The sequence below is a fragment of the Caloenas nicobarica genome, chromosome 3 (assembly GCF_036013445.1).
Source record: "Caloenas nicobarica isolate bCalNic1 chromosome 3, bCalNic1.hap1, whole genome shotgun sequence".
In the NCBI taxonomy this organism is placed as follows: domain Eukaryota; kingdom Metazoa; phylum Chordata; class Aves; order Columbiformes; family Columbidae; genus Caloenas; species Caloenas nicobarica.
Genome location: NC_088247.1, coordinates 5614496 through 5756789, shown reverse-complemented (window position 1 = coordinate 5756789; position 142294 = coordinate 5614496). Strand labels below are relative to the sequence as shown.

At 42.0% G+C, this 142294-nt stretch overlaps 7 protein-coding genes across 10 annotated transcripts in view; 2 read left to right on the top strand and 5 right to left on the bottom strand.

Moving 5' to 3' along the window:
• Nucleotides 1-32368, bottom strand: part of CDC5L (cell division cycle 5 like) — a 39168-nt gene extending 6800 nt beyond the window's left edge. The window contains exons 1-14 of the mRNA XM_065631201.1: nucleotides 32204-32368; nucleotides 29409-29512; nucleotides 28105-28266; nucleotides 27121-27248; nucleotides 26152-26251; nucleotides 25686-25904; nucleotides 24441-24585; nucleotides 24128-24316; nucleotides 22198-22346; nucleotides 19512-19674; nucleotides 17921-18085; nucleotides 16222-16302; nucleotides 15618-15863; nucleotides 12742-12939 (exon numbers count right to left, since the gene is read on the bottom strand). Coding sequence (XP_065487273.1) covers nucleotides 12742-12939; nucleotides 15618-15863; nucleotides 16222-16302; nucleotides 17921-18085; nucleotides 19512-19674; nucleotides 22198-22346; nucleotides 24128-24316; nucleotides 24441-24585; nucleotides 25686-25904; nucleotides 26152-26251; nucleotides 27121-27248; nucleotides 28105-28266; nucleotides 29409-29512; nucleotides 32204-32248 — 2094 coding nt within the window. The 5' untranslated portion in view covers nucleotides 32249-32368. The remainder of the gene's footprint in view (nucleotides 1-12741; nucleotides 12940-15617; nucleotides 15864-16221; nucleotides 16303-17920; nucleotides 18086-19511; nucleotides 19675-22197; nucleotides 22347-24127; nucleotides 24317-24440; nucleotides 24586-25685; nucleotides 25905-26151; nucleotides 26252-27120; nucleotides 27249-28104; nucleotides 28267-29408; nucleotides 29513-32203) is intronic.
• A 1542-nt stretch (nucleotides 32369-33910) lies between these two features.
• On the bottom strand, nucleotides 33911-40751 carry LOC135986983 (zinc finger protein 99-like). Its single transcript, XM_065631583.1, has 3 exons — nucleotides 40598-40751; nucleotides 39414-40046; nucleotides 33911-38534 (listed from the first exon to the last, which is right to left on the bottom strand). The coding sequence occupies exons 1-3, from the start codon at nucleotides 40656-40658 to the stop codon at nucleotides 35881-35883; spliced, it is 3348 nt and encodes a 1115-aa protein (XP_065487655.1). The 5' UTR covers nucleotides 40659-40751; the 3' UTR covers nucleotides 33911-35880.
• A 28193-nt stretch (nucleotides 40752-68944) lies between these two features.
• Nucleotides 68945-75814, top strand: LOC135987764 (opsin-5-like). The gene is made up of 4 exons (XM_065632905.1): nucleotides 68945-69017; nucleotides 73104-73397; nucleotides 74006-74337; nucleotides 75467-75814. Exons 1-4 carry the CDS (start codon nucleotides 68945-68947, stop codon nucleotides 75812-75814), a joined length of 1047 nt encoding a protein of 348 aa, XP_065488977.1.
• Nucleotides 75815-80903: 5089 nt separating this feature from the next.
• On the bottom strand, nucleotides 80904-106401 carry MMUT (methylmalonyl-CoA mutase). 2 transcript variants are annotated; one of them, XM_065632108.1, is made up of 13 exons: nucleotides 106324-106401; nucleotides 104192-104603; nucleotides 101768-102135; nucleotides 100908-101065; nucleotides 99211-99382; nucleotides 96912-97160; nucleotides 95883-95994; nucleotides 94497-94612; nucleotides 93712-93827; nucleotides 87588-87719; nucleotides 85069-85216; nucleotides 84799-84966; nucleotides 80904-83510 (listed from the first exon to the last, which is right to left on the bottom strand). In XM_065632108.1, the coding sequence occupies exons 1-13, from the start codon at nucleotides 106399-106401 to the stop codon at nucleotides 83382-83384; spliced, it is 2358 nt and encodes a 785-aa protein (XP_065488180.1). In that variant the 3' UTR covers nucleotides 80904-83381. The 2 variants fall into 2 exon arrangements, with proteins under 2 accessions (XP_065488180.1, XP_065488181.1); XM_065632109.1 differs by lacking the exon at nucleotides 106324-106401 and adding an exon at nucleotides 106218-106312.
• CENPQ (centromere protein Q) lies at nucleotides 106402-112802 on the top strand. 3 transcript variants are annotated; one of them, XM_065632106.1, is made up of 9 exons: nucleotides 106402-106488; nucleotides 107689-107844; nucleotides 108555-108609; nucleotides 109426-109540; nucleotides 109805-109873; nucleotides 111139-111268; nucleotides 111552-111671; nucleotides 111799-111876; nucleotides 112307-112802. In XM_065632106.1, exons 2-9 carry the CDS (start codon nucleotides 107692-107694, stop codon nucleotides 112433-112435), a joined length of 849 nt encoding a protein of 282 aa, XP_065488178.1. In that variant the 5' UTR covers nucleotides 106402-106488; nucleotides 107689-107691; the 3' UTR covers nucleotides 112436-112802. The 3 variants fall into 3 exon arrangements, with proteins under 3 accessions (XP_065488178.1, XP_065488176.1, XP_065488177.1); XM_065632104.1 differs by having other exon boundaries at nucleotides 108552-108609; XM_065632105.1 differs by having other exon boundaries at nucleotides 106428-106460; nucleotides 108552-108609.
• A 9056-nt stretch (nucleotides 112803-121858) lies between these two features.
• LOC135986878 (cytochrome P450 2K1-like) lies at nucleotides 121859-130235 on the bottom strand. The gene is made up of 9 exons (XM_065631385.1): nucleotides 130053-130235; nucleotides 128298-128460; nucleotides 127023-127172; nucleotides 126573-126733; nucleotides 125897-126070; nucleotides 125058-125199; nucleotides 124161-124345; nucleotides 123824-123965; nucleotides 121859-122046 (listed from the first exon to the last, which is right to left on the bottom strand). Exons 1-9 carry the CDS (start codon nucleotides 130233-130235, stop codon nucleotides 121859-121861), a joined length of 1488 nt encoding a protein of 495 aa, XP_065487457.1.
• Nucleotides 130236-134223: 3988 nt separating this feature from the next.
• On the bottom strand, nucleotides 134224-142063 carry LOC135986877 (cytochrome P450 2K6-like). The gene is made up of 9 exons (XM_065631384.1): nucleotides 141878-142063; nucleotides 140510-140678; nucleotides 139015-139164; nucleotides 137849-138009; nucleotides 137002-137175; nucleotides 135813-135954; nucleotides 135457-135641; nucleotides 135086-135227; nucleotides 134224-134411 (listed from the first exon to the last, which is right to left on the bottom strand). Exons 1-9 carry the CDS (start codon nucleotides 142061-142063, stop codon nucleotides 134224-134226), a joined length of 1497 nt encoding a protein of 498 aa, XP_065487456.1.
• Between the last annotated feature and the right edge of the window lie 231 nt (nucleotides 142064-142294).

Below are 142294 nucleotides of genomic sequence, written 5' to 3'. Positions count from 1 at the left end.
GTATCTCAACCCAGAAATAACAGCCCTTTCTTCCTTCTCTGCTTATAGAGAGAAATGTGAACACTCACCACCTTTCCTCCTCCCTCCCAACTACAATATTTTAGGACCTACTATGAAAAGGTCAAAAGGAGGTCTCAGCTTTTGTAACAAACACTATTTATTAAAAATTGCTGACTGTTGCACGAAAGCCAACAACTGCATATAATTTTAGTTCAAGCTTCGTAAAATTTTAAGGCTCAGATACCAAGCTAAAAATTCCAAGCAGTTATGAAGAGGTGTGTTTAAACAGTAGTCTACATTATTTGCTTAAAGCTAAGAAATAGATTTCAGTAAAATCTGACAACCATTTCCCCCCTGAACCCAGCAGAAAATGTAAAGACATTTGAAGGATTTCTCCATGTATTTATTTTGTACTGGTCCTTGGCTGGCTTTGGTTCCACTGACTTTTGCACCAGCTACGGTGAAACGAGAACGGCGTGTACAGACATGGGGTAAAATGATATGTGATGTTATGGCAAGTGTGAGAGCCTCATCTCATCCCAAATCTTTTATGTAAAAGCCTTCCCTCATGCCTAGTAGAGTTCAGTTTCAAATACCACATTAGAGATCCAGAGAAGAGAAACCAAAACAGAGCAACAGACACAATCAGAGGTTTATAAAACATGCTCTAGAAAAGGGAGGCTGACTGAAAAAACGGGGTTTTTTGTCTGTTTTCTCCATCTAACAAAAATAGAGAAAATGAAGACACAACGACATGTTTTAAATATTCCAAAGACCATTGTCAACAATTAGCCTGTTCTTATGACCACTCGGAAAGGAAGAGAGATTTAAATTTGGCAAGGAAATTATTAAACAGGAGGTTAGCTGTAAGGTTTAACTAAGGACAACAGAGAACAGGGCAAGACTGCTTATGAGAACAAACATACACCAGGAAAGATTTAAGAAAATCTGACCCTGAAGAAGGAGGGGCTCAAGCACGTTTAAAAATTGCATTTTCACAATTCCTCATCTCATGAAGTCTACTAAGGACACCCCTCCTCAGTTCAAAGGGCTGTCTTCCCCTGTACTGACTGTTTTGGTTTCCTTCCATTAAACGTGGAGCTTCTGGTAATCCCTAAACAGCATTAAACACTCGTGTCTTCTAATTCATCTTCTTAATCATGCCTCATGGATAAAAATCACAGAAGAAAAACTGCTGTATGTTCTTACCAGAGCCACGGTCAAAATTAAACCAACTTGTTTCATGACCTTGGAGAATCAACAGAGCATCATAAAGCTGCTTAGCTCATGCAGGGAAATCCTCTGCCAGCTTTAGCTACGCTGGCTGAATAGGTTACTCTTGGAACCTATAGAGGACTACTCCAAATGTTACTATAACTTCTTTCCTCACCTCAGACCCACAGGTGTCCCTCCCATACTCAAGTCTGCTGGCAGGAGCTGGATTAACTTCATTTAAATAGCAGGGTTTGTGAACTTGCCTCATTTTGGCTCAGCCTGCCAGAGCAGCTGGAAGGAGACAATGCACATGGAGATGTCAGCCTTCTGCTCAACGCCAGCTTACCCCAAACTGGTTTCACCAGTTCAAACCACCCCAGGGACAACGATGACCGTAACATCAAGGCATTTAGGTGATCTGCCTTTTCAAGCTTGATGGTGCACTCTACAACAACATGTTTTTAAACAAAAAAAATCATTAATTGCTCTACTTAAAATTATTTTTCCACTTCTGTGCTCTTGGACAGAATTCTCCATTTTTTGGCTTGAAACAGTTTAATCTGTCGACAGTTTGACCAGGCAAAACTCAGTTCAACAAGACCAAGTGCCAGATTTTGCACCTGGGACACAGCAATCCTGGCTGTACATCCAGACTGGGGGACGAGAGGCTGGGGAACAGCTCTGTGGAGAGGGATCTGGGGGTTCTGGTTGACGGTGAGTTGAACATGAACCAATAGTGTCCCTGGCAGACAAGAGGGACCCGTGTCCTGGGTGCATCCAGCACAGCATTGCCAGCCAGGCAGGGAGGGGATTGTCCCGCTGTGCTCTGCACTGGTGCGGCCTCACCTGGAGCACTGTGTGCAGGGCTGGGCGACACAAGATAAAAAAGATACAAAGCTTCTGCAGAGTGTCCAGAAGAGAGACACTAAGTTGTTGAAGGGTTTGGAGAGGAAGCTGTATGAGGAGTGGCTAAAACCACTTGGTTTGTTTGGCCTGGAGAAGAGGAGACTGAGGGGAGAGCTCATGGCGGCCACAGCTTCCTCACAAGGGGAGCAGGAGGGGCAGGCGCCAAACTCTTCTCTTTAGTGACCAGTGACAGAACCAGAGGGAACGGCAGGAAGATGTGCCAGGGGAGGGTCAGGTTGGACATGAGGAAAAGGTTCTTCCCCCAGAGGGTGCTGGACACTGGAACAGGCTCCCCAGGGAGGTGTCCCGGCCCCAACCTGACAGTGTTCAAGAAGAGACTGGACAACGTCCTCAGATACACGGTGTGACCTGTGGGGTTGTCCTGTGCAGGGACAGGAGCTGGACTCGATGATCCTTGTGGGTCCTTCCAACTCAGGACGTTCTATGATTCCCTGTAGAGCTTGCCTCTTACCTCTGAGTTAGTAAAGGTAACAGTCAACTCCGCTGGAAACTGAGGCTTGGGGTTACTATCAAAGAAAAAACAAAGGCATTTCCAGTGTAGAACAATACAGGCTGAATCTATCCAACTCTCATCAGCACTAGCATTAGCTCAGCTAATCAGCTGAAACCACTCCATGACTTGACACAACTCAAGCACCCTGCTGTGATCCCAATGATGCTTTCTGAATGAACAAGGAGACATAAGGATCATTAAGAAAAGTGCTGATCAGTGTCAGAGCAGTCAAAAAGGGACAGTGTGTAACTTGCAAGAGATGACAAAGTGGGTTTAATTCTAATTGACTGGGATCACACCAAATTTTTCACGGAAAGATACAGTCACGGGTGATCCTCAAACGACGGTACTGCTGGTATGCAACTGCAACTTCACCACTGAAACTATATTAAATGTTCAAAGTTTGCTTGGGAGTATAAAGCTACCTTTCCCCAATTTAATAGGGAAGCCTTGACATAAACTCCCACATGGTACTTTGTTATGTAGATCATATATGATTACGACTTACTGGTACCTGCAGAAGGCTATCCTCTCTACTCACAGCCAAAACTAATAACCCAAGAGCAACCTCCATGTCAAGTATTATTTCAGAATATTATTTCATGATTACTTGCCGTCAAATATCATAACAGGAATTAGTAGGACTGTTGAGTAAAGACAGTACAGGGTACGCCAAGAGCAAGTGTCCCCACAGAAGTTTATACCATCCAACTACCTAGATCTAAAATAATCCAGAAAGTTACTGCATAAGTTAACAGTCACTGCTGATCTACAATGATGACATTAAAGCCCTCTTTGAACATTTTTATTTGGTAATTGCTTCTAAGACTAGTAGTATTATTGGTGATACCCATATATCACAATCACAGTTGAAACACGTCCAGAAAAGCACGGTTTAAAAACAAATAGTTTCTTTTTACTAAGCTTTTCTGAAAACTCTCTACCGCTCCAAGGAAAAAAAAAATACAGTAAGATCACAGACAGCAACAACTACCTCAGGTCAACGGCGTTGCTGAAGTGTAAGCAAACACAGGTTACTGCTGTGTCTGATCACAGAATCATAGAATCATTTTGGTTGGAAGAGACCCTCAGGATCATTGAGTCCAACCATAACCTAACTCTAGCACTAAACCATGTCCCTAAGAACCTCATCTAAACACCTTTTAAACACCTCTAGGGATGGTGACTCCACCACTTCCCATATGAGATCATATGGCAGCAAGAGCAGTGTAATTACCTTCACAAACCATCACTGCAAACCCAGAGTTCTTGGACTGGTCACTTCCAGAGAAGCAGCTAATAATCTTGTGGAAGTTCATGCCGTAAGTTAGCAAACAGCCTGGTTCCCTCTCAGTCCATAGCAGAAGCCCCACGATGAGCTTGCAGCAGTCACCAGCCCTCTATTCCAGCGCTAAAATTACACAAGTCTAAATGAAGCAAGTTACTTTGTGAGCAGCAACGCACACTGGCCCAACATCCCCAGGTTCTGACACTTCACGTGAGAACAGGCGTTGAAGAGCGACAGGTCTGCAGATGAGGTGGCTTCCAGCAAAAGACTCTATCAATTTATACTTTTCTCTGTCCAAACACAATTTTCAACAGTGACAGAGTGCAAAGGCCTTTTGCAATGCAGAGCTTTGTTAATGCTGAACTTTAACGACCTAAGTTCCCATTATGAACTGTATTTCCAAACGTGAAACCTGATTTCACTAATGGAGGAAATCAATGGTTTTAGACATGGAGGGAGAAAATCTCCCACCAGACTATGAGCAACTGGCCAAACAAAAAGTAACTGCTACACAGCCTAAGCTTATTTTTAACAAACTTTTTTATTGCTCATTTCCAATGTGTTGGCACATTCTGGACTGAGGACGTGCAGAAAAATACTTTTTTCTACACAAAAAAAGGAGTTATCTAGCCACCCCAGTTACGACCCTAGAAAGAAGGCTAACACAATGGTCCAGTTTGAAGACAAATTTCAGACTCATAGGCAAGACCACAGAAATTGGAATAAGAAGCACTCTCTTACTGATGTTCATCTGCTTCCTTCCCAAGGTCCCAAAGTAAATCAATAGTAAGAGAACTGGTATAAAATCAGTAGGATTCTTCTCTGAAAATAACTGTTTAACAGCAAAAATATAGTTATGCTCCCCAGTGCTGTTCAATCGGTATTCTGTGAAATGTACTTGCTTTAAGAGTTCACTGGTTACATTTGAATAAAACTAGATCTGCTTTCCTCCTTCCTGCTCACCATGATGAAGGTTTTGGGGTGAGGGGGTGTAGCTGTTAACTGCAAATGTAATTTGAGGGGAAAACCAAGGACATGAGAAGTTGATTCACCTAAAAGACAGTAAATAATGTGTTTTGTTTTGGTTTTTTTCCCCAGAGTTTTAACATGCAGAGATGCAAAGCTCCAGCTTGACTCAACAAGCTGTAAACGGAAAAACCAACTACTTTCCAGGTATTACAAGTGCATTTAAAGATTCAGCAGTTTTAGATAGTGTTTTTCATTCACAGGTCTACAAGTGCTTCACAAACTGAAGTACAGAGCCCCATAAGGTAGATGTTACTCCTTTTCCAGTGACGCAAGAACCAAGGGAGACATTAAGACCTAGTTTTGTTTCACTGATCTGAGGTGCTCTAGATGGCTCTGTAATAAAAGAAAAAACCACACACACACACAAAACCAAAACCAAACACAAACAAAGAAGCAAATAAACAAACAAAACAGGAAACTCAGGAGGGAAATTCAACTCCTAAATGGGCCAAGCTGCTCTCAGGAGCTGCCTTGTCTCTACCAAAAACAAGGGGAGCCTAAGGCAACTGCAGCTTTGTTTTAGTTATGAAGCTAAAATAAGGTGTATCGAATTTGAACTCACAAGACTTGCTCAAAAACAGGCAAGGAATACTCACCTGCACTAGAAAGAAAACACAAGATTTCTGGCCAGATCTGTTAATCTTCCCTGGCATGTTTTTTTCTTACTGTAGACATAAGTTATCCTTGGCCATACAAAAACTTCTATGTATTGCTTTCCTCTTTATAGGTTATGGCTTACCTTCATTGTGGATCTCACAAATAATCCAAAATTCTGCAAGGAAAGATGTGCTGCCTTATAGCTAAGCTGGTCTGCTATCCAGCTACTGTGGAAAGGGGTCTGCTGCTTAATCTAAAAAGAATTAATTTACTGTCAATTCAATGAACTGATCCAGATTACCACGTAGCACTGGTACAAGGTCAGAGGTAAAGGCAAGTGGCAGCTGGATAAAAATAAGTAGCACTGACTCTTGGCACAAGCTAAAACGTTAGAGCACTCTGACTGTAGCACAAACCGCAAGGTAACCATTCTAGTAAACAGTAAAAGTGTTTTCACACACAGGTGAAGATAATTCCTACAGGATCTGTCATATATCTGTGCTACCCAGGAGAAGTATATACCCTCCAAAACTGCTGTGCTAAATACACGTACTCCAATTAATCAACTGTACGTTAAGCAGAGATCAGACACTGCAACAGTGGTTTTGCATAAACAGCTTGATCAGATGCTGAACAGCTTGACAGTGAAGACCTCTGATAACCTCAGCTGTGACCCTCTGGTGCCAACTACATTCCCAACAGACCTTATTTAAACAAGTGTATTCCACAAAGGCAACACAGTGGTACAAAGGAATATATGCAGCCATAAATGCAGACTACTCAGGGATTCCGCCATATTTTAGTTTTATGAGTAATTTCTCTATTCCTAGGCTTATAAATTCTTGTATATTTTCCAGGTGTTTTCTCAGTAACAGCGTACCTGAAAATTCAAAAGAAACTTCAAGCTTTAAAACCATGTAAACTAGAAAGAAATTAAAATACAATCTCCAATAAACTAATAAGAGATACACTTTGCAGCAGAGCGTACCATTTAATCCATAGAACTCCAGCTAAACAACTGGTTTTCAATATAAATTAATTCACAGGACTTGGGCTGCAACCAAAAGCAAAAATGGACATTTTGGTGTGGTAAATTACCATCTTGGTATGTCTTGGATATTGCAAAGAATAGTTTACTGTGCTTTGAGTATATGCTGTAAGTAGAACTTCCTCCCTTTTAGACTTTCAGTAGTGTTTATAATTTAGCAATCAACTGAAATTACGATGTTAACTACCACAGTTTTAATAAAAATACTTGTGTGCCGCAAGCCAACATTATAAACTGCCTTCAAAGGAAAGGTAAGGCTGGCAGGAAGCGTCTGTTTTGAACCACAAAGTAAAGCAACTACCTTGTTAAATAGATGACTCTCTCTCATTTCATCTGATAAGGTTCTTGGTGTAACATACACCCTAGGTAGGAATGGTTTTCTTTATAAATACACTGCTTAGAGAAGAAGGGAGTACAAGAACAACAGACACATAGTGAAGTCCCAGGAATTCACTTACATGGACCTGAAACACCCCATCCATAATCATCCATAATCATAGAATCATTTCAGTTGGAAGAGACTCTCAGGATTGTCAAGTCCAATCATAACCTAAGCAACTCTGACACTAAACCATGTCCCTAAGAACCTCGTCTAAATGCCTTTTAAACCCCTCCAGGGATGGTGACTCCACCACTGCCCTGGGCAGCCTGTTCCAATGCCTGGCAACCCCTTCCGGGAAGAATTTTTTCCTAATATCCAATCTAAACCTCCCCTGGCACAACTTGAGGCCATTTCTTCTTGTCCTAGCACTTGCTACTTGGGAGAAGAGACCAACACCCTCCTTGGGATCCCTTAAAAAAGCTTGAAGCTCCTCTAGTCCCTCCCAAGGAAACTCTGCCTGGGCAGCTCTTCATCCAACGGTACAGAAAAGCATCCTCACCTTTACGAAGAGCAGCAACAAAGACGGAGCAATCCTCATGCCCTTTCTCCTGCCACAGTCACCAGTCCAGACCATTTCCCACATCAGGAGCCACATCATCCCCTGGCCAGGGGATGGCTCCCAATTTAGGAATAAAGCCACAGCCAAACCCTTAGCTGGTCTAAACCAGACCCATTTGCACCAGCCAGAGCTGCTCCCTTGATTTTTTTTTTTTTTTAATTGAAACACTGCTATAATTTTTATTATTATTTTTTATAAAGACACACTCATACCAACTTGAATGGAAGTCTGTTCGGGCTCAGCAGGCAGGACCTGTCTGGCTGTCACAGCCCATCCCTGCACACAGGACCTGGTGCGCTCCATGCTCTGCTGCTTTACCCTTCAAGCAGGAAAAATTAAGGAAACTGCCTTGACATCGTGGTAATTTTATGTTCCAGCTATAACTCTCTGCCCAGCAAACCTTTGTCCAGTCTACCCATGTTTATGCTGTAACTAGATTGAAATTTTCTAACTTGGTAAATACAGAAAGTTGGATTTTACCACTTTCTCAAAGTTCACATGCTAATGTTGTAACACTCTTTAGCGGTGTTAAGTAACATATTCAAAGAGTCCCAAACCCTCAAAATAAAGAAATGAAAAGTATTACTAATACATAGAAGCATATTCCAATATTAAAACTACCGTGGATTTGTGCGTTACTGGTGCCTGGAAAGGATATGAAGCCAAACAGAAGCTCTTGCAACCGCTCCACTTCACCTCCTCTAGTCCATCAATAACAGTGCAAATCTGTTTGTGATATCACCATCCATTTCAGAAAGATGAATGTCATGTCGACATATACACAACGCTGCCACCACTAAATCACTCCGACAGTGAAAACAGGCCAATTAGAGCAACACAACAGTTTGTCCACACCATCAATCCCCCCTGTAATCTCCAAGCGATGAAGACAGCACAAGAAATTGCTGGTTTTGCACAGATTTGCATGGCGTTAGCAGTCCCATATGGAAGTATTCGACAGCGACTGCCCCATGTGCAGCTGCCTCCAGCAAATATCACTAAACTCTTGTGCTTTTTCCTAATGATGCAATTTGAAGGGGGAGAGGCAGACCCAAAAGCTGACCAACATCAGTTGCTGGCAAACTCCCTCTTACAGTTTCTATTCTTCTCTCAAAGGAAGTCAAGAGTATAAGTAAGTATCTTGGGGTATTGAAAGCTGAGCTAATATCCCTGCTTTTCATTAAGGCTGTCTGATATTTCCCATTAAAATATCTATTTCAACTGATATTGCTTTCAGACAATTTTCCTTGGAAAAACAGTAAAACGAAGGTGGGTTTTGCCATTGCTGAAAATGGGTTAGGAAAAAAAAATTGCCGTGCTTTTTTCATTGTATATTCTTTGGTTCATTAAACTGCTATGCTTTTTATTTATTACTTCAAAAATGATTCAGCTGGTGACCTATACTTAGAAAAGTGTATTTGTATATCTTGCTTTTGGGAAGGGCATTTTAAATAGGTCAGGCAGAGCTGCACAAAACTGCATTTTGCACACACTGGGGAGAGATTTTCGGCTCAAATTTAACTTTTCAGAGAGTCGGCCGGCACTCAGTGAGCTGTGAAAGGCAGCACAGAACATTCGCTGCACCTGCAGCTGTGAGCACAGCAGCTCTGCTGGCCCCAGGGGCCGGACTGACCTGGGGTGTGTGATATTTTGGACACCTACATAAGGTTGGGCTCTCGCTTTACTGTAAACGCACCAAGCAATCAGCTTTGCCCAGCAGCGCTCCAAGCTCTCAGATAATCTGAAGAGATGTAGCGACATTTGTGAGACATGGAGTCTCATGATCGCAGCAACTGATTGTAGACACAGTTAACTGGCTTCCATGGAGTTTCATGCAATGCTGGCAGCAAACAAAACCCAATTTTTTTTTCTTGGCAAGACCTCCGATTTGCATTTTGTTTCCTAGGTGACTGTCTTGTGACTACAGAGCAATGAGCACTTACAGAACGAACAAATGCAACAAGAGTTTGACGAATGGATGATTGGCGTTGGTCTCTTCGCCCAAGCACCAAGTGATAAGAGGAGAGGAAATGGCCTCAAGTTGCACCAGGGAGGTTTAGATTGGATATTGGGAAAAAATTCTTAATGGAAAGGGTTGTCAGGCATTGGAACAGGCTGCCCAGGGAAGTGGCGGAGTCACCATCCCTGAAGGGGTTTAAAAGGCATTTAGACAAGGTTCTTAGGGACATGGTTTAGTGCGAGAATTAGGTTATGGTTGGACTCGATGATCCCCAGGGTCTCTTCCAAACGAAATGATTCTATGATTCTATTATTCTATTTGACCTTATTTTCTTTGCTTCAATATCCTTAATAAGCATACTACCACCAACTACTCCTTCAAATATTGGGAGGAGATGAACAGAAATTAACAGCACAAGAAAGTCCACCTGGAAGTAACGAAATTAGACTGCAGAAACAGTGTGCAGTGTAAGGGCACAAGGACACGCTGAGCAATTAAGAGAAAATAAAATCACAGGATGGTTGGGGTTGGAAGGGACCTCTGGAGACCATCTAATCTGACCCACCTGCTAAAGCACGGTCACCAGAGCAGATCATACAGGAATGTGTCCAGGCGGGTTTGAATGTCTCCAGAGAAGGAGACTCCACAACCTCTCTGGGCAGCCTGGTCCAGGGCTCTGGCACCTCAAAGGAAAGACGTTTTTCCTCATATTCAGATGGAACTTTCTCAATGTTCAAATATTCAACAGCTACCCATTAAGCAAGAACCATCCACCCTGTGCACTAAATGAGCCTGTGGAAAAACTACGCTCTAATAATGAAATTAAAGACTCTTTCATAATGCATATGCATAGGCAAATTAAGGCTGCCTGTGCATTCCCCAACTTCGACTGTTTGATTTTGCAACTTCAGTAACGCACTTCTCATGCAGTTTTGGGACGCCAGATATTTAAATTCCAAAAGCATTTGTGCACAAATTAGGTAGAGCCCTCAGATTGCTGGTGTGATGCCAGCGCAGCCCCCTGGTTTTGTGAAAGCAGAGCGGAGCGTGCAAGAGCGTTGGGCAGGGCGATGGTGCTCTCTGCTGGGCGAGCCGCAGGACGACAAGCGCTCCGGCATCACCGCTCAACCGCTCGGCTACAAGCAGGTGAAACTCCTCCTGGCCTGACTGGTTGACTAACAACTGCGGAGTCTACACCTGGATGACATTCTTGACCGACAGACTTCACAAAACACACATTCACGCTGTACGTCACGTGTGTGAATTGAGTGAAAATTCAGCCTTTCTGGCCGCTCTTTCGTGTTATTTCTGTGGTAGTAGCTGTTTGAGGAGGTTTACTTCTAGCAACAGTAGCTCTGTTGATGTTAAATACAGAAGAACTTTTAAAAAAAAAAAAAGCTTCCTTTTACCATGGAAAAAAATAATCTCATGCCTGCATAATTTAGAGAGACTTTTAGGCTAAAATGGTATTTTGGAAAACAGCTAATGACTTACTGCGAGTCTGAACAAACACATGTGCTGTGGGAAGAAACCATTTAAAAGCAGCTTACTTTTTATCATGAAAGGTGTATGGTGGTGTGTTTTATTTGGAGGGTTTGGGTGAAACTCCAGAGAAGGGACAGAGCAAGAGTGATTAAGTGACTGTGCCACTGTACTGGGCACTGGTGAGGCCTCACCTTGAATCCTGTGTTCAGTTTTGGGCCCCTCATCATAAGAAAGACATTGAAATACTAGAGAGAGTGCAGAGGAGGCAACGAAGCTGGTGAGGGGTCTGGAGCACAAGTCTGATGAGGAGCGATTGAGGGAACTGGGGCTGTTTAGCCTGGAGAAAAGGAGGCTGAGGGGAGACCTTATCACTGTCTGCAACTGCCTGAAAGGAGGTTGGAGCATAGAGGGGTTGGTCTCTTCTCCCAAGTAACAAGTGACATGAGGAGAGGAAATAGCCTCAAGTTGCACCAGGGGAGGTTTAGATTGGACATTAGGAAAAAATTCTTAATGGAAAGGGTTGTCAGGCATTGGAACAGGCTGCCCAGGGAAGTGGTGGAGTCACCATCCCTGGAGGGGTTTAAAAGGCGTTTAGACAAGGTTCTTAGGGACATGGTTTAGTGCTAGAGTTAGGTTATGGTTGGACTCTATGATCCTGAGGGTCTCTTCCGACTGAAATTTTTCTATGGTTCTAAGAGGAATCAGCACCAAAAGGTTTGAACTGCTTTCTTCTACTTAGTGCACCATACCCCAAACAATTTCCTCACCACACACAACTCTCTCAATCCCAGGACATCTTACCAAATCTTAATGCCTCCTTGACTTCAGGCCCGCGACTGTTGCATTTTGAACAAACTACCACAAGCACGTTGACACTGGAGAACTCTGTTCTCCACAACTCAGCAGAAAAAGGTGTAGTTTCAATTCTTGGTCCCCTAATACCAGTGTCCTGCCATAGTACTCAAACCGCATGCAGACATACGCGTGAGATGTTGCGATCTGAACTCTGGCATTTTGCACTTGCTGGAAAAATTGGTTATGCAAATAGACAACAGCAAACTCAAAATTTTAGTTTAAAACGCACTCGTAAGGAAGCCTACTATTTCGTGATAAAGTGGAAGAAAGTCACAAACATCCGTTGTTCTCTTTTTTGGAAGGAATCACTGGAACTGGCAGAAGATACCAGTCCATCAAGAACTCAGCATGATCTGGACCTTCCCATATGCAATAATCAGAAACCAAACCTTAAGCTGTAAAGAGAACTTGAGCAGAGTTTTGGGATGTTTTTACGCATCTTTCTCTGAAGTATCTCATACTGGCCACTATCAGAGATAAAGCGACAAACTAGAAAGATCAGGTATGTGATTCACTAATAGCAGAGATTAAGAAAACAGAAAAAAATCCACATGGAATTCAAATAGAGCAGAACCCGACCTTCTGTCCAGTTGAGAATAAAGTGGGTGAGATAGCAGCATTACAGTTAATAGCGCAAAGAGAAACTGTGTGTGGGAATACTCCAGGGACATTTTAAGAAATGCAAGAGGATGAGAGAAGGTGATTTAAACACCTCAAGAACACCTATGAAGTCCCCAGGAGAATTCCTTAACACCCTTTTCAAAGGAATCTCACCAAAAGGCCTGAATGATTTATAGAGTAACCTGTAATGCTTACGGAGCAGGGGGGGCGGGAATAAAACACACAGGGAGATAATTAAAAAAAAAAAAGCAGGTGCAAAAAGCAGAAAAAAGTGACACTGACCTCAAGCCTCTTTTCAAGTGACTCTATCCTGTCTTTTTTGCTGGCCAAGTTAGCTCTAGTGTAGCGGTTCTGTCCAGGCAGGTATAACACTTGGCTGTAACATTCTTCCCACACCTGGTTATAAGCTTCACTTGAGAGCTCTCCATGCCCCATTCCTTGCCTTACCACTTCCATCTCTTGTGCCAGTAGATCCTGTGCCTGTTGGAAATGATGAGAAATAAATTGAAGTTACAATATGCAGAACACAAGAAAATGCCTCTTTTTTTCAGTCCTTCAGTGTACAATTCATAGGCGCAGTTTTTCTCCTTTCATACTAAACGCTCACCATCAGTTTAAGCTAACTATGAAATCTAACACACATGCTGTGGACTATAAATGAAATCCAGGCCACAAGGCTACTCACAGTGCAACTACCCCTCGTTTTATGTAATTTGGCCAAACCTGACATCACTCTGCTGTAGCTAATGAAAGCTGTGGCACCGCTAGATATTTCATCGTGCTGCAGAAGAGATAAAAGCAAGGACCTTGAGGGGAGGGAGAACTGTACAGACAGAAGCAGCTGTTCTGAAACAAAAAACACTTTTCATCTCCTTTTGCTTGCCCTTCTCCACACAATCTGGAAAGTCAACTCCAGACATTAACGGGTGAGCTGCGTAAGCTCCCTTGCAGTAAATTCTACTCTGACTTTAACTTGCATACGCTCTGTTGACAGAGAACTACTAGTGAGATACGAGCATTCTGCTGCTTCCAGGTTAGTTTACAAAGTCACTTACAGTGAACTGGAAAGATTCATGTTTTTCTCACAAATCTTAATATTTCTGACAAAGAGCCTGGCCCACTAAACTACACAGGCACCTAGATCCTTCCAACTTTATTTGTAAATAAAAAAACTAAAATATCTTTGCTGATCCGAACTTCGTAGGTTATAAGTGTATATTATACGTGCGCCACAGATTTCCGTATCAGCTACAGATGTCTTGCTGCAAGCAGACGTATGCTTTATAACAGCATATTTCCCAGGAAGTAATTCAGGTATCATCAGATTAGATAATTCCAGGGATACAGGGGAAAGGAAAATTAATTCCTTGCCCTCAATGGTCAAGACAGATAACACAGAGGTACTTTAACTACACTTAACAAAGCTAAATATTATGAAGGTTCACTTTCAATCAGCCTCTATTTGTACAATGTGAGGAGCTACTTAAACCTATTTAGTTGTGGCACCAAAACAGTTCCACAGCTTTAAGAGCTCAGCACACTGTGCGTAGCACCGCTGCTAATCCTTCCCAAAAGATCACTTCGCATCAGGAAAAGAAAGAAGCATTTTATGGAGACAGTTTAGTAGGAAGATGTTCTAAAAACAAATGAAGAAATAAGGCAACATAAACAAGGCCCAGATGAGAGCCCAGAGATAGGAAAACTTCCTGTTTTGAATTTGATTTTAGACAAAGAGGGAATATTACGCCTCATGTTAGAGAGCAAGCAGGGGCAAGGATGCAAAAAACTTCTGCCCATCACTTAGGAGACAAAACTTTCAGGGACTCTGAAGAAAGTTTCCAGACAAAAACTACGAGACTGTGTAATAGTCTCTAAGGGAAGTGGCAGAAAACCTAATTCTCGTTGCACTTCAAAACAACTAGAGAAAGCACTCGGAGAGTGTTCTCAAGGGAACAATCTGACACTGGCAGGGCAGTGAAATTCATGACCTAACTGTATTTTCCATCTTTAACTTCCCCTGCTCAGAAATATTCAAGTATAATTATTATATATAAATTGGAAGTACATACTGTTCAGTGTTTCTCATTTTAGGCTCTTGATTCATTGGTCAGATATAGTCAAGGAGATGGATTTAAAATCTGCTTGTGTATCTTTAGAGTCCCTTTAAAATAATATGGGATTTAGGTGTAGAGATACTACACCTATTGTCAGGACGCGAGTCTCAGATAGCAGGAGTCTGCCTAAAACAGGTGACTTGGTGGCACGTGATTTCGTCCTTTTCACTCATTTTTATTCCTGTAAGCATTTGGTCAAAGGTTACTGGCACAACTTCACAGGTGAAACTCTTTGTAAGAGCCAACCACAGCACTGTGTGCCTGAACTATCTGTCACTTGACAGCAAAATGCAACATCTGCAGCTGCTTAAATAAATGAACCACCCAAACCAGAACCCTTGGTACAGGACTGCTATTTAGTTTGAGATTACAATGCAAAACAGGACAGAGTGCCCAGACCACCTACTCGTGTCAGCCAGCAACAATCTGTGCTGCCTATTCAGTGCTTTTTAACCAGGTGGGCTTTAAAATCAGTTGCCACAGCCCAGCAGTCTCTGCACAAGCACAGCTCTGTTGGATCAAGCTTGACAAGTGTAATTAAACAACTTGATTTACTGCTCCAAGTTATAAACTGGCTATCAGTGTCACATTTAGTCTGTACTGCTATGAAAAAATGCTTAGTAATTACGGATTAACAGCTACACAGGTAGCAGAAGGTGGATATCACACCTAGTTAAAGTCTCAACAGTTTAACATCAATTTCCAGAAACAGAAAAGTGGAATTTGGTAACTGTTTGGGGTATTATAGCTCCGACCTTACTTTAAATGATAAGCAATCACAACACATTCAAAATAGTATCTAAAAGACAGCATCTCTGGACAAATACCGCATCTCATCATTCCGCTGAGTGCCTAGCTTAACATTAGCTCACAGAAAAGAGAACATGCACTTAAATTATCCTTACAGCTCTTCATACAACCCTCTGGGGATCTTGCAACTAAATTCTGTGCAGGCTTGAAACTGCCTTTTTTTGAAAGATTACAGGACCACGACATAAAGAGACATTAATCAGGTCACTGGTAATTAGGCCATACAACTCTCACCTTCTTAAGATCCTCTTTGGAGAACTTCTCATAAGGATTTTGTTCCAAGTAAGCCATGTGTTCTGCATTGTTGCTTCCAAATCCTGGGCCTTTCCCCTTCTTATTACTAGGCTGTTCTGCAAACGGGTGGTGTAAAAGATCAAAATGAAGCATAGTAATCATCTCTTTCTTTATTAGCTCTTCGCTCTTCTGCAAGTCTGTTAGAGGTGGTTCCACATTTAAGGGTCTCAGTATTGTTTCATTAACCTGCCCAGGAATGAAAAAAAGAGTTCATGCACTTCATATACACCAAAGATCATATTAAATTCATATACCTCCACTTGAAAATGAATTATATATATCAGCTGAACCATGCAGAACAGGTCCCAAAATCCCTTGCGGTGCAACACACAGAGCAACCTGAACACCCAACTGTGCTTTCATTTGTGCATATGAAATACCTCTTGACCATCTTGCTGTGAAAGTTTCCCGTAAGGCTGAAATCAGCATACTCAAAGAATTCATTCTCTCATGATCTACTTAAGACTGCATTTCTTCCTATAATGATTAAAAGCTTTATTTCTATTTTTTTTCCCCCTGAAAAGTGAATTTTGTTTCCACGTACTTCTGATGGCCGCGGTAGATTCTTCTGAACAGCTTTGTGCATTCTCTTCAGCTCCTTTGCACGCTCTGCGTCTCGGAGAGCCTAGACAGACAAGCCAAGTGTTACACCAGCTACTAAAATACAGTCAGGTGCTTTCTACAGATGTACATGACATAAAACTAATTGATTACTGCACCAAAGATTCCTTCAAGTATCAAGACTTCACGTTATGAAGGCAGAGCCAAACGGGTCATTCTCTATGTGATGACATAATTTCCTATCTCTAACGTAAACTGCAAGAGCACAGCAGACTAAGAGGAGAGATACCCAAAAAGTTATTTACAGCCATCAAATTCTCCTTCAGCCTCAACCCCAGCAGACCTTGTTCTTTAAAAATTTCTCCACATCAATTCTGACATCTGCTCTAACTCTCCAGACAGAAAATCCACCAGGAAAGGACAGACTCTAGAATTTGCTGCCAGGACTCTGTCTGTCCTCTTCTATGACATGAAGTAACTGCTCCTCTAAAACAACACTTGTGAAAGTGTGAAAACATGAGATTTCTCCTTACATTCCACTTTCAGGTAATAAATAGCATGAGAAGGCAATGTTGTCTAAAACTTCAGGAATTCTGATCAAGATATTCCATTTTCTAATCCCAGCCATGTCACATCTTCACTTGAAAGGCAGGATGCTATTCTGTTGTGTGATATTACAACTCAAATTCTTTTCTCCAGTCGACACACATAAATTGTCTTTATTTATGCTGAGTGTGTGCGTGTGTGCAAGAGACAGACATATAAATGTACAGAATATGTTTATCCACAAATGGAACATGCTAGGAAACAAATTCGGGGAAATGCTTATCATATTAGAAGACATCAGAGCATAGGGGTTTTTTTAAATATTTTGTTCACTTGTCGAAACACAGGCATTGGCAAAAACCCCTCTGAACTCAAAAGAACTTTTATTTGAAGTTATATAACAAGAACAGATTTGCATCACACAAATTAGGATAAGCAATAAACGGAAAAGAGACTGTTCTTATAAATGGAAAAAAATTAAACTGTCTCTAATTACTGGCTAGTACAGCTATTTAACCAGCAAAATTCTAGCTAGCACTTTACCAGCCTTCCTTGATTCTGAAACAAAACAAGCGAAAAATACAGGGACCCATTCACAAGTTGGCTGTCTGGGTAATCCTGTGGTACAGGTCATCAAAAGGGACCAATTCACTGCATGGCAGATCTCTATCTGCGTGCTATCAGCCTGCCTCAATTTGTATATACCCAATATACCCACCTTACATTTCACAAATAGTAACTTTTAACCTTGAGAATAATCTGAAACTTAAAAAAAAAAAGTGCAATTCTCACGTGCTTAAAATCAAACATGTGCCTCTGTAGAAAAATGCTCTTAATTATAGTTTTACCTTTAGGCAGACAGAGGCAGGAACTAGGACTGACTTACTCTTAAGAGACTTCATTGTAGAAAATGACATGGTACCTAATATCAACAAATTAAGAAAAGGATTCAGAGAGAAAACCGCCTTAGCCTCTGTGTGTGTACTTGGAGGGCAGCAGAGAAAACAGGTACGTTTTCCTGTGTTACTCTGTAGAAGCTGTACCACTTCCACTAAACAGGTATGAAACTATGGGAACCATAAAAGGAACGTATTTTATTTTAAATAAAAGGCACTATCCGCATCACGCACACTTACCTGCTTGCGGGCATCTATATCAGCAGTATCTTCGACAAAGGATTCATCTACTTCATGTTCCTCAAGTTCTTTTTCTGCATTTTCGGGTAAAACAATCTCAAAGTCGTTCTTTGGAGCAGGAAGGGCCATGAGGCCGAGGCGCAGATGTTCACGAGACTCTCTCTCCTGTTGAAATAACACAAAGGTGCAATACAATCAAATTCCAGCCATCTACATTAACAGATACAAACAATACACAACCAATATAATCTGGCAATCTTAGTCTGCTACAAAGCCAACAGAAACAAAATCTTCGAAAGCCTGACAAAGCGGCATGTTATTAACCCAGCCTGGCCTACAGACCCCCCACCCCAGAGTTTATGGATTATTAAGCAGAGAAACTCTCTGATGCTAAAAACTAACACACAGCTTTCTTAAAAAAAAAGCTAATGAAATCTTCAAAGAGGCTGAAATACTCGAGTAAAACAACAGCACGGCACCTTCGCCTCCCAGTAGCTTCACTACAACAGTAGACTTTCATATGAACACCTTCCAAGAAACTGAAAATATGTGAAAATATGTGTCCACACTTTTGGTGGACACAGGGGTATTTGCAAGCCTAACTGGGATTTTTTTTTATCTTGCAGCTGCTCACAAATCTGGGGATTGTGACACAGTACGAAAACACAAACAGCACCAGATCTGGAAACCAGTGGAGTCCACCAGGAAACTGAAGCCTCGATTTTCCTTCTAGCAGCAAAGCACCTTTTTACTATAAGGCGGCTAAGACAGAACCAAAGTATAAGGACATCAAATACACCTTGTCCTTCAGGCTAAGAAGAAACAAAGTTCTGTACTCGAAGAGTTATTTTTTGCAAGATGAACGTGCCAAAACCTTGAAGTGGATCTCCTTAGCTAGCCCAAAAAGAAAAATGTCAATAGCTCTGGTGGGAGATACCCAAAGCCACAGTTAAGGCTGCAGAATCAGTCACATAAAAGGAGTTCCCAAGGTGCTACCTATTAAGTATATGCCCTTTTATACCATATACCATGGTATATATTATACCATGTCTAATTGGCAGGGTACATCTGGCTGAATTTCCAAGAATGGAAACATCTGTTGCCAAAGGTGATGAAAGAGCCTGGATGGGACTCAGATTACTGGACATCTCGAAATCCAGTGCTCCTAACAGCAAAAATTCGACTCCTTTAGCTCAATGTTGTCAACAGGAGAGACTGATGAAAAGGTCCTGTAGGTAAACCGGGAAGCCAAGGTGATGAGGGATTTGAGGGCTGCGTAGGATTGCAAGAAAAATGCATCTTTCCTCGAGATATATTTCCCGCTCAGCTTCAAAGATACAAGAAGGACTGAAATTGAACTAGGACTTCTTTGACAAATAGCTTTAGAGTGTTTTTACTGAGCACACTGAAAGCCGGTCTAAGTGGCAAGATTTCTGTTCTTTCCAATAAAGATTTATCAGGTGATGAGTAGAGACTCATGCGCAAGTGGTAGAAATAAATATTATAAAATAAAATTCTGTTCAGGAGATAAGAATTAAAAATCCTGAAAAATTAACAGAACACTGATATCCACTTGTTAAGCACTTCTTACCATTTGTTTCACATAAGATGGGTCACTGTAATCTGCCATTCCCTCTTCTGGATTGATGTTCAGTTTATCACGCAGTGGAGTTCTGCCAGGAGTTGTACCAACCACAGCTTTAGGAGTTAGTCCTCCACGAGGAGTTAAGCCTTCTGGCCCATGAGAAGGTGTTCTAGAGAAAATGCAGATACAGTCATTTTTTTCCCCTAAAGATTTCTATTTTCCAAAGTCTGGATGCTGCAAAAAAATATGTAAATACCGTTACTAATATAGATTTTTTGCATGAGAGGCAGGGAAACTGTAATATGCAATTAGAAGAATCCAAAAGATAAATTGTTTAAACTTGTCAAGGTGCAATCAAGGACATGTCAAGCTGAAATCTATCTAGGCAAGTCATTATGGTAAGAGAAATTTCAGGAACTACATCAACATAAACTCTCACTGCTATTTTTTAAGGGAAGGTGCAACCACCAGGCACTATTCTGGGACAGAGTAATCAGGATTTAACTGCAAGCTCTGATTTCCCTACCACCTGTGGCAAGACATTCACTCTGAATTCATCTGGTTTAACAGCTGCCCCACCTTACAATTGAATGAATCACTCTGAAGATGCCTCTTTGCTTTCACTGATTATTGAAGGGGTGGTTATATTATCATAATTACTTTTAAGCACCTACGGTTAGGCAAGATGGATTAAGTCTTAGATTTTGTGGACCTCAGTAGCTTCTCTAGACTAGGAAGAAATATTGTTCTCTGTCCCAATAACTTAATACATGAAAGGTGTGCAGACATTGTCTTGGATATAGTCACAAGTTTTCTGTTGCCAATTTACAATGAGGTTTCACATAGTGATGTTAATAATAAACTGATAAATGTCTCAGAGAAACATGTTTGAGAAGGGGAAGAACTTTTAGAAAAAAGGCTACGTTATGGCACTCATCTACACCTATGTAAATATTTTCCAACAGCAATGACAAGTATGCGTGTTGTAGATAATAACTGTGGCAGAGACAGACTGGACAAGACTATTTAATCCATCATTTCCACTACTAGTTACTGTAATTTTGTAGTGCCAGTAAGATGCCATAATTATGAATAAACGGGACTGTACACATGACCTGACACATACTACTGGTCTTCTTTTAAGAGATACAACAGTGCCTTATTTCCTGGATATTACTTCCTGTGAGACACAAGGGATATTTTCCTCTTGCTTGAGGTTGTTGACAGATTTTTCATGAATCCTCATTTATTATAAAAAATACCAGCAATTACATTTGCAGGACGACAGCCACAAAAAAAAAACAGCGAAATGAATTTTTATGGTTTCAAATGAATGTTTAATAAGATATATTTACTTTGTTGATTATACCAGCAGAAAAAGTTTTGAGACTCTTTCCAGAAGAAACAATTTCCGAGCAAGCAGGTTGTTTTTTCCTAGTTCTCTCAGTGCCGTGCAGTGTTTAAAAACCCTATTAGAATTTTCAACTTCATACCTTTGAAGAAAATTCTTATAACTAGGACTCAGAAAAAACAAAACAAAACCCACCCACACTAAAGGCAACAACTTGCCTAAAAACCTTGTATCAAAATATTACAAATTTCAAACCATCACATGAAAAAAGGTGTACTTAAATATTTGCTCTTTTGGCCTAAATAATAAGATGATGGCTCTGGTTTCACTACTCTGCCTCTGTAAGAAGTTATGACTTCCCTTTACTTTTAACCACTTGAAGGATTGATTTTTTTCTCTCTGCTCAATGTCTTGGATTTTCACACTGATAGAGCATTTCTGCAAGCAAGCCAAGGTGATACACAGGTACCGCCTATGTATTTACATTTTTTAATGTCAAATAACCCAAATGAACAGCCAGATCACCCCAGGCAGAACTCTACATTCATTCTGCACCGTACTGACACCAATAGATCTACAGAAAAGGATTAATTTATGTGGATCCAATTAGAAGAGCAGAGCTTTTGCACACAGCTTTTGAACAACAAAATAAAGCTGCTTTTGAAAAGCTGCCATAAAGGTCCTTTTTCTTTCATTCTCCACTTTTCCTACTAGCACGATACAAGTAAAATTAGAACCTAAGCTGAAAAAAATTGACAGACAAAATGTACCAAGTGTAATATTTTTTAGCCGTATGGTATTTGGCATTTGTGGGATATATATTTATTCAGGACTCACTGTAAGAATTAAACCAGCAATTCCATACTATTTAGATTGGCAATATAAGAAATATTTTATTTCGGCTATATATGGCTTGTAAAATATTTACTCCAGCTTTTCAAAATTCAGTGTGGGTTTGGCTATGAGAGCTCCCACACCTTTGACTCAGAGGTAATACTTTGGAAAGGCTGGGATCTGCATACTTAATGACACTCCACCTTACTATTTATATTCCTGTATTACTTTGGTATAATTTATATTGCTCCACACCACAGAAGACTTCACTTTGGACCAAAACTCCAGTGAGCTATACACTGTACACACAGATGATATGGCTGAGCTTGTGAAAGACACAGAGAAGGAGAAAGTTGTACAACAAGGCCTTGAAATATTAATAAAAGCGAGTTAAAATTTGTTTTAAAGCACTGACCATAACTTTCTGTTTCACGCATCGCAATCTGCTCCGTCTACCCAGCATCACATGCCCAACCAAGCACCCAGAAGAAAAAGAGCCAGCTTTACCTGAAGGGTGTGGAAAGCACAGTATTTGGCGTCTGAACAACCTGTTTCTGTGGTGTTACACCCGAAAAGTCGCTTTCATGCAAGGGAGTGTTAAGACCTCCTTTCAGGGGGGTATCCACATTTGTGAGAGCCATCAAATTCTGCGCTTCCTGTAGAACAGACAACGCATCGCTAAGACTTTCACAGTCATGCTCTAAATGTTTAACAGATTCAGTAGCAGTAAGAACAGCTGAAGAGTTATTTGACTTTCAGTCAGTTTGTGGAAAATATTTAATACTTAACTTTAACACCCATACACTGGTATTTACAAACCCAAGTGTGCCATTGAATGGGACTTTAATCTTTATTTCCAGTAAAATATAAATTGTAGTTGCAAAAATGAGTGGGTTGCTTAATGTTTCACCTTCCTTCATTTTGCTAGACCCCATAAATCTGCGAAATTTATTAGTAACTGAATACTCAAGTCATCCTAAGGATCCTGATTCTCAGAGGGGACGGCCCAATTGCACTCTGAAATTCAACATCAATGAAGTTTATCTAAATCACACTTCAAAGAGAATGTTCCAAAAGAGATGGTCACTGTTAAATTTTTGGTCTATGACTCAAATGGGGTTTTTATGAATATCCCCCTATTCTTTTTACAATGAGGAATTAAGGCACTCTGAAACTGCACATAGCAGTTATCTTCACAGAAGACTACTAATTCATCTACAGAGCTGTGTATATGCATAATCCTGCGACGCATGCGATGTCAGAGTGCTCCACTGGAAGGTGACCGTGACCATTCCTGCTAACACTGCACAGACACTTATGTCATCATCTGCAGAGTCACCAACACTCTCTTCTCTCCTCTCACAAAACTGTTGAAATACAGCTCATTATCAACATATGTGGGGTTTTTTTGTTTCGGGGTGGAGTTTTATTTGTCTGTTTTACACACCAGCTGCACTGATTTCGTTTAGCGATTTCTCCACTCAACAAAACGTTACCCAACATTATCAGTTTTTGAAAGAACTCAAACGCTCACAAAGTCAGCGTAACACAAATATAATTCAGAGATTGCAAAGGTAGGTTTTTGACAATCTTTGCCTTCAGTGGTTTTAAGCCAATGAAGTGCTAGGGAAATAGTACTGCGTTGTTGCAGTTAATTACTTCTTGTTCACTGAACTAAAAGCTGAACAGCAAAATTAAGTAGGAAACAACATAAAAGACATAGTTTTAAGGACATGAACACTCTATACATCTTGGATGCTGAGAGGTACCTAAGACAATGGGAAATTATATATGACACCAGGATAATGGCTAATGCTAGAAGGTGCACACAATATATAATACAACAAGAAGAAAGTGTCGTAGTGTTTTAAAGCATGGTGACAACTGATCGGAAAGCAGCAGATCTGCTTCTACGTCTTTCGGTGTGTCCTGGAGATCAAGTGTCAGTTCAAACTGAGGGAACTGGGGCTGTTCAGCCTGGAGAACAGGAGGCTGAGGGGAGACCTTATTGTTGTCTACAACTGCCTGAAAGGAGGTTGGAGCATGGAGGGGATTGGTCTCTTCTCCCAAGTAGCAAGTGATAGGACAAGATGAAATGGCCTCAAGTTGTACCAGGGGAGGTTTAGACTGGATATTGGGAAAAATTTCTTAATAGAAAAGATTGTCAGGCATTGGAACAGGCTGCCCAGGGCAGTGGAGTCACCATCCCCGGAGGTGTTTAAAAGGCATTTAGACGAGGTTCTTAGGGACATGGTTTAGTGCTAGAGTTAGGTTATGGTTGAACTCAGTGATCCTGAGGGTCTCTTCCAACTGAAATGATTCTATGAAACCCCAGCACTGCACATAATCTAAGGAATGCCTCTATGGTACTTACACCTTCCCTTCAGTTGACCGCTGCACTGAAACTAAAAGCCCGTTCTGTACATTGATACTGTACCTGCAGGATCCTGTCTTGTGCTGCCGGAGTTTTGGGAGTCCTTAGTGCTATGCTGCTGTTGGTCACGTTGTATTCAGACAGAAGGGTGCTGGAAGCTGAGTTTGTAATTCCAGATTCCTCAGCAGTCTGGCGTGCAATCTCACTGGCCTGGCCTACTTTTACAACTTCTTCAAGTTCCGAATCAGATATCTTTAAAATAGAAAATTCCAAGGCAAAGTATGGTAAAATACAACCACGAGATCCACTTGATAAAACAGAAAACACTGATTGGCTTTGGCCTTTTAAGTCATTTATTGATCAATGAACAGCTTACCTGAGGAGCTGGAAGCACTAGTTTACTTCTTTTTTTGGTAAATTCTGACACTCCACTGGTCTGTAGAATAGCTGAAGGCAAGTCTGACTCTTTTTTCCGTTTCATATGTTGTTTGTCTTTTTTGCGCTCCCTTCCTTCCCTTTCACTGTCATTATGGATAAGAGAATCATTTTAGAACACACAGAGCAGCTACAAAGTAAAATAAACAAGCACTGAGCAAAAAGCCTGTACTCTGATCAAAAGTTGGATATGCTGAAATAAAATATGTTGCAGGAAAGGTGAACCAACTTGTGGTGCAGAAGTTAAGCGATTACATCTGGTCTGCAGATCCTGCAGCAGAACCCACCAGGCAGTGTAATGCTTCTAAATTCTGGAATTAGGCAATAGGTGGTTGCTTCAGCTACAATCAGCTGGGTCACCACAGCAAGAAAAAAAAAGTCAGTCCAAAAATTTAGATAGCAAGAATCAGAGGACGTGAACAGTCCCTTTTTCTCCAGCAGCTGCCAAGAGAAGACGAACATTTTCTGTGGGACATGCGAACCAGTTTCTCTTCAGTATTTAATAAAAATGATATTGTCTTCAAACAGCAGTGGCGTCGGCCTGTAAAATCATAAGCTTCAGGCTGAAGCTCCTGCCAGACCCTCTGAACTAAGAGCAATAAAGAAAGAATCAATGAGATCACAAGCTAACAAAGCAAACTCTCTCAGTTCAAAGCAGCTGGCAGAAGTAGTGGGAAATGCAATTGTACAATTAAATATGTACCACAGTGCTCATGATGAAGATGGGCATTTAAATTCTCAGCTGCATGTTTGGGGATTTTTTGGGAGGAGGGGAAGAAATTCACCATTTAAGGAAATTCTACTTAAGAACAATTCCATCAAAAGTAATACTACGACAAGCAAAATCTACTCCTGTAAGCAATCGTAATAATGTTAGGACTTGGAGAAAGGATTGCAAATACACAAGCAAATCTACTGCTAAAGAAAATGAACCTCAAGAAACTGAAGATTTCTAATTAAAGAGCAAGAATGTACACGAAGAACTTCATTTATATAGGAAAAAAAGGACAATTAGATTTTTAGAAAGGTAAAAAAATAAAGGAGACTGAAAAGGCAGAAGCAACCTGAACGAGTATCTCTCCCAAGGAAAATACAACTCCTGCCCACGTTGTGTTTCAGACATTCCCAGGACTCACTTTTTTTTGTTCAAATATACTGTTCCCACCTTAGTATAACACACACTTACGATCTTAATTCTCCATCCAGGTCTTGCTGACGTAGCTTCCTGAAATCTGCATCAAGGGACAGGTAGTTTTCCTCTGATGTATCATAAAAACCAGGGGCAGGCTTCTTTTCAAATGGAATTTCTGCATTATAATCCACGCCTCTCTTCTTTTTTCTTTTCTTCTGAATCTCAATTCCAGCAGCCCGAAGTTCTCGTCTTTTCTGGAGAGCAGCAAGACGTCTACGGAAACGGTAACACTACATGATTTAAAGTGCATACCTACAGGTGGTTCCTGTATCCTAAGATCTGGTGCTAGTTTAATCAGTTGGTGCTGTCATAGGGCTTAACATATTTAAAGAAAAATGAAGCTCTTCTCACAACTGACTATCAAAAAGTCTGATTTAAGTCTGTGCCTGACTTTATGCATTATAAAAGCTCCAGAGTCAACAAAAGTAGTCCCAGTATGTGACACTAAGCATAAGCTTACCTGGCTTCTTCCAGCTGTTTCTCTCTTGCTTTTCTTTTGGCCTTCTTTCCCTGTGTATTAGCCAGACGAGCTCTAGCTTCAGACAGCATTTCAAGTTCATCTACAATGGTACAGATAAATAGAGCTATGAATTTGCATTTAAAGATGGGAGTAACGGAAAAAGTGACAGTACGATCAGAAAGCAATCCTTAAAGCTGAATGAATCAATGCTTTCGCAGGCATTCTGCACAACCGCTAAACTAGTTTTCTCTGAGTGGCTCCTATATGTTTTCTAAATCATTGGTCAGATGAAATTTAAACTTTAAGAAAAAAATACCTAATGTTGAAAAAAAATCAACTAATATCTACAGCGAATCAAAATATCTACATAAAGAGGCAAACTGATCACACTAATGAAATCACCATTTACATCTTCATTGTGAGTACTGTATTAGAGAACTTGTTAATTTCATTTACATCCAGATCCAAGAGTGCTGGATTTGTGAGCCTGTGACCACTCAGAAAACACTGCTGGTCCATTCATGGAATTTCAGCAATGTTCAGTTTTGGGTTCATAATATTGCTATGTGCAAGGAAAAAAAAAATTCAAGTAGTCCTCCTGCGCTTCAGTACAGATTCATCTGGGAGGTATGAACTGATTGAAACAGACGCAAATCCAGAAATATGAATGCAAACAGAGTAGTTGTCAAAGCAGAGAACAGTCAGTCAGAGATGATTAAGACAGGTAGAAAACACACCAAGGAAAACTGGAAAAGTGTAACTGGCCAGATACAGAAAAAGACAAAACCTGCAAGAAAAAACTGATCAGAAGGTGGAGAAAAAAAACACAAACAAAACCAACCAAACAACAACAAAAAACCCCCCCACAAAACAAAACAAAAGAAACTCAGGGTACAGAGCCTGTGTAAAAAGAAAAAATAAGGTGATTAGATTTCTGTCAAAACCAGTAAAAAACCCCTCCTATCTTACCTTCATCCATGTCAATAGGATCTGGCCTGGCTGGTTTGGTTTCTGGATTTGGATCAATTTCTCCAGGTTTAAGTTTCCGAGGATCATCAGCAGTTTCTTCCTCATTGTCTCTCTGAGCAGCTTTGTCCCTGAAAACACATTGTATGTGTGTCACAACTGGCTCTTCCACTTTCCCCCAGGCTCATAATAACCACTCCTTAAATGTCTCCGAAGATCATTTAAAAAAGTAACCTTGTACTATGTAACACACATTACACTTGTTATATGATTACTGCACAAATGATTCATGAACATGGTACAGTTCCATAATCTTCAACTAGACAAGAGAAAGAAGCCAACATAATATTATATTAAAACCATATTATATCAAATACAACATTGACAAAGCTAACAGTAGAGAACTCAAGTAATGAACAGTAGGGACAAGAATTCAAGCAGTGTGACAAAATGAACAAGTCAGGGTTTCCCATTATGCTTTTATACTCAAGCAATCACACCAGAATTAAGAAGGCTCACAGGGAAAACAGCACTTTCCTTCTCAGGGCCTATACAAACCCGCTGTAGCATACAGAGATGATGCACGAACACTAAGCCATTTCAAAAGGATGTGTTTTACATTTGTATGTCTGTTTTTTTCTCCTCACACACTCAGCCATGCTGATCAGACAGTCAAAAAATACCCAAACAAAGCTGAAAACAAAGCCCATAAAAAGTATCAATCTTGACAGCCCTCTAGCCAGAATGACCAGAAGCAAAAAAATATGTACCTACAGCTATTCAAACCTGCTCTGCCACATATGAGGAGCTTCTTTCAAGCTAAACACATCAACTGAAAAGAAACCGTCCTGGAGGACTTGCTTACAAAACGACTCGGTCAGCTTGAAACCACCAGACCTCAGCACCATGGGAGAAAGGAATGACAAATCGCTACAACAAACTCCACAGATTTTCCTGGTATGCATGTCAAGGAAAATAGTAACTCACAGCAGAAACTCATAGTGTTCCAAACACTGTGCAGCAGTTCTCCCAATGATCGGGGCAATGGTTCTCCACTGGGTTGGCATGAGCTTGGCCAAGTGCAACAGTTTCTCCTCTTCTTCTCGTGACCATTCTGTCTTTTTGATGCTCGGGTCCAGCCATTCGTACCTGTTAAAAAGTTAAAAAATTAAGGAGGACAGTTCCAAGCTATCCGTTGCCTTGAATTAATTCAGAACAGTGTTGAACAGAACAGAACAAATCATTTTGGTTGCAAAAGACCCTTAAGATCATTGAGTTCAACCATAACCTAACTCTGTCACTAAACCATGTCCCTAAGAACCTTGTCTAAACACCTTTTAAACCCCTCCAGGGATGGTGGCTCCACTGCTGCCCTGGGCAGCCTGTTCCAATGCCTGACAACCCTTTCCGTGAAGAAATTTTTCCTAATATCCAATCTGAACCTCCTCTGGCGCAACTTCAGGCCATTATCACAGTGAGATTTCAAAATCTTGTCACACAAATTTCACACAAGTTTTTTTTCTGTACAAAAGGATATTATTCCAGAGTATTTTTGACATATAGCTATAAAACTTACTATTTATGCACCACTTTTTATACAGTACTGTCTCTTCTTCCTTTCCTCATCTCTACTCAGGCAAAGTAAGGAGTCTCAAAATTAATCCAGAAAAAGTAAAAATCACAACAGCTAAAGGTACCAGAAATGGCACATTTGTTTGGTCTGGACCCTTCAACTGTTATCTTACTTATCTTTATCTGTGCCAGTACTGTTACCTTTATAAAGAAATATTCTAATAAATCTCTGCAGTTCAGTACTTGAGAAACTAAATCTGATTCTCAAATAGATTTGTACTGCATGTATTTACAGCCTTTTTAAACTTATATTTTCTTATATAAAATGAAATTCCACAGTGCAGTTTCTGAACATTTAGCCTCAAGACAAATTCGCATTATGACAAATTAGAAAATTATCTGTGAGAGAGATTAATATCATACAATTTTACTTCACTGGTAATACTCAGTGGTTAAAATGTGTAAATACAGGGAAAAAAATCATGTACACAATTTTAAGTGATCCTGTATTTGCTAACACTGCAGTCACTGGTAAAGAGAACATTTGTCTACTTTTGTTCAATTGCTTTCAAGCAATAGGAATTCGAAATATCCACAATAGCAGAAATCAAACAACCTTAAAACTATTGTTCCCCTGTGGATAGAAATTAATCTGTGGTAATTTCTAAATTCCCACTAATTATGAATCTCATATTTCCAGACGCGGCCCTCTCACTTACCATCTGGCTTTGCACTGCTTCGCTGATTTTCTGTGTAACAAAGAAGCAATCCGTGACCACTGGTTTTTGCCATATTTCATCACAGCTGCTTTGAGAATTTCATCCTTAAAGAAAAAAAACAACAACAACAAAACTGTTACGGATCACAAGCACTGGCAAAAGAGAAAGTCTGAGCTCAAGCAGAGAACATGGTGTATTTCATGTAACGAGCTGATCCAGTGGAAAGAGCACGGCACATTTTCTTCTCAAGATGAATGATGATTTGTATTTCAAAGGTCAATTAAATCAATAAAATGAAAAACATAAGTGATAATTCCTGTGGCTTACTTCATAGACCCAACAGAACTTCCAATACTATCACTTTCAATGCTTTCTAATGCACAGTTTTTAAAGGCAAGGAGGTAGGGAGGTGTTTGTCTGGTAATGACACAACATTTGGAAAAACCAAAATCACAGATACTTCTAGTGAGCTTGTTTTAAACAATATCATAATATTACACTTTTTTTCATATTTTAATGCAAATGAAATATTTATCTGTCAATGCAATAGGCTGTTAAAACAAAAGTATCACAAAAATAAAGGAACTTTATAGTAAGTTCTCTTTAACAAGTAAATCTTAAAATCAATCAATTCATTATTAAGAATGTAATCTCCAAAAGCCCTGATCCCAAAGCTTATAAACTTCTGGGAGAAAAAAAATGTAATGAATTCAGCTTGGGAGACAGGTTGTTCATATATGTCAAAGCATGCTCTGAGATTTGATCAAAAGCCAGAAGTCCTATCAACTGTCTGTCAATCCATACATCAATCTCTTCCCCCCAGATAAATGGGTTTATTTCTGGTTTTCTCCCAGGTCAGAAAGTGGTATTCTAAATGCATCAAAGCTATTCTTGCAGCTCTGTGAACCACAGATGTTCCACTTCTGTATCCAGTAAGCACTTGTAGTTGTGTTCAGAATCTGTTCAGCTGCACAGCACACGTGTGAGTCAAGGACAGATGCTATGTCTGGCACAAACACCTCCCAGAGCAAACGGCAGCTTTAACTGTCCGCTGGCAATGCACTCTAGCTTGAGCTGCTACAGGAAACAACAAGTCATGTAATTTCTATTGGGAAAGAAATAACAAATTCTTGTTTTTTAAAGCTTACTTAGTATTATATGGCACACTGAAGCCATACTGATGGCTTTTTTTTGCAAGTAATTGGTTATTTTCCTAATGACCTGATATCACCTGGTTTCATTTTCTGTAATTTTTGTGTTGTACAGAAAATCAAAATGTTAATCAAAAAATAGCACCAAGAAGAGCTATTTCATCTCTGGTACACAAAAATGGCTGAAACAATGACCTATTTAACCTGCTGTTGTTTCTCTTAACAGTCACCAAAATCAGTCAATTATGGAAGACCATAAGAATAGTGTAAGGACATGGTGGTTCTTCCTCTTCTCTGCTGACCCCCAGTTTAGCTGCCTCCCGGCACACAGCTCATATGTTAAAAGGGGTTAAAAGAAAATGCAGCACACAGTACATTTATTTTCCATTAATTTTTCTTACTGCCTTTTGGAACTATGTACTTGCCCAGCATCCAAAGAATAGAGTGGCAGAGTTCTGGATTTAACAGTGTCAGGTACCTCATTTTGCTTTAAACATGCCACCTAATAAAACTGACACCCTTGATTTCTGGTGTTATTACTTTATTTTGCATGATCACTCACAGTTCTGAAAGCATGTGATGGCAAAACTGGGACAGAGGGGTGGGGTTTTTTTGGTCTTTTATGAACAGTACAAAAATTTCTGTGCACAAAACACTTTGGGCTGCAAGGTGATGTGTCCATATTCATCTTCACCATTTCCACATTTCAAAGGGTCTTTAAGGGTAAGAGATTCCAGCCCCCTCCTACACCTAGAGAATGAAAACCCTGCCTATGCAGTATAAGACACACTCCGGGCTACAAAAGGGACAGCTCGGAGGACAACACTGTCCAGGCATTCTCTCTGGGAGGCAGGGATGGAACACGGGCATGGCTGAGCTTCCTGTCCTCCCCAACATGCAGCCTTCAGGAGAAACAGCACCAACCTGACCTCTGCCCACTTGGGCTGGGGATGATAAGGAAGATAACAATCAGAGGGATAGAGCAGCTCTGCTGTGAGGACAGGATGAGAGAGTTGGGGTTGTTCAGCCTGGAGAAGAAAAGGCTGCAGGGAGACCTTATTGTGGCCTTAAAAGGGGCTGATAAGAAAGATGGGGACAGACTTTTTAGCAGGGCCTGTTGTGACAGGACAAGGGATGATGGTTTTAAACTAAAGGAGGGGAGATTCAGGCCAGACATGAGGAAGACATTTTTTTTACATCGAGGGTGGTGAAACACTGGCCCAGGTTGCCCAGAGAGGTGGTGGATGCCCCATCCCTGGAGACATCCCAGGCCAGGCTGGACGTGGCTCTGAGCAACCCGATCTGGATGAAGATGTCCCTGCTCATGGCAGGAGTTGGACCGGATGAGCTTTGATGGTCTCTTCAACCCAAACTATTCTATGAAGGTCCAAACTGCAGAGAAATCAATCCTACTAGAGCCACAGAGGCTTAACCCACCACACTCCCCGCTGCAAAGGGCCCAGAAAGACCCCAAATCCTCCCCCACACTGTTACAAGACACCCCACTACATGACCCCCCGCACACGCGCACAACGACCCCTCCGCCCGCGCCTGCGCACTAATGCCGGACACCCGCCCCCCCACACCAGCCGCTGAGGCCCCGGCCTTCGTCGGGCTGGGAGATTAAAGCCACCAGAGTCCTACCTCGGTGTTCCGCCACACGCCGCCTTTAATCATAATCCGCGGCATCTTGGCGGCGAAGGAACTCGGAGTCCTGCAGAGAAAACGGGGCGAGAGGCAGGAAACGCCGCTCGGCTCAGCGGGGCCGGCCCAGACCCCGCGCAGGCGCCCTCCGCCGTCACGGCGCGCGCTCCGCGCAGGCGCGCAGGGAAGACGGTAACGGCCGCGCGGGGGACGGGCAGCGCAGGCGCAGACGTCACGGCGCGGCGGCCCCCGCGGGTGGGGCGTCTCGGGGGAGGCGCTTTGCGCTACCGCCCCCTGTGGGCTGGAGGTGCGCGCGGCGGAGGGGCGCGGGCCTGCTGCGGAATCACAGAATCACGGAACAGTTTGGGTTAGAAGGGACCTTTCCAGCTCATCCAGTCCAATCCCTGCCATGAGCAGGGACATCTGCACCAGCTCAGGTTGCTCAGAGCCCCGTCCAGCCTGGCCTGGGATGTCTCCAGGGATGGTTCATCCACCACCTCTCTGGCCAACCTGGGACAGGCTCTCACCGCCCTCACTGTAAAAAATGTCTTCCTCATGTCTGGCCTGAATCTCCTCTCTTTTAGTTTTAAACCATCAACCCTTGTCCTGTCACAACAGGCCCTGCTAAAAAGTCTGTCCCCATCTTTCTTATAAGCCCCCATTAAGTGTTGCAAGGCCGCAATAAGTGACTACTCATAAATCGTGTCAAATTCCCCGACAGACACAAACGGGGAAGGGAGAGCAGGAGAAAATAACATTTCACTAATGTTACATTTACAGTATGTTTTGTTATTTTGGGGAAAAAAAACATGCATTTGCATGGATGCACTGTAGCCTAAATGAAAACTGAGGTAGTAGAATGTAGTAACACAAAGATTTTAACACATTAAATCTTGTACTTTTGTCAGGACCTGCAAGATTTAATTAATAATTTTTCTCACAGCTGAAGACTTGCCCATTCCATCCTTTACAAGGCCACGGAGGAGCTTCTTTTCTTACTGATTATACTTACCAATGTTTGCAAAAGCAGTTGGAAGATATGACGATGCCTCTTCCACCATCAATTCTGAAACGCAAACGCCACCAATGCACCCAGCTGCCATTGCACTCATCACCTTATTTCTTGACACTGGATTAGCAGCCATTTCTGCTATTTTAAAAGAAATGCTGGGCTTTCCACACTTTTTAATTTTTCTGAAGTAAAAAAAACCCCTCATATTTCCTTCCTTATATTGTAGCCAAATCTGTTTGGTGGTGAACAATATTGCAGCATGGCCTTATTCACCTATAGTCATTTACTTCACCCTATGTCTAACTTTTATTCACTTATTTAGGAGCTACACAGCAGATAACTTGAGTAAATAGGTGTCATTTTGTTTGTCGTTAGTGTGATTTCCTATTACATTTTACTGTTTTGTCCAAACTCAGGATGTCTTCAAAAAGAAAATCAGGTGAACTTTTGGTTGAAATAGAAAACTTCATAGTATGGTTTAGGAAAGCCTTGATTTTTCTTAAAACTCTGCAAGAATGAAAAATATTACAGTTCTAGCTAGGAAAAAAAATATTAAGAACTGTCCATGTCCTTTTTTTAAAACAGGTACACCTTTAAATTTCATCAGACCGAGAATCACTTTCAATCCCCACAAGTGCAATGCATTGCATAAGGAATAGAGGAGAACCTCATGAGTCATAAACCACTTTATTTATTTAGAGGCAACCACCTGGAATATTTATTTTTACAAACCCATCAAGCTCCATCTGAAGATGTCTTCTGTTGTCCTTCCTTACTATCAAAAGAAGTTCATGCTGTTTATTTCCTTCAGTGAATTTATCCACCATAAATTGGGCTCCCTTCTTCATCATTGTGCAACATACGATAGTTGTAAAAGTTTTTATTCCCTATCAGACTTAGCTTTCCTAGTCTCTGATATGCAGGCTTGCAATTCATTTTACTATTTTTGTTTCTTCTTTGTACCTGTTCTTTAGAAATTTTCTTCAAATAAATGATCAGAATTGTACAGTAACGCAGGTAAAAATTCCTCCATGCTTGTATAACAGTGTTAGTATTTCTTAGAAATGCTTTTCTTTATTCATATCAGGAAAACCTTTCTCACAACTGTATCAGGTAGTTTGCTTAATCATTCCAAAATACGAATCACTCATCCCCAAATGGTGACTTCCCAGCTTGTAGTAAAAACATTCGTAACCACTGGGATTCACAGTCACAGATATTTTCTTGTCTGATTTTACCGCAACTACAAAGAACAAGATCACTTAAAGACCTTTGCTGATCTGGCCTGAAATCCAAACATATATGGGTGAGTTCAAATTCACTCTTGGAGAAGCACATTCCCAATCACACAACAGCTGCAGGACATCCAGAGGTCACTGGTCCAACTGGTTGCCCAGGACAACGTCCAGATTGCTTTCTAATATCTCAAATTTTTTGGTTTTTAATGTCTCCACCACCTCTCTGGGCAACCATTTCCAACCTGTCTCCTACATCACCAGAAACCCTATGCCATGTATTATCTGTATCTATAAAGAAAAGCATACATTTGAGAGCAATAAGAAATCAGTGGTGGTTTCATGTTTATATTCTCTAAATTAAGGTATTGGTTCACTCTGCTGCTTCGCAGACTGAATTCTAACACTAGGGGACAGTTCGCACCAGCCCTTTGCTGTTGTCTTTTCTCCCACAAGAGGGTTACACTTGTTTGGCACAAGTGGTCCTCACATGTGGTATTTTACATGCACAGTAAAGCTCTTAACAAAATAAATTTTACAGTTCAAGATCCTGCTAAGGATTTCAGTGTAACTAAATAGTATTCGCAATACATTGGCCAGTAGTTAACTCAACAGAAGTTCTTTGAAAAGTAAGATATAGTCTATTTTAAGAAACAAAGAGCACGGTAACTACTGGCCTAAGAAAAGGTGTTTCATACTAGATTAACATTAGACATCTACATAAAATTGAAGATTAATTTAAGTCTTTTCAATATTATAGAATACCTGATTAAGGACATTACCATTCCTGTCAGCCTACTCAAAGAATTATCAAAAGTACAGACAAGGTAACTGCCTAATAAACCCTTTATATATACACACATACAGCAAACATTTTCCTATCCCAGTTATCCAGTGATGACACAAATCTTTTGTGAGATACTATTTTCTTCTGCAGCTATTGCAAGAGAAACTGGGATAAGGGAATACAACTTTCACTAGATGCAAGGTAGCATTAAGCCTCCAAACACATTAATAACTTTTAAACGAAACATTATTAATATGCAATATAATGTGTACTTCCCTCCCTTTTAACATCCTTTCAGTGAGACAATTTTTATCATTTTTTTAAAAGAAAATAAGTGATGCAGAGTAACTGCTTAAATTGATGAACGTTGGCCAAATTATAACTGACCTCAAGGTATTACAAAATTACTCTGGCATTGAAAATTGCCTCCAAGATTTTCTTCAGCAGAGCCTGGGATAGAACTGAAGCTCTCAGAAGAACCTAGAGCAAACCAGTACCTGAGTTTCACTCTCTAGACAAAAAAAAGCCAGATACAACCACTACCAGGCATCCTTCTGGGGACAGCAGGAGAACGTAAAGCAATGAACAAATTCAGGACATGCAAACCTTTCCAGAACCACGTGCCAGCTTGTAATTCCCAAGCTTATATTCCAGCCTTATGTTGCCGTTTATGCTTTTCCAGAAGTTTTTTGGTAGGCAGCGTGACGTTACACTTTACACACTTGTACATTTTTGCGTGTGTTTTTACATGCTTTTGGAAAGCGCGTTCATCTGCTGTGGAAAACTTACACTTTCTGCAGAGCAGCTTCGAATGAGTCAGTAAGTGTCGCTTCAGGTGGCTGGACGTGCGGAAAGCGAGAGGGCACTGATCACACTTGAACGGCTTCTCCCCTGTGTGAATTCTCAAGTGTGGCTTCAAGTTGCTGTTGTGAGCCGTGCAATAGCCACACTCTTCACAGGTGTACGTTTTGAAAGGCAGCTGCTTTTTTTGTTCGTGGAGACAGCCAGTAGATGAGCTTTCCCTACAAGAGTGTGAAGCCAGGTGTTGTTTCAAGGACAGCCATTTGTTTGTTGAATAGTCACAGTTCTCGCACTTGAGGAACTTGATATTAAAATGTAAGACGCTGTGTCTTTTCAGGTGGCTGGAAGTACGAAACTTCTTCTGACAAACACTGCAGCTGTAAGGTTTCTCACCTGTGTGAGTTCTCACATGTAGTTTAAGGTTGCTTAAAATGTAAGTAGCGTACTCACACTCTGCACACTTATAGTATTGTCGCTGACTTCGTGCTGGCAAGTCTCTTTTTTTGCCCCTCTGGACATCTGGCTGTAATCCACAGAACTCCGAACCAAGCAAGGAATGGATACTGTTTGAACCTTCTGAGGAACCAAAATCTCTTTCTGGACACAAAGCTACCTGCATTTCATGATGCAATTCAAGATTCTGTAAACTGCTACCTACACAGCAGCAATGGCCAAACTCAAAGCCATTCTTTACATGAATACAGCTGTGCTTCTGCAAATGGTTTGACGTTTTAAATGCCTTATTGCATTCTTTACACACAAATGGTCTTCCAACTGTATGTGTTTTTAGGTGCAGCTTAAAGTCACTATGAACGGCAGTAGCATAACTGCAGTGTTGACACTTGTACGTTTTGAATACACACAAATTGGAAGGCCACGTAGTCTTTAGGTTTTCCACAAATTTATGATATGCGTCATCATCTTGAGCTTGTGAACAAGAGGCCTCAGAGCTGAAGAGAGGCTCTCCTTTGCACACAATTGTTTCCATTTTGTATGGATTCAGAAGAATGTCTGGTCTATACCCAATAACAGGTAAACTCTTGCTTCCATGGCCATTTTCAGGGAATTTTCTTCCAAAGCACATCTCCTTATTGTCCTGCACATCACCTTCCTGCTCAAAGTCTATTTCTGAAGCCAGCATTCCGCCACTGAGACAACCATCTTCTTGACCAGAAAGAGACAGAGAAACATGGCCCTGGGAATTACTTTCAACTTTGCATATTTTGCTTTTGCGATATTTATTGCTTTGATAGCCATTAGCAGTAACCTTAAACCGTTCATGACTTTTCTTATGAAAGTTGAGATGTCCTCTGTTGTAAAACACCAAGTTACAATCATCACACATGTAACTCTTTAAAGGTCTTCGAGTTCTCTTTCTTCTGCTTACAAAGCCAAGTTGCTGCCCTTGGTGCGTTTCATTGCCTGCATGTAATTGTCCGTGTCTCTGTAACTCAACGGTGTTCACAAACGCTGCCTCGCAGAACTCAGAGGAATGCTGTTTACCCCCTAAGTGCATGTAGCTGTGCCTCACCATGCTTGCAAAATATAATGAAAAAAAGGTGCAAAACCTGCACTGGTACAGTTTATACCCAGCATGCCAGTACATGTGATTTAACAGGTACGAAAAGCTAATGAAGGAGTAATCGCATTGAGGACACTGGTAAGGTGGTCTCTCTTTATGTCCCTTCATGTGCTGAACAAAACTTCTAGGGTTTGATGAAGCAAAGAAACAAATTCTGCAGGAAAAACTAACAGGCATACCCAGAGGTGAAAAGTCCCTTTCAATTTTGATGAAAAATTGCTCATATTTACTTTCCTTATTCTTGGTCTCAGATTTTTCTTCTTCACATTTTCTCTGCCTAATTTTTTTAATATTCATCCTATTTTTTCTTGCCCTTTTCAACCTACTCATTTTCTTATGAAATTTAAGGTGCTTCTTAAGGTTGACAAAAAAGAAAAAGGTTCTCTTACAAAAGCAGCATTTATGCATTTTCTTATCCTTATGAGCTGAATAAACATGTTTCTTTAGATGTGCACTGCACTTATATACAGAACTACAAAACCTGCACTTCAAATTCAACCTTTCCTGCTTATTTGTAGAGCAAGATGCTTTAGAAACAGGTTTGATGGTCACACTATTACTTAGCCATGCTAAATCTTCTTGTTGGCTTTGCAATTCTTTCAGGCTTTCATGAGGAGAAACTTCCTGTTGCTGGTGTATTTTCTGAGGAAATTGAGTTAAAGTCTTATTAATATGCTCTCCAGTAGTATTTGATTCAGCAGAAGGAGAAGTACTCATCTCCAGTTTCCCTACATCTTTTAGCAATTCTTCTGAAGTAGGAGAACATCCATTAAGAAATAGAGCAGAACAATTAGAGGTAAATTTCAGTTCTTCTTTCAAGCCATTTTCCAAAAGAGAACTCCAAGTTCCATCTTCAAATTCACTTCTTTTTCTGTTATTAGTTTCATTGCCTCCATTCTTTGAAGAATGAGGATCTACAGGGGGATAAAAAGTCACATGCATGACATTTCATACAATCACCAGCATTCATGATTAATTGGTAGTAATAATCCCAGTTGTCTAATAACTTGCTTTGCTCTTCTCTCCTTTTGCTTCCTTCATATTCTGCTATCTCCATTTCTTTCCTCGTGTCTCTCTCCGTGCTTTCCACCCCAACATCTAAATAATGTTTTAAGAAAATAAATCCTAGTTCGGAGCCTCCTTCTTCCCACTTCCCCTTCACACCCAAAGCTCCGAATTTCACATGACAACACCATATTCCCTACAGTTTTTAATGAAGCAGCTTTACGCCAGAATTCTTATGAAAATACTGACACTGAAATTTCTAGGGCTACATTCTCACAAGTATGATTGCTGTTTTCTGTCTGTTAAAGTGAAAGTACTCTGAGTATTTATCTGCACCGTTTTTCTTGGAGAACTTCCATCTGCTATAAGGAATGGTGGAGTTCAAACCTAAATTATGCCTCTCCAAGTCTCTGCTTATACTGCTGAGAGTAACTGCCTGTTGATTTCTCTCTCTTATATCTGTAATTGAGATAACAACATCTTTAACCTGAATTTTTATTTTCAGAACCTTTTCCCTAATTAAAGGTCTGCCCTTTTGCAAACTGCAGCAGAATGAAACAGTACCAGTTTATTGTGGTTTCACTATTTTTTTGCAGGACTCTGTGGAAGAACTAAGCCTACTCCAGCCAGTATTCTCTTTCTGCTGAATATGATACTAATCTATGTTGAAGTGTTTACTCTAAAATAAATGGGTTTGGCATTCTTCCTATATGCTTTCCTACCTATTTCAATAACTTGAGATTTACCATATTTCTCAAACTCTTGCACTGGTCTTATTAGCAAGTTACCTTCTATTTCAATGACTGTCTCCAGCTCCTTCTGGACTTCTGGTTGTTTCTCTCGACTGCCATCAGATAGAACACTTGCAACACTGACAAGTTCCTCTTCGTGTCTGGATATCTCTGCTGATACCAACTGTCTGCTTGTTTCCATGGCCTCATCTCCATCCCCTTTGCCAGCAGAGGAGACGAGAGAAGGAATCTTCTCAAAGCCATCATCACCACCACATTCTTTTCTGTCACTGGTTTTGTTTATCTCTGTAAGCTCTGTTTTGCAAGATGATGTCGGCAACACATAATATTGACTCTGTTTATCCGCGCCTGCATCACACTGATCGTTTAAAGATGATTCTGATCTGTTACATATATTCTCTGCAACCCATTTTTCTTCTGAGTATTTCATACTATTATCCTTATTTGAAGCAGTCTTGCTTTCTTCACAAATGCTTAAACTGTCACTGTCATTTGAAGGTGTCACATGTTTTTTTAGGAAAACGCTGTTGTTTGAGTTAACCTCCTCCTCAACCTCCTTCAACTCGGGAACTGACGCTGCTGCTTCCTCCTCAGTGTCATTGTGGAGAAAATCATCATCGCTCAGCACCAAGATGGTGATTGGGAGAACAATTTCAAAGACATCTGGTTCTGAAGAGAGAAAAAGAGGGGATTGAAGAGCAGGCTGAGAGGGGAACTTATTTGTGTTTATAAATATCTCCAGGGTGGGTGTCAGAGAATGGACCAGACTGTGATCAGTGGTGCCCAACAACAGGATGAGGGGCAACGGGCACAGACTGAAGCACAGGAGGTTCCATCTGAACATGAGGAGAAACTTCTTTCCTTTGAGGTGCCAGAGCCCTGGACCAGGCTGCCCAGAGAGGCTGTGGAGTCTCCTTCTCTGGAGACATTCAAACCCGCCTGGACACATTCCTGTGTGATCTGCTCTGGTGACCCTGCTCTAGCAGGTGGGTTGAACTGGATGATCTCCAGAGGCCCCTTCCCACCCCAACCACTCTGTGACTCTGCGACACTTATTGCCAAAACGACCCGAAGCAATCGCGGACGCGCGAACCTCCCGCTGGGCCCGCGCCCGCCAGCGCGCATGCGCCCGCCCCAGCCGCCACTGCGCGGCCCTCCACCCCCGCTCCCCTTCGCCCCCTCGGCCCCCGCTGGCCTCCTACCAGCAATCGGGCACTTACCGCTATCGCCCGCCGGCTCCGACATCTCCTGCCCCAGCGACACCTCCTGCCCCAGCGACATTCCCGGCGCTGCCCGGCCCGGTCGGCCCCGCGCTGCCACCCAACCCCCCGAGGCTCGCGGCGGGGCGGCGCACGCGCTGCGGTGGCGCGGGCGCGCACGCGGGCGGGGCGGTGCTACCTGGTCGAGCGGTTCTTTTCGTCAGTGGGAGGACACTGGGAGGTCGGGGGCGGGCTGTGGATTGTGATATATTGTAATATATTGTAATACGTGACTGGAGGGAGCGGTAGGGGGCGTGTCCTGAGGGGGGTGGGCTGTCCGCCTCGACAAAGCTGGTGAAGGGTTTGGAGGGGAAGCCGTGTGGAGAGCGGCTGAAGCCACTGGGTTTGTTCAGCCTGGAGAAGAGGAGACTGAGGGGAGAGCTCATGGCGGCCACAGCTTCCTCACGAAGGGAGCAGGAGGGGCAGGGCTGAGCTCTTCTCTCTGGTGACCAGTGACAGAACCCGAGGGAACAGCAGGAAGATGTGCCAGGGGAGGGTCAGGTTGGACATGAGGAAAAGGTTCTTCCCCCAGAGGGTGCTGGACACTGGAACAGGCTCCCCAGGGAGGTGTCCCAGCCCCAACCTGACAGTGTTCAAGAAGAGACTGGACAACGTCCTCAGACACACGGTGTGACCTGTGGGGTTGTCCTGTGCAGGGACAGGAGCTGGACTCGATGATCCTTGTGGGTCCTTCCAACTCAGGACATTCTGTGTTTCTAAAAATTAGTTTAATCACCCATTACCTGGACCAGAACACCCGAGCCATGGGTGTTCAAAAGGTCTACAAGATTTATGCACATTTTAAGGAAAATGAACAAAAGGTAGCCCATCAGCCAGGGATGGTGACTTCGGACCTCTCGGTGACCGGGAGCGTTCGTTCCTTTGTCAGGCAGAAAGGCGGGAGGTGCTGGTAGTGGCCATGGAAAGCTGTGTTTCCTTCAACCTTCCTTCTCAGGAGGGGAGATAGAGGTCTCAGAGCATGCAGGGGAGGGAAGAGGCTGTTACACGGCAGGTCTGACATGTGGTACTGTTGGCTTTCTGGGCTGCAAGCGCAGATTGCTGGCTTATGTCCAATCTTTCATCCCCCAGCACGCCCGAGTCCTTCTCGGCAGGACTGCTCTCCATCCCTTCATCCCCAGCCTGGATTGATACCAGGGATTGTCCCGACCCAGGTGCAGGACCCTGCACTTGGCCTTGTTGAACCTCAACAAGGTTCTAGAAGCCTTTTTTTTAAAAAAGGTAGCTTTTCCCAAAGGCAGATTGCAGCCCCCTTTTAACAGAAGACAACGTGAAACTCCAGGACAGTTAGAATAAATAACTGAAATACCAATCTTTCTGCTGCCTTTATAGGTAGAAATGTTGGTTCAGTTTGTGAAATTTAGATTATATTTTCAAATACAGGTGGCAAAACCTCTCAGCAGGAGCATTGTCAAAACCTTCCTAACTGGGAGTATTAAATTAGGGGAAAATGAGAGGAATATTGACATCTGTGTTTCAGCTCATGGGTAAGAAGACTTGTTGATACTCAGACTGAGTGAAGCAGGTGCTGGGGTGAGCAGTATGTCTTACTTGAACTTTCTCCTACCACAGGATGCCCTTCTTCTTGCTACTCCTATGGAAAGATAAATAAACAAATAGATAAATAAAATATTCTCCTCCAGCCATAACCATCTGCTTTTCCGCAAGAGGGCTCTGCGTCCTCAGGTTTGCTCCGTGGCAGTGCTGGGAAAGTTTTGCAATGAAAGAAAGAGAGAAGGACATGAAAGATCACAAATAATCCTGTCCCTGTTCAGCCGCTCCAGAACATCTCTTGTGGAAAACGGTAACAGGTAAGATATGACTTGCAAGCAGAAATGAAGGAAGAAAAATACATCATCTTAGTTGTAATTATCAAAGCTAATGGAAAGCCTTATTGCTGTCTACAACTACCCGAAAGGAGGTTGTAGCATGGAGGAAGTTGGTCTCTTCTCCCAAGTAGCAAGTGGTAGGACAAGAGGAAATGACCTGAAGTTGCACCAGGGGAGGTTCAGATTGGATATTGGGAAAACATTCTTCACGGAAAGGGTTGCCGGGCATTAGAACAGACTGCACAGGGAAGTGGTGGAGCCACCATCCCTGGAGGTGTTTAAAAGGCATTTAGACAAGGTTCTTAGGGATATGGTTTAGTGCTAGAGTTAGGTTATGGTTGGACTCGATGATCCTGAGGGTCTCTTCCAACTGAAACAATTCTATGATTCTATGAAAGGTAATATCCTTATATCCTGCACATTTGTTGTTCCTGTTTCATAGGGGACTTTCAAATGCACAAACCCCAGCTATTTTAAAGAAACTAGACTGCAAAAAGTCCTTTATGACTAGGATGTTTTTTTTGACCAAGTGTCATGCCTCAATTCCTAGTGACATGTACACTGATTTCTTGCAATGATTTGTGTCTCAGACATTTGCTGAATCTTTTTTTTTTTTTTTTCCTGAGCTTGTTCCAAATTTATAGTTTAAAAGCACAGGGGTTAACAGCTGAAAAGGATGTCACAGCTCAGCTGGTGTTTCTTGTAACCTGGGGCTGTGTGGCAGTTGCGCATCCCCTGCTGAGATCCAGAGCCTTCAATGGGGCAGTTGATGGCTCTTCAGCACCTTTTGTGCCCCACTGTGCCTGCCCCCAATTACACAACCCAGATGGTACCAAGGTGCTGACAGTCACATCCTCCCCTACTCTCGGTCAGGGTGACTTCACCTCATCCCAGCTGGGGGGGCAGGAGGGGTGGGACCCTTGGTCAATTGACAGGGTCCTCAACAAAGGAGGTGCCCAGAGAAGCTGAGAAGCTTCTGGACCATGTTGTAATGCCCACAGCCAGATCTGACCAGGCTATAAAATGGGGTCCCTGCCAAAGATCCCCTTTGAGTGGTCTTCTTGGAGCAGCGGGTCTGTGAACTGGAGCCCTCCCCCTTAGATTGGGATGCTGTCTAAGGAGACTTCCCAGGACAGAATGGCCTCCTCATTTGATGAGCGGTTGTTTTTCTCTTCTGGATATATCCTTGAGAGAGCCCTTGCCTAACCCAGGCAAATGATTATTTCTCTTCTGGGTACGCTTGACTGAAAGAGGCCTCTAGTTTTGTTTCTTGTGAGTGAAGGGCTACGAAGACGATTATGGCCTAGAGCACCTTTCTGATGAGGAGAGACAGAGAGCTGGAGCAGTTCAGTCTGGAGAAGAGAAGCTGAGAGGGGATCTCATCAACGTTTATAAATATCTCAAGGTGAGTGTCAAGAGGGTGGACCAGACTCTGTTCAGTGGTGCCCAACAACAGGATGAGGGGCAACGGGCGCAGACTGAAACACAGGAGGTTCCATCTGAATATGAGGAGAAACTTCTTTCCTTTGAGGTGCCAGAGCCCTGGACCAGGCTGCCCAGAGAGGCTGTGGAGTCTCCTTCTCTGGAGACATTCAAACCCACCTGGACACATTCCTGTGTGATCTGCTCTGGTGAACCTGCTTTAGCAGGTGGGTTGGACTGGATGATCTCCAGAGGTCCCTTCCAACCCCAACCACTCTGTGATTCTGCAAATGCGTGAACACTGTGGATCTCCATTATTCTTATGTGGTCATTCCCCAATAATCTCCTCAACTGGTATCCATGTCTGTGTTTTGTGTTGTCAGAGTGCTAAATAATTTGTATAAACCCTGTTTCTAGTCATTTTATTTGCTATACTTTTTCAGCTAGATTGAAGTCTGTTTTGGAACTTGTCTGCCTAAATTGACTTTTGGGCTGCCTCTGTGACAGTCTGCATCTGAGGAAATGCAGAAAATGAGGAAAATAAGAACTTTATTGAGTATGTTTTGTTTGCTCACGTATTCTAGAAAGGGATTAATACCTGTTTCCATTCTTTTTAAAGCAAAAACTTTTAATCTTCATTGAAAAAACTTTACAAAGCTATAAATGAGAAGCCTTTTTCCTTCACAGTGAATATCTCTACTCTTTTTCTTAAAGTAACAAGCTATAACTCTCAGCCTAGTTCTCCTTGATGCTGTTATCCAGGAAGTAAAGTTATCATGCAATAGCTGAAGAATAAATTTGGCCTACAGAAGGTGAGTGTGGGGAATGGTGGAGCTGCCTTCACAAGCCTGTTGCACAAAACCATGCTCTGCGAATTCAACTTGCAGCGGAGTGATGGGAATCTGACTGCAACAATGCTCATGCCCACACTTCAGCATGAAAAAAGAGTTATGGAAAGTATCTTGTCAGGAATCACTGCAATTCCTGCATCTCTGTCTTCTAAGTCTGTGAAAAATCCATGAGAAAAAAGGGCATCTTCACATCCACTGTTAACTGGAGGAGTTACCACTAATTATTAATAGCCGATGTCTTTGTTTATGAGCTTTGCTTATGGTTATTAGTGCATGTGTGTGTCTTGGTCAATAAACTTTCCTTTGATTTCCTAGACAGCAATGACAGAAGCAGGAAAATCCATGAGGTTATATTTTTGAAAAAACATCCTTTGAGAAAAAAACAACCCAGCAACCTACATCTTTCTGTCTGTAAGATGATAATCAGATGTCGATTTGAACGGAAACTTTGTCTGCGCTGTTTAACAGTCAAATATGTATCTTGTACATATCTTGCAAGCTGAAGAAGGTTGAAAACCATGGCTGTACAGTGAGAGCAGAGGTGAGGTACTCTGAGATCAGCTAGACCGCATCACCTTTTACAGTGTGTCTTTCTTAATAATGGAAGAACCAACAAAAATTACACTCCTGATGTGCAGGCTTTGGCTACAAGATTAAAAAAGGTGGAGTAGATGTGGCCCTCTCCCTGTGTTCGTGTTCGTGTGGTGCCTGCTTAGTGGAGCACAGTCTGATTACAGCCTCTAAGCGCTGCTGCTGTATAAATACTGTTATTAAAGTAGTTGCACATGCCACTTCATATTTCATGCTCTTGATTCCGCTTCTATTAGTGGCTATGTGTCATTATCACTCAAACAGATACCCACAGAGCTTGTCATCTGTGAATACTGGCAGATGGCAATACAAGTCCTTTCCTAGGTATTACAGTGAATTGTTTAAAACCTCAAGATAAATATGGTCATGTGTAGGTGTTTTCAGATTGTCATCTGGTCGTGGACATCCACTACTCCTGGTAATTTCAGCTAAACCTTTGGTGGTTTGGCACATAACGAAAAATCAAGCTGGAAATGTCTTAGCTGAGCAAAAAGCCTGAAACCCTGGGGATAGAGGGTAATGTAACTTTTAGACCAGCGAGAGTCAGAGACTTGTTCCTAGGAAAATATGTAAAAGGAGTTGTGGTCTGACAATTAGAACAGGAAAAGTGGAAGCTGAATACAAATCCAGCTGGAAAAGCATAGAAACAGGCTGGATGAGTTGGGAATGAAGTCATTAATCTATCAGCTAATGTAAAGAAGGAAAATATCTCTAAAAGGGCTGATCAGCACAATATCAGCTGTATTAGGACTATGCGCTATGAATGGACTTTTTAAGAGCCAGGATGTTGCAATAACAAACCAAGACTTAGCAACTAAATGGCTTCTTTTATTGTAAAACCTGCTGGGTTGCTGTGTTTTTTTGCCTTTCTCACACTGCCACTGATAACTCTCTTTATTTTTTTTTTCCAAACAGCTTCACTAAAGTCTGTTTCAGAGGGAAGAGAAGAAAACACTTCAGTGAGAGCTAGTCATTGACAAAGAGCTGAGCAATACAAAGCCTTCTAACACCAAACGCCCATGGAGGAATGCAGCTGAGGATTGAAGGAGTCACACAGAGTCCCCAGTACGCTCTTCTTTTTGATACTTCTGCCCCAAGCTGATCTCCTTGTTATTAAATTCACCTTGAACTTGTTGAAACTGTATGGCTAGGGAAGAAATTCAGTCTAATGGTCAGCCAGGAGGTTTGATTTCCACTCCTGATTTTTGTGCAGGTTTGTGTAGATCACTATTGTTCGCAAAGTGCTCCAAGTTCTTCACATTGCTTAAATCGAACAGTGCAGTGCTATTATGTGTTTGCAGCTGTTGGCAATTGGAAACAGTTTGATTTATTGCCATACACAGCATTTTACTAAGTCAGGACACAAATATATCCAAGGTAGAGCTCAGAAAAACCTGGAAATACACAACCCTTTCTCTGATAAACTGAGCACAGTCCATTCTACTGAATTTGCTCTTTTGCTCTCCCTGCAGTTCTCTTCTGCCTTTTTGATGTGAAAGACAGAGAATCTCTGCCAGTGAGGTCACCAGTCTGAGAACTTCTGGATCAGAGGATTGCTTTTGCTTTTTCTAAAGCCACTCTTGGAGACCAGTCTGCTACCAAAGCTACCATTCTTGAAGGTATGCAGGAGGAACTAGTAACATGCTAAAAAGTAAATGCTACTTCCTGTTTTGTTCTGACCAATTAGCCAAACACTCTGCATTTTGGGGTTTGTTGCAGTTTGAAAGAGGAGCAAGAGATGATACCAGATATAGCTGTCATGCAGCCCTGATCACAGCTGTGTCCCTAAAAGGGACAGAGTCCTGGAGTTCCTGTGTCTTAAGTATGTGTGAAAATGTATAAGCCATCTAATTCCCTTCATCTTTGTCCGTGTTCTGCAAGAAACATGGCAGAATCTGCTCATCCCTCAGCTCTTATTTCTATTCTGTCACGAGGATGGAGCCAAGCTCTTCTTGGTGATAACCAACAGTAAGACAAGGGGTAATGGGTTTAAGCTGGAACACAAGAGGTTCCACTTAAATTTGAGAAGAAACTTCTCAGTCAGGGTGACGGAACACTGGAACAGGCTGCCCAGGGAGGTTGTGGATTCTCCTTCTCTGGAGACATTCAAAACCTGCCTGGACGCCTTCCTGTGTAACCTCACCTAGGTGTTCCTGCTCTGGCAGGGGGATTGGACTAGATGATCTTTTGAGGTCCCTTCCAATCCCCAACTTTCTGTGATTCTGTGATTCTGTTACAGTTTCTGTCCCTTTTTTCTGACCTGCCAGTTTTCTTTTTGCACTCCTTAGATTCCCATCTTCCTTCTGCTGTCTTTCCCTTTTCTTTCTCTCCTAAACCTTTTCACTTCCTGTCCTCATTTTTCAGAAATCTTCATTTTACTTGGTTTGCACCTTTTTTTTTTTTTTTTGCATGGTAGATGTTCCATCAATTCCTTCTGCTCCCTGTATCACTGACCAGCACTTCGGTGACCTGCAGCTTCTTAGAGAAATCTTTACAGGGAAGGTCTTACTCAGCCCCAGTGATCCCAGGGCTGACATGCCTAATGATCCAAGAGATGGTGGGAAAAGGAGCTGTGCTGGGAGGAGCTCAGTGCCAGCACACTGGACAGTACAGCTGTCAAACTAAGTCTCTCCTGAGCGTTTATAAACTGATTTTTCAAGGGGCTCAGAGCTGTGTCACGTTTGGGAGAACATGACAAAACCAGCCAAAGACACAACGTTGTCTCCAGGGTTACGTATGTGGCTTGATTTCAAATTCCTGCTTCAAAGCACAGAAGTGCTAGAGCTTTTCAGCAATAGCGTGTGTCTGATTGCATTTTTTATTATTTTACATACACAAAATATTTCTTGATATTGCTCTTGGGAATGACTGATATTTTTTATTGAACCTTCCTGAAAAAATATCAGAGTCAAAGCAATGTGGTAAAGGAAATTTCAGCTTGAAAGTTCCAGTGTAGCAAGACTTCATTGTGGAAAGTGTGAGGAAATCTTAGTATAGGATATTGGTGCCTCCACCTTCGATAATAATTTGAAAACTGAACATTAAAATACTAACAGTTTAACAGAGAGTAATGAGCCATCACTTGTCAAAACTAATATTGTAGGAAAAGGTCAGTTGTTTGGGAAAGCAAGTGCCTGTGGATTGACAAGGTTAATCATAAAAATAAACACGTTGCTGCCAAATTGTCAGTTGCTGGGTAACCCACAGCTGAAGGAAAGTGTATTTGCTTAATGGAAGGAATTTAATGATTTACTATCTGCGTGAACTTTTCTTCAGTGCAGCGTGTAAGAGTAAAATGTGTGTTGTACAGACAAGAAGCAACCAGCTTTGTTGGTGGAGTTTAGGTTGTGATGAAGACACGAGGCTCTGCCCAGTTACCTGCACACAGGTGGAGTGGGTGTCTTGAGCCATTTAGAAGCCTTAGGGTGTCCTACTGATTCTTCTGCTCCTGGTCCAGAAGGAGCAGGTATCCTAATTGTGTCATATTGGCCAACACTGTGAGGATGTCTTCTGTATCACAGAACGTTTAAAACAGTGCTAGAAGTCCATCTATGAACTGACTCAAGTCCTTAAAATGAGTTTGAGCCACAGATTAAGAGACCTGCACCACGTGTGTCTACAGATGCAGATGTCTAAGCTCCTATTATAGACAGTAAACTCTAGGGAGTAATTAAGCAGATCAGCCGGTACAGACGTGGTTCTGTTGCCTAAACATGGGTGTCTAGTACCATTTGAAGTGCCGTAGGGCATGTGAGACATCTATGTGAGCTGGCAGATATGACAGATACAGTGGGAAAATGAGACCTTCTGGAAGATCATCTGTAGACCAGGCAAGATAAATCAGGGCATCTCAAATGGCTCGGCACGTTCATTTAGGCAATGCCACCCACCTGCTGAATTTGGTCAGCTAATCTCTCTCTGGACTCCATTGATAACACTGGCTGCAGGCTCAATTCAGTTGTCTGAACATGAATAACAATTAAAAGTTGCTCTATTTAGTTTTGACGAATCCCTAATGGACCTAAAATAACTTAAAATAAACATGTGCGATCCATCTGACCTTTAGACGTGTATGTTGAAAGGAGATAAGTCTTTCATCTGGAAATACCTGTTGTGGTGTCTAAAGGGGATCTAGGATAGCTTAGATGACTTCCATCCAAATTTATCTCTGTAATTTCCTGAGAAGCTTCTATCTGCAAATTTAGTCCACTGATCACTAAAACCCTCAGCAAAAGAGACCAAACAGGTACATGCAGAACAAGAAACTTCAAAGTTAGAACTTCTGTTCTGGGCTGCAAAAACGATATTTCATTTGACTAAATAAAAAGATATTGTATCTGACTATAACATATAAGTAACTTTTTTTTTTGTCACTTGTTTCAAAAGATGTCTTAAAAATTCCCTCCAAAACCTGGACTATATGCTGATCAGATGTGGCTTATGGAATTAAAGTCAGTTTGATTACTTTTCTGCAGTTGAGAGGAGTGTCTCAATTGAAAACAAAATAGATGAATGTTTTTTCAGCTGTTTCTCGACTTTATTATGTGTTCTGCAGCTGCTTCATGATCATAGCAAAAATCAACTATATTATTCATGCTGACAAGATTGAAAATCATGGAAAATTATGGAAAAGGTGAAGCCAAAGCTTTTCATGTTTGCAGCCTTTTCCCCAGCTATACACGTCAGGTCCCTCCTAGTCTATTTTTGTATCTTCCTTCCATCTTAGATTATTCCATCCTAAAAGAGTTTAAGTTATACTTTTAATAATGAAAAACGCATCAGGGGCATTTTATGTGATACAAAAATTCTCTCCAGAACTGATTTTCCTTTGCATGTTGCAGAGCACCAAGTCTGGCTTCAAGCGAATGCCATTAATGCAAATACAAAATACTCTTTTTTCCATCATTTTGCCTTGCATAACTGACAGTTGCACAGCGTGTTAGAAGTGATTGAGGCTTTCACCGAGTGATACAGACTTCTCATTAGAGTAAGATGATTACTAGAGTGACTGATCAGTCAAAAGGCATTATATTTGCTATGGCTACGTTGTAATTAAGTACAGATCAGACCCACAAGCAAGCATTGCTCTGAAAAATGCAGTTCACATAATGCTGAACTGAAGGAGTTTTTCAAGGAAAGGGTCTAGGAAGAAACTTATTGATTTCTCTGAACTGTCCCAAGCCGCTAGCTTGTGGTGCTTCCCCAGAGACCAACCTGTGACAAGCTCTTAGAAGATTCTTTGTTCTTTCCCTGGCAGACCCAAACAGCTCTTGGGTTTTTTTCCAGGTAACTTGCTGTGCTTGCATTTAACATATATTCCAGAAGCAGCGAGGTCCACACTGACAGACTTCTCCCTAGCTGAAGTTACATGCAATAGCTGTGCTTCACTTGGAAACAAATCAAACCGTATTTCTGTTAAACAGACTTCTCACTGAAGATATTACAAGTAAGATCTCATTTTAGAGATGGAAAAAAGAAAACACAGAGGGCCCTGTTGCCTAAACAAAAACCTGGAATGCAGTCCTGGTGTCCTAGGTGCCCTCTCAGTGCTGTATCGATGGGAACACAAAAGGCAGTTAATGCTGTTTATTGCACTGACAATTCTGCAGCCCATGCAATCTCCTTGCATCGGTTCCTTTGCCTGATACTGTAGTACTTCAAAACCTTATGCCATCTCTCTAGTGCAAAAGAAACAAATCCTACTTACTACTTCTCATTAAAAAAAAAAATCATCCCACTCTTCCAAGGGTTAAGTATAGTTTCTAGGCACATGTCGAGAGCAAAACTCATATTCAGCCTACCTGAAAATCCAAATTAGGCTCAATTTTCAGAAACCTGTGTCCATGCCTGTCACGGAGACACCCAAAAAAAAAAAAATTTAGGCGGACTACAAGGTCCAAAATTAAACTTTATTCTGGGAAGAAAAACACCGCCGATAAACCGATTAGGGACGGGGTTTATGCGACTGACTAGCACTCCGCAACATAAAATACAGGTTCGAATATCAAGTTAGGAGATTATCTGGGATACAGCAAACCAGAATGAGGATCCACAGTGTGCATACCCGCACCCACAAAACAAACCGGAGCCCTCCCCGCTCTATCGGTGCACAAAGAGGAACACTGGCCACTGCGGCCGGGACTTCACACTTGTCTGCTTCAGACGAGGAATTATTAAAACATATGTTTGGTCATTTACCACTCACCTAAACGCGGAGGTGAGGCGCTCCTAATCCCGGGAGGTTACCTTAAACGGGTTTTCCGTCTAAAGGGAGGGACTCCAGCAGCATGGCAGACCCGCAGCTCCGAGGAGACCACCCACAGGGCAGTCGCCGGCGGGAACCCCATTTATAGTCTGATCAGATCTGACTGTGGGCATTCCAGAAGCTTCTCGGCTTCTCTACACCCCGCCCCCTCGAGTGTAGGCCTTCGAGAAGCTTTTCAGCTTCTCTGGGCTGTGGGCGCTCTTGGCCCCTCCTTTGCTGACGAGCCTGCCCACCGACTCTGGGTCTCCACAAAGAGCCATCAGCTGCCCATTAAAGGCCCCAGTTCTGAGAGGGGGATGTGCAACTGCCACACCAGTTCTCAGGGCATGTGGGGGAGGAAAGTGCAACTGCCAACACAATGCCTTATCTGTGTTTCTTTACAGAATTTTTGAGAAGTCCAGTTCTTGCCCCAGAGGGAGCTGCGTTTCCCTAAAACGGGTGGCAAACTCATTTTCACTGGGAACACGTCAGCCTTGCGGTTGCCTTCAAAGGGCCGAATGGAATTTTGGGACTGTGTAAGTGTAGGAGTAGTTACGATTATACAGTCCTGAAATTACATTCGGCCCTTTGAAGGCAACCGTGAGGCCGATGTGGACCCCGTTGAAAATGAGTTTGACAACCCTGCCCTAAAAGATAATATGAGTCCATGCATCTGAGATAAGACTGTTAAGTTCACAAGGTGCTTTGAGATTTCAAAACACAGCTATTATGGAAATAGCCATTGTTATTCCTATTTCTAATAGCTGCTGACAATCATGAATATTTTGAGGATAAGTGCCAACTTAGAAGCAATGTTTTTGCACAGAGCTTCTCAAATATGCAAGGACTCTGATTATGTTTTGGGTAATTTCATGAGAAGTTTTATGTTGGTGTGTCTGGACTCTCATCCGAGAAACATTTGGTGGAAGGGGATCAGACTGACACAACAAAGACTGGCAGTCATATGTCCCCTTGTGGAGCCAGTTTATGATTTTGGTTGTGCCAAAGATGTTGTACACTTCATCTTTGCAGGGCTTTATCGAATCTACTTGAGAAGTCTGAAATTCAGCATTTCCGTTTCATGACAAATGTCAAAGTTTCAGAGTATAGTTTCATTCTCAGTATGAACAAAACCACAAGTACGAAACCTTTCCTGCCCAGTTAGAAAAGCATTGCTTAAAAACCAAATTACATATTTATAGATGTATGCACACAGGAAACTTCAAAGCTTTTTTTTTCTTCTCTTTATCTTTGTATTAGTTCATTATCTCCTGGCATAACAGTTCTAGTGACCAAGGATGTGACACATCTCATCACATTGAATCCTGTCAGGATACGTTCCAGATAAGGATGTTATTTCTGGGCAACTGAGTGGGCAGTTTCCAATACTGTGGATGGGATTCAGCTACAATTACCTACCTCAATTTAAGTATCTTCACTGTGTAGTGACTATTTTGGAGCTGGTGGCCAAATTCCTGTTTTGGAGAGGGATTTTCTACAAACAACAGAGTATAGAGTGTAGTCCAAGTCACTCTAAAGTAGATACTTTTAAGCAGATGAATTGCTTTCCAGTCTCTATTGCCTGTATTGACTAATTCTCCAGTAACTGTAATTGGAAACGTACATTTACGAATTTGGTGCTGAATTTCCCCCTATACTGTTTACCAGTGGGATGAGAACATTTTTGAGAAAAAAGTATTGGGAAAAATTTGAAGCCTCTTGTCCATTTAATATTATTATCTTTGGAGTATACCTGTGACCATTTTGGACCCATCATCCAGACCATGTAACCAGAGCAGGGTACATGACAGTCTATCCTGTCACTGAAACAAATGGGTATATTTTTAAGCTGTTAATATAAAATCCTACTGAGGCAAAGCTCTCTAGTTCAAGCAAGACAACTCAAAAATGGCTGGGATTACCCGAACCTGTCTCCACTAGGTTCTTATGTTGGTTTAGCTGTTTGATTTAACAATCAGGTATAAAAGCACAACATTTTCGAAGCTTTGTCTAATGAAGATGCATGGAGTGAAATTCTTCCAACTGCATGTCAATGTCTGAATCTGAGAAAATTACCTCAGGCTTCCTCTGTTGTCAATGGGAAGGAAGAGGCGTTGAGAGTGTGAGTCATCTGACCTATTTTAGATGTCCATTTTGGAGTGATGAGTTGCAGATGAAATGCCGACTTCCCTCCACTGAGTACCAGAGAAGCGAAGGGTGATTGTCTTAGATGTAGATGTCTAATGGGAGTAGATGAACTCATCCTGTTCCCATTTCAGAGTACAATGAGGGTGTGCTTTGCTTTATCAGCAGCAGTTTATGACCCAACACACACCATGGCTGATGTGAGATCTGTCCCAAGACTAATCTGCTTGGAGATGAGAAGAGTCACTGGAATTTGAGCTCCATTTCCATTTAAAAATGATTCACAGCCCACCGAGTCAACAGGAATCTTTCTACTGGCTTCAGTGGGCTTTGCAAACCCCGGGGTTTCGGCATACATTAATTTAGAAGCTGGGTGCCACAATTTGAGATAACATCATTTTGGTTTTTATTATTAATGTTTTGCCAAAGGTCGCCACTCTTGCAGGAGAGCTGGCAGAGCAAATTGAGTCATAGACTAATATGGGGGCTCACTCAGTTGTAAAGGTTGTGTATATGCTATCCTGTTAGTATACATTAGCACAACAATCCTTCCCTTAGTACCTGAGTGTCCTCTGATTTGGTGGGTCTGGTCCACAGTCTTCATTATCACAGTAATCAATACTTAATCCCTTTGTCCATCTAATCCAAGGCTGCCACTGGCCTGTGGTTTACAGAGAACAGCTTCCCCATCCAATCTGAGTGTTATCACCTTCCTCAAAGAGCCCCAGCAGTCCGATAAGCCAGTTCACCTGAAACAGGAGTAAGATGGGGAGTCTATTTTAAACTGATTACCTAGGTGCTCATTATGATCCATGAAGGACACCTCCAGCTGAAAGGAGATGGGATGATGTTTCATATGGAGGGTGTCTGTCGCTGACTGTGCTATTAGGGGTGCCTGTGGGTGACTAACGTTCATGGGACTGTAACCAGAATGTGAATCTGTCATTAACTGACATGCAATCTCTACCCTCTCATAATTTGATCATCCTGAAACCTATGTCTCGGTAGCAAGTCTGGTGGATTAAACAAGCTACCTCTGGGGATGAGATAAGAATTTGATAGACAAAACTTTTGGGATCAAACTGCACATTCTTCCTTTCTGCCAGCCAGGCAGAGATGCTGCTTATATGAGGGAGAACTGATACAAGAGGAAATACATCACTGAACTGTATTACAGAAGCCTGAAATGTCATTAACCATCAAGAAGTAATATGAAAGGACATTGTAGCTTTTGGGGCAAGTGAAGACTTTGGAGAGAAAATATGAGGGTTTAAAGATTTGTCTTATTTTTGTGGCATTGTGGGTGCTTTTGCAATACATTTACTCACTCCACTGCTCTAATCTTCCTTTTCAGTTTCTGGGAAAGATAATTATGTTGTGCCTGCAGAATGCCTCAGAGAACAAACTGTTGCCTTACTAGCAGAGCATTACAGGTATCAACAATTTTCTGCAACGACAAAGTGGTGAACTCATGTTGTCCAGGTCAGTGTGATGTGACTTTCACGGTCAAACTGGGACCATTCAAATACTAATAACATCATTTGTCCTGACCACATTTCTACAGGAAGAAACTGGTCAATTAAAACCTTTGGGAAAATAATGTTAAAGTTGGATGTTTAAAATACTTTTACATTTTTAATAGCAAGCAGGATTCATGGCCATTACATGGTCTGAGGAATTTCAGATTTTGGTAGTAATGGAAACAAGGAGAATATGTGCAAATTTTAAAGCCTTAACTCAAGATTTGAGACACCAAGGTTCCAGTTCATCTTTTGGTATAGATTTCTTATGTTGCCTACAATAAGTTTCTCAGGACAGGATCCACCTCAAACCAGGTAGCTTGTTTAAGACACCTTTCTGGGTTCCCTGTAATGTCCACAGGCACTTTCAAATAGCAACTGATCCCATTAGATAAAGTGCATATTTCTCCACCAAGAGTGCCTGTCTTTCACCATTGACCTTAGAAGATGTCTGGATGACCAGTTTAGACTAGCTCTGAAACTTTTAAATGGTCTCAGATGAAATAAATTCTGTTCTAATGTTAGGGTTATAAAATGCACTTAAGTATGTGACAGATGGATTTTAATATATTCAGTTACAAGCCAATAAATAAGTTTTTCTTCTAATGTTAGGGTTATAAAATCCATTTAAGTACGCGTGACAGACAAATATTTTAATATGTTCAATTACAGGCAAAACCAGATGAATATTATCCTGTCAACTCCACGCATTAACGTGGTCAAAAGTCAGTATCACAGAAACGATGAGTGAAAAAAGCATCATAATTATGGTTCTTTATTTGCCTCATGGTTCCTGTGCCTGTTGTATTGATGCTGACAGAGTTTTTCTAAATAACTATAATGGATAAAGATGGCCTAAAATTTTCCCTTCAAATGAATACAGAGATTCCCTTATCATGAGGAAGTGGAGTCTACAAACAAACAAACAAACGTGTTTGCAACACAGACTGAATAGAAAATGCTCATGGGCAGGGGTTCTCCAAGTGACAAGCGTCTCTACTTCAGATAAGCCCAAGTGTGCCATGGGGGCTTTTTGCCCCACATGCTGATGTGAGTTCAATGAGCCCCCAACAACAAGCCCTTTTTGCCCCCAAGTTCTGTGCTTCTGTGAGTAAAACAAGATGTCAGCTGTTCTCTGGACAGCAAGGCAGGTGGTGCAGCACAGCTCAGATCTACCTGCCTGTTCAGCTTGGAGAAGAGGAGACTAAGAGGAGACCTCATCACGGTCTACAGCTTCCTCACAAGGTGAGAAAGAAGGGCAGGTGCTGAACTCTTCTCTTTAGTGACCAATGACAGAACCCGAGGGAATGGCAGGAAAATGTGCCAGGGGAGGTTTAGGTTGGACATTAAGAAAAAGTTCTTCACCCAGAGGGTGCTGGAGCGCTGGAACAGGCTCCTCGGGGAGATGTCACGGCCCCAAGCCTGACAGTGTTCAAGAACGTCCTCAGACACATGGTGTGAACTGTGGGGTTGTCCTGTGCAGGGACAGGAGTTGGACTCGATGATCCTTGTGGATCCCTTCCAACTCAGGACATTCTATGATTCTATGAACCTTCTTCCCTCCCAACACAGGAGGGAAACCGCCTACCAGGAATGGTCCTTGGGTACTGGTGTCCTCTGAATCGTGTCCAGACATTGCCTGAGGGAATGCTGATTTGCTCAAGGCCAGAGCTCTGCCATGAAGTGCGCTAGCCATTTAAAGGGTATAAAGAAGAAAAAAGTAAACTTACATCTATAGTTTAGTTTTTGGGCACTAAGGCACAGAAAGATTTGTCGAAAAGCAGACACGAAGACTGTGGCAAGGCAAGGAACTGAACCCAGCACTCCCCAGGGCTCTCACCACAAGACTGTTGTGTTTTGTTTTGTTTTGTTTTCCTAGGCTAGGTTCATCTCTGGTTTTTCAGTATAATTGAGTGCAGAAAGTATTCACAGTTGCTGTTGCCATTTTTAAGCACGGTCTATTACAGAATAATTGGAACCAGTGCCTTAAAAGTGAGACAATATTTTTTCTGATGTACAGCAGATTACTTAAGCAGCATAGAAATTAGTGCTAGAGATACAGAGATGCAGAAGGCTGCAGTGATGCGTAGCATTTCTGAGGCCTTTTGTCTTCTTTCTGGTTTTTCACTGTAGAGCAGCCCTTGGAAGGTAATCAGAGGGATAACTCAATGTTAGCAAAGCATAGCTGAGCACTGTTTGAACACGGAGGAAAGAGATGACATTTTTTCTGTGCAAATACAGGGACTATCCAATAAATATTTAAATTACCCCCTGATGCCACTTCTGTTTCCTGTCAAGTATAAAAAGCAATGAGGAGAGCACCTGGCTGCAAGATAGTAACAGTTGAGGGAATTATTTTTTACAACTTAGATGATCTCTTATAACCCTGCAAAGGGCATTTCACACCACTGCAAAGAGGGAGTGAAGTGCCAGGAGGTAAAACCTAAAGCATCTTCCAACACAGAGGTGTGGGATGTGCTCTCTGAAAGCAGCATATAGATGCAGCTCAGTTAACTTGGACAACTCAAGAAATTAAAATGCTAGCACCTAATATCTAATAATATTGAGAAATTAGTACTGTAGTTTCTCTTCTTTGCATAACAATCATTGGAATCGTAGTCTTTACCATATTTACTGTGAGTTTGAAGCGTGGCAGTTTTGGATAATGAGGATGAAACAGTACTTGGCTTGAAAGGTCAAAAGGCCATGGAAAGGAAGTCAGACAATAGCTGTGACTTCTCTCACTTGTTAGAGGGAACTAACAATTAAAGGGTTAACCACATAGCAAGGGCCTAGAGCTTTGTGTATTATGTTAAGAAACAGAGCCTCATTAAATGCAAAGATAAGAAGTTTTACAGCATCCAGCTGTATCCTTGAGGAGACAAGATAACAAAGATTTTCAGCAAAGGAAGGATACTTTAACCGACTCAGCAGTTGGGGTCCCAGCCAATTCAGCATACTAAGCCAAAGATAAAAAGTTCATGATCACCAGGTAGCACCGCACAGGTGCAACAGGGAGGGGCCGAGGTCCTGGAACTCATTTTAATAAGAACTGCCTTCTTGAGGAAAAGTTATAAATATGTATAGGCGTTCCTGGGGTTATCATAGATATGTAACACTTTGCTGTATTTAAACACACGTCCTATTGTTAGAAGGTGCGTGCAAGATTAAAGGAACGATCCTTCATGCGCCCGAAGTCGTCGAATACACATACCTACTTTATAACCTTGTAAGTTGTAAAGTTTTATGATTTTGTAGGTTGTAAAGTTGTTTCTGCACGTCACACTCACATAAATATGATCTGAAGACTGAAAAAGAGACTTGAGCGTGATTTTGCATGGTTACTAAAGTGCCCGAAAGTGACAGATGGTCTTGACATGAGACTCCTGGTGCTATCCCTGCTGGTCAGGACCCTTGAACTCACTTAGCCAAGCAATATCTTTCACATGAGGTGAAATCTAGGCAAATTAATTGCCTTAGCAGTGGGTTGTTGTGTCAATGGTTGCTGTGCAGGCAGCTATGCTGAATGCTGTCCTTAACAGGGTCATTTTAAAAAGTACTGCTGGTGCCACCACAGCTTAAGTTTTGTCTTCCCCATTTTACTGAATCAGAGATTTGTTCTCATCAAGTCTCAGTTGCACTTTTGTTTCCTGATCTTTCTGTCTTCTTTCGGCATTAAACGTTGTGTTTCGGATTGAACAAGGAAACCTGCTCTTTTCCATCCAAGAGAAGCATCTCCATGATCTTCCACTCCTATTTTCCACTATTTTTTGTACGATTCGGTCTCTCAGCTATTTTTTTCTGCCAAGTCTCTCTAAATAATAAGTTGTAATCCTGGCATTTCTGAATTCCCAGTGTGAGTCCATTTAGAAATTAGTAAGAGTAAAATTAGCCAAATCCTAATATGAAAGAAAATTGGTCTTCTTCTTAAAACTATTGTTGTATGACAATGGTACTGGGAGGCACAAGCCAATAATGGTGCTGCATTGTTAGCAGACGCTGAGCAGAAATAGTAGAAGATAGTCAGAACTTGAAAAATGTAAAGTCTCAGTGGATAAATCAGAGGCAGAAAGAGGAAGGAAGTGACTTGATGAGTGTCACACAGTAGGCAATAGCAGGGCCAGAGAGTCCCATCGAGTTCATCTCTAGTGCCATCTGATTGCACCCTTGAACCCTCCTCCACTGTCTTCTGCACCGGATACACAGCCATGCTCGCTTTGGTATCATACCCCTGCTCTGATATATTCCCACCTTTGTGGAGAAACTGGAAGAGGGGATAGAGGTGGGTGCACCTTAGAGCTTCAGTCCTGCAGATGGTGTTTGTAAACCCAAACAGTGTCACAGAATCACAGAGTGGTTGGAGTTGGAAGGGACCTCTGGAGATCATCCAGTCCAACCCACCTGCTAGAGCAGGTTCACCAGAGCAGATCACACAGGAATGTGTCCAGGTGGGTTTGAATGTCTCCAGAGAAGGAGACTCCACAACCTCTCTGGGCAGCCTGTTCCAGGGCTCTGGCACCTCAAAGGAAAGAAGTTTCTCCTCATGTTCAGATGGAACCTCCTGTGTTTCAGTCTGTGCCCGTTGCCCCTCATCCTGTCATTGGGCGCCACTGAAAGGAGAAGTCCAGAGACCCCATGGTATCAACACAACTAGGTTACACCATCTGACTAAAGAATATCAGTATATACTTCAGCTCTGTCCCCAAAGGTAGCAAAAATACCTTGACATCTTGTCTCCCACTCTGGTAACGTTTCTTCTGATTGCCTGTAAATAAATCTAACAAGTTTCCCTTAAAACAAATTCCCCTTTCCCTCCTCCAATGAAGCACACAACAGCAACACAAAGAAGAATGCAATCAATGGACTCTCCTAGAGGCAGCACTGAATGGGTTTCATTGTCCACATGCCTATGTTCCAAAGGGCCTTCTAGTCTTTGCCATTCCATATAGAATCATAGAATAAATTTGGTTGGAAGAGACCCTCGAGATCATTGTGTATGTAATGTCTGTAGCACTAAACCATGTCCTTAAGAACCTCATCTCTATGTCTTTCAAACACCTCCTGGGATGGTGACTCCACCATTTCCCTGGGCAGCCTGTTCCAATGCCTGAGAACCCTTTCTGGGAAAAAAAATGTTTCCTAATGTCCAATCTGAACTTTCTGTGGTGCAACTTCTGGCCATTTCCTCTTGTCCTATCACTTGTTACTTGGGAAAAGAGACCAACACCCTCCATGCTACAACCTTCTTCCAGGTAGTTGTAGACAGCAAGAAGGTCTCTCCTCAGCCTCTTTTTCTCCAGGCTAAACAGCCCCAGTTCCCTCAATCGCTCCTCATAAGAGTTGTGCTCCAGGCTCCTCACCAGCCCAAACATCCTCATTTGTGGCCATCACCACCACAGCCTGTTTTGCCCTGCATCAATTCTGCCAGATCCTAGGTCTGCTACCCAAGATAGGAATAAACAGAAAGACCAGTTTCACCTACGCTGTTGGAAAGATGCTCTCTCTCAGCATGGTTTCATATTTCCCAACAAAGTGAAGAGAATTGAGTTTTGTCCTTCAAAGGAGCAAGGAGTGAGTCCAAATCAGCACTAAGTCTTATAAAAAAGAGAAAAAGAAGGAGGAGCAGAGCTGGAACTAGTCTTGAAGCTGAGGAGGCCCCTGAAAAGCTGATCTGAAGAGGGCTACAAATTTGTTGAAGGGTTTAGAGGGGAAGCCATACAAAGAGGACCTAAAATCACTTGGTTTGTTCAGCCTGGAGAAGAGGAGACTGAGGGGAGAGCTCATGGTGGCCACAGCTTCCTCACAAGGGGAGCAGGAGGGGCAGGCGCCAAACTCTTCTCTTTAGTGACCAGTGACAGAACCAGAGGGAACGGCAGGAATATGTGCCAGGGGAGGGTCAGGTTGGACATGAGGAAAAGGTTCTTCCCCCAGAGGGTGCTGGACACTGGAACAGGCTCCCCAGGGAGGTGTCCCGGCCCCAACCTGACAGTGTTCAAGAAGAGACTGGACAACGTCCTCAGACACACGGTGTGACCTGTGGGGTTGTCCTGTGCAGGGACAGGAGCTGGACTCGATGATCCTTGTGGGTCCTTCCAACTCAGGACATTCTATGTTTCTATGACTTGATGATCTTCCTGCTTCCAGTGCTGCTGCAGGGATCTGGGCAGGTATGAGCCCAACCCTACACACCATGATCCCTCACTCCCAGTGGCATGATTCCTACTTCACTGCTTCCAGGACTCTTCTGAGCTTAGGAACACAGAGAGTCAAGTCTTTGTTGCTACCATGCTACGGTTACAGAGAATTGGAGAGTCTAAAATGATTCAATCTCTTCACTGGCTTTTGGTTGCAGAGTGGTTGCAATGCATTGTTTCCCAGTTCATCCTTCTCTTTAGCCACTCCTGCTTGCAGTCATTCTATAGATGTGCAGCAGATGATGATACAGAGCTACTGCAGAGGAATATCTTTGTGGTGGTTCTAGGTGGTCCATTCTACAAAATATATGGCTTCTTCCCCTGGTCTGTATGGTACAAAGGAACCATAAATAAATGGAGTGCAGGACCAAAATGCAAAGGAAAATTTATGGCACCACCTCAGAGAAGCTTACTAACAAAAACTACTTTTAATGAATGGTTGAAAGTTTATTTAAGCTGCAAGCAAGTGTCCCCTCATGATTATTTGTTCAATATCCAGCATAACAGGACATTAATTTTTCTTTGAAGCCTTAAAAATGAGAGGATTAATGCTGTTCATACTACTATTAAACTGAGGTCTTGGAACACTGTCACCACATTAAATACGAGCAGGTTTGCATCATCAAATTCCACACCATGGGCAACAGAATCACAGAATCATAGAATTGTTTGGGTTGCAATGGGCCTTAAGGATCATCTAGTTCCTACTGCCCTGCCATGGGCAGAGACACCTTCCACTAGAACAGGTTGCTCAAAGCCCCATCAAACCTGGCCTTGGACACTTCTAGGGATGGGGCATCCACAACTTCTCTGGACAGCCTCCTCCAGTGTCTCACCACCCTCATGGTGAAGAATTTCTTTCTTATATATAACCTAAATCTCCCCTCTGTCAGTTTAAAGCTATTACTCCTTGTCCTATCACTACATGCCTTTGGAAAAAGTCCCTTTCCATCTTTCTTGTGCCCCCCCTTTAGGTACTGGAGGCTGCTATAAGGTCTCTCCAGAGCCTTCTCTTCTCCAGGCTGAACAGCCCAACTCTCTCAGCCTGTCCTCACAGGAGAGGTGTTCCATCCCTCTCATCATCTTTGTGGCCTCCTCTGGATGCTCTCCAACAGGTCCATGTCCTTCTTATGTTGGGTGCCCCAGAGCTGGACACAGTACTCCAGGTGGGGTATCATGAAAGAGATACATTTTATTCTTCTGTTTTCCTGACATAGTAGTGGTTTTCATTTTATGTTAGTACCTTATGGCGCCATTTCCTTCCCACTCACAGTGTATTAGTGTCTGTCTTCTCACACCTTTGAAAGAAATAGCTATAACATGTTTCGTACTTGCGTGTTGAATTAACCTTTTCGTATCTCATTACCATCTTGCCCTTCACACCTCATGCTATGTTTCTGCTTTGTCCTGTTTTCAGATTGCTTCTCAGAGTAATGCCTTTCATTTCAAATCTGGGAACTGTGAAAACAAAACCAAAAACAATCAACAAACCAAAAATCAAAACCAAAACCAACCAACCAACAAACAAACAGAAACCCCAAACCAACCAAACAAAAACCAGCAACTAAAAATTGTTCCTGAGACAAACATTTTAAAAAAAATTGTCCCTGGCTTGTTGCCCAGTTGAAAAGAGCTGGCTTGTCTTGTCAGGGACATGACACGTCTTGTCCTCTTCTTTTCACCAGTGCAGAATGAGTATCGATGGTTACCAGCTACAAACGAATGATGACATTGTTGTTTAATAAATGTGAGCTGCTGGTTTTAGTACCATTATATACTTACTAGTGCTAGTGTAGAAGTTGTACAAGGTTTTGCTTCCTCACATCTCACTCACTGGTCATACATTTATTGTTAAACTGCTATTTACTCTCACTTCAAATTGTCAGTAGCAATGAACAAATCTTGAAAGTAAAGAATAAATGAGATGTTAAGAAATCTTAAAATCAGTCATATGTGTACAAAATGGTCTTGGGTTTGGAGTCCATTTTCTGCTCTGGGGTCAAACAGAATAACAGCTGCAACTCAGGTCTTCCTGGTGATTCTCCAACTGTGGTGGTGGAGAACTATAATCACTTTGGGTTAACCAACAGCCAAGTAGTAAATGTAAAAATTACTTTAGTGAAAAAGCAAAATTTATTGATCCAAACTGGGTTCTTTAAGGATGAAGTTTCCTTCAGTTACTGCAGAGGGAAACTAGGGAGGTTAGTGTCCCTAGACCAAATTTAGACTTTGTAAATAACCCCTCAGACAATAACATGCAAGTCAGTGCAGACATCCAGAAGAAAACAATTTCCAAATTGCTATGCTTGAGGTTGCAAATACCAGCTTAAACAAGATCTGGTTGTTGAAAACATACAACTTCATGAGCAGATTCTTAGACTTCAACTTAAATGCTGATTCTGGGTTCTATAAATGGAGGTGATAGCTAGAAGCTCAGCTAGAGGTCTCAGCTCAAAGGTGAGCTTCCAAAATTAAGACTGCAGAAATAGCCTCATAGTTAAATGGAAGGAAGTTGTAGGGATTCCTGAAGAATATGGTGAAGTTATCTCCTCCAACTAGTTTGAAAAAGGTGGGATTTATTAATGAAAAAGCTTGAATGTGCATCATGGCAGACTTGTTTTGAAGCAAGAAGAAGGCACCCAAAAGGGACTGTCCAAATAGAGTGTTCTGCACTACACTGCTTAGCTTGAAATCTTGGAGTCTTTACCAAAGGGAAGATTTGGACAGAACAGACAAACAGAAATAGCAAAGCCATGCTCTTCTTTTAAATGGTACATTACTATTTTTGATAAACATCAATTCTGTGCAGATATGGACATAGATGGGTATTTCTCTCCAGATATCAGGAGAGATCAATGATATTGATATATTGTACCTATGCACAGTGCCAAACCAAACCAGGTACTCTTGGCCCAAACATCTCCATACATTGAGACATTTTATTTTAACTACCACATACTGGCAAACTGATAATTCAGAACAATTCACTTGTTCCTACAGATTTTTTTTTTTTTTCCCTGTGGAAAGGAAGAATGAAGTTGTAGGATGCTCTAACCTGGTAGCATCAAGTAAATCAAGTAATTACATAACCCATACCCTGCCCATACCCTGTTTTATTATACATCGACAATAGATACTTGTTTTCTATATATATTTACATCAAATGTGTATATATGGTTTCAGGGAGGATTCTTTTTTTTTGTTCAAAGCTACACATAACCTTTCAGAAGTGAGTAGGTAGCAATTTTATTCTTCCATCTGTCTAATTTAAAGAGTACCTTCTTAAATTGAAGGGAAATTTCACAAAACAATTCTAAAATATGGTCCTCCAAAACTGGGTCTGTCAAGATGTATAAACTTCAACTGTTCTTTGGTTGTAAACAGATAATCTAGATTGATCTGACATGCAGAAAGATAATGCTGGGTACAACATGTTATTGTTAAATGACATATGAATAATGCACTGGATTTGGGATCAGTCAGCTCTTCTGGTTTTAATCATTTATTTTCTTTTCTTACATTTCGTAACTGAACTGTTGATGTAATCCTACCCCATGTGAATGCCAAGCTCAGGGTTTCACAATAAATGAAACGCCATCTAAACCAGCATGAAATACCCACTCATTCTAATCTAAGGTGCCCACAAAAGCTGGAAGAGGACTAGGCTGTAGCCAATGGGGTCTCCAGGGAGTAATTAAATTCTCAGCAAAATGTTTTAATTCTGCCTCTGGTTTCTCTTTGCTTGCCTGAAGAAATTTAATATCTTCTTTCAGTAGTGAGAGGATGGACCATGCAACAAATGGGAAAGCAGGAGATCTGGCTTGGATTGAGTGACATCGAGCTCCCTAACCTGAGCCCTCAGTCATATTTTTGTCAAGAATGGCCAAAAAGAAGCATTAGGTGAGTTGACTTCACAGGACAGGACAGGAAACTTTCCTGATAATTTTCTTTATCAGAATTATAAGCTCTATTTTAACACTAAAAATCCTTTAAAACATCCACTTTTCATCTAATGGCTGCACCTTGAGGATCTTTTCTCAGGTATATGTTTGCACCCACAGTAAGAGCAAAACCCACGGGCAACATCCGTACAGTGTCACTTTGTCTTCGAAACTGGTGACCTTACTGCCTGCTGGGAATGGTCGTGGGCCCATTTTAGCTGACCTGTGCCTGGAATGACTCAGGACGATGCTAGGTGGCCCAGCCCAAAACAGTGCCACGAGCTCTTCTGTGAGTTTAACAAGGTGAACTGTCAAATTCCAGCCTCTTAGTGGTGATCTGTTGTTGGTTAATTTACCAATATTATGATGTTATGTGCACTATATTGTATTGATTGACAGAACGCAGGAATCGTTTACTTTCTGTCACAGGATTTGCTGTGTCTTTTGCGGACTCTAGCAGGCATTTCTTCCCCACATTAGGATCAAATGGTAACCTCTTATTTGAACCGACTACACTGATTTGATCGAGCAATTTAAGACTCTCATTACTAGGCACGCTTTGGGACATCTTATCTATTCTGTTTTAGGCTTTTCTGCTAGAACTTCCTTTTATAATTCATATTATATATATCCTGCCTTCCTAGACTGAAGTGATACTCGCTTATATACCCAAGGCTTGAGAGGCCGTGCAGCAACCAACCACATTCAGCTGACTATCTGCTGCCAAGGAATGTTCAGTGAAGGACATCTGCACCGAACAGCTAATGAGTAGGTGCTTGATCTCTTGAGTTAGGTGGTGTCATTATTCAAAAACCGTATCAGACTTTGAATGAGACCACAGAGGGACACTGGAATGAGTTGCCCACAGAGGAACTCTACCTGTTGTAGAGTCGTCGTCCTTAGAGATACACAAAACCCAACAGGACACGGCCTTGAGCAACCTGCTGTAGCTGATCCAGTTCTGAGCAGCAGGCTTTGACTAGATGATCTTCAGAGGGGCCTTCCAGCCTCAGCGATTTTGTGATTCTGTGTGCTCTTTTCATTAGCTCAAGGTTTGGAACATCAGTCCCTCATCACCCAGATTAGAGTCAAAGTCCTTCCTGCTCATTTTGTCTTCCCTCTACCCGTAACGCATATCTTCCTAGCTGTCCAGTTTAAACAGGAACCTCACAACTTTTTTGTCTTACTTGCTCAGATTTTTCAGGCCAGCAATTTCTGGCATGAACTAGAATTTTGTAAGCTCTGGAGAAGAACCAGTGAGCTGTGCCATGTCCTAGTACTTACTTATGCCATGAATACGTGCAGACTCTGTTGTGCTTCTACTGACTTTGGAGCAACATGGGGTGGGTCGGGGGAATTTTTCAGAAACATTTGAGCTGACTACACATAAGCCAGTCTCAGTCAAGAAATAGCTTAGCACAGGAAAATTATTTCCAAGATTGTAAAATCTCTTGAAACCTCCACTCTGATAAGAGTAGGAGGTACAGTATCTCTTCTCTGATGGAAAAATAGGCATTTCCCCTCTGCTCTCCTCTGCTAGATCTTCCCTACATGCAGCTCCTGGCAGCAGGATTTGGGAACGAGAGCCTTGCTGTGGGCTAATGAAGCCACCTAACTCTTAGCAGTGCTCAGTCTCCTTCGAAAATAGTTTGTGTCTGTGACAGCAGAATTCGTGATGAATTTGGTATCCAAGTTCTCTGCTGGAGACAGATTTAGTAGGAACAAAACTCGTAACACCCAACATGCTGACAGTGGGGAATCCTGATGTGGGGTCCCAAATACAGGGATTTTGTTTCTCTGAAGTGATAACTATACCCTAAGCAGCTCCTCTGCATATTTCTTGATGCCATAGCTGTTCATTCTAAAATATACTAACAACTTCTGGTGCAAGAGTTCACTTCAGCACCATACTACAGAGTTAGATACTATTTGTTTTCTCTCCCTCTAATTTTGTGAGTTAGGTGTGGAGCAATCCATCTTCAAGTGGAGAGAAAACTACCTTTCTGTTATAGCATTTTCCTCATCCCAAGGCATCCATAATCTGCAGAATTAAATACTCTTACAGGAAAGAGTCTCTGAAACCAGTGGAGAGAACCAGTTTCTCCATTTCAGAGAGGATGGCTGAGCTTTTAGGACAAACACTCCCTGAGAAGGCTGTGAGTGCTACTGAGCCCTGTGCTATACGTGTTGTATTGCATGTACTTGGTTGCTGAATTAAACTCCTCAAAGTCTTCAGTGCAGGGATCCCTGGTGTGTAAATCCCAGGTGGCTTCAGCAGGGAACAAGCCCAGAGACATTCAGCAAGGCTGAGGTGGCAGCAAAACTGTGCATGGCCAGTTTAGCTTTCTGGTGAAACTCAAAGCTTTTAAAGTCTCTCAGATTCCTAAAGATTTCAGAATTTAGGCTGGTACTGCTGTACTTGCACGCTAAATTCCATCTAGATGGCACACGAGATGCCTAGGGGATCCTTAAGATCCTTAGGGATCTTAAGATTCCCTATGTCTGAACAGAGTAAAATAGGCCAAGCAGAGAATAATGCTAATGCAGTTTAGCATATGCAGGTGCTGGAATTAAATAATTTATAATAGATCAGCTCTTCAATGTGGTGACTGGGTACTGCCGTGGCTAAAAGTCAACTTAATGGCATTGCAACTACAGGGCTGTAAACTGTGTGCACCAAAATCAAGACCTGCATATGTAAATTGATAGATGAGCCTGTAACACATATTTGGAGCCTGGAGCAAAACTTCTCATTGTTTATAAAGACTGAGCAGGCATTATGATGATTTTAGGCTTGGATATTAACAAGGAGGAGGTAAACTTGGATGTGAGACATTGCTCCCATAGCTTGCCCGAGTAACAGCAGTGGAGTGTCAGTGGAGTGAACTCAGAGCTTGGTTCTGCCGTGGAGCTCTGCAGCTGTGAGTACTGAACTGAGCATCCTCCAGTTCTGCCCTGGAGCAGCTCTGGAACTCCTGCGTTTGGCAACGTGACTTTGACCCTTCTGAACCCCTGCAGCAAAGATCTTTCCTCTAATACTTCAACACAGAAATCCCCTCATCCCAACCTCATACTTCCCATACGCAGCCATAAAGCTGGAAAACAAAACTCCCAACCTTCCTTCCCCTACCTGATCCCTCAGCTTGCATTTATTTCCCGAGGCTGCTGATGGTTGAACGACAATTGTTTTTTGCTCAGCAATGGCAGTCTGAGGGGATTCGCAGTGTGAAGTTGCTTTGACAAGCCAAGTAGCAGAGCAGTGTGAGAGGAGGGGGTGGGTGGAGAGATGCTCTGCCAGGCAGGCGGGATCACTCCGGCAGTGGCTCTGCCTGGTTTTCACTCTGTCTCCCCAGGGAGGGAGCCTTGCTCTTGCTCTGGGCTTCTCCCCTGCCACACAGAGGGAGGGAGAGAGGAGAAAGCAGAAGGGTCTTTACACGCAGCACCTAACTGCCTGGCTCACATCTGCAGCCGGCAAACCATGAGGAAGAGCCTCTTTGCTCCTACAATCACTATGCCTCTGATTTAAAACCTTCGCCCACTTCCACAAGGAACAATGGATGAGCAATACATTTCCAAACTCCACCCGGTTGTGGATTATGGAGCTGGGGTCTTTCTTCTGATCGTAGGTGAGTTCTGCCTTCACAGCCTGCTTGTTTGCTTGAAGCCTAGGAGAGGACATACCAGGGCTCCTCTGTCCATGCTGCGGTCAGCCAGAGGAAGCTGGAGGGAAATGACAGAACATCTATTTCCACACAGGTTCCCCTGCTTAGTGCCTTCGAGTTGGTTGGATGTGAGGATTAATCTCTGTGTTCAGATTTGCAATCTTTTGTTTCATTGCTGAAGACTTGGCCAGCCAAGTTTGCCTCACAAGTATTCAAAATAAGCTGTCTTATCTTTTATCCTGGCATCTCAGCCCTGTGAATTGAGAGATGAGGCAGCCGGTTTCATGGGATTGATCAGGGGAGAGCAACTTTGGTCTAATCTTTGCGGGGAGGAAGGTGTCATTATGCGTGAAAAGCAGCTGTGTCTTGGTAGGATAAACTGGTATAAAATAGCAAAGGGTTTCCAAATAGCAGTTCTGTTGTTTATTTAATGGCCTGTTTGCCCTGCTGAAGGCAGATTTACAATGAAATACAAGTGAGGGTATGTACAGTCTGCTCCAGCATGGCTTCAGCAAAGCATTTTCTCGCTTGTCTGTTTGTTGCATGTACCCAGGTGATTTGTTTACTCTTGTTGCAGGTTTGGAGAGGAGCTGAATTGGGTTAGGCATGCAGTCCAACTGAATTTTGCTGAGATGCAAGTACCTTCCTCCCTTCAGCTCATTTGAAAACCCCAGTTGAGACACATTCAAGAAAGACAAACATATATTTCTATGTGCTTTAATAGAGAAGCTTTGGGCAGCAATGCTGAACTTGAGCATTTCACATCTCACTCATGTTTCTTTACACGCTCTGCTGGCCCCTCAGTTGTGCTGACAGCAGAGAGTACAATTCAGGGTGAGAAAAATCTCCAAAACAATGAAATTTTTTCTTTTAATGCAAGTCAGGATGCCAGCTGTTTTCTTACACAAGAGGAAGCACATAGATGCAGTTCACAGTTTTCTCCTGTGCCATCCAGCAGCCTCACAGGCAGCGGGATGGAGGGGAATAGCATCTCTCAACGTAAAATAAAGGCTGGGCCTGGATGCCCACCCCTGATGACTGAGTTCTACTCCCTACCTCTTGCATAGCGATTAGAGCTCTCACAGAAGAAAGTGAACTGGGTTGATTTTGCTCCTGAAGCCTGAGGATGTCGCAGCCTGTGGCTGTCCTTTGGCGGGAGAGAGATCTTCCCACCCAGCCACAGGTTGCTGTCTGTCAGCAAGAGGCCCCGTGCCAAGCGACCGTGGGCATCTCTGTGTGTGCAGACATACAGCTCCTGAGAGCTCAGGGGGCCCTTCAAGCATATCCATAGGTGCCAAGTGGATGTGTGTGGTTAGAAAGCAAAGGAATGAGTGATGTGGGGTCTCAGATTTGTACCTCTCTTTGGTTCAAGGCTTTCTCTTGGCATCTCTGCCCATCCTTGGGTTTATGCCAATGTATTTATTCTGTTTTGCTGCATGTGCCTTTATTAATTCATCTGTGGGCACTTTATTATGGGGCATCAGTGGGCAAATGCAGCCTTTCTGCTTTCAAAGCACCAAGGGAACATGACAGAAACTATTCCTGTTTCCCTACTTCTGACTTTAGAGGACAGCTTCTTAGGAAAACCTTTGGTCAAAAGGTAGCTCCAGCACAATGTTCACTTGAAAGAAAAAATGAGTTGCTTGCTACGTGTACTTTTGACACTGTTGTCATGAACGCTTTGGAGCCCGATGGCATATCTGAGTAACATATGTCTGACAGGTCCTTTTGCAAAGCAATCTCTGGTCTGTTGTGTGCCGCTGGCTAAACAATTTCTATGGTCTGGTCTCACTGACTCAGAGACCACCAGAACAGTGTGGGTGTCTGAACTGCAGCACATCGTGATTCTCAGCTGCTTGACCAGCCACCACATGTCGACTGTCAAGGCAGCTCAGAGCCCAGGAGGCTTGTGCTGGGGCTCCACTGGAAGATCCATTGCAAAGAGAATCACAGAATAGTTTGGGTTGGAAGGGACCTTCAAAGCTCATCCAGTCCAACCCCTGCCATGAGCAGGGACATCTTCACCCAGATCAGGTTGCTCAGAGCCCCGTCCAGCCTGGCCTGGGATGTCTCCAGGGATGGTTCATCCACCACCTCTCTGGCCAACCTGGCCCAGGCTCTCACCACCATCAGTGTAAACAATTTCTTCCTCATGTCTGGCCTGAATTTCCCCTCCTTTACTTTAAAACCATCACCCCTTTGTCCTATCACAACAGGCCCTGCTAAAAAGTCTGTCCCCATCTTTCTTATTGGCCCCTTTTAAGTACAGAAAGGCTGCAATAAGGTTTCCCTGAAGCCTTCTCTTCTCCAGGCTGAACAACTCCAGCTCTCTCATCCTGTCCTCCCAGCAGAGCTGTTCCAGCCTCGGATCATTTCTGGGGCTCCTCTGACCCCTCTCCAACAGGTCCATGTCTGTCCTGTGCTGAGGACCCCAGAGCTGGACACAGAACTGCAGGGGGGGTCTCACCAGAGCGGGGCAGAGGGGCAGAATCACCTCCCTCCACCTGCTGGCCAGGCAGGAAGGCTTTGGGAAGTGGAGGGCACCAGGTGGGTGGCGAGGACAAATGAGTGGGATAGGTGGAGTTCTTCAGTAGGAAGGAGATGTAAATGGGGATATTACCAGGGAAAAATGAAGCTGGATAGGTCCATTTTACTTGATAGCACGTTGTGCAAGATAGTGTAAGAGTGGAGTGAATGGCTGCGGGCTGTTCACATGATAGGAGCCTCAGGAGAATAGCTGGAATATAGTGCATGGAGAGGGGGATGTGACATGGAAGCAAAGAGCTATAATGTGGCAATAGGAAGGGACAAGTTATGGTCTACTATTTATATGACAAAATTTCCCCCTGTTGGTAGGGCTGGGCAGCTCTACAGGAGGCTGTGAACAGAAATCCGAAGTGTTCTGTGCTCCAGTAGGTCCATAGTGGGAACACAGCCTGACAGGGAAATCCCTGCCTGGCAGGAAAGCAGGAATTGAAACCCAAGACCCAGCTGAAGGGAAACCACAGGTGCCATGGTGGGGATGCCGAGCGGTGTAGCAGCTCTCAGAAATGCCATCTAGGTGACATTTGCTATGAAAGAGAATGAGTTTCCTTGCCATGAGCTAAAGGACAAGGTTTCATAGCAGGGCATGGCAGATACACACTAGTGTGTTTGCAGAGCATCAGCACAACATAGCTGGGGGGACCTTATTGTGGGCTCTCAGTGCTTAAAAGGGGCTGATAAGAAAGATGGGGACAGACTTTTTAGCAGGCACTGTTGCGATAGGACAAGGGGTGGTGGTTTTAAACTAAAGAAGAGGAGATTCAGGCCAGACATGAGGAAGAACATGACATGAGCAACCTGATCTGGGTGAAGATGTCCCTGCTCATGGCAGGGGTGGCACTGCGTGAGCTTTGAAGGTCCCTTCAATCCAAACTGTTCTGTGATTCTGTGATCACAGAATCACAGAATGTTAGGGATTGGAAGGGACCTCAAAAGATCATCTAGTCCAATTCCCCTGCCGGAGCAGGAACACCAAGGTGAGGTTACACAGGAAGGCGTCCAGGTGGGTTTTGAATGTCTCCAGAGAAGGAGACTCCACAACCTCCCTGGGCAGCCTGTTCCAGTGTTCCGCCACCCTCACTGAGAAGAAGTTTCTTCTCAAATTTAAGTGGAACCTCTTGTGTTCCAGCTTGAACCCATTACCCCTTGTTTTACTGTTGGTTGTCACCGAGAAGAGCCTGGCTCCATCCTCGTGACACCCGCTCTTTATATATTTATAAACATTGATGAGGTCACCCCTCAGTCTCCTCTTCTCCAAGCTAAAGAGACCCAGCTCCCTCAGCCTTTCCTCATAAGGGAGATGCTCCACTCCCTTAATCATCTTCGTTGCCCTGCGCTGATGACCTGGGAGGTGCTGAATTCTGGCTAGTCTCCCAGTCTGTCCTGTCTTCTAGACTTTAGACCCAGGCTAATGACTGGCATTTTCCACATCCTTTGTATAGATAAGCATTTCACAACTGTGTTAACTATGTGATATTATTGTCTGTGCTGACTCTTCTCTTTCAGCCATCCTCACAGTCCTCGGAAATTCAGTTGTCCTTGCTACAGCTGTTAAACGCTCTTCCCTGCTGAAGTCACCAGAGCTGCTTACCGTCAACCTGGCAGTAGCGGATATTGGAATGGCCATCAGCATGTATCCGCTGGCCATTGCATCCGCCTGGAACCACGCTTGGCTGGGAGGAGATGCATCCTGCATCTATTATGCCCTGATGGGATTCCTTTTTGGCGTCTGCAGTATGATGACCCTGTGTGCCACGGCTGTGATTCGATTCCTTGTCACCAATTCATCCAAATCTAACAGTAAGTAATTATGTCTCTGGTAACTTCAGAATGGTGCATTTTGGGCTATTTAGTTCAGAAAGGTCCTTTGCTGAATATGGCCTGGAGTATCAGTTCAATAACTGGAGGAATAAACCTCAACTTTTAGTCCAATATCAACCCTCTAATCTTCCTAGAAGGTTCTGATTAAATTCCTTCTTAAACAATGAGGCTTCTCACTTCTCACAAATACCAAATGAAACTACCTGACGGTGCACAGCCCAAATGTTTTGCTGAACCAGACTGTCTCATCTTGCTGTTTGTGTGCAAGAAGACATACTGAAACTTGAGAGGAAAGAGTGTTCTCTTGGCGTTCCTGGGCTGGGAACGTGGTACATTATGGGTCAACTTGATCTTGTAAATCTCCCTGACTTACCAAACTTTAGATCAGCACTGAGGGCTGCACTCAGGTCTCACCCAGTCCATGGGCGCTCTCTGTTATGTTTCTCAAGAAGACCAAATGTCAGGGAACTGCAGCAGCATCCCAGGCACATTTGTCGCCACCATCCTTCTGTTGGAGAATAAGTTATGGCAAAAAACATGTGGATGAGATGTCATCCATATATGGTTGCTCTTCCTCTTTCTTGCAGGTAGCAAAATCACCAAGAATGCTGTTCGCTTCTTGATTACTTTCATCTGGCTCTACTCCTTGCTCTGGGCCATTCTGCCCTTGGTAGGCTGGGGCTACTATGGCCCTGAGCCGTTTGGCATCTCCTGTACAATAGCCTGGAGCAAGTTCCACAACTCCTCCAATGGCTTTTCCTTCATCCTGAGCATGTTCCTCCTGTGCACGGTCCTGCCTGCACTGACCATCGTTGCCTGTTACTTAGGAATCGCCTGGAAGGTTCATAAAGCATACCAAGAGATCCAGAATATCGACAGGATCCCTCACGCAGCAAAACTGGAGAAGAAGCTGACACTGGTGAGTTACCCCAGTGAGGAGAAGAGCCTGAAGTATTCAGGAGCTTGCAGAGAACCGGCTCTGCTCGTGCTTGGCTCATGATGACTCTTCATTGCTTTTGGCTAATGTTGACCGAAGAGATGTGGGATCTCACCCATGTTCTGCACTCCTCAGAGGAGCAGGGGGCTCCTGGGATCTGTGCATTCCAGCAGCTTGATCAGGATAATATATCGTAGGTACAATGCAGCTTGTTAAACCTTCTTTAGGACAGTTGCACCCATGATTTTCACAGACATACAAATGTCCAGTCATGCTGGAACAGCTGTTAAATCCACTCACATTGTAGTTGGGGTGGAGGTCTTGTTCTATCATCCTAGATATTTTTGACTGACTGAGGGGGTATTCGGAGTGAGAGCTACATAGAAATTCTGTACAGAAACAAGATTTTTTAATATAACTTTTTTTTTTTTTTTTTTCCAAATAAACACTTCAGCTGTTCATTCCTTGTGGAAAAGGAAAGACAGGGAACCGCTGGAGAGAGTCTAGTGCAGAGCCACAAACATGATGGAGTGGAGCATCTCCCGTGTGAGGAAAGGCTGAGGGAGCTGGGGCTCTTGAGCTTGGAGAAGAGGAGACTGAGGGGTGACCTCATTAATGTTTATAAATATGTAAAGGGTGAGTGTCACGAGGATGGAGCCAGGCTCTTCTCGGTGACAACCAATGATAGGACAAGGGGCAATAGATACAAACTGGAACACAGGAGGTTCCACTTAAATATGAGAAGAAACTTCTTCACAGTGAGGGTAACAGAACACTGGACCAGGCTGCCCAGGGAGGTTGTGGAGTCTCCTTCTCTGGAGACATTCAAAACCCGCCTGGACGCCTTCCTGTGTAACCTCATCTGGGTGTTCCTGCTCCAGCAGGGGGATTGGACTGGATGAACTTTTGAGGTCCCTTCCAGTCCCTGACATTCTGTGTGATTCTGTGTGTATGCACTGTCCAGTGTCACTTGTGCTCATGGCACACACAGCAAGCATACAGTTTTGGGGTATTTCAGCTGGTTCAGGTGTGGTTTCATCCACACACCACGTGTCTGAGCGTCAGGCCCTGTCAGTGCAAGCTGGGAACTGAAGCCCTGTTTCCCTTGCAGATGGCCGTGCTCATCTCGGTCGGGTTCCTGAGCTCATGGACACCGTATGCAGCAGCCAGCTTCTGGTCCATATTTAACTCCAGCGACTCCCTACAGCCCATCGTTACGCTGCTGCCCTGCCTGTTTGCCAAATCTTCCACGGCGTACAACCCTTTCATTTACTACATCTTCAGCAAAACTTTCCGTCGCGAAATTAAGCAGTTGCAGTGTTGCTGGGGCTGGCGGGTTCCTTTCTTCAGCACCAACAACTCGGCTGAAAATCCGGTGTCGATGATGTGGAGTGGGAGAGACAACGTACGTCTGTCCTCAGCTGCGAAGGTGGAGAACCAGGGAGCTGCAACTCGCTGAAACGCAGCGACGGTTTCACAACACAGGTCAAAACTTAGACTCACTTGTGGGTCCAAATGAGTAGGAATTCACCATGTGGGGTTGTGAAATAGAGAGGTTTAAGTATATATTTTTAAGCAATTCTCAAATATTTTCTTTAAGCTATACAACAAAATAAACCACTATTTTTTTCAAGAATTTCCACTTGAGAGGAAATAGGTTTCCTCCATATGACAAGTACAGAGGTTTAAGTATATATTTTTAAGCAACTCTCAAATATTGCCTTTAAGCTACACAAAAATATCTACAATTACCACTTTAGAGGAAATAGATTTATGTACTAAACGTCAAAAACATATAAACTAAACTTATTTTCAGGGAAACATCTATAATAAAAAGAGAATTTTATTATTATTATTAATATGATTAATATTATTATGATTATGATTATTATTATTATTACTATTTTGGCTTTTTAATGCCATCTATCTGCAAACTTGTGGCTCTGTCATTAAAACAGCAATCAGAGAAGACTGTAGGTTGAACACAAAGTGTTACCCAATAAACACAGCTGAGAATGTAGCTTTCCAGTAACGCAGGCAGAAAACGATATGGGTAGCAAGAAATAATCATTACCAGGAAAAGATGATGAAGTGGCTGGTAGCAAATTATAGAGATCAACAGTTCCTTGCTTCATATAATGTAATTCCAACTCCTCAAGACATGAGCTCAAACGGGAGCTGAGCAGCCTCGGTCCGAAGAGGTTCGGTGGGAAGGCAGCAGCCAGTGAAGGATGTCGTCTGCATGTCGCAAATAGCACGAGAAGCGAAGGAATCTCTTAGCAAAAGGAACTGTGCACTTATGCTGTTGCTTGCCGAGATCTGGGAGCTTATTTATACTTAAAAATATCTCAAGGGTGGGTGTCAGGAGGATGGACCAGACTCTTCAGTGGTGCCCAACAACAGGATGAGGGGCAACGGGCACAGACTGAAGCACAGGAGGTTCCATCTGAATATGAGCAGAAACTTCTTTCCTTTGAGGTGCCAGAGCCCTGGACCAGGCTGCCCAGAGAGGCTGTGGAGTCTCCTTCTCTGGAGACATTCAAACCCACCTGGACACATTCCTGTGTGATCTGCTCTGGTGAACCTGCTCTAGCAGGTGGGTTGGACTGGATGATCTCCAGAGGTCCCTTCCAACCCCAACCATTCTGTGATTCTGTGCTGTAACAGCTCTGCTACTATTACAGCTGTCAGAGCATTTGTTTTCCGGAGGAGGATTCTGTATAACACACCAAAAGACATCTCCAGGACAACCTGCCCGGCAGATCCTGCAGACGCTGTCCCAGCGCTCATCGCTTCAGTGTGAGCTCCTGAGACACCACGTTCCCCACCAGCTGAAACATGGACAGAATTACAACAGAGAAGGGAATTTGCTGATCAACTTTAAAGCATACGTACAGCCATAATGTTATCCTGCTGGCCAGTTTTTAACCAAAGAGATTCTGAGGTGGAAAAGATGAGCTCCTACAATTTAAATCGCTCGCTCTCTGACTCACTGTTTGTGATTTTAAGGGACATAAACATCTCTCTAGGGTTTGAAATGTACAAAATATGGCTTGAGAGCTGCAGCGGTTCTTGCTTTCCCCCCTTACTCAGCTGACCACATCTATCTTTGTATCAGGTTCAGTTAGGACAAGAAGAATTAAATCATGGGCAGATTTGGCACAGATTTTAAACAACAATCTGAAACGATAGTGAAAAGACTTTGAGTTCTTGAAAACTTCTAGCACACTCAAACCCTAATAATTACTTCTCAAATCCTAACAATTAGTTTCATTTTCTAAACTACAGCTAAGGCAAAAAACAGGATTAAAAGAGAGGCTTGAGCACTTCCGTGGCTATGAGAATTTCTTTCACTGTGGAGTCTGGATTACAAAAGAACAAACAAAATGAGAGCTAAGACGTACACTAAGGTGCACAAATTTATTACCAAGTCAGGCTTTAGGAAACATTAAGGAACTTCCCTTCCCCTAACTCCTGACACTGGCAGTGTCACCAACCCCCGTAAATAGTCCACTAGATTAAACGAGGTTTATTTGTAAAAACTTGTGAAAAATTCCTAAATTAAGTTGGTCTCCAGGGTGACGTGATCTTATCCTGGGTCATCACTCACAAAGGCTCTATATGGAATGAGACTGAGCTCAGTCTTCTCTCCAAAATTCAAGAAACACTCTGAAATTCTGGGAAACAGTCACCTCTGACAGCCCAGGAAAATGGGAAAAGAGGGATGGGGGGAGCAGGAGAAAACACCAGTAGCTAAGGGGGAAGTTTGTGAAAGCTGAAGGAAAATATTTTGGAAGAGGAGAAGAGGCAGGAGAGCGTTATGAAAGTGTGTTGCTGGGGAGGGCGAGGAGATGGAAACGTGAAAGGGATGATAGAGTAAAGAAAAGAAGGGTCAGAGGAGTGTGGAGAAAATGTTAACGTGCTGCAAAGGGATTTGTTATGGTAAACATCAATTATCAGCATTTTTCCAGCTTTAAAAAATAACCTGAGAGGAAAATGAAACCTCTTCCACCTCAAAGGTTTTGTTTTCACTTAGGCAGTTGTTTGATATTTAAATTAAACAGCAAAATATAAATTCCCATCTGCTAATTGCAGATTTGTGAATGGAACAATGACAGGCACATTAATAATGCAATGTAACATGAAAAATACAGGAGCAAAACAGGTCAACATCCACTTGTAAATGCTTTTAAAATTTATGTAATATGAAAAATATGCCCCTCTACAATACAGACAAAATCTCTGTAAAACTAAAAGACCTGTATATTTATTGTTAGAGTATAATACTTTAATAGCCTGATTTATTACCTCTTTATGTTTTTCATTTTTAAAAATCAAAGTCCAGGTGTTTGTGTATCAAATACGGCTCAAACCTTTTTCATTTTACAGACTCAGTGAGAAGCAACTCCAAACTTCCCCAGTAGAGACTCTGAATTTTAGATGGTTTTATACAGAAAATTGAAAAGGCAGGGCTGCCCTTGGGCCAGAGAACTAGGAAAGCACATATAGCATTAACGTCAGGGGACTAGTTGTTTTTTTCTTGTATTTCGTGAAGTTAATTTACGGTCAGATTATAACTGATTTCATGGTATTTCCTGCCCAACCCTGGCCTGTGTTGTCAACTAAGTGATCTTCTAAGGCACTGAAGCAGAATGCACTTACCTCAGGAGTGAATTTGGGTGTCCGAATTTTTGCAAACACCAGCGCACTCGTCCCAACACATATATTTGAGGTAAAAACTCCAAGAACATCTAACCCGCTCACATACTGGCAGTTATTTCAGCAGGCTGTGGAAGTTTATAGTGTGGAAATCTGCATCTGAGCGAGCCACCTTTGGCTCCTTCCTTTCCATTGAGGATAAATGCGGGTCCCTACTCAGGTGATAACATATCAAGTTAAATAACAGGCTGCACAGGGCAGTGGTGGAGTCACCATCCCTGGAGGGGTTTAAAAGGTGTTTAGATGAGGTTCTTAGGGACATGGTTTAGTGCCAGAGTTAGGTTATGGTTGGACTCTATGATCTTGAAGGTCTCTTCCAACCAAAATGATCCTATGGTTCTAACTACCGCTCTGATTTGCCTTAAAATAAATTGGAATTTAGTGCCTTACGTTGAAAAACCTTGTAGACAGTCTGTCCAGCTAGGCAAAGGAATAACAGAATTTCATCACTTCTGTTAAGGGTCAATTTTCTGTCTGTAAAATTAAGTATGACTAATTTCAGAACAAAGATCAATTACTTCAGGGAGGTTTTTATTCCAGCAGTTAGAGCATGAGGCTCACACTGTGGAGACCTGGTTCCACTTGTACTTTGCCAGTAATAGCGTGTGACTTTGGGGAAAACACTTAAACTTTGTCTTAATTGGGTTGGACTAAATGATCTCCAGAGGTCCATTCTAACCCCAACCATTCTGTGACTCTGTGATTCTGTCTTGTATCTTCCCTTACCCACACAATAGAGACAGTCTTGCTGCTGACCGTTGTAAAGCACCGACTGATGAACAGCTTAACAAAAGTGCAAAAGCACCAATCCTGAGGGCTGTGAAACACTAAGAATGAAAAATTGATTCCACTCCCTCGTCGAAATTTGTCCTCTGTAGGATCCATCTACCACGCTGGTATAAATATATATACCACGCTTTATAAATATATAAAGGGTGGGTGTCACGAGGATGGAGCCAGGCTCTTCTCGGTGACAACCAACAGTAAAACAAGGGGTAATGGGTTCAAGCTGGAACACAAGAGGTTCCACTTAAATTTGAGAAGAAACTTCTTCTCAGTCAGGGTGACGGGACACTGGAACAGGCTGCCCAGGGAGGTTGTGGAGTCTTCTTCTCTGGAGACATTCAAACCCACCTGGACACCTTCCTGTGTAACCTCATCTGAGTGTTCCCTGTGTAACCTCATCTGAGTGTTCCTGCTCCGGCAGGGGGATTGGACTAGATGATCTTTTGAGGTCCCTTCCAATCCCTGACATTCTGTGATTCTGTGATTCTGTGAAGGTTACTTTCCAATTGAGAATCGAGCGGAAAGTTTGTTTCATGATACGGGCACTGTCCTGGGGCTTGGTGCTACGCTCAGGTTCTTGTTTTGTCATGGTATCTATCAGGAAGGACAATGCATTGCAGAAAGTCAATTCCCATGCATAAATTAGGATCTCAGAATCTCCAGCCCTTTGTCCTGTCTTAGAACAGACTAGGCTAGTTCAGTCAGAAGGCACCTACAACCACCATCTAGTCCAACTGCCTGACCACTTCAGGACTGACCAAAGCAGAGAATCATAGAACCATTTTGGTTAGAAAAGACCTTCAAAATCATCAACTCATAGAATGATAGAATGTCCTGAGCTGGAAGGACCCACAAGGATCATCGAGTCCAGCTCCTGTCCCTGCACAGGACAACCCCACAGGTCACACCGTGTGTCTGAGGACGTTGTCCAGTCTCTTCTTGAACACTGTCAGGTTGGGGCCGGGACACCTCCCTGGGGAGCCTGTTCCAGTGTCCAGCACCCTCTGGGGGAAGAACCTTTTCCTCATGTCCAACCTGACCCTCCCCTGGCACATCTTCCTGCCGTTCCCTTGGGTTCTGTTGTCCAACCGTTAACCTCACGCTGCCACGTCCACCTCTAAACCACGTCCCCAAGTCCAAATGCCGCCTCATAAGCCCTGACAGGCTTGTGGCATTGACCACCTCTCTAGGAAGCCTGTTCCAGGGTTTGACCACCCTCTTGGTCCAGTCTGAACATCCTCTGGCGCAGCAGTCTGTGTTCCTTGCATCTTTGCAAAACAGAAACTGCCTTAGAGATGAAAAAATACCTATTTTGGAACTTCCTAAAGGAAATTAGCCATGCAGTAACCTGCTCATTCCTATTGGAAAAACCCAAGCATCTAGTCCCATGGTTTATAGTGACTATTTTGTCCAGGAATATGCTGAAACCACTCATATTGAAACAAAACATTTCAGTATATTTGCAGAATACCTACTCGATTTTGCACTAACCCAAATTCTCCCCAGCCTGCACGGTGGAGCAGTTTTAAAGCAGCCAGGTTGATGAAGAGAGTGCGCAGCGTCTGAGATTTTAGTTCGTGCCCGTTCACCGTTATCAACGAGGGCTGACAGCCCAACATCAACTTGTCAGGAAGGACAACGCTCATCGCTGAGCTGCTCCAGCAGCAGGGAACATATGGGAAATGCATGTTCCAGCTTAGCTTGTCGTTCCGTAAGGAATCTCTACTTTGGCAGCAAACTGACAGCTCGCTTGAAGAGAAGTCTGTTCACTTGGATATTTTCTTTCCTTAAAGGGCCTCACACAAACACTCTGTGTTGGGGGAGAAAACCAGTATCTCCCTATACCCACCATTTTATTTTCAAGCCTTGATATGACAGGAGAGAATCAATGCAGGTTAGTCCTAGTCTAGAGCTTGAGGAGGCTCCTCCTTCAAGCAACAAAGGCCTGGAGCGATTCCAGCTGAATTTGGTGGGATTTTTTTAATTATTGAATTCAAAAGGAATAAGATGCAGATTTTAAAGCTCATTAGAGTTAAAAAACCCCCAAACTGTAAGGCAAACAGGTAGATGACATAAATTTCCAAAGAGCAGAGAAACCAAAACAGGATGAATGAAACCAGTGTCATTTGTAAGTCTAGAGGTCACTGACACTTTGTATTTTTTCAGTTGGCAGGTAAAGTGGCTTGTGAAAAGGCATAAGTGAGTATTTTTATTGTTGTCACTTTCTGTATATCCTGGTTTGAACCATACTGATCTTCTTGGAGGGAATCAGATACTTATAAATAGTTGAGGATAAAACCCCAGGGAGCTTTAAAGGCAGTGGTCTGGTTTGGGATCAATACTTTAAAGCTTAATTAGAAAGACAGAGAGAAGAAAACAGTAAGTCAATTAACCTCCTTGTTTCTGAGCAGTGTGAGACTATGGGCACGTGCCCCAGTAAACAAGCTTATTTTAATTAATGATCTTATAAATTGCAAGCTTTGGAGTGATGATACAATGCTACTAATTGGATCTGTAATTTCCAGACAACTGCAGAAAAATCTCATTTTGAATGACACTGAACATCTTCGAGGCGTGTTACAGCCTCTGCCACCACAAGGCAGAGACAAGTGTTATCCCAGGGAGGCTGCAGTCTCGCCTGATGATGGGATGCAATTAGCAGCATGGCAAAATGAAGTGGGGTAGGGCCCTAATGCCAGGGACTGCCCCTCAGAAGACCCTCACACCCCATTTGCCTTGTATGGATTCCACAAAGGATGTTTCATGCGTACGAATCCAATTCCTTCCAAAGAGGAGGCAAAAATGGTGAGAATTTAGGATCAACTTACATGAAGAAAGTCCCAACTGCTAAAAAGCACGAGCAATACTGGACAACACTACAGAACTAAGTAAGGGAACAGGAACAATGAAATTAACTTCATTTCAGAAATAACAAAGTACCGGGGAAGGGCAGCGATGCAGACAGAGCGGAGGCTGCTCCCATACAGGTTACTGCCAGATACAGGATTTATATCTTATTAAACAAACCATGAACAAACCATGAAAAAATGATGGTTTATCTATTTATGCGTTTCTAAAGAGACTTAAGTCAGATTAACGTTAATATCAAAGTGCTGCTGGATTCAATCATGTCTCTGCTGAACTTCAGTGATTTTCCCTGAAGACTTCTAGGTCTACAATGCCTGCCAAAAAATGCAAAAGAAGTTCTCTGCATGCAAAAGAGATGAACCAAAGAGCTGGAAGAGATGTTTTATTTATCAGTATATGTGGAGAAAAAAAACCCAAGCCCACCTACTGAATTCCCTTCATTCCCTGAAGTCATAGTTCCAGAGAGAAATTTTTTTTGAGTACATATACAAATAAATCCTCAAACAGAACAAGCAGAGAATTTATAACTTTCTTAGAAAGCACAAAACACCAGGGCAGTGGAACCAAAGGTCCGTGGCTGGCTGTCCCTTGCTGATGAGGGCATTCCCTAAGCGATTAGTATAAGGCTGGTCGCGTTTTGTGACATTTCAGCATCACAGAGATTGTTGCCTCTTCTCCAGGCACTTCTTGATGTCATCCACCACTTGGACAGCTGCTTTTGGAATCCGAGTCCCTGGACCAAACACGTTGGCAACGCCGGCTTCATACAGGAAGACATAATCCTGTGCAGAGAGAAGTTTAAGATTCGTAGTTACTTACGCAACAGGAAATTAATAACTGATTAATAATTGGTGTATGCTCTATCCTGTACGCTGAGAAATGCAGCAAGTCTCAGCGAGAGGCAGCACAGCGCCAAGAGAAATGGCAAAAAAAAAAAGTAAGGAGGTAAAAAAGAAATATTAAAAAACCATCCATGGGCAAGATTTTATTTGTTTAGAATCAGACTCACGTCAGATCCTTGGAAAATATTCAAAAGTCAAGTGGGTGTGACCCTGAATAACCTAATCTAAATTCAATCTAACTTCTGGTTTTGAAAATCCTGCTTAAATTAAGGCTTGGAGCAGATGACTGCCAGTAGTCTCCTGCAATCTAAGTTACTCTAATTTTATGATTGCCCTGAAATTTTAAAAAGACCTAGGAAGCAGTTATGTAGTCTCTCTTACTTCTATATAGGATATATTATACCTTTTCCAACCACAGGCTAGTAGCATCCCATTGAGAGATTGGACAGAACACAATTTGTTTCTTGGAATAATACAACCAGTTTTGTTTATTCAGTTTAAAAGTCCGTCATTCTTGAAGACTTACCTAATTGGCTAGAAAAGGAAGAAGTCTGGGAAAAGGGAGTAACAGATTTATAAGGAAAATCAATTTGAATCTCTAGACAGAAGGCGACCCTAAAGGTGATACCATGGATGGGCTAAGGAAAATTTTAAGACAAAGGCAGAGATCTGACTGCAAAGGAATCCAACCAACTGTTCCACACCTCAGAGGGAGGTCAGGCAGAGGGAATGAGAAGCAACATTGAGGCCTGACAATGTGCAACATGAAGAGAGGCTAAAGAGTGAATGAGATGTGTAGTCTATAGGTGCCGGGACCTTCCATATGTCTTACTAGTTGTGTCTCTCCCAAAATATTACTGGAAGTCAGAAAGTCTCTTAAGACAGGAGCTCGCCTTTATCAGTAATTTGCAAGGTACTGGTAATTGGAAACAACAGAGCAGAAAAAACATCTCTCTGAGGCAAGTCTTTTCACAACACAACTTAATATTCTATCTGAAAAACACTGAAAGTTAAACCAGGACACGGTGAACAAAAAACCAGATCAATGAGACCTGACAGCACTTTGCAACCACCCTGTAGATCCGTGCTGACCCTGGTGATTGTCCGCAGTGGCCTTCAGCACTGTTAATCGCCTCTGACATTAACAGCTTATAGAAAATCGCTAAAACCAGCACAAACAGAAGTAAAGCAGGCTCTTAGTCTTGATGGAAATGACGTTGACCCGTACCTGGGGTGGGATGACACCTCCACATATGACAAGAATGTCCGGGCGGCCAAGGGCGGTGAGTTCTTTGATGAGTTCAGGCACAAGAGTTTTATGACCTGCTGCGAGCGTGCTGACGCCAACGCAGTGCACGTCTGCATCCACCGCCTGCTGGGCCACTTCTCGAGGTGTCTGCACGGAAAGAGGATTAAGTGACGAGTAACAGCCCCAGCCTGGCTGCTGAACGAGCATTAGAGGGAAAATTGCTGCATTTTTGTCACCGCTCAGCCATACCTGGAAGAGGGGACCTATGTCCACGTCGAAGCCAATGTCTGCAAATCCTGTAGCAATAACTTTAGCTCCTCTGTCGTGGCCATCTTGACCCATCTTTGCGACAAGTATACGAGGCCTGCGCCCCTCACGGTCCATGAACTTGTTAACTCTGATTGCAAACACATATTGTATCATCATAAGGCACCGACATTCTTTACAAGTATTTCCACAAAAAGCACTGGCTGCAAATGCAGCATAATTTCTGTACATCGTATCAAAAGACCTTCTAAGTCATGGTGTGTCTATGCAGTTTGCATACTATTTTAATGTTCGATTGTTTAATTTCTTGTATTTACTAGCCTCAATAATAAAACTTGCTTTTCTAAAGAAAACCACTTCACTACTTTTCTGCTTTCTAACAGACAAAATACCGAATTCTCTGAGGGCTTAATGAGCTGAATTACGACTAAACCACAAATTTTAGATTTTAAGAATAATTATGGCCAATTACTTTAAAAGTGTTTGCATGACACACAGGCTACAGAGGTGTGTCCTAGACATTATGCTGGGCATCATCATTCAACGGGGCACAAACCTGTGCAGAAAAGCATCACTGTATGCCCTGTCCTGTGTGCTCATTCCAGCGCTTCCCGTCTTCTGGTTAGTGGCAGATTTCTGTTTTATTAAAAAATGACTGTGTAACCACAGCCTCAGATATCAACCTTTTCTCTTACTGCTCATTATCCATGTACCGCCAGTATCTGCCTTTTGAGTGGGACAGTACTGACAGTGTCAGTTCTCAGAAATATAAGTTGTGTCTTTTTTAATCTCTTTTTAAAAATATTTTACTGCTCTGAGCATTCTGTTAATGATGGACTCGTATGGATTTGGTGCACCTTGAAACTATATGCTGACTTGGCTGGGATGATCACTGTATGAGTGGCTTAGTTTGGGCAGAAGAATGACTCTAGATAAAGCGGTTATCAGCACAGATTTGAACAGCCTCAGGGGATGATTCTGGGACAGGAATATGCATCGTCTAGGAGGGTAAAAAAGAAGAACTTGGAGAGTTTACAAAGGAATTATGTCAAGAGCGCTGGAAGAATCAGACTGACAAAGCTGCTGCTTGAGGATGGAGGAGCTGGGCCTGACCTCTGTTCTTAAGGACTGCTGAGAATATCAATGAAGTAGGTATCTAAATTGATTTGTGATATATTTAAATCCTTTTCTCTGTATTGTTTTCTATTTCCATATTCTTGTTTTCCCACTTCCCCACCCACAGGCTCCCTCCCAAAAAGAGAAGCTTTGGGTGCTCCGAGCCTGCCAGGATAAAACCACCTGAGTCACTGCAACCCCAGGCTTGGTTAAGTGTGGGGCAAGTGTGAAATCACACTTTTGAAAGCCTGTGCAAAGGTGACATGTAGTAAATCCAGTTTTGCTAACATGGTTACTAACTGGTACATATGACCTTGGACATAAAGGCAGATATGTAAAAAAAGGAGCTACATCTAGATTCTCAAGGAATCGATTTCATGTAAATGCAAAATTACAAATACTTAAAATTAAGATATTGGCCCAGGTTGGCCAGAGAGGTGGTGGATGCCCCATCCCTGGAGACATCCCAGGCCAGGCTGGACGGGGCTCTGAGCAACCTGATCTGGGTGCAGATGTCCCTGCTCATGGCAGGGGTGGCACTGGATGAGCTTTGAAGGTCCCTTCCAACTCAAACTATTCTATGATTCTAAAATAAATATTTAAAATAAAAAATGATGGTGACATTCCCCCAGCACAACTACTTTCAAGTCAGGCTAAACATCACCATCGTGAAGCCATCAAGTTATTCCCTTTTAAGAGATCCTGTAACTCTTTAATGTGTAACCCCGAACACAGCAGGGACTTATGAGCATCGATCCATTTTACGTCACCACCCACTACAGCAATTCGGTCCCTTGGCCCGGGAGGACAGCACAAAGGCAGAAGTTGACAAAAGGCACAAATGGGCACTGTTTTCACACTTACTACCAACTTCTGAGGTTTTCTCCCTCGTGGTATGAGTAAGTAACACCCGTAGACTGGAAGCTGTGTGTGGATTTTAGCCTTACAATTTTAGGAGCAGTAAGAGTGAAGTTGCAGGGACATCTTACGGGCAGTGCAAAAACAGGGTTTGCAAATACGAACTACTGGGAATATTTGTAGAGATTACCATTACAGAGGCTTCGAAAGAAGCAATGCGATGTATGGGGACTTCAGGCAACGTTTCTAAGCTTCTTAATCCTACGGCTGCCTTGTCTATTTGAACAAAATCCTCAGATCGTAATATCACCTCAGTGGATTTTGTTTGCAAGCAAATACAAGTTCAATTAAATTTTGACTATTCCCTTATTGCACTTATTTCTCCTCATTCTGCTTACTTGCTTACAGGCATGCGAATGACTGTGCAGGTTTTTTTTTTTCGTTCTGGGGATGTCATTTGGGTTTGGGCAACGCTTTTTTAGGGCACAGTGTGTCTAATGGATTCAATGTGAGGCTGCTATTCTCACCTATTGATGGCATGAAGAATTTCATCGCTCTCTCCAAACTCCTGGCGATAAGCTCCGCTCACCATTCGGTCACTGGCTTTATGCTCCCCAAACACCTTCTTCATGGCATCTGTTATTTCTCCAACGGTGCACCTAAGGTACAGAAACCAAACAGTAATGCTGTCAGGAGGCTTATATGAAAACAGAAATCACTGTCACTGCCCAACTATTTGTCTTGCCGCACGACAAATTCAATTACACTCGTTTCCCCTTTGGTGCTACAACTCTGAACATCTGACTCACCCCAGTGTCATCCGCTGGTAGAACACGCCAGAGTATTTTTAAGAAAATACTGTTTTGCTGATGTGAGAAGAGATTTTACAACCGATGAGGCAATGGGGACCACTGCATGGCAAAATATTTCAGGAAATTAAATCAAATTTTCTCAGCTGGGAACGTTTTTGGGCTCAGACTGCAAGATCTTGCATTTGTACTCATACTAAAATTCAAAATATAAATCAGGAGAAAAAGAATGGAAGAACACAAAGAAAGGACTGAAGCCCAACTTTTTAACTGGGATTTGCTTGCCTTTCCTTTGATGTTTATATTTTAGTATTTATTCTTCTTCTCCACTCCTGATATTGCTCCTTTATACACTGAGATGCAGAAGAATCTGGGAATTCCACTGACATGCAAACCACAAGCTTTGTTTGCTGCAGGAGACACTGTGCAAGTTAGAAATAATACATATTTTACTGCTGTAGCACAAGAGCTAGAAGCAAACTAGGCTGTGCTGCCTTCTTGTACAAACATCAGAAGTAACAGCTTCTGTCCCAAAGCATCTAAAATTCTCATGCTTAATGGATCCCACCTTTCTGCATAAAATCTACAGTGCAGACTGCACCAAGAAAGATGAGAGCAGTTCAGCTGGAAGCTCCATCACAGCAACCTTCTGATTTCTGGTGTAAAATTAACATGGTGGCAGTGCTGTGCAATGATTTTGAAGCTAAGCTACTGAGTTCCTGATGAAATAACTCATTAAAAATATTTTGATGAATATATTTTAGTTTATACTTAAATAAGACTAAAGGATTTGTGTATACTAAGGAAAACAACTTGCTGCAAACTTTGCCAAAGTGAAAGAAAGAAAAATACTACTCTTATTAAACACTTGAAAATTATGTTTACAAATACAGAGACCAAACCCCATCCATTCGGCTACTGCTAAGCACATTTTGAACCCCTGGAATTCACATTTTCGCCTGTCATATTGCATTTAATTATAAACTACTCTGTGGCAAAATTAGGTTAAGCGTCCTCTAAAGCTCTTGTATAAGATGCTCAAAGGATGTTTGGACAAGATGCAACTTCTTGTCCATGTGCTTTTAGAAGGCGATGGCCAAATGAACTGTACTCAGTTTTCCTTCTGTGTTTCAGTACTATTATGATTCCTGTCGTGCGCAACCTGCCACACATCCAATGTAGCAGAAGATGGATTTCTGCGGGATTAACTGAAACCTTCAGTAAATTTCAGAGAGGTATTTGACTTCCTGTGACCCTCCCCAGCTGTTTTGCTCTTTTGCTAGCTCATGTTTTTTATCCTCAGCAAACTTAACCATAAAGAAACTGGAACTACGCTGATGTAAAATGGCAGAAATCCCACCCTGAACATACAGCCATGATCTGTTCAATGCACATGTCTCTTATCTGTGGGTATCACTCTTCTACAGTATCATGCCAGAACACACATTTTTAACTCATGTTATTGGCAGAGTCTTGGCTACTTTTTGGTCATCTCCCCTCCCCCTGGCTTTCTGGAACTTCTATGTTCTCTGCTTTTATCCGTTTTCTTCCTCAGCACACTAAGGACTTCATGTCTGGATTCATGAGGGTCATGGTCTAGAAAAGCAGCTAACACAAAGTAATACCAAATTTATAGTATCTGTATGGCTATGTGTGATGTGGCTTAGTCAGATACTTTCTTTGTATCGGGCTACGAAGATACTGAGGGGTCTGGAGCACCTTTCTGATGAGAAAAGACTGAGAGAGCTGGGGCTGTTCAGCCTGGAGAAGAGAAGCTGAGAGGGGATCTCATCAATATTTATGAATATCTCAAGGCAGGTGTCAAGAGGATGGACCAGACTCTGTTCAGTGGTGCCCAGCGACAGGATGAGGGGCAATGGGCACAGACTGAAGGTTCCGTCTGAATATGAGGAGAAACTTCTTTCCTTTGAGGTGCCAGAGCCCTGGAACAGGCTGCCCAGAGAGGTTGTGGGGTCTCCTTCTCTGGAGACATTCAAACCCGCCTGGACACGTTCCTGTGTGATCTGCTCTGGTGAACCTGCTTTAGCAGGTGGGTTGGACTGGATGATCTCCAGAGGTCCCTTCCAACCCCAACCACTCTGTGATTCTGGATTGATCAGTAATGATTTAGAAAGCATCAGCTGTAAAACAAACTGTCCAGGATTGCATCAGAAGCCATTGATATCACTATGCAACACGCTTCATTTTTACAGCGCCTGTAGGATCTCAGAAAGCTTAGCAAGCACTACCTGAGTTAGAGCAGTTCTCAGACATTATCCACTGATATAATCAGTTTTTGTTTCTCTACATCATCTTATTAATATCACTGCTGAGACTACTAAGAAAAAATTGAAAAGTAAACTGTACAAGTGCTAGACTAAGTGACTTCCCCAAGGTTAAAAAGCAAGTTTGCAGCAAACGTAAAAATAGTATCTATGAATACTGACTCCCCCTCAGAGTGCCAGACATCATAGATTGCAGCCTGATGTAGAGACGTCCCACACGTAACACTGATGACTTACTCCTGGGTAAACACTGGCAGTCTGGTGAAGACTCACAATGGCATAACACACGTCTTTTCTTCTACAGAGAACCGTAAATTTAGATAAATCTCCTCCTTCTCTTTTGCAAAAGCAGCATCTGGGTATAACCAGTTTTAAATCAAAGTGCACAATATGCAAATATACTTCAATTTTGCTTTCCTGTTCTTATTATGCAGAAGAGTGAATGAAAGTTGCGTATAACAAGAGAAAAATAAATGGTTTGGACTATCAATTTTATTGATTTATAATCTGGTGGCTGGGATGAAGTTTTTTGCGTACTGCACAAAAACCAAAATACATTTATTTCTTCTGTAAATACTTAAATACTGCCTCTGAAATCCCTGTAAAATATACTGAAAATTCTGCCCCAAGTCTCTGCAACCCTTTAAAGTTCCTAAGTAATAATAGGAGTTTACTTTTAAACTATTCATGAATGTTTTCCTACTATTTATCAACAAAACCTTTTTTTTTTTAAATCTCTGCTTAGTTCTTAGTCCCACTGCATTGGTGGGTACCATCTGTGCAACCACAGTGGAATAGCTCTGGCTGGAGCCAGGAATACAGGCTCTTTTCTTAACAGGAGAGGAAAAGGATACTGTTAATGACAATTACACTCTAATCAGCTAGTTGTAACATCGGACAAGTTATTTACAATCTGGATGTATAAAAATTCTCCAATTTCTGTTTATCTTTGCAGCAAATTTTGTTGTGGAGACAACCATTTTCATTTCACTGTTACAAAACTTAAGTAGCGTAAGCAGCAATTCTTATTATTCATTTACAGTTTTTTCAATGCATGCTGATAAAAACCTACTAGACAATTATGCAAAATTGACAGAAGAAACTTTGTCTTTATTGTATAAATTTGTGTTTCCTTCATATGACTCATTCACATTTGCCTTGTGTGGAACCGCGTGTTTTCATATCACCCTTTGTTTCTTTTGTTTACCTGTTAACAGGTAATTTACAACCTAATCTGTGGTTTTAAGCAAACTTAAAATTTTGAAGTGGGACCCAAAAGATCACCATATTCTCTGTTTCATGTTCTATGGGTCCGTAGCACTTACAAAATGTCTGGTGGTAAAGGCAGTATGTTTGTATGTAAACTCTAGTCTGCATCTTAGGAACTTCTGCACTGCTCGGGATTACTGTTGACCAACTGTGCTACATCAGAGCCCTCAACGGCTCAGAGATTCCCTCGGCTTCCTCAAAAGCAGGTGATTTTCAAACAAGAGGAGCCTGGCTCTTGGCTGAGCTTTTGTGCAATTCAGCAAGGTCAGGGGGATGAAAAACAACCACAACCGTGATGGCCAGAGAGGATCTTGTTCAATTCAGCATGTCCTACCGGGCACAGGATCTATCTCCTGTAGGGATTTGTGCTGTGACTCTCTCCCAGGGGGTCACAACCAGCTGCAGAGGTGACGCTGCACAAATATGAATCTGAAGAAAGTCAGTGACCATGTGCCTGTCAGGACTGTCACCTTCTGTCTGTTCAGTCTCATACGACTGCTGCTGCTCCTGTGCATCTCACCACTAATGAGAGGTAGTGCTGTGTCATCAGGTGACAAAGTACCATGAGGACACAGGCTGGGCAGGCAAGGAAGCAGCACTGTGTGCTACGTTGCGTTTCGTGCCTTCCTTTTCCATCAGTGATAGCTGGCACAGCAAGAACTGCAACTCTGGAGAGGGACAGAAAAACAGCACTGCGGATGGGGGAGATGAGACAGAATTCAGCATAACAGCACTAGGGAAGTGATTGTCCCCCTGTGCTGGGCACTGGGGAGGCCAAACCTCAAATCCTGGGGTCAGTTTTGGGTCCCTCACAACAAGAAAGCCCTTGAGGTGCTGGAGCAAGTTGAGAGAAGGGAACGGAGCTGGGGAAGGGGCTGGAGCACAAGTGTGATGGGAGAGGCTGAGGGAGCTGGGGGTTCAGCTGGAGAACAGGAGCTGAGGGGAGACCGTATCACTGTCTACAACTGCCTGAAAGGAGGTTGGAGCACGGAGGGTGTTGGTCTCTTCTCCCAAGTGACAAGCGACAGGACAAGAGGAAAGTTGTGCCTCAAGTTGTACCAGGAGAGGTTTAGACTGGATATTAAAAAAAATTTCTTCAAAGAAAGGGTTGTGAAGCATTGGAACAGGCTGCCCAGGGAAGTGGTGGAGTCACCATCCACGGAGGTGTTTAAAAGACACGTAGATAAGACATAATTTAGTGCTAGCATTAAGTTAATGGTTGGACTTGATGATTTGAGGGTCTCTTCCAACCTAAATGATTTTATGATTCTATAATCTGCCTAACTACACCCATTTTCCTGTAACGTGGCTTCTCAGGAGACATGAGGCACAGAAGGGAAGCAGTGCTGCTCCCATTCCCTGTCACCTCTGGCCTGCCTTATTACTTCACTTACAAGAACAAAATTTCATTTCTACTTGTGTTTGTCAGCACTGAAATCTCCATATCAGCCCATGGAGTCTTTTCCATAGTTCGATCCTGAAAATTCTGTGCTACTCCTTCTATTTCAATTGAATCACATTACTTGTCTTAATGATCAAAACGCATCATTTTCCATTCAGTAGGCGGCAGGCATCACAGTAAAAACAGGACAGTGCCCCAATAAGGAGTGGATTTGGTTTGCTCATTTCTGGGACATTTAATTGATTAAGAAACAGGCCGATATGATCTATTCTGGAGACTGACACTTACTTTAAAGCAGGAATGAAAGCCATCTTAAAAGCACCTTAGGTGAAAAAAGTAAATGTTTCCCTGGACTCTAAAGGATTCCTCATTGCTCTGCTCAAGAGCATCTTCTACATCTTAGCCTGGCTGAGTACACTTATTTCTCCTTCCATCAAAAAATGTTTTCACACCAATCTGTGGTGCAAGGAAGGCTGAATCGACAGACCATGATAAGACTGTGAATATCCATTTTCACATCTCAGACACTTCTTAAGCTCCCTGACCTATGAAGCAGCAGGGTGGCTGAGAAACCTACTTACGTCTTGAAAATGGTAAAAGTCTGAGTTGTAAACAACACAATGTGTGTGAACAACATCATTTCAGATGAGATTCCTTGTATCGGTATTGTTCTTTATAAGAAATTAAAGCACAGCCTTAAGAGACTACAAAATGTAAGTCTATTTTACAATGCCAAACTGCAGCCATCTTTTAATTCCATCTCTGAAGAAAAACACAAAACATCTCAAGACACCAACCTCACTGACACCATACCCAGGAACACCTAAAAGGTGAAAACGAACCGATTTTTAAACAGCAGGTGGATATTCACTCCCACCTCCAATACCTTGACTGTGCTGCTTCCACTGCAAGTGCGAGTAAGTTGCCTTCCCCGGTAGCAGCACATTGTGTTAGAGCTGTGAGACATCGCTGGGCTGCTGCTTGATCCCGAGTGGCCTTCACCTGAAGCGGAGGAGAAAAAAAAAAACAAGTTAAAACAAACTACAAGGTGAACTGGGAAGCCCAGTGTGTAAGACTTTCTGATTTCAAATATTAATTCTGTAGGCACTGAACTGTCACTTGTGAATATATGCCTTACATTTCAAAAAGATTAGAAGTAAAAAGGTGTGTCAGACCTTCAAATGTGTACAAGTCCATAAAATAACTCTAAAACCATTTAATGTACATTTCTACTAATTATGAAAATGGCCGTTGGTTCCTGGTTTCATAACCCTGTCCCTTGACAGCACTTGACAAGCTGCAGCAAATAGTCAGAGTGATTAAGTAATGTTACATGCTTTTAGAGAAAAACATTACATAGCTATTCTCTATCTTGTTTTCAGAAAATGTAAAGTTCTCAGTTTTGAAAGGTCAGACATATTCACGAGACTATCTGAAATACAATGATTAAAACCAAATGAATGTAACAAAAACATTTTTGTTTGTATTCTAATACTGTATTTCTTGGGATTTTCCATCAGCCTCCACTGAAGCTGAACAGAAATCTGGCTTCTCCACTAAAGGCTAGAGCGGATTCTCACAAATTTGAGGGTCAAGTTTCTGGCAAGCCACCTTTACTCAAGTTCTGTCTGCAAATACAAGAACTTTCATTTTTAAGAAGTTAGTTCCCACCTTATTAATCTTCTCGATCTGCTTGCTACGGACTGAAGTATTATCAATAGCCAGAACTTCGACTGTCTCCTCTTTTTCTAGCTGATGCTTGTTTACTCCAACAATTACTTCAGACCCTATTTCCAGTGGAAACACCAGATACTCAGAATACATTTGCAAACTACTGTGAAAAGACACAATATTAACAGGACAAGAAATTTTTGAGCATTATAATGCAGTGCTTTGCTTTATAACTATACACATTTCAAACACTTGAAAACTGTTCTTATAGGAAAGACTTAAGTCTGTGTTTTCCATATTTTATGATGAGAGATGATTAGAATCATGAACATTCAACTCAGTGAATACTGGGCCAGAAAAAAATATTTGAAATAGAACAATATTTATCTTACAAACTCATTTAGCAATGACTCACTAATATACATCAGCTATTTTTCTCTTTTTAAGTTTGCATAACTTCATCTTATGGAATTAAGCAGAAGTGCTGGTCTTCTGCACTGCTTTGCATTTCCTTTTCTGATTTACCAGATAAATAAGGAAATGAAGTTCCTACCTAAAACTAGTCCATGTGAATAAAAATCAATTCATCATGTTGGAAAACCGTACTTTAGCTTTCAGCCAGTATGGACTTAACAACCCTTTTTATTTGCAGTGCCTGCTAACATTGCTGCACTCTTCAAAGCAACATGAAGTAATTTATTTTAGGAGAGAAAACACACAACTTTACTGATTATTCTTTATTGGTTTTAATTAAAGACCTGTTTCAAATTTATCCTCCAAACGAAAGAGTTCATGTCATTTCTTTGATGTCTGAATTATCCACAGTTCCTGTTACTGGAATGCAGGAAACAAATAGTGGAACAGAGATATAAGCAGACATATACACATCTCCACATATACTTACTATATGTGTACATATGTATACATATATATGACAAAGAGCTGCATCATCCTCTGACCTGAGAGGACTGCTTTTTTTCTGGTCTTCAGGAAAAATGGGCAGTTCTGAAGCAAAACGAGGAATTTGGCCAGTATTGCTGCCTGCAGGCAGTCATTCTTTTAAATTCAGGAGCCACAGTTTAAAGATACTGCTCAGAAATCAAGCAATTAACTATTGCAGACACAAAATACTCCTTTAAAATAGTGTTTCTAGTGGCTTGGTCTAATCTAGTCTTAAATATGTCAAGGAAGACTGTTTTCATACTGGTACTGTACTTCACACATCCTGCAATCTCTTTCACTGACATTCAACTAAAATATTACCATTTTATCACTATCTGCTACTCCTAAAGAAGAAAAAAGAAACAAAGAATATGTCTGTAAAAAACCTTTATAAAAAGGTACTCCATCTTCTATTTTCCCTTCTTTCATCTCCCTGCTCCCTACCAGAATCAATCCTGGCTTGTCTTCGGGCTGCGCACTCTTCAATACGAAGTTTGGGAATTCCCTCAGCAACAGCTTTGGCCATTCCACCCATTTCTTCTATCTCCTCAACCAGCTGAGAAATGAAGAGGATTGAGAAAATGAGTAGTAGCAACGTTCACAGAATGAACTTCGCACTTGTACTGCCATCCAAATTTTTATTATACCTGTATATACAATCCTGCATTCTAGAAGTTTGTTTCCTATCTCCCTGTGTTTCTGAGTACAAGTTTTAGTACAAATTAAGAGGCATCTCAAACAAAAGAGCATTTTTATTACCAAAACTCCATGAATTCACGGTATAGTGTTCAACCAGTAACACCCATGGATGAAAAAGCTTAAAATTTGAAACCTTGACTCTGCATTGACTTCTTCCTGCCAACCAGCCCTTATGTTTACATGTATACAAATATAAATAAATTGAAGAAAGCCAGGGTTGGTTCTCTGATCCTGAAGACAAGTGGCGTGGAACGGGTCAGCTCTCACAGAGAATCACCGGGCTTAGCTGCAGGCTGGATGTGTAGATATATATCTTTATGCAGGATTGCCACTGGTCAGACTACTGCTGCACAGTATTTTTCACATGCAAGTAAAGACTGGCAGCTAAAAACATTAAGCAGATCATCACAGGCATGAGTAGGGACGTAACTAAGTAGGTTGGTTTGACTCTTCTGTTGAACTCTTTTTTTTCTTACACATTAAACAGAGATCCCAGCAAACTGGAAGCCTTCAGAATCCAAGGGACTTTGCAGGGCTTGATTATTTGTTCCACACTGGGCAATTTCCCTTTTGAATGTAGTCTACAAGAAGGCTGAAGTCTCTCTCTAAATACACACTGTATTTTTGTAAAGTTCATTGACAAAGAAATCATAAATGTAACGTAATTCCCTCTTTAGAAGTTACCAGCTTATCACACAGTCCTTTAAAGGACATTTCTCAAAACTCCTGTAACTAAAATTTTCCCAGAAAACATAAAAGGTTATGTAAACTGACCTTTAAAGCAGCTTCATAGACATCATTGGTGAGGGACTCCATGAGGTAGGATCCCCCCCAGGGGTCTGCCACTTTAGGAATACCCGACTCCTCTTGAATTATGATCTGCGTGTTCCGAGCGATGCGAGCGCTCTTCACCGTAGGCAAACCCAAGGCTTCATCAAACGAATTTGTATGCAGAGACTGTGTACCACCAAACACCGCAGCCATTGCTTCGATCGTAGTGCGGATGATGTTGTTAAAGGGATCCTGGAAGGAAAAGGAGAGATCTGAGGTTCTGTCATGGGGCTGAGGCAGGTCAGTCACACACATACTATTGCAAGGAAATGAATGCAAGATTCCCCACGGAAATAATGGAATAACAAAAGCTGAAAAAGAAAACAATCAATAATAAACATCCAATCAAACTGAGGCATCACTTATCAGTATCTTGGACAGAGATTAATCCATAAAGGAAGCCAAAATTATCCGTGTATGAGTACACTGGTCACGTTAACAAAGCAAAGCCTGACTTATAGTTAGTGGTGTTTCAGAGAAGTTAAGGAATCCAAGTTGGAGAGGACGGAACAGGCAGTCCTCATGTCCTCCATCCAGGGATTCCGGATGTCTCAGAGCAGTGAAGAACACACACGTTACTAGCCAAGATGTCATCTGGACTATTTTCATTAATGACAGCATTACACAAAGGTAGGAGTTACTGTTGAGATTTGCTGGCGGCATAAAACTGAAAGATCTCTGTGGGAGAACTGGGATATTAACCAAACCAAATGGGTAATCTGGACTACTAGGTATAGAAATAGAGTCAGTATTACACAACAGCTTTTACATCAACATTTTTACCAGCTCTTCTTGGACAGCTGAGTTGTATATATGTGCCTTTACATCCAAAGAAGACTTATCATGATCTCCAGGGGTTGACTTGTGTTTTGAGACAGAGTGAAGATTCACTCATTGCATTTACTCATGTCATTTGATTATTGAGGGGATTTAACAGTAGCTCAGATCGTATACCTAATTCTTGATGTCCTTAGTTGGGATGAAATATATCCCAAGTAATTAAGAGCTACCAATGCAATATGATCTTCAAGAAGGGAAAAAGAATCATGAGAGCTGTGAATTGAATTATATTCCACAAAGAAGTTGAATTAATATCACTATCTTACAAGAACACGGTACTTCTACCCCCACTGGAGTCCATTTCTGGTTCAAGTAATTAATTTAAAGAATTACAGAAAAATGTCATTTGGATGAATAAGAATGTAAAACCTAATTTATGAGTGAACACCTATCTAAAGGCAGGCCAAAGGAAAATATATTTGCCCTCTCAAACTTACAAGGAGTAAACACTGGGCACTGAGGGGCTATGTTAAGAAAAACAATGTTTAGACAGGAAAAAAGGGTTATGATCTGGCCAGAAATGTTTTTACACTGGACACTGGAAGATGACTGATAATATGCTCAAATGAATCCTCAAGCCAGTGATCTTGAGAAAAAGGCGCCTCTACCTCCTTATGCAGCTGCATTCTGAAAGGATAACTTACAGGACAAAACCAAGAGAGAGCTTCATCCTCCGAGTCCTGAATTAATATAGAATCATAAAATCATTTAGGTTGGAAAAGATTTCTGAGATCATCAAGTCCAGTCGTTAACCTCACACCATCCAGTCCACCTCTAGACCATGTCTCTAACAGCCTCATCTACACGTCTTTCAAACACCTCCAGGGATGGAGATTCCACCACTTCCCTGGGCAGCCTGTTCCAATGCTTGACAACTCTTTCCGGGAAGAAATTTTTCCCAATATCCAATCTGAACCTCCTCTGGCACAACTCATAAGCACCTCTCTGCAATTCTCTCTCTACTTAGCAGGTTTGGATCTTATTCTCAATTCAGTATGCACTAGAATGGGACAGCACACACTTAAGACTGATTCCAGAATGAAAATTAAGCCAGACAATTAAAAGTTAGGCACTGAGATTCTGCCTGTCACCATACTGGAATCGTTTTGTGAATACTCTCTCAAGTCTTCAGTTTCTGCCCTTTTACCCAAGCACTACATGGTAGTCCAGAATACTAAAGTATTTTGGGAAAGCAATGCTTCTGGCACTCAACAAGACTTCTTGTGCTACATAAGCAAAAAGGTGTATCCAATGCTTGGGCATGCATTTGTCAGACTGAGGGCAAGATACGTTGTTTCCTTCAGAAAGCTGCATCTTTACAAGTAAAACCAGCAGCCTCCTTTAAGATAAACACCATAAAAACATATTTAAATGAGGAAGTCATGAGAGTCCAATTTCTAACCTGCTCAGTGAGTGACCAGCCTGAAGTCTGACAATGAGCTCTCAGCAAAAGAGATTTAGGATCCTTGGGCTTAAACATTTTCTCGATCAGGTGAGCCCACAGCCGCCTCCCAGCTCTTAGCTTAGCTATTTCCATGTAGAAGTTCATGCCAATTCCCCAGAAGAAGGAAAGCCTGTAATAAGAGCACATGAACAGGATAAAACATTAAAGCATTCTAATAACTATCTTTCATAGAATCATGGAAAATCATTTTGGTTGGAAGAGACCCTCAAGATCATCAAGTCCAACCATAACCTAACACTGGCACTAAACCATGTCCCCAAGAACCTCATCTACACGTCTTTTAAACCCCTCCAGGGATGGTTTCAGTTAAGGAGAAGTCCTACAGTAAGGTCTCTGATTAATTTACTTATACAGATATAACCCAGACATAAGGTGATGGGAATGTTCCTAGATACCAATGCCCGTTGCTACAGAATGATACACATCTATGCCAATAAATTGACTTATCCTCCAAACAAGGCGACTGCAGGCAAACTACCAGCGACAATGGTCCCTGGAAGTGCTGAACTGTCCCCAGGGACTGTTTTGGGGGAACCATAGGTCAAGCAGTGCTTCAGCAAGTCACTAATACAGAGAATGTCACTCTCGTGCCAGGCAATGCTCCTGGACACAATCTACTGGTGTAGTGACGCTCACAAACTACTTATAATGAGAAGACATGACATACTATATGCACGCTTTCATCCTTCTCCTGATGATTTTAATTAAAATCCAAATCAAACATCAGTTCAAGACTGGATTGCATATCGGGGAACAGACCAATTGATCTACTTTTTCCTATTTATAGCTTCTATGATTTATAAATGTAAACACACGTAGTTGAAGTCAATAAAACTCATTACACTAAATAAACATGTTTTTAACAGTGAATTAGTTACTGAAACAATTTGCCACAGGCTCTTACAGATTCTCCATCATTAGAGAGTCTGAAAATATGGCTGTATCATTTTCCCCCATGATTTACTTTGGTTTTGTGACAGATCTTGGAAAAAGAGGTTAATTCAGCTGACTCCTATAGTTTAACTATGCGACAGGCTACATGGAGCATGTCTTTGGTTTTTTAGACTCACTGTACAGTTAGGGAATCTGTAAACCAACTAGACCACTGAAACTGTGATTCTGCTCAGTTTATACACAAAAATACAATATTCTATTTAAAATGAATTGATATTCTTAGGAAATTCCCAACTGTAAATTGAACTACCGGAACTTCCTCTTGCTAAGCATTTTTTTCCCAAATATTTTGAAATAATGCTAATGAATATATTTTAAAAACTACAGCATAAAGGGACTACAAGAGCTCTTGCTGCACTCTGCAGTCCTGAAGCTACAACCGTATCAGATATAACAGCTTAAGGACCCTCTTTCTGACCCAGAGACCAACTGTCACACCAGAGCTTGGCAATGCTTGGCCTTGCCCATAAGCTTCATTCACTTTATTAGCTCAGATGTGGTCTAAGCGTCTGTTGGAATAGGTATTTTCCTGCTGCTGAAGCTGCGTAACAAAAACAAAACCTACCCGCAATGTGAGTGCTGCCAATATTGCTTGTACGTGTAAAAATACTGAATTGGATAATAAACTCCAGAGGTTTTACCAAAAGTGAGTTTTATACTTGCAAATTTCTTTAGCTCACCGTGGTGCAAATTCATCAATGGTAAGGCCAGCTTTAAGTCCAGTTCTGCAGTACTCCAAGCCATCTGCTATAGTATAAGCTAATTCCAGAATGGTATCAGCTCCTGCCTCTTGCATATGGTACCCGCTGATTGAAATGGAATTAAATTTTGGCATATACTGCAAAAATAAAAGACAACAGGGTAGAACAGTAGATGGGGGCGGAGATCAGATCATTATTCTGTCAACATCCACAAATAATCCATTCTCTGTAGACTGTGAATACAACCCATCTCTGTCAAATGGTGTTTGCAGATGTTTACTTCATATGCTTTTCATCTTTTTGCACTATTCATTGTGCTTAAACTATCACCCACCGTAAGTCTCTTCCTCAGTTACCGCCTGTGTTCCACCTCTCCAATGAAAATGTAAAAAAGAAAACAACTAGTAGTACTGAACTTCCAGCCAACAGTTCAGGACTTCACTCCTTTCATTATCTGTGTCTCATGCTTACTTTCACAGCAGAAGTCCTTCAATACTTCTTACCCCTTCACTCCTGCTTACAACTGTATATTGCTTCTTAACTATGTGGGTTCTTACTTCCTATGCAAAGAACAGCCTCTCTGTTCCTCATCTCCAAGCTTCCTGACGTCTTTTCAGGCTTAGGCTCATCTTAATCTGACTTTAATTTGGACTGACTTAAAAATAATAAATTTATGCCATAAATGATTGGGATCATAACTTCTCCTCCTGGCCCTTTCCGCAACCACATCACTCTTCACTACAACAGATCTTCCCGTCTTCTGCTTTGCTCTCTAAAGTGCCTCATAAATAGTTAACTACATATAATAACAGAAGTAAATAGATTTAAGCAATGAATACCTTTGAGGTGTACTGGAAGATGTCAGCAATAATCCGCATGGATGGTTCTGGGGGGAAAATGTATGTGTTTCGGACCATGAACTCCTTCAGGATGTCATTTTGGATTGTCCCTGTCAGCTTGGCCTGAGGCACTCCCTGTTCTTCTCCAGTTACAATGAACGTGGCCAACACGGGAATAACTGCCCCGTTCATTGTCATCGAAACGGACATTTTCTCTAAAGGAATTCCATCAAAAAGGATTTTCATGTCTTCCACTGTATCAATGGCAACTCCGGCCATTCCAACATCTCCTCGAACTCGCGGATTGTCTGAATCATAACCACGATGGGTGGCTAAATCAAAAGCAACAGACAATCCCTGCTGGCCAGCTAAATGAAAAACAAACAAAGAACCCAAAACACAACCAAAAACCAAACAAACAAAAATAAAAAACAAGAAGAGAGAGGCAGAAGTGTTAAACAGACTTGCATCAAACTTGATCTAAATTTATTGATTTTATTTTACATCACCCAGGCTTGAATGACAAACCAATTTTTTATGTTAGACATTGCTCCCTCCCTAAACTTTTCCAAGGTCTTCTGGTCTTAAAGTTTATAAGAAAAAATCTTTTAATTGAGAAAAAAATATTGTAGTCCTTCACGCTCAGCCACGCAATCAGCTTACTATGCTTTCCAAATTAATGAATAACAGTTTAGCCACAAATGTGCATAGACAGACAGTATCAGGGTTTATATACAGAAACTCTACTTAGCTCAGCTGGGAACAGAAGTGTGATAAACCACGTCACATTACCTTCTCTTTATCACAAATTAAACACATACACACATACGTCGTTTATTTCTAAAGTGAAATGATGTATTACTATTATAAATCTGCAATAAGAGAACATTATTCATTTAAATCAGGGAAGAGGACAGTGAGAGCTCTTGACAGACCTGTTGCTCCGACTGAAAAGCAGCAGCTGAAACTCTGCTAACCTGACATTCACCCTCTGACCAGCACGGCTGTTTCTGAAGCAACTGTTATCTATTGCATTTGAAAATCCGCTTCTCAACATCAGCAGAGCTGTTAATTGTCAGATATGAGCTATCATCTTTGATCTAAAAAGTTAGGTGTTAGCTCTGAAGCACTATGACAAAAATTTAAGTTTCTGCCTAGATTCAAATAATAGAAATTTAAACAATTGAGAACTGAAAATTAATTCCTTTTCAGCATTCCTCTAATTACAAAGAGATTTAAATTGAATTATTAAAAATGCTCTACAAGTAACTAGGTCAGATTCAGAACCTATGCTAAATAATCCAATATTAATACAACTACTAACACAAGACAGAAAAAAATATAATATCACAATGTCAAAACTTGAATAAAGATAAAAAATTCCTCGCAGCAAATATTCTTGAGTACCTGAGCAGTGCTACCAGCTGACCCAAGTGTTAACGCTTCTGATTCAGTAGCAACACTCAGCAGTAAGACACGATATTCAGAACAATCTTTCCATTTAAATGTCTGTTTGCAAACCTCCAATACCCTGTACTTATAATTTCTTAATTTACTGAGAGTTTTATACGTGGAAATAATCAAGAATACTAATATTGCTTCATATTAGCGAACTATGATACAGTAAGAGGTAAAAATCCCCAAACAACTCCTCTCTCCTGCCCTAAACAGTGATGTTTTGAGTAGGAGGGACTGCGGTCTGTTGTTTTGACTGGTAAGGTTATAATTAGCTTCAAACAATTGCTAAGAGGTATGGCTGGTCTAAAACTAATGTTTCAGTCTATCAATAACAACTTCTTAGTAATGGTTTTACAATGCCTAACTCAATAATATATTATGATGACACTCTGGCTATTAGCTAAACAAACTGCTGAAAAGCACAATACTCCACAGAAATATTGGGAAAACCGCTCTCAAAAAAGGAAAATACTGATACTTCAGGGAACTTGGCTTTACTAATACACCATGAATGGCATTATTCATATGCACTCACATGATTTCATTTAAAATTTACAATATGAGATGGAAACACAAAATGTGAGAATGCCCCAATACCAGAGGTTTAGCTAAGTGACAAAGTTCAACAGGTTTTCAACACGATCTTCTCTTGTGGTCACAAAATGAAGGTAAAGTGCTCCTGGTTGGATCCTGGGATGCAGCCAAATTTTGTCTAAGTGTCAAGGCAGAATAAGTAAAAACAGCATTTAACACATTCATTTTTCCATCTCAATAGCTAAATGAAGTAAAAGCAGTTTCAGGAATGATCCAGTTTCCTAGTAGTAAAGAAATAGAGCGCCACTGGGAAGAGCCTATCAGAAATCAAAACTCAGAAAGCAGAATAGTCACATTTGCCGTGTAATTCACCATTTGAACGTTCCTCATTGTTTTGCAAGGGAATGACATTCCCCAAATCAGCTGTCTTACCTTTAATGTTGTCCTTGTAGAACTTGTTGCTCTCCTCCACCGTACTGAAGCCAGCATACTGGCGGATAGTCCACGGCCTGTACGTGTACATGGTTGGGTAGGGTCCTCGAGTGAAAGGTTTCACCCCCGGCAGCTCCTCAGGGAGGTCTTTCGTGTCCCTTTTGGAGTACAAGGGCTTGATGTCGATCCCCTCTGGGGTGTGCCAGATTAAATCCTTTGGATTCTTGCCTTTCAGCTGCTTTTCTGCAAGGGCAGCCCACTCGGGGTGCAGAGGTTGCCTGTGCAGCAAACGCCTCATGAGCTGGCAAGCTGGATTTTGAGCCAGGCACGTGCAGCGGTGGGGCCGCAGGCGCAGGAGAGCCTCCTTGGCTCTCAGCATGTTTGTCCCACTGGTTGGTGTGTATGGGGTAAGCTGCAGAAAATAAAACCACGTATTTTGTATCATCATATTAATGCGAAATGGGAGAAGTGAGCATGGAGAGGTTACGCAATTTGCTAAAGCCAAAATGATTACTCGTGGGAAAAACAGAAGTCTATTTATTAACTTACTCATTTACTAGTTTACTCATTTGACAGACACCCCTTCCCCTTGCCTTTCAACCAGACAATGTATAAAACAGAGCTCAGGAAAAACCCTACATTTTCCTTTAGCTAAGGAAAACATTCCCACAGTTCATCTACATCCACGTATGAAATGTGTAACTTATGTCAGTCCCTAAGCAGCACCATCACTTATCCATCACTGAAAAGCCAGTGTCATGCATGAAGATGGCATGTCTGGCTACCTTCTCACCTTCCCATCTCTCATCTACTAATTCCTTAATGTCAAAAGGGACCTTCAACATCAAAGAGACACTCTGAAGGAAGTGGACTGTCACAAAAATGCTGACATCGTAGACTGTGGAGAAGGTGGCTTCGGCTGGATGAAAATCAGAGCTACAGCTGGATGAAAATCAAAGCTACACTAAGAAAGAAAGGAGCAAATAAATGCAGTATGCAAAACCACAAAGGTAATACAAGTTGCAGAGCTTGTCTCACAATGCATGAGATTCAGATGGTGGATAAGTTCGGTAACTCCTGAAAGCTCTAAGCTCCTCTGCTTCTGTTCTCTGTACCTTATCCTTACATTTCCTCCCCAAGTGAAAACATTTACAGCTTGGGCTCAAGGGCAAATCACCTCTTCTCTGCCTCATCTCCTTCTCAGCAGTCTGGAAACAGGTGCTTCCCTGATGCCCTTATGAGGAAGTCTGCATAAAACCAGAAAGCATCTCTATCGCTGTCATGGTGCTGAAGCAACACACACCACACAAGTGCTTAGTGATATATATGCTACATGTGGCATACATATAACTTGACGAGTGCAAAGGCACATCAGAGGAGCACTCAGCTCCTGCAGAATCACAGAATGTCCTGAGTTGGAAGGACCCACAAGGATCATCGAGTCCATCTCCTGTCCCTGCACAGGACAACCCCACAGGTCACACCGTGTGTCTGAGGACGTTGTCCAGTCTCTTCTTGAACACTGTCAGGCTTGGGGCCGGGACACCTCCCTGGGGAGCCTGTTCCAGTGTCCAGCACCCTCTGGGGGAAGAACCTTTTCCTCATGTCCAACCTGACCCTCCCCTGGCACATCTTCCTGCCGTTCCCTCGGGTTCTGTCACTGGTCACCAGAGAGAAGAGCTCAGCCCTGCCCCTCCAGCTCCCCTTGTGAGGAAGCTGTGGCCGCCATGAGCTCTCCCCTCAGTCTCCTCTTCTCCAGGCTGAACAAACCCGCTGACTCCAGCCGCTCCTCACACGGCTTCCCCTCCAAACCCTCCACCAACTTCACGTCCATATTCTAGCCACTCTCCAGCAGCTTTCTCTCCTTTTTATACCCCGCTCCGCACCTCTCCCTCCACCCCTCACACCACAGCACCCGCACCCGGACAGGTGCAGGGACCAGAAGGCACCGCTCACCCTGACGGGTCCAGCACCTCCCGCCCCCAACACACCCCCTCAGCGGCCAATAGGGACGGGGAATCACTACCATGGGGTCTAGCCCGGAGGGTCGCGGCCCTGCCCGCCCCAGGGCCGGGAGCGCTGGGCGAGCTGCGGGCTCAGGACGGACCCCGAACCCAGCGCCCCCCCGGTACCTGCCGTCGGCCCCTCCGCCGGCGCCCGCACCCCAGCGCGCATGCGCACAGAGCCGCCCCGGAACCGGCACTGCGCATGTGCCCGGGAGCGCGGGGAAAACGGTTTGTTAACGGCTCTGCGGTCCGACGCGGAATCGGTAGGAGCGTTGAGAAGGCGCTGGGGCGGTGAGTCTCGGGGTGGGGTGAGCTGCTGGGGGGTTTTGTGGAGGTTCCCGCGGTGTTATCCGGCAGCAGCGGGGAGCGGGAGTTTGGGGGCCTGGGGGAGGTGGGTGGTGAAGACTACAACTCCCAGCATGCCTTTCGCTCGGTGGGGCCGTGTGGCAGCGGCGTCGGGCAGCGTTGCATGCCGGGAGTTGTAGTCCGCGCCCATGCTCCGAGTACGCTGCACATTCTGTCTCACAAAATTAGTGTTTTTTGGGGGAGCGGCAGGGCTTATTTACGTGGTTTCGGTCGCGACAGTCGTCTGGCAAGCCGTGATAGGGCCTCTGCTGTAGCATGGAGGGGGTTGGTCACTTCTCCCAAGTAACAAGTGATAGAACGAGAGGAAATGTGCTCAAGTTGCACCAGGAGAGGTTGAGGCTGGATATTTGGAAAAATTTGTTCATGCAAAGGGTTCTCAGGCGTTGGAACAGGCTGCCCAGAGAAGCGATGGAGTCACCGTCCCTGGAAGGGTTTAAAAGACACACGGATGACGTTCTTAGGAACTTGGTTTAGTGCCAGAGTTAGGCTACTGGTTGGACTCAATCTTAAAGGTCTTTTCCAACCAAAATGATGCCATGATTCGAAGATGTGGCCAGAGGCCGTGAAAGAAAAACTGAATACACCTGAGTCATTGTGCTTCGAAAACAGAGGTGGCTAGTGGGGTATAATAATTCCTCCCTTCTTTTTCCTCCGTCTCTCTAGTGAGCAAGAAAAGAAACTGCAGGTTTAGACTTCAGCAAGGAACATTATGTTTAGGTACTATGGTAAAAAGTTCTGGTAATAGGATAACCGCGTTGAACTGCATTAGAAAGAAAGAATTTCTACTGTTGGAGGCCTTTAAGAACAAATTAGACTGTTCTCAGTTCCTTTACTTTTGCATTGCCATTGCTGCTCTTTGGCATACAGACATGCCAGCTTTAAAATTTAGAAAGAAATGTTGAACACGCTAAGACATCTCTAAAAGGTAAGTGGTGATGCCTTTTTGGTGGTCCTGCACTTAGATAAATATACAAGATTTAGGCTTTGGGTTAGAAAATACGCAAACATTGGGCTCATTAACACGTTTCGCCGTTGTTTTGCTTGTTAGCGTTAGTTTTGTACTGCATGAATTATAATTTGATATTAATTTTGCTTTTGTTTCCTCCTGTTCTGTCTGGTTTACAGATAATGAAACGCCGCCACCCACCTTCCAGTAAAATGGGGGACACCACTGGTGGGGCATCAGCAAAAAAAGCTTTTAAATTACAAAATCAACCAGGGCCTTCCAGCAAAAAAAAGGCAAGAGATGGAGAAGGAAGAAAACAAGGTCAAAAAATAAAGGTAATTGTTATTTTGGATCAAACAAGTTAGAAAAGTAACCAAAGGGAAAAAAAAGGCATTTTTGCCTGTTTTTTTTGTGGAATTTATAGAAAATAGTCTTCTTAAGGAAATGTCCAGTGCAAACAGCTATTTTGAGAGCTATTTTGAGCTTTACCTGCTCCCTGGTTTCCAGAATGTCTCATTGCATGCTGCTGTGCCTGCGACAAGTAGAGGAAAGCATTGCCTGATGCTTAATAAAAAGGCAAGCTATCTGTGCAGTTTTGAGGACTGCACAGCATCTGTTTGAACAGTGATAAAATCAGAGTTCTTGCAGCTCTGGTGACATTTATTCAGTCCTGGAAAATATAATCAAATCATCTCAGGATTGACCTTGGCAGCTTTCTGTTGAAGAGAGCTTGCTTGACCACTTAACTCATGAGCGACATGGTCTCAAGATGCAGCTGGAGAGCCAAACATTTCTTATTTCATGACCTCATTCTTTGAATGGGAGGAACTAAGAAGGATTAATTGTTTTCCTCAACTTGCTTGAGATGAATCACCGTTTCACAGTTCAAAAACTTCTTTTCGTGGTCAATAGCAAGAGAAGGGTGTCAAGCACTGAAGTGCTTTCACAGTCTTTTTGTAGCAGGTTGCTAGTAGTAAATGAATGGTCGTATAGCAGAAGATGTTTCAGAATTACTGTACTTGATGTAAATTTTTCTTTTCAGCAGATCACTCAGACAGTCAAAAGGAAAGCAAAGGAGGATGAGGACTATTCCCCTGCAGGTGGGATTGTATTATTTCCTTCTGTTTGTTTTGTGCAAAGAAAAAATAAAGTAAAAAAACCTGCTACGTTGAAATCATTGATGGCTGAGATGTCACAGACATCAGGCTGGACGGGGCTCTGAGCAACCTGATCTGGGTGAAGATGTCCCTGCTCATGGCAGGGCTTGGACTAGATGAGCTTCAAAGGTCCTTTCCAACCCAAACTATTCTATGATTCCATGTTACTGAAATAAGTTTCAAAGTTTCTCTCTGAACAGTAACAGTGACTATTTGCAGTACAGTCTTTGCCAGTGTGCATTCAAGTTATATGTGCTGTGTATGCGTGTGTTCATCATATGCTTTTGTTTGCAAGTAGTGTTCTTCTCTTGTAAAATTCTACCACAAGCACCAAGAATGCTTTAACTTTTGCTTTACAAGTTGTTGTCTTTTCTGTTAACCTTCTGTCTTAAGGCTGGCACGTGTTGTATTGAACATACAAATGAGATTAGGCCCCTGCTGCATTGAGTTTCTCACATATATTCCCACTCTTTTTAAATTTCATTCTGGGTTTTTTCACTTGTATCACCAATGATTTTGGGAGAGTATCTGCTTAGAATGAAACTGCTGTAAGAAAAAAACCTTTTCTACTTTGTGCTTTTTGTACAACTTGTGACTTGCAAATAATAACTACCACCTAATGTGGATAGATATGATGTAATAGTTTTGTGACGTGGAGAATCTTTATTGTTACACCTTTGACTGTGATTGAGTCATAAAGCTGTTTATCCAGGTTTCACGAACGATATATTTTCATTTTTTTTTCCTTTGTGTTAACAGGAGAAAAAGGTTTTTCAAAAAAGGTGGCACTAACCAGCACTAAAACAGAATCTTGGCAGACTCTCTCAGAGAGCAGCAGGCGGTTTCTGGAAACTGTAATGGATTCAGTTATACTGTAAGTGCCAAATATCCTGGTGATTCTTTTCTCTTTCCACAAGGAATAAAGTAAAAATCATAACATTGCTTGAACTGGAAAAGCTTTGGTGCTTTTTTGAGCAATATGGCTGGCTGTGTATATTTTGTGCAGTATAATAGAACGCTTTCTATCTGAAGTTGGAGATTTTCAGCTAGAGAAGTTCTGGCTGTGTTTACTTTGCTTGATGTGTTCTCTGTGCTTGCAGGCTTTGAGATGAAAATTCTGCCTTTGTTTTCTATCCAGATCTATTTTATGCCAACAAAGTGGGAGAAAAGATGATGTTCAGAAACACCTACATTTACTGAAAGAAAGGTAAGAAATTATAATTAAAAACTAAAAAAAAAAACCAAAGGGAGAGAAGGGAATTTAATTTACCCAGTTGTTTTCTACCGTGCTTACAGAATTGCTTCTGGGAGGAATCATATTTAGGAAATCTTGGAAGGGATAGTTGATGCAAAATCAAGGAGGGAAATATCTTGATGGTACGTTGATTGAAGTGGGCAAGCAAGAGTTGTTGAAAAACCCACTTTAACTACTGTATGAGTAACAGAACCTGGAGGGATTCGTAGGGCTCCTTGGATCATCTTTGTACTCTTTATATAGGGTTTACATTAGTGGGCAGCTGTTTATTTTTGTTATAATTTTTTGATATTGATGGGAGCAGTTATAGCTAAATTTTCTTCAATGCCAGCTCATTTTCTGATTGAAGTTACTTGAGAGATAATTGAAATTTTGTGTAACTTGTAGCCTTTTTATATCATTGCGGGAGTAATTATGTATGCTTGAGTGTCTGAGAGTTTTTTGTGTGATTCTGCATACTGGGCTCTTACCAACATAGAGCCTGAGCCTATATGTTGCTTTCTTTGTTCTTACAGTACCTCAACATTCAAACACGGAGGACTGGTTTTTAATTTTTTTTTTTTTGGTCTTTTTTTAATGTTTAATTTGTGATGTGTTGGGTCTGATTTCTGAGTTGACAAACTCCTGAAATCTCATCTGTTATATGTGGAAATTGTGGCAATTTGGTGCATCTAACAGACAGATTCAACTTGGAAGAATTCAAGTCTTCTTCAGAATCAGAAGGACCTTTGAGAGCAAGCTAAAACTCTTCCCTTGGCCTAAAACTATATGTCATATTTCACAAAAGCACATACTGATTTAACTAAAATGATCTTGTGTGGAGGCAGTTAAAAACACTGCTTTTAGAACTCAGTTTTACTTTGAAGAGCAGAAAGGTCAGAACTGGGAAAAATTTGATGTCAAGTCACATTCAGGAAGCGTGCAGGACAACAGGCTAGAAGCCACACAACATCAGTGTAATAGTGAATGTTAGAATGGTGGGTTTTCTTGTTCCTGGTTCCTTCCTTCGACGCCTGTTCCACATGATTTTTTGAAAATTCAATTTTGGAAAATTCAATTCAATACAGCTTTTTTTCCTGTTTGGATCCATTTACTTCGCTGGCAACAACTGGGCTAGAATGAGTTTAGATTTTCCCGTGAGAAGTCATCAGTCAGTTTTCTTTTCCGTTTTGCAAAGAACTCCAAACAAGTCATGATTTCCTTTTTCTGTAATAAAGGGTGCTGAGATTTTTCAAGACTTTAAAGGTGCCTCAAGGGAAGCTGAGCAACGTGAAGAACATCCTGAGCCTTCAAATGGCAGAGAAACAAATGCTTGAGAGAAATGAAGAGACTTTGATACAATTGCAGGTATGAAAGGCAGGGAAGGGAAGAAAATATTAATATCTTACCTGTCTGCTGCTGCTCAGTGTTCCGTCAGTTTTTAGTAGATAGATTGCTGGCTATGTCTGTGGTGTTGTGGCGGAGTTGTCCATTGTTCGGCATTGTCACCCACCTTTGCTACAAAGCAGTGTTACTTTTTTGGTTGTTTTTTCAGTGACTCAGCTGATGCCAATTGTCAGTATCTTATATGCAAAAGTCTCACCATCTCTAAAGTAAATTTTGTTCTGGTTTTGTGTCTATTTTGTCTTAGGAAGAAATAAAAGAAGCTGAGCAATCAGCAGAACGCATGGAAGAAACTACACAGCAACTGCAGTACAAAATCCAGCTGCTCAAGAACCAGTTAGAAGAAGATGAAAAAAAGGCCAGGAAGGTATTTCCAATAGATGTTTAAGAAGTTTAGTTTCCACAAGTTGGATGACAACAGCCAGGTTTTTTTCCGACTTGTGTGCCTGATGTTCGGTTTCAGATTTTTATTTTTTTTCTTTTACACCTTCTAGATATTTCAGGTAGATGGCAGTGGAGTTCTCCACCTTCCAGAGCTCCCCAAGCGCAGTTTACAGGCACCTACTTTGCAGGTGAGCATGGAATATATTTTCAGAGACACCTTGGCTATGAGAAGGAAGGCAACAGGAATGTTCTTTTATCACTTAATGTCTGCCAGAAAGGGCAATTTTGAAATATCTGAAAGTTTTCTCTTTTTTGTCTTATTTTCATTGAAAACCATATGCTTGTATTTAAAAAAACCAGCAAAACCCTAGAAAACTTGCCATTTAAAGGATCACCTGTGTTTTCCTAGAAACTCTATGGTCATAGGGAATGCATAATCGTTTCTGAAATATATCTCTCTGTAATTAATAACAGGAAGACTGTCTCATTCTGTGCCTTTGAGTATTGTTTTATTTTTGGCTGTACTTAGAGCTGGGCTGCATGAAAGTGAAATTTCAGTTGGACTCAATGAAAGCTGGTTTTTACTTGTTGTCTGTTACTCCTTCTTTCCTTCTTTAGGAAGAAATTTTGAAGATAAAAAATCAGAAAGGTCTTTTAAAGGATATGAACACTATTCAGCAGTCAGCTGACTTGAAGAACATGTTAACCCTCATTGAAAAGATCTATGAGAAGGTGGACTTGCTTTGAGAAATCAGAAACATGGAGTCTCCTTTGAAGCAAGAAAACCTTTTCCAGCACACTGTGTTAATGTAAAGTAGCAGGATGCTGATCATGGAAACTGTTTCCTTCCTAAGTGGCTTTACTGTAATGACTGCTGAATTCCTGTTAAAACATTTTCTGTGAATATTGGTATATAAATCTGTAGATGTATTCTGGGACGCTAGTGAGTTAAATGATCAATCAAGGTTTTTTGGACCTGTGATTACTTCTAATTATGATGTATAGTCTTAGGAGAAGGGAGGGAGATGGATCCTGGCTTTATTTGTGCATTTTTATAGAATAAGGCAACCTGTTCCCTTATATTTGGACTTTTATATCACATTTGTAAATTGGTGAAAGCAGTATGTCTTAATAAACTAACTTTTGTTTTGGAGTTAAATCCTTTTTAAAACCTTAAGTATATTTTCACTGTTCAGCTTTCTTACTGTTTTTTCAATAAAAACCTCCATGGCAGGAAATAGAATATTTTTTTTGTCAAATGTACAGGATTTCTTTTTCTTACCTTTTCATATTCACTGCTTAAAATTTTTTAAAATGACATTCACACCTGGTTTATACAGATGGTTGGGGAAAGCAGATAAGAACATTGTAAGCAAGGCTCTAATCTCAGAGTTGTGTATTCCCTTTCTATTTCATTAACTGTCAGATATTCTTCAGCTTCAGAAGAAGAAAAGTCAAAAGTCTATTCTCCCATGCACTCTCCTCTTTTTTTTTTTTTCTATGATAGAGCTTCTACCTTAAAAGTTTCAGTTGTTATAAAGTGCTTTCTCTAGTCAAATTATCAGCTACACCACAGCAGTGCTCGTTATATTGACTTACCACACAAACACTTGTTCCTTTGTTTACAAGTTGCTAGTACTGCTAATGAGACGTGAGCTAATTATTCTCCTGCGAGTGATTAAAAGCCTCTTGGTAGTTGCTACGCGCAGGATCAGAAAAAGCAGACCAAGTACTTGCTTTGTACTGAGTCACATAAAGTGTATAAATATTATGAAATATTTCTCAAGTTTTTGACCACTCAACAAGGGGAGCACTTACTGACGCCACCACTATCCCAAAGGAATTTAATCCAGTTTATGGGTTAATGATTTTCCTGCATGCCAGCTGCCTTAATTTTTGTGAAGTAAATGTACACTTAGCTTTTGTTATTGGTGATCTGCTTGTGAGCAATTTACTCTGTGAGTTTTGCACTTCATGAACCACACAACTTTTTCCTTTTTTAAAAAAGAAAGTGTGGCGGTGGGCAGTAAGTCGGAATCCAGGATATGAAATAATTTCCGTACAAGGAAAGCTAAATAACTGAAGAAGGAAATAATGCTTTCATAAAATATTCTACATCTTTAGTAAGTGGGGATTGGTTACTAGCTGCTTTTTACAACATAGGAATGAGGGAGTAGCCAGTTCTTACGGTCAAGAACTCTGTAACAGTACCAGAAGATTCTGTGTAAGCCAAAGTCTATAAATAGGTGCAAAAAAGAAGTAACCATCAGTGACAATTAAATGGTTTGGAAAATGTACTGATACAGAAAGTCCCTGCACCGTTGGTGTCCTTTTAATTATACACACTGACACTCTGAAAGACAGACTACTGAAGTAAGATATATTAATATTTTTGTGTAGGTATTTGCAGTATTTCTTGTGTTTCCCCAAGAAAGTCTATAATCACAAGAGCTTTTGCATTTATTCCTAGGTGGTCAGCTCCTGGAACTGAGATTTCTGGGCTCTTCCCTGCCTTGCAAATCTAGTTGTTTAGGTTGCAGTGTGTTATGCTCAAAATAGTGTTTCTGTATAAAGAGGAAGCACTTCTTGGGGTGAGGGTATAATGCTTTTTACCTATGTTATTAAGAGATGCTATTTCTTTGCTACTCCTAAACCCAGTTTTATCCAGCTCCTGGTCTGTATTTCCTGAGCTGATGGTGTGTTCTTTGTAGCTGTACCAAGTTTCATCTCTTATCATCCTCATCATTCTCCTGTGCCACATCGCTTATCACCCTGTACCTCTACTTCTCTGCACTGCATCCCGTATCTCCAGGCCTCTGTTATGATGCTCAGCCTGCATTTCTGTAGACTGCATCATTGTATTAGTCATAAATATCTAATTTGATGTAGAATAATTGCTTATTACTGCTGTCTGTATAAAACTGTGGTTGTACCATAAAAAGATAACAAAAATAAAATAATTATCCACCTGGTCAGTTGGAGGAAATGCTAAATTACACAGCTAAGTAAAACTTTTGAAGAGCACCTCGTGAACCTCAGTCCTGAGGACTTATATCCGCAGTGCAAAGCTGCCGCTAGCAATGACAGCGCTGCATTACAGGGCTACGTAGTTACTGAAGCAAGCCGTAATTATTTTAATTTATTTTTTTCCCTGATATTGAGTGATTTATGATAGGCTGACTGGCTGTGGCTGTTACTTTCAGGTCGTCATGCACACATAAAGAGGACAGCATAAAACAGGAACATAAAAACAGACTTTTAGGACATGCTCTTAGCTCAACTTATGTGATGGTGATACCCTTGAGGAGAGTTGCAGAATGATCCGTTTTTGGTTTCTGATGAGATTAGAGGACTCTTCTAGGAGAAGGTTCACTCTTGATCAGTGTGTGTAGAGCTGTGAACTTGTGTGATTTGGCCCGGGAGCATTTGAAACTCTTCAATTTCACAAAACTTGGCTTCAAGCATCTTAAGATATAGCAGGAATATCAATCTGTGCCTCATACCAACCCTTCCTAACATCCAAATAAAACACCTTTCTGCATGTGTGTGAAAGACAGTGGTTCTTAGCACATGGTGTGAGTGTGGAAGGCTGAGGTGTTGCGAATTATTGTCTCAAATCTTGCTGAAATAGTAAGAATTACTGTCTCAAGGCCTACTTGTCCTGAAGAAGCAAGACAGGGAAATGCTTTCTCACGGTGCTTGCTTGTTGGGCTTGCTGTAAATGCTTAACTACAGTGAGCTAAAGTGGAATATGTGTGATCACTGTGAGCTGCTAAAATTCAAAGAATGCTTAAAGCTTGTGTAAGCTCAAGCAAAACTCAAGCGATAGCCACCAACATCTTGGACCAGGCCTGCAGTGTGCTCAGGCAACTGCCACAAAACGCCCCAGGGAAAGGCCTGTGAGTGTGACCAGCCACCACCGGGGCCCAAAACCCAAACCCTGAGACCGGCGGGACCCGAGACCTGTGAACTTCCAGCACTGCCAGGACCTGAGACCCGAGAGCCAACCGATGGAAGACGGCGTTTGGATCCGGGTGGTGACTATCTCTTGGCTTATCTTCTCACAGACTTGCTTAACTTTCCTCTTAATTTTCCCCACTTACTCTATCACTCTGTCTTTAGGCATAAAAGTAAAATAAATTGCTTAGTGGCATCTGACCTTGCTTGCATCTTCATCTCACTCTTGGGATCATTTCGAAACCTTCCAAAGCCCAAAATCTGACCACGACCCCACACCTGGGGAGCAGATTCCCTGTGTAAGTCTGTTGCTTAATGCTATGGTTTATTCAACCATTAATCTGTCTGCTGAGGACAACAGGAGGCAAGTAGTGCTGACTGTTGTGTTGTTTCTCTGTTAAACAAAGACTTGTCACCTGGAAACTGGACTAAATGTTTCAAAGCTAAACATAGCCTGGGAGGAAAAATCAAGTTATGAGATACAAAAACCTTTAGGAAAATAATACATGCTGTGCAATCTGTAGAACTAAATAAAACTAAGAAAAAGCCCAGATTGATGCATCGTATTAAGAATAAGCGACTAGAAAGTTTTTCTGTTTGTAACGGATCAGTTACAGCACTGATCTTGGAAAGACTCTTTGACTAACTTGTGGTAGAAGATCAGCTTCTGGGTTAGTATATAGCGCTGTATAGAGAAATCATCAATGACAAGACACTTCAACATTTGTAGTGTACAAATATTTTTTATTTCCTATGAAATCATAGGAGAATCAGGCTGAGTAGCACCTGATTGTTGCCTTACTCATGATCTATCTATTGAATGAATAGCTTTGTAGCAGCCATATAGTGTCTAATAAGTGAATATGGGAGCTGAGGATGGATGACCACCCAGCCCCGTGCTACAGGATTTATTGCTTGTCCATGATCATGAGTGGTGAGTGGTTGTAAAATGTTTGTTAGTCATGGTGTGGGTACTTGATGGCTGTGGTAATGTTATACTCTGCTTATAAAGAGAAAATATGCTGAGGTGTGTTAGGATCCATAATGAACTGCAGCAAATGAAAATGTTTTTTAGATTTATTAGTGCATGTTTAAGAGGTAAAAGAGAGAATGAAGTATGTGGTACCTCTGGGAAACCCTAGGATTTGAGTTATTTCCTTGGACTAAAAGTGCAAGTGAAGACAAATTTTTATTATTTATCTTCAGGCTAGACATGAGGAAATATTGGGTTTTTTACAATGAGGGTGGTGAAACCCTGGCCCAGGTTGCCCAGAGAGGTGGTGGATGCCCCATCCCTGGAGACATCCCAGGCCAGGCTGGACGGGGCTCTGAGCAACCTGAGCTGGTGCAGATGTCCCTGCTCATGGCAGGGGTGGCACTGGATGAACTTTCAAGGTCCCTTCCAACCCAAAATATTCTACAATTCTATCGTTCTATGATTTTTTTTTTTTTAAACAGACCATAATTATTTCGGTTTCGATGGACTAGTCTGGTTTTACAGCAAAGGTGAAAAGAAAAATTGCCAAGGCAAGACAGCTGTTTCACAAATAAGATTTGTGACTGTCACTCTTGTAGTAACTCCTCTGCTGAAGAGGTTACCCTGGGGCATGAACTGTCCCAAGTCAAAGCCTAAACAGGCTGAATAAACATAGTAAAAATATACTTGTTAGTAGCCAGTAAGAAAGCTCAGTTTTATCTAGGCTTAAAGTATTTGGTGGTAACGATGTATTTTCACAGATTTTACCAGCAAATGGTAACATGATATTTTTGGGCAGCTGTGAGAAAACCCTCTTTGTGAACCTGTCTGTAAGTGATCTTCCTGATGTTTCCTATGAAACCTCGTGTAGAACAACAAATTAAACCCAGGATTTTCTGACTCCAACTTGGTCTACCAAACACCATCCCACCTTCCTGTTCTTTGCACATCCACCTATTAAAAAAACAATTATTCCCCAAACCCAAAACACTTTCCATAGGAAAATGCTGAAATGGGGCACTTGTGGGAGCTATTGTATTTTATAAAATTTGAAATTATGCTACTCAGTTCCTCCACATTATTGCTTTTCTGAATGTCTTGTGTGTGTTCCCAGCAAGGAAGACGCTGGTGCTCGTCTGGTCCCTGAAGCTGCAGATGCTGGAGAAAACGTTACAGTGGAGTTTCCCCGAGTCCCTCAAGGTAACACTGCGCTGACCTGTTGTTTTCTGTGGGATTTCCATCAGTGAATCATGACATTTGTTGGGGAATCAAAACTGTGGGGAGAGGGTTGTGCAGATGGAATGACTCATATTTGCTGTTAGGATTACTACATCTGAGATAGCGGTTTGGCACTGCTTACTAACCCAAATTGACATACTTAAGAAAAGAAAGAAGCAAACTAGTCCATGTCTTCTCCAAAGTAATAAGAATTGTCACAATTAGATGGTGGTTTATCTTCATTATAATATGCATTTCTTCTAAGTGTGTAGGTATCTACCTATGTGATAAATGTGTGAGTATGAAAAATCTAAGTGTGTACTTTCAGCTTCATGTTGCTGGTTCGGTCTTTGGTTTACAACACAGGTGCCACATTAGCGTGTCTCAAACTGTCTTCTCGTGGCTGTTCGTCCTGCAGGTTTATGGAGCCGTGATGAACATCAATCAAGGGAACCCCTTCAGGAAGGAAGTGGTGGTGGACTTGTGGCCAGACTTCAAAGCTGTTATCACCCGATCGCAGGGGAAGGTAGATCAACATAGTTTTAGTCTTAGTTTCTGAGAGGTGGATCCAACATGACTGAGGTCTTCCTCTTGCCTTAACCCCCTCTGTCCACCATGAAAGGCAATCTCTGAGTTGTGTGGATTTGTAAATGCCTCCCAAATCCAGGCTAGGAGACAAGCCCTTGTTGATGTAGTCTCCTATGGGGTACTATGCGTGGTGCCTGTGCAATTAAATCTTTGGTGTAGTCTGTGGGACAAGCAGCTCTCCTAAGCCAGAAATGCTAATTTCAGCTCAGGGACAGAGAACAAGTGTTGGCACTAATTCATTTACCAGAAAAGAAACAGTCTAAACTTGTTGAACTTAGCAACCAACTAACACAACAAGGTTTTCAGGACAACCAGTAGCAGAGGTGAGCTTTGAACAATGAATTAGGCAAAGTTTCAAGAAACTGCTACTAGGCCTGAGTTATTGTGCCTTGGGTAAATAAAGACTTACTGCCATTGCTGCTGATATGGTACTGTGGAGAGCAATAGATATTTCTACTGTCTCTCTTGTGAGTCACTACTTGAGAGCCACCGTGAAACTCCAACCATTTGTTAGATTTCTGGGGTTGGCTTTCAGGAACTTTTGATTCCAACGTGAAAGATGAATGTGTGGGAAGAGGAAGAATTTTTAATGCTTGTATATATTTTTTTCCTCAGAACGAGATGGATGACTTTGACCATTATACCAATGCTCAAGTAATTTTCTACAAGGAGCTGGAGGCTTACCATGAGCTACTGGAAAACACAAATGCCATCAACTGGGGACAAATTTTTCAGATACAAGGTACCGTCCAGCCTTACTTGGTTTAGAGGAAACAGAATAGATAAACTAATTGGTTTATAAAGGCTTAATAGAGCGTAGACCCTGCCATTCTGCTCTATAGAAAGGCTTCTTGTACTTACATGAAACATAAGGTCTGGCATATAGCTTTTCTAGCTTTTGAATTTCATCCATATTGTATTCTGTTACCATTTGAAGTATAGCTTTCAATTAGATGGAGCTATTTCCTTGGCAGGAATGAATGTTTCTTTATGTTTATTTTTGCTACTGGACATAGGATTCTGTAGACAACGCAGAGACTGAGCTGAGCAACAGTTAATGTGGTAATTAGAGGTTTAGTGAGAGACAATGTTTGGATACTGAACCCAGAAAAGACCTAAATGGGAAACAATATATACATTTTTAGTGGCGAAGGTTACCAGTTAGTAGAAGAACCTGCTTATGGAATAGGTGACATTTTTGTATTAGGATGGGGTAATTTACTGTGGCTCAAACTGAGGGCAGGAGTTAGGGGAGGTCACTTGGAGAGAATCTGTGTCCTCATTTTTCTGATGATTGGATTAAATGAAAATTGTGGTGCCTTCTGACCTTCATGTAGGTAAAGCTATAGCCAGAGTGTGGAGGGAACCTCGTTATATGATTCTGGAGATTTCAAATACCTGCCTAGTTCCATTAGAAGTGTACTATTGGACTTTATCAAAAAAATCCCAACCAATCAAACAAAAAAACCACCAAGCCAGAAAAACTTTTTTTTTTTTCTAAATGCCTTAGTATTTATCTTTGTATACACAGGGCTCCAGGATGGACTATGTGAAATATCCAGAACTGTGGCTTTATCTAAGCAGGTAGATGTGAAAACATCCTCTTTCCAGATGATCGTCCGTTCAGACCCAGACATGCTGCTAGATGTCAGACTTGAGTATGTCTAAGCAAGCCATGTCATTTGTCAATGTCATTACTAAAGCAATACACTTCCTGAAGTTACATTTACATCAAAAATACAGGGTGTTTCAAAAAGATGGACCCAATTCGAAATCGCTGTATCTTTGAAATTGGCTCCATCTTTTTGAAACACCCTGTGTGATTTGTTTAAAGGTTAACAGGAGCAAGAAATACAAACATGAGATTTGTTTTGAGTACTTTGATGATGTGAGAAGGAATAGCTGCAGAAAATGAAATGTGATCACCAACTTCTAATATATTTTCTACAGTGGTTCCCTTTTTCAAACCTTTTCTTCAGTGGAATCCTCCCGTATTTTCATAAATGTTCTTGACATTTAAAATTCAGAGGCAGAGAATGAAAAAAAAAAGTTTTTATTCATGGTGAAACTAATTAATTTGTAATTTTCACAGGTACCATCTAACTAATGAAAAACATCATCTTCTTCAAGTGCAAACATAGCTCAGAATACACACAGACATAAGACTGCAATGAAAATGTCCTGTAAGTTACATTAGTTTTTTCTCACAGGAGCCTTGGACTGAAAATAAATAAAGGCTCTGAGGTTCTTTAGCACTACAACTTCCAGTGCAGCAGCTCTGATTTTTTGAAGTTGTTCACCCTGAAATGCAAAATGATACCTGATAATGAGGATGTATGGCTAGCACAGTTGGCTCTTCAGAGGGGTAACAACATGAGGATATACAGCTCAATGAGCACCATGAAGATATGTAGGCTACCTTCATGAATCCAAAAACTAAAATAAACAGATCGAAATGAGAAGTTTACTGCTCTTTTGTAAAAAAATCCCTTAAAATTAAAGGGAAATTATTACCTTAGAAGAACTCAAGAGGAGGGCAAATTTGCTTCTGAAAATAAAAATGATGTAGCCACTCATGTAAGTTTTGGATTCTCATACTATTTTTACTTTTGAGTCTTTAATCATTAGTCTCTATCTAGCAGTCTACATTGGAATGCTCAGAGATATTTGAAGTATCTACATTATCTGAAACGTGTATAAGGGGCTTATATAGCACAGGACCTGTTCCCCCAGCGTGGCAGCTGAAGGGCAAGCAAAAGATCTGAGGGTATCTAAAATGGTGCTAGAGGCTGGGGGTTAAAGCAATTGAATTGATCTCTGTATATCAGCTTTAAAGTGCGTTTACTCCCCACGTAGTTATTTAATTATTTACAGTCTAATGATCAGAATTTTGTTCGGGTGAGGAGGCAAAGGCATACGGAGGAACGCTGATATGAAACCCCTCAAAACAAGGGAATGAGATCAAATGAATGGGAATGTTCAGAGGAGCGACTCCTTCGAGGAAAAGGAATGACTGTCTTCAACACCTACTCTCCTAAGTGGGACAGTACAAGCCAGGCAGAGCTTCATGGTCCACATGTCTCTTTGGAGAAATGTGGACTTGGGAACATTTCTGGGAGATGTGCCTTCAACAAACATGCAGTAGCAAATGAAAATTGAAGCAAGAATGTGAAAGCTGAGGGTTCGTATGATTTAGCCCAGATTAGGCGATCTAACAGGTTAATCAATTAGTCATCAATTCGTCCATACTTCTGGTCCACTTCTGCCCTCCACCAGTAAATAAAAAATACAATACCATTTTGTTTTAGAAGTACTGGAAACCCTCATTAAGATGTAATGTTGTAAATTACTTTGGCCAAAGAATTAAGAAGGTAGCTATAATGCAAAAGTAATCTAAACACTATTTAAAAAAGCCGATGCTGATTAGAGTCCTAGGAACGTGGTACAGCACACATTTTATAGGGTTTGGGCATGACGCTAAATGAAATAGCAGGGCTGAGGTCCAGGTCTGAGATAGAAACTCCAGGGGGAGGGTGGAAGGTGAACCTCTGCAGGAGGCTGGTGAAGAAGAGGAAAAGCTCCATTTTGGCAAGCGTCTCTCCAGCACAGGTCCTTCGCCCTGGAAGGAAATGCAGAGTGGCCATGAGAAAGTCAGTGGGAGCTGCTTCTTCAATAGCTGGAAGAAATAAAAACCTTGGAGCACCTCTTATCACGAGGAAGATAAGTGAGAATCCAAAACACTTGAAATGTCGTATCCTAACTATGCATACAGAACACAGTAGCTCTTTGAAGTCTATTGAGTACAAGAATCATGTGGGAGAGAGGATACTTGGTCTTCGGAACCATGATAACAAAGCTACCTGGTGATTTGTTTTTTTCTGTTACTTTGTCTACATGATTACAATTGGGGAGAAATGTATGGAAATGCAAACTGAATTCCTTAACTCCAGTTTTCAATAAAATTTGTATTTTTCTTTGTTTTCAGAATTTTCCTCTACTTTGCTCAATTTTTGTATCCCAGGCCAACTTTGCCTGGATTAGTCTAGACTTTAGTTTTATTAGTCTAGTCACAGGCAATTTTTTATATTGCATTTTGTCAGAAAAGGCCTTAAGACTCACAGATGTTGGCTAGAGTGAGACTGAGGAGAAAGATGGTAGAGATATTCCATGGATCACCTAATGTAAGCCCTTCTTCAAAAGCACTGTGAATACGAATTTTTCTCAATCCTGGTCAAATTCAGCAGTTTGTAAACTGCCTTAACCAGAGCGTGGTGATTCAAGGCCAGAACTAGCAAAGGCCTGAACTAAGATTTTATTTTAATGCCCTTTTATGACAGAAAATGCAAGAGCTATTGCATGGCTCTGCTATGAAAGAGTCCTTCCAGGGAATGCTCAGACCTAACACCCCCTGAATGTCCTTTCAGCTGGGACATCTAGACTTAAATCTGAAAAAGAAGGCCTGTGAATTGGGAGTATCAGAAGCCCTTCTAGGAAAAAAAAAAAAAACCACCTATATGTTGGATGGTGAGTGTGACAAGAAAAAGTCTTATTCAAATTTCATGCAGGGTTAAAAATACACAAATAGAATCTCTAAAAAATGCAGAGTGTTGTGGATATGATAAACAAGTAGGATTATATGTAAGGAATAGGAAGTTAATTGAGCAACGGCAGAACCTGCAAAGCAGGAGGAATGCCAGAGAAGGACCAGTCATTATGGGAGTAGGGATCTCCTGTACGTTGGCAAATGGTGCAAATGTGTAAGCTTAGGTGAACATCATGCTCTGTGGAAACCTCAAGAGGCAACCCCTCTTTCTCCTTTCATTTTATACAGAATTTGAGTATTTATATAAGGCAACTCCTCTTTGTTGACACAGCATATGAAGTCTTGATCCCAGCCAACCTCATTGATGACTTTTTAAAAGGGATGTGCAAAAATGAGACATGGCTCCTCAGGAAAGACACAGAAGCCACCTTTCCTTGTGAGTAGTCATAGACAATACAGCTGGGTATGGTAAGAGTCAGAGACAAAGCAGCCCAGGCCATAGAGCAGTTGTGGACCACCAGTTACAATGCAGAAATATGTTATTTAAACCATCATGGAATTTGCTGAAAATCTCCCTCGTACTTAAGATGACACTATGAATTCTGATTTATAATCATTGAATACTAACTGAGAAACTAATAACATTCAGAGGCTGGAGGAATTAGCAGAGATTTGTGAATACTTTCATCAGAGGGGTGTCCTGAGAAATCTGAGCGAAATCTGAGTTGTGGAATGGCCCCAAGAAAATGTCAGTGTGGGGAGGCCAGGCTTTGGTAACAAAGAACCAGTGATACACGTAGTTCTTGTCTAAGATCTGTACTTGCAACAGCAGCAAAATGAAAAGCAAAGGCACCTGCTGAAAAAGGCATGAAAGCATCTTTCTTCACAAATTTTCCCTTGGCGTCAAGGAAGTGTTCGGGATAGAACTTGTCTGGTTTCTCCCACTGCGATTCATCTTGCAGGACAGAGGTCAGTAAGGGGACGACGTAGGTTCCCTGCAAAATGAGACCGTGGAATTAATCCATAGACTTGTGGTGGCTGTAATGGCAATGAGACTCCAAGATTGTCAGGCTGGAGAAAGATTATTCTGACTGTTGTTATGCATCTTCATTAGTGAATTCACATTTATCACGTTAACCAGGTCTGAGAAAGAAGAAATGCTAAAAGAAACAATCCCATAAGCATCTCACCTTGGGAATGAAATAGCCTCTGAGGGTGACATCTGCAGTAGTCTCATGAGGCAAATCCAATGGCAGGATATTAGCAAACCTCTGAATTTCATGGATGACAGCATCTGTATATGGCATCTGAGTTCGATGCTCGATTCGTGGTGGGTTTGACCCTATCACTTGCTCTATCTCTTCTTGGACCTTTCCTGGGGAAAAAAATCAAGTATAAGAAAAAGTAAAGGATTCGTTTATCCTCAAGACATGCTGTACTTTCCTGGTATAAAGTGTAAATGACCTTGAGTGAAAACCATAAGTTCTCCTCCCAAATTTTTTTTTCTTTTCATTAATGATGGGAGGCAGACAGAGCTACGGTGTTTGATTATTTCTTTACCAATAAGAAACCTAAAGAATTATATTTTTCTGCCCTCTCTTCTGTCCAAAGTTTTTTGCTTTGACCAAGCAGTTTCTCAAAAACTCCACTTGACTGCTAACAACCCTGTACTGTAAACTGGAATGTAGACGTTTGATAAAGAACAATTCCCTGGATTTTCTCTGGCATTTAAAACCTCAGTAAAATCCACTTAACATTTGCACAGGCCTTTGGTTTATCAACAGCTTGTTTCTGAAGGAAACCTGAAATAATTTCATTGCCCAGCACAGGATAGCACTGTCCTTTTTAATTAATGAGATTTTACTGAGAAAAGGACTTGTCTCATACAACTCTGTTTATAATCTCCTGGTGGCCTGACTAGTGTGTCCCTCACTGGGTCTGAACCACAAGGCACAGTGATGCCTAGATAATAACTAGCTGGAAATCGGGGCTTTTTCTTAGTGTATTAACAGATACATCTATCCTCGAGTTTCCCATTCAGTTCCTAATGCACTGAGTGTAACAGCATCTGTCATAAGACCACTTACTCTGAATTTCAGGGTACTTTAGCATCAGCAGAAAGCTCCAGTTTAGTGTGGTGGCAGTTGTCTCAACACCAGCAGTAAATAAATTGCTCACCAAGTTTAGCAAGTTGCCATTATGGAAATACTCATTGGTAGTGGATTTCTCCTGAAAGAAGTTGTCGAGATAAAGGGATGAAAACTTAAAGCTTTCCATGTGAAAAATGTGCTTTATGTGGCTAAATATTTACTAAGAAATCCTGTATTTTAAAAAAAAATGTGTGAAAGATGAAGAGCAGCTTTGGGCTTGTACCTTGTGAAGAACATTGACATAGGTTTTATGTTTTGCATGATCTCTGCCCTTACTGGGGCCAACTGCAAAGAGAGATGGTTTCTCTATGAAGACTGTAGCCCAGATATATCAGAGACACCAAATAAGGATTCTGTGAAAGCCCAGGTAGTGCTTTTGTTTTGTAACGCATTATGTTTTTGAGAGAGCCAGAAGGACTAGGATAACAGAGAGAGCAGATAAAAAGATGCAACCTCTGTAAATGTATTACTATAGTCTGGAGAAAAGCATGAATAAGGATAAATATTTGCTGATCAAAAGGGGCTGGAGCTGCCACAGAGTAAATATGTGTTTAACTCCACTGGTTTGTTAGATGTGTTTTGTCAAAGATAGATTCCCTGAAGAAACACAGCTATAATTATAAGAACAGAAAGGAAATAATAAATCATAGAATCATAGAAGTCGTGAGTTAGAAGGCACCCACAAAAATCATCAAGTCCAACTCCTGTTCCTGCATATGACAAAATGTCTTCATATAACCATAAAAATTCAAATAAAAGATAAAATATTCAGTTACCTCCTGCTGTTTAACAAGGAAAGCATCAATAAGACTTCTTTGATCATTTTTATCCAGAGTTTTGAGATGTTCTACAAAAGTAACTTGTACATAAGCATGGAATTCCTTTTTGATTTGTAGAAGAGTCTTGTTAGCCCTTAGCAGAAGTCCAAGGTATGGGAAGATGTTGTACATCTACAAAAGTGAAAGACATTAAGGAAGATTTACCAGCCAGAGGTCTGAAAACACTGCAGAAGCAAATGAATGATACTGTGCCCATTTTGCAGGTACAAAATCAAAGACTTAACATTACTATTTTCTTCTTTAGAACATGAAAAAGTGACTCAATGAATTCACGGTAGAAAATTCATCAAGGACCGCTGAGTACAAGGAAACCTCTCAGCCCCAAATTGCTGGAAGCAGAAACTAGATAGAGCCTGATTTTTTTTCATCCAGATTTAGCACTTTTCAAACTATAGCTTAACTATGTTGTTGAGAGATTGAAGATTTGATTGTTGGCTTCAGGATTCCCAGACTGCCTCTGAAGATTTGTTTTACCCCAGTAAGTGCTTATAAACCTTTTATTTCTCAAAGTCTCAGATTTTTCTGTTTAATAGAAACAATTGACTACCAGTATTATAATACTAGGTTCCTACGGCATCCAGTGGAACAGCAGCATAAAAATGTTTATCATTACCATAACCAAAGGTTTCCCAGCAAGCCTCATGCTTTCATTGGTCAAATGTAGAAGTCTCACAAATCTGGAGTCTTTGTAGTCAAATCGTTTTCCAAGTAATATCGACACAATTATGTTAGCAACTGCTGCATAAATTATTTTACTAGCGTCAAAGGGCTTTCCTACACAATGAACAAAATAACAAATTATATTGTGGCAACGACTATGTAAATTTAATACTAATTATAGATATTTATTTATTTTATTATTATTGATTGTTGGTTTTGATTATTATCCAATATTAGAACAACATGCCAAGACACAAAAATACTAGAGGAGCCAAATTCATCTAATTAGTTCGGCCTGAAGTACAGTATTTCTTAAAAAGGTCTGAACTTGAGAAGGTTACTGGCCAGCCTCTGGGTACTTGAACAAAGCCTTAGAGATTTGAAGAATAAATCATATACTCACCTTCATGTGACCCAATGATGTCTGCCAGATATCCATACTCCTCCACAATGCGGTCCTCAATGGCCCTTTTTCCCATTCCAAAGTCTCGTAGCGTTGTGAGAGTAAATCTGCGCATCACCTTCCAGTTTTCACCATGAGCAAAAACAACCCCTGACACAAAGAGAATATTTCAAGTTGGCAGAAGATTTTAAATAATAACTAATCTGTAGACAAATAATATAGGTATTTAGGAGTAGTCACTTTTAAAACAAAGTAAATTACATCTAGTTGATGAAAACAAAAATAACTTTCCCTTAAGTATTTTCAGGCTTCAATAATAGGTTTATTGCACACACAAAAAAGGAAGACGAACTATTTAAGATATATTTTATCAAATCTTAAGAAGAATTTGTATCTCTGAGAGACACTTGTCACTGAAAGAAAGGGGCCATTGGCATTCTGGTTTCAAACTGTTGGTCATGATACTTTGGAAGTGGAATAAAATTGAGATTTCACGTCTCTGATGATTGCAGGAAAAACCTGGCTAGGTACAAATATATTTAAAATGTAGGTAGTGTCTTAAAACCTCCTTGACCAGTTTCTCACTGATATTGTTACACCATGTAAAAAAATTACTTTAGTCATATTTTTTTCAAGAAAAAAGAAAGGAGTAAAGAGAGCTTACATGCAGTAACGTGATCAAAGGATGCAACTGCTAAAATGTTCACAGAATTATTCCCAAATTTGTCCACAGGTCTTTGGAGATGTAAACATGACACTCTCATGCAAAATCAGAATGAAGTTTGGGTGTGAAATTCTCATTTGGAAACCCAGCTCAGTATATTCTATTTTCTTTATTAAAATAAATTGTCAGTTCTGCAGGTGTTCCATTCTACTGTCACATTCAGATTTTAAAAGCAGTATTCACAACTTGAAATGAGAAGCAGTGGTATAGCACTTATTTCAGGAAAAGAAGGTTCTACAATAAGCTCGAAACAAGAGATACCATGACATCTGGAAATGACTTCCCTGGCATGAATGCCCCTTTTCTAGATCCTGAAAGTGTGACATTGTCCACTATCTGTTGCTGTTGTTATTGTTAGAGTTATGGTTATTTTGTTGTCATTGTTAGTAGTTCCAAAATTGAATAAATGCAATGAAATCAGTGAATTTGCTCCCTATTTCAAATGCCTTGGATGATCTCAGAGCCAAAGTGATGTGCCAGCTTCTGCTTCATCTGTAGGAAAAAACTTTTTGGATAAGTCAAGCTGATAAGGAAAAACAAAACCAACTTACCATTTCCTCCAGTCAAATCTTCAAAGATTGGGATTTTAGGTCTCTCTGCAAAAGCATCTGCCTGGTTTACAAGAGCTTCCTTCACTGTTTCATACCCAGCAATCACTACTATTTTCTTCAGCCCCATCTGAACACTGAAGACTGGACCATATAATTTTGACAGCTGTCAGAAGAAGATAACAGTGATTTTCAGCTTTTACAGCCTACAAAGAAATCCACCACCTTTTCAGTGATGCTTATTTTCCTGTCCTGCCTCTAAGTTCCTAGAATGTTAACGATTTTCCTAAGGACAGAGAAAGATAATTGATTTAAATAATGTGAATGTGCCAGACATGATGGCTAATGACTACACGGCACAGTCAGAAGTGGAGTCCCACTGAGCTAAACCAAGCAGAAGTGTTAATACCTGAAACCCCAAGTCAGTCAACAATTGCACTGTCAGCTTTGTCTTCCCTCAAGAACCCCAGTACATTCAATTTTTGACTCCCATTTTCACAATGATCTCTATGTTATTGTGGTTCTTTTGTTATTGTATAAAAAGCCCAGTGTGTTTCTGGGCCAGGTTCTAGCATTAGGTATATTCTCACTTTTTATATATGAAAACATTCACCATGAATATGTCTCAGAAACAATGTTTGGCCTAAGCTGGTACGTTTTTATCTTTTACAGGAAGATTTATTTTCATGTAACACGATGTTCCTGATTCTCCTGACAGTATGCTGCATTTATTTTCTAGTGTGTTTGCACAGAGAAATAGAAGGCAACTATTTAGCATCGATAGTTTACTTGCATTTGCACACCAAGTATGTGTGAATTTTAAATCTTGAGCTAAGCTCAAGGCAGAGAACAAACTTTCTCCATTAGAATGGATTCACTGGAATGACAGCAAAGACATGCTGGTTCTGTTGGACTGAAAGGAGATGGAGCTTGTTTTTTGCCAACCCAGTTAGGCTGCATTGGATAGACAGAGAGGATTTTCTAAAAACTTTTTTATTTTCTAAAATACTGTTTTTTATTTTCTAAATAAATAAAATGTCTTTTGATTTGTGGCTGTAACATATGTATAGATATGTAGGTACAAATAACCCTTTTAAAATAACCAGCAAGGAAGACATATCTAATTTCAGTGTCTAAGTAGAAAAACCTCTAACAAAGGATCAGGTTCATAGAAATCTTCTGATTCTAAGATCAGGAAAGTCCTACAATAAGCTAGATAAAGAAAACACTAGGAAAAAAAAAATTGCTTTGGTTTGCTTACACCTTTGCTGTATATTCTGGCAACTGCTGGCTCTGAATATTAAGAGTATATAGTTATTTTCAGCTTTTGTGGAAGAAAGGAGGAAAGAGTGTTGAGAAGGACCGCTAAATGAGTGAAGGCAGGAGGCTGCAGTCACAACCCCAGACGTGTAAATCAATGGAAGGTGAAGCGAGTTATAGCGTGTCAAAATCACTCCTTATTCAGTTACCTTTTTTACAAAATTACCACAGAGATAATCTGAACACTTGCGACTAATTTGAGAGTTTAAGGCTGAAACCCAGATGCATGAACTCTTAGTAAAGGGAGAAAATATCATAATAAAGAACAAATCTTGTTGCATCCAATGCTTTCTTCTCAAATAACAGTTTCTGATCCCTTGCTAGGGTCATCTGTGGATGCAACACATCAGGTATAATAGGAGAAACTCTCTGACAACTTGGACTATGGGGTTTGGTGATGTTTGCAATTATGAGACCAATAGAAAAGATAATGCTTACCTGTAGATAAGTCCTGTAGGGTCTCTTCAAATCAAACAAATGAAGATTTCCAATGAAAGGTAATGCCCGTGGTCCTGGGGGAAAATTCTTGCTCCGGTGATTATTCCAGAAACCTCCCATTTTCAAAATGGATAGAAAAGTCAAGATGAACACTAAACCAAAAGTGCAGCTGCTCCAGTCCATCTCTTTTCAGCCAAGTATTTGCTACAGAAAAGAGAAATGTGGTCCCTGGATCTCTGTCTTCCTGCAAAAATTTCCCTTGAGAGACACTTGTACTAGTCCATAATCTGCTCTCCCAATGAAGGGTATGTTTTTCTTGTGATGGGTGACTGGTTTTTTTCTCTTCCTCTGTGTTTGCTAATGAAACCTCATTACAGTACGGAGGCAGGTAAATGTTTGCTAAGCAAGTGTGTGCGAGAGTGTATGTCACTGTCCAAGAGTGAAAGTCCAGGAACATGGGGAACTGCAGGTCATCAACCTGCTGTTTAGTATAAAAGTCATAAATTCTGCATGCTCTTCAGGTTATTGATTAGTTATATTTTCATCATTAGTACAGGCAAACAGCCTGTGTGAGAACTGAGAATTGAAATCAGAATGGCAATGCGCAAGTGATTAATGCACAGGGATTTAATTTTTTCAAAGCACTTACAAACTGGTATAACTTTGCTTCCATTGAATTAATTGGGAATTTCAAATCACAGAATCACAGAATGACTAAGGTTGGACCGCTCTCCATCATCTTTGCCAAGTCTTGGGAAACGGGAGAGGTGCCTGAGGACTGGAGGAAAGCAAATGTCACTCCGGTCTTCAAAAAGGGCAAGAAGGAGGACCCGGGCAACTATAGACCGGTCAGCCTCACCTCCATCCCTGGGAAAGTGATGGAACACCTTATCCTTGGTGCCATCTTAAGACATATCAAGGATAAGAGGGTCATCAGGGACAGTCAACATGGCTTCACCAAGGGGAAGTCGTGTTTGACCAACCTCATAGCCTTTTATGAAGACGTAACAAGGTGGATTGACGATGGCAGAGCAGTGGATGTGGTCTACCTTGACTTCAGCAAAGCATTTGACACCGTCTCCCACAGCATCCTCACGGCAAAACTGAGGAAGTGTGGACTGGATGATCGGGTAGTGAGGTGGACTGCAAACTGGCTGAAGGAGAGAAGCCAGAGAGTCGTGGTCAATGGGGCAGAGTCCAGTTGGAGGCCTGTATCTAGTGGAGTGCCTCAAGGGTCAGTTCTGGGACCAATACTGTTCAATATATTCATCAATGACTTGGATGAGGGAATTAAGTGTACTATCAGCAAGTTTGCTGATGACACCAAGCTGGGAGGGGTGGCTGACACGCCAGAAGGCTGTGCTGCCATCCAGCGAGATCTGGACAGGCTGGAGAGCTGGGCGGGGAAAAATTCAATGAAATATAACAAGGGGAAATGTAGAGTCTTGCATCTGGGCAGGAGCAACCCCAGGTTCCAGTACAGGTTGGGGAATGACCTATTAGAGAGCAGTGTAGGGGAAAGGGATCTGGGGGTCCTGGTGGACAGCAGGATGACCATGAGCCAGCACTGTGCCCTTGTGGCCAAGAAGGCCAATGGCATCCTGTGGTGTATAAGAAGGGGGGTGGTTAGTAGGTCGAGAGAGGTTCTCCTTCCCCTCTACTCTGCCCTGGTGAGACCTCATCTGGAATATTGTGTCCAGTTCTGGGCCCTTCAGTTCAAGAAGGACAGGGAACTGCTTTAGAGAGTCCAGCGCAGGGCCATGAAGATGATTAAGAGAGTGGAGCATCTCCCTTATGAGGAAAGGCTGAGGGAGCTGGGGCTCTTTAGCTTGGAGAAGAGGAGACTGAGGGGTGACCTCATCAATGTTTATAAATATATAAAGGGTGGGTGTCACGAGGATGGAGCCAGGCTCTTCTCGGTGACAACCAACAGTAAGACAAGGGGTAATGGGTTCAAGCTGGAACACAAGAGGTTCCACTTAAATTTGAGAAGAAACTTCTTCTCAGTGAGGGTGACGGAACACTGGAACAGGCTGCCCAGGGAGGTTGTGGATTCTCCTTCTCTGGAGACATTCAAAACCCGCCTGGATGCCTTCCTGTGTAACCTCACCTAGGTGTTCCTGCCCTGGCAGGCGGATTGGACTAGATGATCTTTCGAGTTCCCTTCCAATCCCTAACATTCTGTGATTCTGTGATTCTGTGACCTTTGGAGGTCATCTGATCCAACCCCCCTGCTGAAGCAGGTCCACCTAGAGGTGGTTGCCCAAGAATATGTCCCAATGGCTTTTGAGTATCTCCAATGATGGAGACTCCACAACCTCCCTGGGTAACCTGTGACAGTGCTCGGTCACTCTCACAGTATGAAAGTGTTTCCTGATGTTCAGAGAGAACCTCCTGTGTTTCAGTTTGTGCCCATGGCCTCTGGTCCTGTCACTGGACACCACTGAAAAGAACCTGGCTCTTAAACAGGATGCTGGGCTAACTTTTCTAGACCATGGTTTTACCAAGAAAGGTTGGACCAGGTGATCCTTGTGGTTCCTTCCAACCTGGTATTCTATGATTCTCTTTACCCTTCCTCCAGGTGTTTATTATACACACTGACAAGATCCCCCTGAGCCTTCTCTCCTCCAGGCTAAACAGCCCCAGCTCTCTCAGCCTTTCCTCATATAAGAGATGCTCCAGTCCCTTCAGCATCTTAGTGTCTCTTTACTGGACTCTCTCCAGTGTGCCCATATCAGGACCCCCGGGTCTTTTTCTGCCAAGCTGCTTTCCAGATGGGCAGCTGCCAGCATGTCCAGATGCCTGAAGTTTTTCCTCCCCAGGTGCAGGACTTCGCACTTCTCGCTGTTGAACTTCATGACATTCCTGTCAGCCCATTTCTCCAGCCTGTTGAGGTACTTCTAGATGATGGCACAACCTTCTGGTGTATCAGCCACTCCTCCCAGTTTGGTGCAATCAGGAAACTTGCTGAAGGTACACTCTGTCCTATCATCCAGGTCATTAATAAAGACTTTAAACAGGACTGAACTCCGTACTGGCCCCTGGGGTACCTTGCTAGTTACTGGCCTCCAGCTGGACTGCATGCTATTGATCGCTAAACTCTAGACCTGGCTTTTCCACAAATTTTCAACCCACATCACTGTCTGGTCATCCAGCCCATACATCAACAGCTTGTCTATGAGAATCTTATGGCAGACAGTGTAAAAAGCCTTACCAAAGTCTAAGAAGACTTCTTGTGACTAAGAAGACTTGTTCTTGTGACTAAAACGCTACAGCAGAGCTGTAGGAGAAAGAAGCTGGAGAGGCCTAAGTGGTGCCACAGAAGGACTGGTTTGCTCCGTTCTTACTGGAAGCACAACACTGGGTTTTGTTTGTTTGTTTATTTTGTTTTGTTTTATTTTTCTTTTTTTTGTCTTTTTTTTTTTTTTTTCCAGGCAAGCGTGCATCCCCAGAAGCTGTTTGAAGTGTGAAGGTAGATCTTTCCAGCTTTGAAGACAACATTGGCAACAGTTTGATTTGAAATGGAGAAAGTTTTTTTATTTATTCATGTTTTTATCATTATAATTAAAGCTACGTTATTCTGTAGTAAACTAATTTATTTTCATTTCCATACAGCATATCACCACTTAGCATCACCTGAGAGCCCTGTATGCATCTGTACTGCAGTTCTCTATCAGATTAACATCTTATGTAGCTTTGTCTCAGGTTGAGCTGTTCAGTTATATTTCTGTGTGTGTGTATTCAGGGCACTGGTGCAGGGATAAATTGTGCAATGGACCTTTTTCATGAGGTGCTTTGGATGGGGCTGTGCTGGAGGTGTGGAAGGTGAATGTCCTTGGGTCTGTATGTGTGTAGATCAGTGCAGAACCCTCTGAGGTCTGGCCCAGAGACTGACACTGACCTCTTTCATTGAGGGAAATATGCAGAGGTGTAGGGAAGGCCTGAATTAGATGGACTTTGCTATCTAGCTCCTGGGATTCATCTTCACAATGACCATCACCTTCCATTTCAAGGAGTGGCTGGAAGTCATGAGTGCCACCTCTCATTGTGATGGTGTGCTTGCTCTAAAAATCCCTCACTGGATTCAGAAGAACCAAACTTCCCATGTGGGACTCGTGACAAAGATATTTCATCTGGCTGTTTCAGGAAAAGCAGATGGCTAAGAAAAGCCCTAGGAACGTGGCACTGCACAGACTTCATGCATCTTTGGGGGGGTGGTGATCCCAAAGGAGGGACAGATGTCCAGGTCGGAGGTGGAAACTCCAGGGGGAGGGTGGAAGGTGAACCTCTGCAGGAGGCTGGTGAAGAAGAGGAAGAGCTCCATTCTGGCAAGCGTCTCTCCAGCACAGGTCCTCCGCCCTGGAATAAAATGCAAAATGGACCATAGGAGAGTCAGTAGGAACTGCTTCTAGAACTGTTCACAGAATCACGGAATCACAGATTCACAGAATGTTAGGGATTGGAAGGGACCTCAAAAGATCTTCTAGTCCAATCCCCCCGCCGGAGCAGGAACACCTAGGTGAGGTTACACAGGAAGGCGTCCAGGAGGGTTGGAATGTCTCAGGAGAAGGAGACTCCACAACCTCCCTGGGCAGCCTGTTCCAGTGTTCTGTCACCCTCACCGAGAAGAAGTTTCTTCTCAAATTTAAGGGTTCCAGCTTGAACGGATCACCCCTTGTCTTACTGTTGGTTGTCACTGAGAAGAGCCTGGCTCCATCCTCGTGACACTCACCCTTTACTCATCCTGTTGTCAGGGCCTCTGAACTCTTGTGGAGGGAGTTCAAAGTTCAGGCTCTTTGTTAAAGCTGGACCTTTGCAATCAGTAGATACAGGTGGAAGAGAAGAGGAGAGGAGAGAAGAGGAGAGGACAGGACAGGACAGGACAGGAGAGGACAGGAGAGGACAGGAGAGGACAGGAGAGGACAGGAGAGGAGAGGAGAGCTCTGGGAATAGTCTGAGAGGCCAGATCCAATGGGAAAAGAATCTTAGATGTCCAGTTCACCTCAGAACCCTAAAAACAGAATGGAAAATACCTGCTGAAAAAGGCATGAAAGCATCTTTCTTCACAAACTTCCCCTCTGAGTTGAGGAAATGCTCAGGGTAGAAGATGTCTGGTTTCTCCCACTGTGATTTGTCTCGCAGAACAGAGGCCAGTAAGGGGATGACGTAGGTTCCCTGCAAGCCAAGGCAGAACTCTTAATACACTCAGGGTGGTGTTGCTGTGACCATCATAGCAAGGGTGAGTGTTGAAGCTCAAAACGTACACTTTAAGAAGGAAGGTCCTGCCAAAGTGTCTGTGAGAACCCTAGGGTGAGTGACCATTCCTGGATGCAAGGAAGACTTGAAAGGGGGATGTGTCACACTGGGGACAGAAGGAAGGACAGGAGTGCTGAAGGCATCTCACCTTGGGAATGAAATAGCCTTTGAGGATGACGTCTGCAGTAGTCTGATGAGGCAAGTTCAATGGCAAGATATTAGCGAACCTTTGAATTTCATGGACGACAGCATCTGTATATGGCATTTGAGATCGATGCTCGATTCGTGGTGGGTTTGATCCTATCACTTGCTCTATCTCTTCTTGGACTTTTTCTGTGAAAGGAATAGGGACCATATATAGATAGATCACTCGAATGTCCCTTTCTTCTACCAGGAATATGGGGATGTGAAGAATTCACTTTTTGTCCAGCCCTGTTCAGAGTGAAGTTACATTTGAGGTGACCTGATGAGAAGGGAGCTGCTGATTGCCTAGTTTCCACTTACTTTGAATTTCAGGATATTTCATCATGAGCAGAAGGCCCCAGCGCAGAGTGGTAGACGTGGTCTCCATACCAGCTATAAACAGATTTCTCACAACTGCAATTAAGTTTTCATTATGGAAATATCCATTGGCCTTTCCATCCTCCTGGATATATGAAACAATCATAATATTAGCTGATTAAAGATTCAAGAAGGCACTTTTTCTTTGGAGAACAGGGAATAACTTTCATATGCAGTCCTCAGGGAGGAGTTAAGTGTAAAGTATAAGAAGGTTTTGAGGGGATGCCTTGAGAAACCTATTTAAAACTTAGTCTTGAGACAGAATGCTTGGACCACCCATGCTGCTCACAAGAACACACACTCAAGTCAACAAGGGTCTTCACCTGGGTAATGTCAGTGACAGGAATGTTTTGGAAAAGAGCGAGCAGTCACTGGGGGCCGCCCATGTGATTCAATCATTTGCTTCAGAGTTTTTCTGTCTGTGGGGCATGTAGCAGAGCACCTTGCAGGGTAAGGTTTGTTGGGAAGAAGAATAAATTTGCTGTCAGAGCTGGGTTTTGACATGAACTCAAGAGGTACTGGCCCATTATGTTGACTTCAACAACCACTAGCATCAGAAGAGAACCTAGAAGTGCGGTTCATTTTCCCCTATAATCCAACAGCCAACCCAGACTTTTGCTATAGCAAACTTGGGCTCAAATCTCATGACTTCATACCATGTAAAGGTGAGGGCTGAGTACAAACACTGCCACATTTTTACAAGAACTGTAAAACTAGATTTTTGTTGAAGTGGGTAAATGAAATCTTGTGCGAGCTGGCAACTGAAACTGAGAAATACCTACCAATGAGTCCTGGTTCCCTGGCTGTTTCTGCAAAGGGGAATGTGAGTTTAAAAGAGAGTCAGGAATACTGGGGTACAGAGAGGGATTTTAAACTACAGATAAAGACAGCTTCTCATACTTTGCTTGCTGATTAGTGTTTTGTATTTTCCCGATAATTTAGTGGGGAGACATAAAAGATTATTGTCTGTGATCAATTTATCTCCTAGCTGAAATGACTGCACAGACTTTTAGCCTGACCACAGGTTTTGGTAGGACCTTTGCACATGTTATATCTCTTCTAAAAGACATTTGTTTATCAAGCCTTGAAAGGAAAGTGGGGAGATTTGAAGAAGCTGCTGGGATTCAATTACCTCTTGTTGTCTCACAAGGAAAGAGTCTATGAATGTCCTCTGGTCGTTTCTGTCCAGGGCTTTGAGACGTTCTATGAAAGCAACCTCGATAAAAGCTTTCATTTCTTTTGAGTTCTGAATAAAAATTTTGCGGGTCTTCAGGAGGAATCCAAGGACTGGGAATATGTTGTACATCTGCAAGATGCAGAGATGGCGAGGAAGAAAAAACAGTTGCTAAGTAGATGCACTACAGTTCAGCAATGTGTATTAAGAAAAGCTTTTACAGAAGATGGTGCATAGCCTTGTGCTCATGATGCAAAATGTTGCTTTGTCCTTCTTCCCTGGCCAGCAGTGTAAAATTGTTAAAATTTGTTCCCCACAGTGTATTACTCACACTAGTTGATAATGGTCTAGAAATCCCATATTTATGCATATGTCCTTGACACAATTTCTTACCTCTCCACTCCTAGACAATTCATCCCTCCCTTTCCACACTGGTTGGAAACGTGAGTCTCAAGTTTAAGAGACAGTTATGGGCATTCCCACACTGGTTTTGACTTTGTTGTTTGTAACTGGAGGTGGGGAATAATGATAAGCTTCTACTGCTAGGAGACACCATCCTTGTATCACAGAATTACAGAATTATGTATTGTTCAATTACATGTTGTTCAATTCTTCATCATGAAAGGAGGAACTGACAGCTTACCAGGCTATGCTGCTCAGTTAAATCCATAAATAGCATCAGAGGTCCACCTTCTGCCATTTCAGGGTGCATTTGTCATGAACAGATTGATGTGTTGCGATGATTGGAGTTGGACATGTATACCACTATGCTTTTACAGAACAATATTCAAACAGTATGAATTACCGAAACTGAGGGAGATCCAAATATCCTGATATTCTCATTCACCAATGACAGGAGTCTTTTGAATGTGGGGTCTTCATAGTCATATCGTTTTCCAAGCAGTATGGATACGATGACGTTAGCAACAGCAGCATTCATCATCAGAGTCATCTCAAGGGGCTTCCCTAGTGTGGGAAAAGGTGGTGCAAACAACAAAGTCATTCAAATTAATTACAATAGAATGCAGAAGCTTGGTGTAGTCTGTGGCATGGTAGGCACAGAGCTGGCAGGAGGAAAGACTCCCCCATCTCAGGGTTAACATGTCCCATTTTGACTGACTGTAAGTCTTTTTTGCTCCTCTCTATTTTCTTCAAGACTATTGCAGCCCTGTTTCTTTGTGGCCCTTCCCCAGGCTGCTTTGTTTGGGCATACATTATATTAAATTTTCGTGATGTAAGGGAAACTCTCAGCGTTGCCAGTTCCCCATTGGTGCCATCCTCAGTTGTCCCTCATCACCACGATTCTTTGAGAATTGGACTGTATCCCTTCAGGTCCTTCAGGTACAATTTCCTAACTCAGTAGCATTTGGTCACACGATCTTTCCTGCTGGGACTCTCAGTTCTACAGCTTCTAAGTCCCTCTGGCACTGTGCAGCTTGACACATGTTCAAGGTGAGGACTTGAAGCCTGAACTAGAATGATGGTGTAGAAATCTGCTTTTAGCCCAAGTCTGCTTGGCTAAAACAGCTACATGCTGAAGTCCTGTTGTTGGTAATTGAGCCTAGTGAAATGTGTAACTTGGTGTTCTGTCTCCTACTGGAAGGACTTTCCCAGACATGTGACTTTAGGGACAATGAGATTTTTAGTACAGGTGTGTAAGTCCTTGCAATAGACTTCTGCCTCTAAAACAGTTGAAGTTGCTGCACATGCTGCACATTATCCTTCTCAGAAGTGCTGTTTGAGGTCTGACTCCATTTTTGACTTCAAGTGCCTCAATGAATGCTTTTAGTCTGCATGTCAGGCAATTGCCAGGCAGAGAGACAGAGACAGAAAGCTTACATTAACTCATTGAAGCATGGATGCTGGAGAAAGGTAGACCTCTGAAAGAGAGACTCTTCTTCCTTGACCCTTGGCATTTTTGTAGGAGGCTTGAGGAAAATCAGGATGTTATGAAGGTAAGAATCTCCCTACCTTTCTGTGACTCAATTGCATCTGCCAGACATCCACACTCTTCTACAACACGATCCTCTACAGCCTTCTTGCCCATTCCAAAGTCTCGTAAGGTTGTAAGAGTAAATCTTCGCATGACTTTCCAATTTTCTCCATCAGAAAATATAACTCCTGAAATGAAAAATGAAAACACAGAAATAGAAATTTAATAATGAGAGCAAAGATTCTCCATATACCCTGAATCCTAGTAAAGATGAGTGATGGCAGGAAACCTCTCAAGCTCTCAAGACATGTTGTGTCCTCAGGTAGAATGAAATAAAGACGTGTCAGGAGAAATATTTGAGGGAAGCAGCCACCATTTTGAGTTCATGAGGTGCCCGATGTGCCCTGAGACATGAGGGCTTTTGTTCAGCCTCTGGGATATCAGCTGGGGTGATGAAGGTGCTCATTAACCTTAGGTTGCCCTTAGGTGAGCTGCAACCTCACCCAATAGTGTCTGTGTTCTTACGTAGGCTGCAGAGAGTAAACGAAACCTCAAATATGGTCATCTATTCTGAAAATTTCCCCACTTAGTGGTGGTAATACCACCTTCATACACACTAGAAAAGCTGCAGAGAATTCTCAGTGGAATCTTCAGAGAAGTTTCTGTCAAGCTGGTGCTGCTATTTAGTCTCCTTTCACCTATCGTGCTGTCTTATTCTTGTTTGGAGTATTGTTCAAAAAGCTGTCCCTGATGAAGAAAGAAAACCTTTAAAGATATGTTGGCATTTAACGACACATTGGTTAATCAGAGCTGGTCACAAGATACAAATGCGCTCATCCTTGCCTTCCTGTCTGAAGAAGACAATCTCTCATGTCCCTGCTTCCATGCATCCCGTCAATATGGGAATCAAAACATCATTTTCAGGGTCTAATACCTGTGGAGGGTGAAATCTGCACCAGAAGAACTCAGAAAAAGAGAGAGCTCCTTCTGGAGAAGCGAGCTAGAGGCTTGGATTATTGTTCATTCTCTCTTAAAGAGAGATTGATTATCTCTTAAAGAGAGATCTGTTCTCAAATGTAAATTGAAGTAGGAAATTTAAAATAAACATTCATTAATATCAATCGCACAAGGAGTATTTGGAGATAGTGCTGCTGATTTAATAGATACTTCCCCGCCAACTTGTATCGGGTTTATGTGAAAGGTTTTGGTAGCTGGTTGGCTACAGGGGTGACCTTTGTGAGAAGAAATCAGGAGATGCCTCAATGTCACCTCCTCAACATGTCACCTTTAAGGGAAGACTCTGTTGAGGATTCAGACCTCTAAATTATGTGTTTATGTGTAAATTAAGAGTATAATCTCTCCTTTTTCCACTTGGATATCAGCATACATTGTTCAATTTCTCCCTCATTTCCATTGCCTCACAAGCTTAGCAAAACAAAGTGAGAAGTTCTGCATCCTCCTGTCCATGGAGAAAGTCTCATCCTTCTTTGCAAAAGGCAAGTAAGTGTATGGGGAACAGAACAGCACACTCACCTCTTCTTTTTCCTCCTCCTGTTATTTCAACGACTGGTATTTCAGGTCTCCCTGCAAAAGCATCCGCCTGCTTCACCAGAGCTTCCTTCACTGTGTCATATCCTGATAGCACCACCACTTTCCTTGGTCCCATCTGAATGCTGAAGACTGTGCCATAAGTTTTGGATAACTAGTGGGATGAAAGGGGACATTAAAAGATGATTTTCAGCAAGCTCAGAATACTTGTTTTTTCAGCAGGTTTAATGGTCACTTTCCTGCATGGCACTGACTTTTCATTCACTGTCCAAAATGTGGTCTGTAATCCTCTGTTAGGTATTTGAGTACACAGAATTTTAGAGAGGCTAAAGGAAAGGAGGAAGAGCAGACATGCGTGGCACTGTGTTCCTTTGAAGAGAAAAATGCAAAGTGAATTTCTCAGTAATTGTGGCAAAACCTGTTCAGTTTCTGCTATACAAATCTAGACAAGCAGCTGGAATAATGAGTAAACAACTCTTAAATACCAGGAGTTGCTGCCTTTAGGGGAAAGGTGCAAGAGCTGCAGCCACAACCAGGTAGCAATAGACTGCATGGCTCGCACAGGAATGAAATCCAGTAGAGCAGGTTAAGAATGGCTTCATTTTGAGTTATGAGATAACTGTGTCCACTACGTGGACTCTGTATGTAACTTGACTGAGAAGCTGAGAACTCATAGAGGACATGTTGGTAATGTTCGCCTACCCAGGAGACCAGTTTCCAAGGTGGTAGTACATAAAGACACATGAACTGTTTGAAACTCTTAGGCTTGCTGTTCATGGCTTTGAGGAGCGGCACAGTGAGAGGACCCCAAAAATCCTACACTATCTGATTGTCACATACCATCTTCCCTGGAGGTTACTGCCACTAGATATGAAAGAATAAGCAGTGTGTGTTTGTTTCCTACTTTGATCTGGGAAACCAGGAAAGTTCCTCCTTCATGGTGAGGATGAAAGGAGAGGATCAAGAAGCTGTTTTCTACCAGTTCCCTGATGGCTGAATCCACCAGGCAGCCTCCAGAATAGTCTGGTCTCATCCCTAAATGTTCCAGAAACCCCTGGTGGAAGTTCTTGTAGGAACAAGGGATGCATGACTCCTCTCTCCTAGTTACCCTTGTCTGGAAAACCCCAGCATTTCCTTTGCTCCACAGAAACAGGTCAATTCTCTTGATGACATGGCTGGAAGTCAGTTCCCCTGCACTGACTCTAGACCGTGTGATGGAAAGAGCAGCTACTGCAGAGAATTAATTCTGTTGTGTTTGCATTTAACTGTCCAGATAAATAATTGTGTCCCTCTTTAGGGGTTAGTTGCTGCCTTAAACAGAGAGCTCTGAGAAAAAGAAACAACAGAAGTTACCTCTAGCATTGTCAGGTGAGGTCTCTTCAGATCCATGATGTGCAGATTTCCAATGATGGGTAAAGGCCTGGGTCCTGGGGGGAACTTTTCTTCCATGTAGCTCTTCCAGATATTTTGTCTTTTCAGAATCAACAGGAGAATGAGTATAAACAGTAGCCCTACAGGAACCAGGCTGACCCAATCCATGGTCTTTGAGCAGAGGCTTAGCTGAGAAGATCAGAATTCAGGCAAAGAGTGCAATCTCCTGTCAGAAGGTGGGAGTTTCAAGCATTAATGGCACATCTACACATACAGAGATATAAGCTTCACCTCTAAGAAATGGTAGAAGTTCCCATCAGGGGTTTTATGCTTGGAGAGTCCCTACTGGGCACTTTCACGGCCGTGTGCACTCACTTTACCCTGTGCTGGTTGCTGTTT

What these genes read in the sequence shown, in the direction of transcription:
- LOC135986983 (XM_065631583.1), bottom strand. Translation starts at nt 40,658, where the DNA reads ATGTCGCTGGGGCAGGAGGTGTCGCTGGGGCAGGAGATGTCGGAGCCG. An exon ending in GGAGCCGGCGGGCGATAGCG is followed by an intron (nt 40,047 to 40,597) that starts GTAAGTGCCCGA and finishes TTCTCTCTTCAG; the next exon opens with AACCAGATGTCTTTGAAATT. An exon ending in GACAGTCATTGAAATAGAAG is followed by an intron (nt 38,535 to 39,413) that starts GTAACTTGCTAA and finishes ATCCCCCTGTAG; the next exon opens with ATCCTCATTCTTCAAAGAAT.
- LOC135987764 (XM_065632905.1), top strand. Translation starts at nt 68,945, where the DNA reads ATGGATGAGCAATACATTTCCAAACTCCACCCGGTTGTGGATTATGGA. An exon ending in GGTCTTTCTTCTGATCGTAG is followed by an intron (nt 69,018 to 73,103) that starts GTGAGTTCTGCC and finishes CTTCTCTTTCAG; the next exon opens with CCATCCTCACAGTCCTCGGA. An exon ending in CAATTCATCCAAATCTAACA is followed by an intron (nt 73,398 to 74,005) that starts GTAAGTAATTAT and finishes TCTTTCTTGCAG; the next exon opens with GTAGCAAAATCACCAAGAAT.
- MMUT (XM_065632108.1), bottom strand. Translation starts at nt 106,401, where the DNA reads ATGCGCAGTGCCGGTTCCGGGGCGGCTCTGTGCGCATGCGCGCTGGGG. An exon ending in TCTATGAAGCTGCTTTAAAG is followed by an intron (nt 95,995 to 96,911) that starts GTCAGTTTACAT and finishes TTCATTTCTCAG; the next exon opens with CTGGTTGAGGAGATAGAAGA. An exon ending in ACAAGCCAGGATTGATTCTG is followed by an intron (nt 94,613 to 95,882) that starts GTAGGGAGCAGG and finishes CACTGGAAATAG; the next exon opens with GGTCTGAAGTAATTGTTGGA.
- CENPQ (XM_065632104.1), top strand. Translation starts at nt 107,692, where the DNA reads ATGAAACGCCGCCACCCACCTTCCAGTAAAATGGGGGACACCACTGGT. An exon ending in TGAGGACTATTCCCCTGCAG is followed by an intron (nt 108,610 to 109,425) that starts GTGGGATTGTAT and finishes TTGTGTTAACAG; the next exon opens with GAGAAAAAGGTTTTTCAAAA. An exon ending in AGACTTTGATACAATTGCAG is followed by an intron (nt 111,269 to 111,551) that starts GTATGAAAGGCA and finishes ATTTTGTCTTAG; the next exon opens with GAAGAAATAAAAGAAGCTGA.
- LOC135986878 (XM_065631385.1), bottom strand. Translation starts at nt 130,235, where the DNA reads ATGGACTGGAGCAGCTGCACTTTTGGTTTAGTGTTCATCTTGACTTTT. An exon ending in CCTACAGGACTTATCTACAG is followed by an intron (nt 128,461 to 130,052) that starts GTAAGCATTATC and finishes TTCTTCTGACAG; the next exon opens with CTGTCAAAATTATATGGTCC. An exon ending in AAAGTACCCTGAAATTCAGA is followed by an intron (nt 124,346 to 125,057) that starts GTAAGTGGTCTT and finishes TTTTTTCCCCAG; the next exon opens with GAAAGGTCCAAGAAGAGATA.
- LOC135986877 (XM_065631384.1), bottom strand. Translation starts at nt 142,063, where the DNA reads ATGGATTGGGTCAGCCTGGTTCCTGTAGGGCTACTGTTTATACTCATT. An exon ending in GAAATATCCTGAAATTCAAA is followed by an intron (nt 135,642 to 135,812) that starts GTAAGTGGAAAC and finishes TTCCTTTCACAG; the next exon opens with AAAAAGTCCAAGAAGAGATA. An exon ending in TTTCATGCCTTTTTCAGCAG is followed by an intron (nt 134,412 to 135,085) that starts GTATTTTCCATT and finishes ATTTTATTCCAG; the next exon opens with GGCGGAGGACCTGTGCTGGA.